This window comes from Opisthocomus hoazin, chromosome 7 (genome assembly GCF_030867145.1).
Source record: "Opisthocomus hoazin isolate bOpiHoa1 chromosome 7, bOpiHoa1.hap1, whole genome shotgun sequence".
Classification (NCBI taxonomy): domain Eukaryota; kingdom Metazoa; phylum Chordata; class Aves; order Opisthocomiformes; family Opisthocomidae; genus Opisthocomus; species Opisthocomus hoazin.
This window is the reverse complement of record NC_134420.1, coordinates 70578783-70701517: the sequence shown is the minus strand read 5'-3', so window position 1 is coordinate 70701517 and position 122735 is coordinate 70578783. Positions and strand designations below refer to the sequence as shown.

At 49.8% G+C, this 122735-nt stretch overlaps 4 protein-coding genes across 10 annotated transcripts; 3 read left to right on the top strand and 1 right to left on the bottom strand.

The window, feature by feature from the left end:
* Window positions 1-10375: 10375 nt before the first annotated feature.
* Window positions 10376-20873, top strand: MAPK1IP1L (mitogen-activated protein kinase 1 interacting protein 1 like). The gene is made up of 4 exons (XM_075427083.1): window positions 10376-10459; window positions 16513-16540; window positions 17079-17780; window positions 18234-20873. The coding sequence occupies exons 2-4, from the start codon at window positions 16517-16519 to the stop codon at window positions 18243-18245; spliced, it is 738 nt and encodes a 245-aa protein (XP_075283198.1). The 5' UTR covers window positions 10376-10459; window positions 16513-16516; the 3' UTR covers window positions 18246-20873.
* Window positions 20874-30555: 9682 nt separating this feature from the next.
* On the top strand, window positions 30556-36455 carry LGALS3 (galectin 3). Its single transcript, XM_075425871.1, has 7 exons — window positions 30556-30583; window positions 32981-33030; window positions 33407-33429; window positions 33714-34115; window positions 34316-34404; window positions 34675-34843; window positions 36201-36455. The coding sequence occupies exons 3-7, from the start codon at window positions 33412-33414 to the stop codon at window positions 36354-36356; spliced, it is 834 nt and encodes a 277-aa protein (XP_075281986.1). The 5' UTR covers window positions 30556-30583; window positions 32981-33030; window positions 33407-33411; the 3' UTR covers window positions 36357-36455.
* Window positions 36456-38128: 1673 nt separating this feature from the next.
* DLGAP5 (DLG associated protein 5) lies at window positions 38129-63834 on the bottom strand. Its single transcript, XM_075425919.1, has 19 exons — window positions 63755-63834; window positions 60537-60787; window positions 57226-57434; window positions 56669-56761; window positions 55587-55671; window positions 53396-53500; window positions 52169-52239; window positions 50208-50503; window positions 49667-49788; window positions 49455-49584; window positions 48973-49058; window positions 48197-48357; window positions 46592-46684; window positions 45193-45412; window positions 43722-43971; window positions 43312-43369; window positions 40787-40955; window positions 40354-40403; window positions 38129-39323 (listed from the first exon to the last, which is right to left on the bottom strand). The coding sequence occupies exons 1-19, from the start codon at window positions 63766-63768 to the stop codon at window positions 39201-39203; spliced, it is 2586 nt and encodes an 861-aa protein (XP_075282034.1). The 5' UTR covers window positions 63769-63834; the 3' UTR covers window positions 38129-39200.
* Window positions 63835-69936: 6102 nt separating this feature from the next.
* Window positions 69937-116112, top strand: FBXO34 (F-box protein 34). Of its 7 annotated transcripts, none has more exons than XM_075427067.1 (5): window positions 69937-70018; window positions 85466-85544; window positions 101348-101452; window positions 103921-104120; window positions 113332-116112. In XM_075427067.1, exons 4-5 carry the CDS (start codon window positions 104044-104046, stop codon window positions 115460-115462), a joined length of 2208 nt encoding a protein of 735 aa, XP_075283182.1. In that variant the 5' UTR covers window positions 69937-70018; window positions 85466-85544; window positions 101348-101452; window positions 103921-104043; the 3' UTR covers window positions 115463-116112. The 7 variants fall into 7 exon arrangements, with proteins under 7 accessions (XP_075283182.1, XP_075283184.1, XP_075283186.1 ...); XM_075427068.1 differs by lacking the exon at window positions 69937-70018 and adding an exon at window positions 72795-72813; XM_075427069.1 differs by lacking the exon at window positions 85466-85544.
* The last annotated feature ends 6623 nt before the right edge of the window (window positions 116113-122735 follow it).

Here is a 122735-nt window from a genome sequence, read left to right as displayed (position 1 = left end):
TAGCTGTATGCTGGTGTTTTTACAGTCTAAATGCAAAAGTGTGTCTTAATTTCTAACAGTAGGGAGACTGATTGCGAACAACTGACTGCAAATCAGTGAATGAATGAGAGCAGATCTCCACAAAAGTATACTTAATTCATTTGCCAGCTACCGTTCATTTTTAATTATGAAAACACATTTTAGCGGGCATGTAATATATATTTTGTCTAAAAGCAAAGTAATTTCTAGCAGCATCAGAGCTAACTACAGTGCTGGCTATTAAATCTTGGCCAAGAGGGAAAGGAAAGAGTCCATTCATTTTTTACTGCACTTCAGCATAATCATTTTGGAGTCTGATCCTGCAATCCTTGCTACTGCCTACTTGTTCTTTAGAAACAATTTGTGTGGTTAGGCGCTATTCATTAATTTAAAGAGCATTACCCTTGTTGTTTTTACCTCCTGTTACTTCATTAAACCTGCGGTTCAAACAGCGGAGCCGGGGCAAGGCCTCCGGTATGGGGAGTTGGTTCTTTCTGCTATTTTGGCAGCACAGCTCGTTGTTTTCCCGGAACGTGTTTAGCTAAAGTAGCGCCGAGGACGGAGCGTGGCATGATCCAGAACAAGACTGGTTTTCTCAGGTCACCAACCGGCCTGGGCCCTGTGGCGCTGGGCTGAAATATTACTGAGGAAGTGTTAGCTGGGCTTGTTCAGCCTGAAGAAGAGAAGGCTGCGAGGGGACCTAATAAATGTTTATAAATATCTCAAGCGTGGGTGTCAGGAGGATGGGGCCAAGCTCTTTTCAGTGGTGCCCAGCGACAGGACAAGGGGCAACGGGCACAAACTGAAGCAGAGGAAGTTCCAGCTGAAGATGAGGAAGAACTTCTTCCCTCTGAGGGTGACGGAGCCCTGGTCCAGGCTGCCCAGGGAGGTTGTGGAGTCTCCTTCTCTGGAGATATTCCAGCCCGGCCTGGACGCGGTGCTGTGCAGCCTGCTCTGGGTGACCCTGCTTGGGCAGGGGGTTGGGCTGGGTGACCCACAGAGGTCCCTTCCAACCCCAAAGATGCCGTGATTCTGTGATTCCTGCTCGTTATTTGCATTGCAACAGTCGCTCAATACGGCTAATCTCGAAACTAAACCAGGGAGATGCTCCGGGTCCAAAGACTTTCAAGTCCCAGCATAAAATGGGAGACAACATACGAATATGGGAGAGGCGGGGGAGGGGAGCGGGCTCTGCAGCAGTGGTGTTAACCAAGTCTGGGGCAGCGGTCATGGGATGGGGAATCAAAGGACGGGACTTTCCAGGAGGAGGAGGAGGAGGAGAACGATCTCCTGCCAAGTCGAGCAAAGGCAACGGCGGACCTGGGAAAGCAGGCGGCTGCAGCGGGGAGCGGAGTTCGCTGGAGGCAGTTTTTAAGTACCCATTCTGCTAAACTGCCTCCAGCACCGCCCTGGGGAGTACGAAATAACCAGGCAATTATGTCCTCGGATCCCTGCGATATTGGATATTGTTCGAGCAGAGCCCAGCATGTTCTGCAATGTACTTTATCACAATAGCCGGTTCCTTTTCTTTCTAAATGGCTGTACAGGAGTAGTATTTCTGCTAATTAATTAGGCTGCATTCACCCCTGGGGGAGGAAAGAGCTTACAGCGGGGATTTGAAATCTGTTTTTTCAGACAATATTCCAAACATTTACAGGGAGGAGTAGCGCTTGCCCCCGGGCTGGGAGAACTGAGATAGCGTATAATGCTCCGTCACACAGCGCGGAGCTGGCAGGCTCTGGGCTGGCGGGGAGGAGAGCAGCCCGGCCGCGGGGAAGGCTCGGGGTGAAGCTGGGATGTAGGAATTCCGTGAAAAAAATCCAGCGCCGGATTAACGTGTTTTTTCCCCTGCTTCAGTGGGAACTCCCCAGGGTAAACCTGCACGAAGACAAACCCATCACCCAAACTCAGCTGGGCTGGGACTTTTTCATCTCAAACCTCACACGAAAAGCCCTGAAATCAATGAGGAAGCTCTGAAATTAACTTTGGATCGGGCTCATTCCAAACCTTCCGTTATCTCACTTCCCATTTATCACTGAAATGTCTGTAATTCTCCCCGGGGAGACTTTCTAGTATTTAAACAGCTACTACCCTGCATAATTTCTTCCTGTTTTCATGAGAGAGAAGAGGAACTGAGAACATTATGCTAAATGCCTCAAGACTCCAAAGAACGGAGATTTTAATGGAATTTTCTGAATTATCATTGCTAGGGATGTGGCTGGAAACAACCCCAAGGTTAAAAAGTTCAAATGTTTGTTTTCTTTTCTTTTTTTCATGACTCTTGCCTGAAATGACTCCAACTTCAGTTAATTCCAGCCACATTTGCACTTTAAAGGAGCTCTGTCAGAGAGATATTAAAAATATTTAAGTCTCATTTATTTATAGGAATCCTTCGTACTTGGGTGACTTGACAAATCCATTTGACCTGAAATATATCTAAGAAGTGTATTTGCGGCGTGTTTATTAGTTCAGAAGAAGTCTTTCCCGAGCTAATCTGTTTTCTGGCTGTACTCTTCCAGCAGGCTGATGGAAAAATAAGACCCAAAGAAGGAAGCAGATTCTTAACAGCGGTGGTGAAAACCGCTTTCTTCTCAGGGCATTTCTGCATGGCATTAGCAACTGAAAGGCATCGCTTCAGCCCGGCACTTCAGCCATTTGCTGAATCAGGGCCTGAAAGAGTGGGAGGAGGAATGACACGGGTGTTATTCCCACAGATTTTCTCAGAGCATTACCTGACTATTCGCTGACGTGAGGAGATTTTACTGGATTAAAGTTGCGGCGGATGAAATTTGTGCTCTTTTGGTGGGGTAGCCCAAAACTGACAAGGCTACTGCAGCCATCAAGTCCCCGCCTGGAGCAGGGAGGGTAAAGGCAAGACACAAAACCGGAGTCCTGGAATGGAGTAAACTCCCTCTGCCGCACCACGTACCTGGTGAGTGTCCGTCCCGCTTCACCACAGAAATGTCGGGGGGAAACACCCTCACTGTGAGAGATTACTAAAACTACTGAAATTAATCGGTGAACATCAACGTGGTCTTCATCTGGAGGATTCTGGGTCAGGTGGCCAGCTTCTGCTCAGCTGCTACAAGCCTCCCAGATGTGGGAGTAAAAGAAGAGCCCGCTGGAGCCAGGCTCTCCACCCAACCCCACTCAAGCAGAAAAGGCAGCTCAGCCCACCCCGCCACGCAACCCTGGATCAGCGCTGGATGTAACGCTTTCCACGCCATGTTTCACACCGAATACTCATTTCGATAATTCATCTCACGCCCTTCAGTAGCACCTTTGTCGTATCAGTGACTTACAGACCCTTCACGAGCTCAAATGATCCTCAGGTGCATCATTCCCTGAATTACTACAAGCCATTTGCCTGAAAATGTGTTCTTTGGCACCAATCAGCGGATCGTTGACCTTAGCAGTGTGGCTACACCGTCAATATACATCTGGAGTAGAGACAAGAGCAACTCGGTATCCAACAATTAATTTCACATACAGAAATGCATACGTCAGTGGCTGTGCAAAACCGGAGACCTCAAAGGTTTGCAGACAGAAGGAGTGCCCGAGCACAGAAGCATCTCTCAATGAACCAACAGATCCCAACTGCTTTGCACAGAAAGATAAAACGAGGCACAAAGATACCGCCGCAGATGGCATCACAGGGAAGTGATGAAAAACCAAGTGAGATTTAGCAATCCCACACAATCTTCTAGGAGGAAGACCCCGACTGCTGGGGCTCGGAGGCTTTGCGGGGCGGGGGGATCATTCCACATTTCTTGTCTTTCTCCTTCTCCTAAGGAGCTGGTGTTGCCCACACTCACCTGCGACTGGAGGCCAGCTGGAGCTTTGGTCTGTCCCACTGCTGCTGTTCCTCACTTTCTCCGTCAGGGATGCGTGTCCGTGCCTGTGTGTTCACATCCGTTAGAGAATATGGGCTACAGATCTCTCCTCCGAGGAAATGCTGAGGGAGCTGGGCTTGTTCAGCCTGGAGAAGAGAAGGATGAGAGGGGACCTTAGAAATGCTTATAAATATTTGCAGGGTGGGGGTCAGGAGGATGGGGCCAGACTCTTTCCAGTGGTGCCCAGCGACAGGACAAAGGGCAACGGGCACAAACTGAAGCAGAGGAAGTTCCAGCTGAAGATGAGGAAGAACTTCTTCCCTCTGAGGGTGATGGAGCCCTGGCCCAGGCTGCCCAGGGAGGCTGTGGAGTCTCCTTCTCTGGAGATATTCAAGACCCACCTGGACGCGGTGCTGTGCAGCCTGCTCTGGGTGACCCTGCTTGGGCAGGGGGTTGGACTGGGTGACCCACAGAGGTCCCTGCCAACCCTGACCATTCTGTGAGTCTGTGATTCTATGATACAGGAAAAACCAACTCTGCCCTCATCACCAGGCCAACGTCTCCACAAGCCAGCAACTCCTCACCTCTTCCTCCTTCTCCAAAAAAGAGCTTCATTTATAATTGCAAAATAAGGCCAAAACAAAATAAGAGGTCTTTTTATTTGCTTTTCAGGCTTTTGAAATAAGACATTTTCCAGCCTGTCCCCTCAGCAGTGAGCACTTGAGAACATGATCCTTCGGAGAACCAAGGGCCATAATTTCATATTATCATCTGCCTGTCGGAGCCGTCGCTGTAAGCCAAACAGCAAATGTCAGAAAACTCATTGAGAGGCTGTGGGGATTGCAACACCGCAGCAGGAACCCCGGGCTGGGGCTGGGCATGCGGAGGAAGGGAGGAGGGGAGGACAGAAAGGGAACTGATGAAGGTTTGGATCCCTCAGGGGAACAGTGGTTCTCTCTTTGGGGATGGGGAGAAGGTAGGCACCTCTCTGAGGGGACAGATGACAAGGTGGGTTTCATCGGTGTAGCACAGAGAGGAATTTTCTCCTTTTTATTCACTAAAGGACAAGAAAAAGTAAAGAGAGCTCTGTCTTCTGCTGCCAGGCAGCATCACTAACTCCAAAATCTGAAAACAAACTTACGCAGCAGCCTGACGCATGATCAAGGCTCTACACATCCACCACTGTGGAAAGAAAACGTACCCGAAGGATTCACTCCTTGTCACAGAAAACCCGTGTGTGAGTACCTGACTGTCAAAGCGTCCTTAGTCACAGTTCACCTGCTCGCAACTTCACAACAAGCAGCCAGCCTTGCTGCCTCTCCAGCTCCGTCCAGCTTATCTCATCTCCTCGACAGGGTGCATTTGCCATCCCAGCGCACTTTGAACCAGTTTTATGATTTTATCTTCATGGCAACAAGCCTCTGCCTTGAGAAACGGCACTTATTAACTAGAGACACTGTCATTCTCGGAGTGATTTATTTCACGAGGGTTTTGAAATAAATTGTCTGTCAGTGGTTGGCCATAGGGGAAAAGCACATAAAAGCTTACCCCATGCATCGCATATACCATCTGGTAGCCTTTAAAATCTAGCTTCAGGGTGGCTCAGCTAATTCTTCCGAGCGCACGATGTTCACAGTGCACAGTGAAGCATGAACACAAAAGCCGAGTGACACAGCCCAGGAAGAATCAGCACTGTAACTGAAGCTGATTATTTTATCTCTCACGGTTCCAGCCCGTCATCAGAGACTGGCATTTTCTCAGCTAAAACTGACGTTACATTCCATAATTTTAATCTCTTTAAAAAAAACAAAAAGAACTAATCCTTTTGTTTCCTGGTTGGGTAGAGCAGGGATGCCTCCACCACGTCGCGGATTTCCTCCTGCTGACGAGCTGATGTAAAAGCAGGAGGTACAAAAAAGATGCTGGTATTGTTCCTGTTCCTCTGAATTTATTGTTTGTGGCACGCACAGCCCTCCGGGCGCGATAAAGTTGCCTGACTGATGCTTGTCACATTTCCATATCCGTGTTCTTGTCCCTCAGAAGTACTAAATCGGACAACTTAAGTATTGTTTGTTGGGCTTTAACCCCAAATAAAGGCTAAGGTGGGCAATTACGCCCAGTTTTGCTGCTGAAAGATGAGAGATGTTGACGAACTGGTGGGAGTTCAGACGGGGGCCACTGGCACGGCTGGGAGGCCAGAGCATGGGGCGTACGAAGAGCGGCTGCGGAAATGGTATTTTTGGGCTAGGAGAGAGGGGAGGAGGGATCTCAGCGCAGCCTCCAGTGACCCGGAGCGGGGTGACAGAGCAGGCAGATGCTTCGCAGGCGTATGTGGCAGAAGGACAAGCAGCAGCGGTCACAAGTCGCAGCAAGGCAAAGTCTGAGGAGGTGCAAGGAACAACGGCAGTATTCACAGTGACAGCATTTAGGGATGGGACAGAACGTCCGGAGAGGTTGTGCAATCGCCGTCTTTGGAAACACTCAAAACTCAAGTGGACAAGGGTCGAAGCTGGCCCTGTTCTGGGCCGGAGGTTAGACCAGAGCTTCTTTCCAACCCAAATGTTTATACGATGCTGAAGGAAAAAACAAAGCGGCCTGTTCTTGTAACACAGAGGCAACAGCACAAGCCCCGCCACGTGGACCTGTAATAAAGAACTGCCTTCACATTCACATTGAGGCCGCATCTGCAGTGCTGTGTCCAGTTCTTGGCTCCCCAGGTCAAGAAAGATGAAGAGCTACTGGAGAGAGTCCAGCAGAGGGCTACGAGGATGATGAGGGGACTGGAACATCTCCCCTAAGAGGAGAGGCTGAGGGAGCTGGGCTTGTTCAGCCTGAAGAAGAGAAGGCTGCGAGAGGACCTAATAAATGCTTATAAATATCTGCAGGGTGGGTGTCAGGAGGACGGGGCCAGACTCTTTTCAGTGGTGCCCAGTGACAGGACAAGGGGCAACGGGCACAAACTGAAGCAGAGGAAGTTGCGGCTGAAGATGAGGAAGAACTTCTTCCCTCGGAGGGTGACGGAGCCCTGGCCCAGGCTGCCCAGGGAGGCTGTGGAGTCTCCTTCTCTGGAGATATTCCAGACCCACCTGGGCGCGGTGCTGTGCAGCCTGCTCTGGGTGACCCTGCTTGGGCAGGGGGTTGGGGTGGGTGACCCACAGAGGTCCTTTCCAAACCCTACTATTCTGTGATTCTGTGATTCTGTGATTATGATGCCAAACAGCCTTGCTGAATAATTTAAATAAAACCATCGCAGGTCCTACAATGGAGGCACGGGAGGTAATGCCTCTTACTCATTGGGAGCCAGATTTCTTCCACGCGACTCCCACTGTCCTCCTTAAGGGCTGCACGCCAGCTCGAAATTTGCCATTTCATCCCAGCTTTTTTTTTCCATTACATAATTTAGAGTGCAAAGTAATGTCTTCCAGTAGGATGTGGCCAGGGCTCAGTGTTGGGCCCCCCGAGCCCTGTTCCTGGCGCGAAGATGGATCGATTGCACGCAACTGATGGCAAGTTGCGTCCGCAGTTCTTCTGACAACCCTCAGCACGTACACACACACAGCTGAAGAGCTACATTTGCCCGAAGGAGGGGAAAGCTCTGTATATGAGTATTTGTACAGAAATTCATCATCCTTTCAGCTTCTGCAGAGAGGGGGGTACATTTATCACACATTGGGTGATCCTAACGCGGCGGTCAGCGAGGCTGGCCGGTAAGGTTATGGGATTAACAGCCCTATCGCAATCCCAGTTCGATACTTCAAGGGAGACATCATCAGCGGCATGTTTGCTCATTAATTAAGGTTTCTAACGAGCAGATTGCTCAGGAAGAAACGTCATGCTCTGGGGACTCCTGCTGTCACCACAGGCAGCCCAGAACACGGCAGCAAGCGCCCACGGCGAGGCCCTTTCGAGCGTGGAGAGGCGAAGGTGAGCTGAACGGCCCAGCACGCAGCTCGGGGAAAGGCTGATTTCACTCTTATTTGCTGATTTCTCTCCCGCGCCGGCCACGCCAGAAGCGCTGTTTCTACACCAGCTCCCAGCGATGGCCGCACTCAGGAACGCAATTGCGAAACACCTGTGAAGTCAGCCTAAATTTGCCATGGCGCTGAAATGCGAAACGAGCAGATGAACCGAGTTATCGTGCCATCACAGGGCTGGGCCTGCAGCAAATACCGTTTCAGTTTCAGTAGTAATGATTTATGCAAATAAATCAGTAAAAATACTGTGGTTTCACGCCTGTTGCAGCTACCATAGTGTTATAGTGAGGAATAAAAAGGGGAATCAAAATGTGAAATGATAATTGAAATAACCAGACTATTGCTATTGTAGATATTTTGGTAAGGCCCTACCTTTTTTATAGTTGAAAGTTTTGTAATCTTGTCAGTTCAAAATTAACTATAGCAACTAAGAAACAGGATTTTGAATAAGGTGTTGTTGTTTTATTAGAAGGATGTACCTGTACCAAGTAGAACCAGAGAGTGTCGAATCGTAAGACTAGCTAACGAGTGCTGAAAAGCTGCTGAGATTACCAAAAGAAACTGGGAACTAGGGGAAAGGTAATCCCAGCAGGGTGAGATCGCGACCACCGACTCACGGACCGCCTACCCCAATCATATCCCAGACTCTGAAGACAGAATCACAGAATCACAGAATCACAGAATGGTAGGGGTTGGAAGGGACCTCTGTGGGTCATCTAGTCCAACCCTCCTGCCGAAGCAGGGTCACCTACAGCAGGCTGCACAGGAACTTGTCCAGGCGAGTCTTGAATATCTCCAGAGAAGGAGACTCCACAACCTCCCTGGTTGAAGACGAAGAAACTAAGCACGGGTATTAATTTACATGCTGGACGAAGAGACTTCGACCAATCATTTAACAAAATAACAATGCATACATATGTGAAACATGAATACGGTAACGTTAAGGGTATAAATGACCGCCGATCTGTGAATGAGGTGTGCCGTCTTGGGACAGACACCCGAATCCACACAAATATGCAATGAATACCTCTGCGCTGTGTGTACATTGGCGTACTGCACGCCGGGTAAACGAACCCCGATTTCCAGGGACAACAACAGTGCCTGGAGCCTGCTCCTGCTGCTGCTTTTTCCCAGTCACTTCAGAAAGTTGTATTCAACTTATTCATCAGTGACCTGGATGAAGGGACAGAGCGTGCCCTCAGCAAGTTTGCTGATGACATAAACCTGGGAGGAGTGGCTGATACACTGGCAGGCTGTGCTGCCATCCAGCGAGACCTGGACAGGCTGGAGAGTTGGGCAGAGAGGAACCTGATGAGGTTCAACAAGGGCAAGGGCAGGGTCCTGCACCTGGGGAGGAACAACCCCAGGCACCAGTACAGGCTGGGGCAGACCTGCTGGAGAGCAGCTCTGCGGAGAGGGACCTGGGAGTGCTGGGGGACGACAGGGTGACCATGAGCCAGCAGCGTGCCCTGGCTGCCAAGAAGGCCAATGGTCTCCTGGGGTGCATCAAGAGGAATGTGGCCAGCAGGGCGAGGGAGGTTCTCCTCCCCCTCTGCTCTGCCCTGGTGAGGCCCCATCTGCAGTACTGTGTCCAGTTCTGGGCTCCCCAGGTCAAGAAAAATGAGGAGCTACTGGAGAGAGTCCAGCGGAGGGCTATGAGGATGATGAGGGGACTGGAACATCTCTCCTACGAGGAAATGCTGAGGGAGCTGGGCTTGTTCAGCCTGGAGAAGAGAAGGCTGAGAGGGGACCTTAGAAATGCCTACAAATATCTGCAGGGTGGGTGTCAGGAGGACGGGGCCAGACTCTTTCCAGTGGTGCCCAGCGACAGGACAAGGGGCAACGGGCACAAACTGAAGCATGGGAAGTTCCAGCTGAAGATGAGGAAGAACTTCTTCCCTCTGAGGGTGCCGGAGCCCTGGCCCAGGCTGCCCAGGGAGGCTGTGGAGTCTCCTTCTCTGGAGATATTCCAGCCCCGCCTGGACGCGGTGCTGTGCAGCCTGCTCTGGGTGACCCTGCTTGGGCAGGGGGTTGGGCTGGGTGACCCACAGAGGTCCCTGCCAGCCCCTGACTTTCTGGGATTCTGGGATTCTGTGAACACGCCGCCGCCACCGAGTGTTTCGCCCTCCTCCTCCTCACCCCGCAGGCCGGCCGTGGGCTGAGGCAGGCCGGAGTGACAAACCCGCCCAGCTGGCAGGCCGCGCTGTCCTTCCATTAGGCCTGGAACGTGGAAACTGGACGATTTGGGTAAATTTAACCAAAACCCGGCGGGATTCTGTGGCAGCTGAGGGAGACCCGGCAAGGGCGCAGTGCAGGGGGCTGCGGGCCCACCCGAAGGGCCTCGGCGGGCGGGAAGGGTCCACGTGCCCCCGCGCGGCAGTGGGGCGCGGCGGTGGGCGGGGTCTCGCCAGGCGGGGTGGGCGTGGCCTCGCAAGCGGAGAGGGCGGGGAGAGGGGAGGGCTCGGCGCCGACTCGAATGGGTGGGGCCGAAAGCGGTCGAGCTTCCGGTCGGGGGAGGCGGGGCGTGTGACGCAGTTCCGCTTCCGGCTGGGCTTCGGGGTGGCGGTGGTGCTGCGGGCCCGCCGCCTCCTGCCTCCCTCCCGGCCTGGGCCGCGCCGTGCTCCTCCCGCCCAGGTACCGCCGCCGGGACGCAGGGACGGACGGAGGGAGGGCCCGAGCGGCGCGCGGAGGGGGGCGGAGGGAGGGGCTGCCGTCCCGGGCCGCCTCCGGGCCGCAGCTGGCGCTTCCCCCCCCCGGGGAGCGGCGGAGGGCCTGGCGGCCTCGGGTGAGGGGCGGCAGACAGCCCCCCCCCCCCTCCCCGGGGACTCGCCGCCTGGGTAGGCCGCATCACGTCGGGGCGCCGGCCGGGTGCCTGCCGCCGCCTCCCGGTACCGAGAGCGGGTCACGGCGGGGGCGGCTCCGCGGGGCGCGGGAGGTTCCCGTGTAGCGGGGCCCGTTCGAACTGCGCGCCCCGGTGCTGGCTGCTGCGTCCTGCCTTTGGGCGGCTGGTATTCGTGCTGCGTGGCCATGACCTGTAAATAACTGTAGCAGCAGGCGTGGATGGCGTAGAAGCGACTGCTTAACTCAGAGGTTCCTCACTGAGGAAGGCCTCGGGCGAGTCAGTGATTTATAGCTTATAAGAAATAGATTAATTTTGTCAAATGTTGATCTTCTCAAGGCAGCTGACTTGGTGGGAGGGGTAGCACCGTGTGGTGTCAAAGGACGCGTTTCCCAGGGAGAGAACCACTTACCTGACAGGCCTCATCGCTGGGACAGAGCTTGTTTCTAGGTGGATTCTGCGGAAAACAGTGCTGATCCAATGCTGTTCAGTCTTATTGTCAGTGTAGGAGCAAAGGTTTTGAGCAAAACAAAACCGACGTGCCCTGAAACTGCCATCCCCGAGGCCTCTGGAGCCCAGCGGCTGATGCAGAAACAGGCGGTGAATATTAAAGCTGGAAAGCGCTTTAGGTACTTTGGAAACTTGAGCTCATTCAAGTACGTTTTCACAGTGCCAAATCGAAACGTGACAGATGCCAGCTGTATCCATGCAGTGGGACTGCGTCCCGAGAAGCGGTTATCCTGGAAAAGAGCGCTTGTGAAGGAGCAGAAGGGTGTGTGGTTTCATTTGTCGTTGTTGAGGCCAGAACTGGAATATGACACACAGTTTTGATGGGTTTATTGGTGGGAGGAAACCAGCAAGCCTGCTGTGAAGGTGTTTGAGAGTCGCTCGCACTCGGGGTCAGTGTGTTTATTACATCCAAAACAAATAAAAATAATGAAGATGATAATCCCTGAGTGTATAGCTTTGGTAGAAGGAGTACACAGCTAGTTCAGAAAGACTTTTGATAATTGGAAGCTAAAGCTGTAAGTGGGAAACAAAGTATTGTTTAAAATGAGGATAACATGACGAGAATGGGTTCCGTAGCTCTCAAGAAAGTTTAGAGGCAACTATGGAAGAAATGTTTTAATTATTCTGAGCTGCTGGAGTAGTGTATATTTCGCAAGATTCACAGGGTAGGCTGGTGTGGAGAGGAGTTGTCTTTGATGGTGGAGACTGGCAGTTCTCCGCTGGCTTTGTATCGCAGCTGGCACACAAACGAGCCACCTCAGAAGTGATAGATGTCTGCCGGGTTTGGAACCATCTGCTTATGGTGTGGTGACCAGCTGAAGCGATTCGGTCTGGTCTTGGTGGGGAGGCAGCCGTGAAACTAAATGGGCTGCCACAGGTGGGAAACCGGAACAGCTTACAGTTCCTTATGGCTTTGTGTTTTACAGGGCTTGGAAACCGATATCAAAGACCTCTAATTTTGAAATGGGGTTTTTTTTCTGGTAGTTGATAATTTATAGCAGATGCACTAACATGCATCATTTTGGTTGTCACTCTTAATTAAATCTGTCTGGAAGATACAAAGACTGAAAATCTGAAAAGTGAAAATCTGACTTGCCTCCTTTTTTTCAGTCAAGACAGACATGGGAAGGGGCAAAAAGATCACCCAATCTCAAGTAGCTGCTAGTGATGTAACTGTTGTTTCCTCCCCGCACCAGTCAGCTTGTTTACCAGCTGTATTTATTCTCCCAAGGAATAAACATCCAGGTCAGACTAAACGATTGCATGGTACGGAAGCGCATCAGTTAGGCTGCCGAGAAGGCGTCAAAGCTGGGGAAAGGGCCAGCTGTAAAATGTTGATGCTTAATGCCTGAAGGTAGAAGCTGCAGAAATTTGCATATTTTAGAAAACATTTAGAAGCTGTCAAAGATTTGGTCTCTCTTCCATTTTATCTGTATGGCTATGTTGGGTAGTTGCAGTTATGTGGGCAGAAATCTTGTTGTAGATGAGGTTGTGCTGGTAGGTATTAGTCATGTTACAGTGACAAAAGAGCTCTTTGCTGATAGAGCCATGCCACCCAGTGGAAATGCAGCAGAGCCTCTTGCATCTCGAGAGCATTTTTCTGTGTTTGAGAGATGATCTTGGAGACAGGAACTAAATCTGGCACATCAAGTGTTTGAAAAATGTCATACAACTCAAAAAAAATGAAAGCAGTTGATGCTTCATTTTGGATAGCTTTAGTAGAAGAAAGAAAAAGTGTTTTGGACAGCTCTTTCTAACAAGGGTCCCTAAGGACTGGTGATGGATAAAAGCCAGGAAAGGCAAGAGCATGAGAAAAATGCTCCTACATCCATCAGTTTCAGTGGGCTGGATGTGATCAGGGAGGGCTCGGAGCTGAAAAGAACCAACTGTGGAGCTGTTTTATTGTGGAAGCTGTTCAGCAGGATGGATTTCGTATGCTACAGGTAGTACCACGCTTCCAGAAATGGGGATTTTCACAGAAAATCACTGAAAATCACCTCTCTGAAAATCACTGGTTGTTCTTAACGCTGTTGGTAGAGCTCGCCTGCCAGTGCCACGTCGGAGGAGGGCTTCCCAACCTTTCTCCAGCCTGCAGCATGGAGCCCAGCAGGCTTGCTCAGCTCACCTACGCGCTGTTGACTTCCGTGGGTGTCCGGGAGGGCTTGGACCGTGGTCTGAAGATGTTGCTGTGGACGGTTTCTGGGTAGGTGCAGACCTACCCACCATTCAGTACAGTTTTTCAAAATCTTGAGCCCACGCGTGAGTGGTGGGGAATTTAAAATGGAATTACGTGGAGGGCTTCTGTCTGACAGTCGGTCTAATTTGTGAGCATGCACATGCCTCGGGCAATACTTTGACAAATGTAATTGATATTTCTGTAAGGTTGTGATTGAAATTCTTTGTGCCCGTGTTAAACAATTTGAATGGAATATAGATTCTGGACTTCAGTTCCCATTAGTTCGTGTGTTGTCTGAATGCGTCTGATGGCAATTTCGGTTTCTTTTTTATGAAGTGAAGGTGGCAGTACCCAGATGAAATGTGTGTTTAAAAACCATCCCTGAAGTAGGCCATCCTGTCTGCGAGAGGATCCTTGACATGCTTGGCGTTGACTCAGTTACGCCAAATGTTGCCAGCAAATGTTGCTCTAGTCTGCTTGCCAAAGTAAAAAAGCCACAAAATCTCATTAGAGGCTATGCTTAGCCACACTTTTTTTTTTTTCTTAAGTCATGTAGCAGAATTGTGTCCTTATTTTTCATACACAGAAATATTTTGAAATTATGTACTGACAAATACTGGGGATATTTGTCGATATTTTGTAAGCAGACCTGTTTCAGCTGTATTCATCCGCTGCTTTGACTTGAATTTACTACTCTGTTACTTTTGCGACAGATCATGGGATTTTCTTCCGAGTTCTTCTTTAGGTTTGTTTCCTCTCTTCCCTTTCTCCCTTGCAGCATATATTCTAACTTCTTCCGTGGGCTTTGTTCAGTCTCTTGTAGATCTGTGTTTCAGTTGGTCTCTCCCATCTCTCCATCCGCCCAAAGAAAGGAGGATTCTCCTGGGCTGCTGTGGTGTTGCTTCTTGCTAACCTGGGGGGTTTTGTGCTTGTGAAGGCGTTTACACACGCACTTACGTGGAAAGTTCTTTTTGTACTTGTCTCTATATTAATGGTTCATTTCTGGTATTTTGTGGGTTATATTAAGTAATTTCTGTATTTGTATTGGTAAGTTGAACCACAGTGCCACTAAAGAGCAGATACCAACATCTGACAATTACTGAGCATGGTTCATTGCAAAAGCTGATGAACTCTATTAACATAAGAGCTCTCTATTGGAGAGAGATTGGGCTTTTGCTGGTAGATGTCTCCAACAGAGTAGACAAATGTAGAGTGGTGCATATAATTTCATATCTAAAATGGTGGGCTGACCCTTAACACTGAGGAATGAAATATTGCCGTAAAAGTGACGGTTCCGTAGTGATCCAAAACCAGATGAAACATTAAGAAGTGTTAGGAAGGAAATAAAAGACAAACCAGAACATAACTATATAAATCAGTGGTTATGCCACATCTTGAATTCTGTGTTTTTTTCTTGTCATTCATCTCAAAAGATACAAAAGAATTGGAAAAGCCTCAAAGAGAGGCAGTGAGGATAATCAAAGGAACGGAATAGCTGCTGCACAAGGGGTAATGCAGTAAGCTAGAGCTCAGCCTGGAGAAGGAACAGCTAAAAGAAAAGGGTAGAAATCTGTAGAATAATGATCAGCACGGGCAGGGTGGATAAGAATAGACTTTCTGATTTCCTCAGCTGCAAGAATGAAGGAGCAACTCTTGAAACTACTAAGATCCAGGTTTAGAACAAAAGAGAAGGTGCCTTTTTGTGTAACAGCAGCCCTATGGAGTTCCTTGCCAAGGGGTGTTGTAGGTACAAGCAGGAAGACTAGATGTGTTTGTGGCAGGTAAATTATTTGAGGGTTGTTATTCCACAGAAATTGCCTACAGCTTGGGAAGTCTCTGAGCTTGGAATCATTGTGGTATTGGGGTGAGTGTCATCCCTATTCTTGTTCTTCCCTACTGGTCACTGTTGAAGATAAAATGGGATGCTGAGCTAAATGGCCCCTTGTTCTGATCCAGTACTGTCCTAAGATTAGGAAATTGTCTAGATAGTAATGAACTTACAATACAGTTTCAGAGAAGACTCTAGTTTATATCCATGTTATTTGCATTATGTAATTTATAACCTCTTTATCATACCTGTACAAACCTCCATCCCCGAGACCAACGTCTGTTTAAAGGTCGGGTCTCCACCATCAACAAGGAAGAACAAGGATTGTTTTGCGTGGGGGTTCAACTCGGCAGTAGCATTTGTGCTTTTGACTTACATTTTGCATTTTTCCTCCTCTTCTGTTCCTCTCTGTCTCCTGCACCTACCCCTAAAACCTCTGGCTGCACTGGGGCATGTCCACCTATTTCACCTGCTCTTGGTCATCTTTTTAAGAGTTCTTCACCTCCAGCTAATATTTGTTGTCAGTTAGTCGAACTGAGTATGACTTCAGCTGCCCTTTTGTGTGGGTAATGAAGATTGACAAAACCAGCCAGTATTCATTGGGGTGAAATTCTGGAAACCTCTTCAGTGCAGTGGTTGCCTTCATGAAAAGACAGCACATGGTTCATTGGTCCCCGTTTTCAGTGCTCCTTGTAAGAGTTGAAAAGTTGGAAGTCAGGTGCGCATTGACGACGCTGTTGGTGTGTCTATGTTCGGTTAAGGCTCGCGAGCCACAGTTGGTGAACATCAATAAGGGCATCCACTACCTTTAGTGTGTTCTGAAATAACTGGAGGATAAAGCGTCAGCAAACTGTAGTTGTTTTATTTCTGACAATAAGATCTGCGTGGGGGTTTAGTCGTGGTTTGGTTTAGATGCGTTAACTTCACTTGCAAGCAGCCTGCCGTACTTTTTCCGAGTCCCAGTTTAGAAAAGACCTTGAATACTTCGCAGGCATCGCTGCCTGGGTAGGCTGCCTACTTGTAGGAATATTTGAAGTATTTTTTCTCAGTGTAATGTGACCCATTTACGTTACGTGTCGGTCCTGTCTGAGATGAGACAGGTAGAGGCTGAAGACTTTCCTTTCTGTAAGAACTTTATCATGGAGAGGAAAGTGTTTGGGTAGCACATACCTGTGAGGGCCAGAGTTGTTAAAATGAAGCCACTGCCAAGAGGCGCAGCCAGCTCAGCACTTACTGTGGTCTGAGTGAGGCAAATGTAGAGTTTGTCTCATGAACTCTTGCTTGAAATACTTTTATTTTCAACAAATTTCACTTTATCTTACCTTACTTTTCAGCAAAATGTCTGGAACTGATGATTTTTCGGTAAGTAACAGTTTTTCTTTCCTGAAGATCAGCCGGTTGTGTTACTTCTTTCTAAAAGTTGAGGTACTTTTTCAAGAAGAAGGAGAGCTTACAGCCGAGAGGCAATTTCCTCTGTATTGCAGTTGTGGCATTTTCCTTTTGGGTGGATGTAGCAATCTGTGGACTGAACATAGGAAGCTGCTAGGTGCCTCCCGGTTTCTCCTCTGCTGTGATATTAACAAAGGAGTCGTGCTTTAATAGTGTCAGAATAGCTGTAATGGAAAGCTACAAAAATCTTTTCTTTTCGGGTTTGTGCTGCAATTGCTTAGTGTCACGTGTAGTAGGTCGCCTTTGGTTTTCTAACCGCAGCATGTCAAAATGCCTCTTCTACCTTAACGATAGGCGCTGCACAAAAATGAATGTAATCATCTCTGTGCAGCAACAGAGAGCTCTCTTCCTCGCATTTTGGCCATTGAAACATATACGTGTAGCAGGTGAATGTCAGCAGCTAGTGAGTCCAGTAGGCGTTTTCCATACTCACTGATGCTTTATCTTTTAGTTGGCAGATGCTTTACCAGATCAGTCGCCTGCTAAAACCTCCAAAGTGAGCAGTACAAAACCTGGTCAGCCACCGCAGGGTTGGCCAGCTTCGAATCCTTGGAACAACCCAAGCGCTCCCCCCGCGGCGCCAACCGGACTGCCACCAAACACGTCCGCTTCCAGCGTGCCATTCGGACCTCCGCCAACAGGAATGTATCCTTCAATGCCCCCCGGACCGCCTGCTCCATTTCCTCCTCCTCCTACCGGACCCTCTTGCCCTCCTCCTGGTGGTCCATATCCACCCCCAACTGTGCCAGGTCCTGTCCCACCAGGGCAATATCCTCCACCAAATATGCCCTTTCCAGAGCTTCCAAGACCTTACGGTGGTCCGACGGAGCCAGCTGCACCTCCTGCTCCTGTTGGGCCATGGGGATCCATGCCCTCTGGAGCATGGGGACCAACAATGGGAGGGCAGTATCCTGCACCTAGCATGCCATATCCACCCCCAGGGCCATATTCCGCTCCTACCCAGACTCCAGGGGCGGCGCCAACAGTACCATGGGGTACGGTCCCACCTGGAACATGGGGACCTTCACCGCCAGGTCCATTTCCTCCACCCACAGGATCATATCCAGCTCCAGGACTATATCCTACGCCCCCTAATCCTTTTCAAGTGCCATCTGGTCCTGCTGGTGCTCCGTCAATGCCTGGTGGTCCCCATGTGAGTATTTAATTTTCGTCTTGAATGACTCTAAAACGGTAGACTTTTAAGCCTGGAAATTCAGTAGCGTGAGACCTGTTAGCGCAGGTAAGGAGTCGCAGCACATTTGTCTTATTTCTGTAGCCAGTGGAGTAATAACCAGCTTCTTAAATACGTAACTAAATATGCTGGAATAGTGAAGTGATGTCAAGTAGGAGTGTGTCTAAGCATCACATTACAGTGGTCTTCTACTACTTGGAAAGCCTTCTCTAAAAGGCAGAAAAAGGGGGAAAGCCTTGTAATAAATGCTGAAAGAAAAAATACTCTAGTCTCTGTAAGCTAGAGAGACTGCTTCTAGGGCACGCAGGGAGGGAATAACAAATGATAGGAACAAATTTGGCTTTAATTACAAATTTTTGTAACTGTGAACTTTGTGAAAAGCCTGTATTGACCATGAATTATTGTCTCTTGCAGCCTTACCGTTGAATACATTCTGGGCAACAAAATACTGTAGCTTTCCACCTTCATCCACTACTTACAGAGATTTTTACAGTTTTTGTTTCAGTAACATTTGGGGCTATGAAGAGTACTTGCCTCTTGTGTGTGCATTAGAGGTATGAAGGAACAGTTTGCGTCAATTTACCTTGCTGATATGCTGGCGTAATTGTTTGGTTTAATAAAGCGAATCACGAAGAGCGGAAATAAAACTAACATCTGTGGTTCTTACATTGGCAAGTATTCCTTGGAAGAATGGGAGTTGCCGAGAAAGGATTATAAAGAATCAGGCTCAAGGACTTAAAAAAAAAAATGAGTTCTTAAATTTCCATGAATGCTTTAAGTCTTGTTGCCAGACGTGTGCTGGTCACTGAATGGATGGATAGTCATATTTTGTCTATTTTCAGGTTATTCTAAAATGTCAATAAGAAGTGTTTCAAGATTTTTGTCGAGAAATCTAATTTTTGAACATGCTACAGTAATTGAAACGAAAGAGACAGAGCATGTGAACTTGAAGGTTTTCTCAGCGTTTTGTACATACTCGAAACAATTGCTCAGTCTGGGACTACGGAAGAGAAGATCCGCATTCGAAGTACTCGGTCTGACTTGTCAGCACACTGTTCGTGTTCACAAACAGGCGTTTACGTGCAAATTAAATAACCTGGATGTGCAGTTAACTTTGAATCAACAAATGTGAGTTTTATGCATGCCGATGGGGACATCATTTTGCCAGTTCTCATTCTGTGGTGGTTGGAAGTTTGGCTTGGTCTGTGTAAAGAGAAACGGATTCCCACGTAGGTAAGGTACTTCCCCATTTCTGACCTGGGTTCTAGTCATTTAAAATTTGACTGTGCTGCTGGGTTGTGTCAACTCGGCAGATTTTAGAGTCCCTAGAAAATGAGCTTAAAAGATCAAAAAACCCCAACCTGACAATTCCCTTCCCGGCAGTTTTTGGCGCAGCGTTATCCGTCAGCTCCGAGGATCCTTATCGTCACAGCTGAGAACGGGGAGGTCTGACGGCAGCTCCGCTGAGTGGGGTCTGATGGGGAGGGGTCCCCAGTTCCCAGCTGGGTGTCTGCGTACCTCACTGAGTCGGTGTGATTTCGGAGTCGCTGAATGTCTCGAAGCCTGTGCGCTGCTGTGTAGCTGTCCCCTCGCCGGAGGGGCACTGCGGTTAAGTTTTCGTCTTCTTGCCGTACCTGTGCAAAGAGCATGCAGGGGGTGTGCTGCGATGCGACTGTGGCGCTTCCACCACGCGCAGCCGCGTGTCGGTGAGGTCTGGCACTCGCTGTGGCGCGTCACAGCCGAGACTCGGACCACGGACAGCTTGCTTCATCCCCAGCTGGGGAGATCCTCACTTCGCCTCTGTGGGTAGAACTAGGAACAAATTTTTGCGTAACATGGAGTCTTTGTATCATGGAACTGTGAAAGCCAGTGAATTCTTTTCCAGTACCTTATCGTGGCTTCCTGCATGCATGTGATGGACTTCTTAAAAACAAATGGGGCGACGTGGTGGTGGTGCTTGTTAGTAGTCCTGGCCTTCATGGCAAAGTCCTGCAATGTTTTTGCAGAAGAAAGCAGTCAGCTCAGCTGTGGCTGTTCTAATCTAACGTCACGAAAGCTGATAGCAAAGGTACGTGTGTGTTTTTGGGTTAGGAAGACAATACTGGAGTGGAACAAAAACACCATTTCAGCTTAAAACTTCGCATCTGTAACCCTAGAAATAGGAACCAAAAGTGCAAGTCTTCATTAACCTTAAAAAGCCCCAGTTGCCCCCTCAAAGAACAGGCTTGGCTTACACCGTGGCAAGACCGCTTAAAAATAAACATGGGAGAGCACTGACCACGTTTGCTCAAGTGCTTTTTTGATACCTGCAGCCTTAGAGTGAATTGATGTCATGAAAAAGCATTTATTCCAAATGAAGGGATCACGCAGCAGCAGCAACGCTCCAGTTACACATTGCCCTGGCCGTGTGTCTTTGCAGGGAGTGGGGAGAGACAGGAAAGGATAAAGCAAACGTAGCGAGTACCGGTTTTTGGAGAGAGGATTTGTGAGAGTAACTAGACTTCTAGGTTCTTCCTGAAATAGGCGGGTTTATTACTGGAACATTTAGCCTAAAATTCAGTATATATGGGATGTTTTTCAATGTATATGCGTATTTCTTGAGGTCATGAAAACTGTTTCATAACCCCTTTGTTTTTGTGAGCAAAGTTCTTTGCATAGCAGTGAAAAGGGTATACCTGTTAATCTATTGTGTAAAAACTCCAGTTGTCACTATATACCGTGTAGTAACTTTATCACATGTTATGTCAAGTGTGAGCAACTTCTGGCCTGAAGCTTCTGCAATGGAATTTGTACATTTCTATGCATCGTTTGAGTTCAATTGCTGAGAAGTTCGTTTTGACTTGTGCTTTGAGATTGACATACTGCATTTGTTTACAATATGAAATATAAGCAATCACATCTTTAAAGTATAGATTATCACCTGCTGCTGTATTTTCTTTAGATGAAACAAATATTGCTGTATGATAGTGAGAAGCTATAAATACAGGATTTGATATTTTTTTGAAAATGCTGTCACTTTTGTATAAGATTAGACATTAAACGTATTTTCAAGACTGTCGCGTTTACTGTTTTTCAATGACTGCTTTTGACATGCTTCTGTAGACTTTTGCCTTGAATGGATAGTGAGAATAGGACGTCCTTGATTTGCAAAGACAATATAAAATCAGACTTACTTGACTTCTGTGAGTGTTTTTCCTCTTCCTTTTGTGATTCTTGCAGCCTGTGCGTGAGGCATGTTAAGTGCGGACGCGAGCATTGCTATATTGCGGGACGTCAGCCTCAGGTATTGCCTGTTCATGAACCGCCTGTTGATTAAGAGGAAAAAGAGATCTGACCTTGCTTGTTCTACAGGAGGAACGAGAGGGATTTTTCACCCGTGAAGAGCACGGTGTGGATTTTTTCCTGGCTGTGAACAATTCCTGTGCTAGGTTGACACGTGTGGATGTGGTAAGTGAGCCGCAAACCAGTGTTTTTTTATGCTTATCAGGAGTTTGATGGGATAGGGTATATAATGGTGTTTGAGAAACTCCAGGGCTGGGCAGCGGTGCCAGCTACAAAGCTTGGGTATCGCTGTGTTCACGTTCCTCCTATACAGTGGCTCGTGGAATGGTTCACGCTGAGCTGGCCAACGCTGATAGCTTTGTCCACACCTTCACCCTGTCGGGAAGGTAAAAGTGGCAGCAGCAAGCAGTAAAGAGTGGAAACAAAAATCCTTACCTGCTTGAAGGCTTAGAAAACAAGCTGCTCTCAGACTGTGCACCGAATGCGATCCTTACCTCTGTTAATGGAACAGTGCAACGCGTGGCCAGTGCTTTCTCGTGGGTGTTGAGCTCTGGGACTGTCTGTCCTCTGGATTCCTCGAACGAGTTGTCTCTTGCAACTCTTTTGCGCTGGAGAGACGGAGACACGGGTGTGCTGATCCAGTGATGCGAATTGCTTACCGCCCTGCGGGCCCAGAAAGCTTTCACTGAATTTTTGGGGAGCGTCTGACAAGCGATGCTTACCTACACAGTTCCTAGGGGGGGTGCTTAGTTGTGAAAAACTATTCCGGGGGTCTCGCAAAGTGCCGTGGTGGTGGCTGGGGCCACGATGGCAACAGGCTGTGGCGATAGGGCTACGAGGATGGTGAGGGGACTGGAGCATCTCCCCTACGAGGAGAGGTTGAGGGAACTGGGCTTGTTCAGCCTGAAGAAGAGAAGGCTGCGAGGGGACCTGCGAGTCTCCTTCTCTGGAGATATTCAAGACCTGCCTGGACAAGGTCCTGTGCAGCCTGCTGTAGGTGACCCTGCTTCAGCAGCGGGGTTGGACTGGATGACCCACAGAGGTCCCTTCCAACCCCTACTATTCTGTGATTCTGTTCTGTGATTCTGTGGTCTGGGCTGCTGTGGTGAGGGCAGACGCCTGAGCTCTCTCTGGGCGAGTTCTGCCCCGTCGCTGCGCTCGGGTACTGATTCGCTGACTGGCCTGTTCAACACGGCCTCCACGCTGTCGAAAGGGGGGTGAAGGTTGCCTTCAGCCTCTGTGTCGGAAGAGCCCTTAGGCAGCTGAGGAAGGACAAAGCTTTGCATCTGTATTTTTCTTAATAGCGGCTCCTGTTCCTGAAGTTTAGCAGAAAATGCCACTTCACAGAATCACAGAATGTTCGGGGTTGGCAGGGCCCTCTGTGGGTCACCCAGCCCAACCCCCTGCCCAAGCAGGGTCACCCAGAGCAGGCTGCACAGCACCGCGTCCAGGCGGGGCTGGAATATCTCCAGAGAAGGAGACTCCACAGCCTCCCTGGGCAGCCTGGGCCAGGGCTCCGTCACCCTCAGAGGGAAGAAGTTCTTCCTCATCTTCAGCTGGAACTTCCTCTGCTTCAGTTTGTGCCCGTTGCCCCTTGTCCTGTCGCTGGGCACCACTGGAAAGAGTCTGGCCCCGTCCTCCTGACACCCACCCTGCAGATATTTATAAGCATTTCTAAGGTTCCCCTCTCAGCCTTCTCTTCTCCAGGCTGAACAAGCCCAGCTCCCTCAGCCTTTCCTCATAGGAGAGATGCTCCAGTCCCCTCATCATCCTCCTAGCCCTCCGCTGGGCAGTTCTGTACCCTGCAAAGAGCCGTTACTCACCCGGCGCGCAGTAGATCAGCACATTAAGCGTGATCTGGCACATCAAGAAATGCGCGTTATCTTCAAGGTGAGCTGCTAATCGACTGCGAGATGGACTCTGAGCGCATCGCCGAGCGCAGCGTGCTCGCCCCCGAGACGTCTGCGGAAAGGTCTCGAGCAGCCGTGGGCCCGGCCGTGCTCCCTGGGTGGGCGCAGGTGTTGGCGTCGAGAGCAGCGAGCTGGGTGCTCGCTGCTGGGCTGTGCCCACCCAGGGTTGGGGTGTCTGCTGCTCGTGCCTGGGCAGGTCGTGGGGGGCTGACGGTCATGGTCTGACGAGGGGTGGTGGCTCGGCAGGCGTTTGAATGCTGCGTCTTGGGGCTGGTTTTCCCAGTTACACTTTCGAGGTGGTTGTAGTGGCAGGATCAGCTATAACTTTACCCTCACAGTTCAGCAGAATTTGCGTTAACTTGGTCTAAAAATGTGCTGATCGCAGCAAGGTGAAAATTTTTGTTTTCTGGGTCACTCTTGCCTGCAGAATCTCTCCGCTGTGAGGGAAATTGGGCGTCAGAAGCTGTGTGCAGCGGGGCAGTGCGCTGCTGAAAGCGGGGGCTTCTGCTCTGGAGATCTGCCCATGGAGCCGACCCCTTGACGGCGGCGAGGACGGGAGAATGGGGACTTTGCATCCCCCGCGCAGCAGCTCACGAGTTACGGGGGAGGTACAAGGTACGCCGAGATAAGCAAGAAGGGATGGTCACCGCAGCAGCACGAGCGCTTCAGTGTCACTTCCAGCGGGTCCCCTCCCTGTTAAATGAGAGGCGGAGAGATGAAATGGCAACACCTGTCCTGCCGTCCTCTCTCCAGCTTTCTGATGACGCGCGGCAGGGAAGGGCCGTGGGCCGGAGTCAGAGGACGCGCCTTTGGGTTTGGTTTCAGGTCCCGGTTCCGCTGCCTGCACGCGAACTCCACTGCTCTTGCAGATTGATGCTCTCGGTGGTGGAGATCAGGGGAGGGACCTCTGGCAGCGTTTAACCTTGAAACTCTTGCGTCAAGCTGTGCCATTGACCGCGCAATTCATTTCACTCGGCGATAACGATGGTTTAATGTGCCTCTCCCTATCTCTTCCCTCTGCCGCCGCCCCAGTTATCTTTAAAGCAGTTACTTCTCTGGCACAACCCCGCGTACACCCCACGGACTCCTCTGCTGCGCGGGGCCGAGCGATGGAAGCGGGGCCGCAGCCTTGGCTGGCAGATGCTTTGTTGGGCTGCTGGCAGGGGGAGGAAGCTCGCCCAGCAGCGGGGCTGGAGCATGTGGCATTGAAAGCATTTCATTTCACGCTCCACAGAGGGACTCGTTACTCTGAGCTGGAGAGGGATCCTCAGGAGGATGAGCTCTTGAAATCACAGAATGGTCGGGGTTGGAAGGGACCTCTGTGGGTCACCCAGCCCAACCCCCTGCCCAAGCAGGGTCACCCAGAGCAGGCTGCACAGCACCGCATCCAGGCGGGGCTGGAATATCTCCAGAGAAGGAGACTCCACAGCCTCCCTGGGCAGCCTGGGCCAGGGCTCCGTCACCCTCAGAGGGAAGAAGTTCTTCCTCATCTTCAGCTGGAACTTCCTCTGCTTCAGTGTGTGCCCATTGCCCCTTGTCCTGTCGCTGGGCACCACTGGAAAGAGTCTGGCCCCGTCCTCCTGACACCCACCCTGCAGATATTTGTAAGCATTTCTAAGGTCCCCTCTCAGCCTTCTTTTCTCCAGGCTGAACAAGCCCAGCTCCCTCAGCCTCTCCTCGTAGGAGAGATGCTCCAGTCCCCTCCTCATCCTTGTAGCCCTCCACTGGACTCTCTCCAGTAGCTCCTCATCTTTCTTGAAGTGGGGAGCCCAGAACTGGACACAGCACTGCAGATGGGGCCTCACCAGGGCAGAGTAGAGGGGGAGGAGAACCTCCCTCGACCTGCTGGCCACACTCCTCCTAATGCATCCCATTATTAAAGGCTGGATCCTGGGGGGAGGTGGGGTGGCAGTTGGGTACCCTGCTGTGCCTTACCCTGTGTCTGAGTGACACTGGGGCTGGAGCTGTCATCCTCGGTGTTTGCCATCCCTGAAGGGTTGGGAGGCCGGCCTGGGCAAAGCTCAGAGCAGCCCAGGCTGAGCTTGGAGCCGGCCCTGCTCCGAGCGGGGACGAGGAACCCCCTGATGTCCCTTCCCACCAGGATCGCCCCGTGACTCTTGAGAAATTCACACTGGTCCATGCCCAATGAAAAGCAAATGTGGAATTTACCCCTTCTTTAGAGAAATGCAAACGGCGGCAGATTTCGTTTGCGACTTCTTGGGCTTACACTGGCTCATCAGTGCGGTGGTGGTCTGGGGTGGATCTGTGGCTTCTGGTGGGAGCCCAGTGAGTGCTGACATGGGGGGACCTGTCAGGATCCTCTGTTTTACCAGGCTGCTAACAGATAATGAAACGTACAGTGGTGTTACGGTGCCTTTTCACGAGAACGTGCTGAACCTGCGTGATGTGAAACGCTTAATGTAGTGCTTTGTGTGGTGGAAATTGCTCAGAGGGGTTTGGAATCCCCTGCTTTCTGATTTTCCTGTGTTCCCTTCAGTTACAGGGCAACACCCTCCGGCGCGGGGAAGGCGGCGGAATATCCTATTTTAAGTTTGCTTAGAAGTAGGAGGAATTGATGCTTTAATAGCCTGGTGCTGGTTCTCGCTGCACGCTGGGCTGTGTAAAGCTGGAGTTCGCTGGTGCTCCTCAAAGAGGCAGAGTTGTTTTTATCTTGAAATCTTTTTAATACAGGCGCTTCGAAGCCTTAGCAGCTTCCGCTTCGCGGCTTGGAAAGCCGAGGGTGAGCAACGCTGAGTGACCTGGAGCGTGGGGACGGTGGCATCGGTAGGTCTGAGCCGCCGCCACTGCCATCCCCCTCGTCTTGACGCTCTCCAGTTGCTCTGTGCTGGCTGACAGAGTCAATAGCAGCTAAAAAGCGAGTGTCTGTGGAGTGGCACCGAGCAAAAGCCGCGCTGAGGGGTTCAAATTAAAACCAGGTGCTGGAAAAACGAGCCCGTGGCTGTTGTGTAAAAGCAGAGTGTGGTGTGGTTCCTCCGGTTTCTCGCTCGCGGAGCTGGCAGCTGGATGTCCCCCCTCGGGCTGCCGTCCGTCGCTCCCCGCCCTCCGGCCTGGCCTCCCCTCCGCAAACCTTCTGTTATTTTTAACAGTGAACTTGATTTAAAAAAAAAAAATGGGGAAAGCCAGCAACAGCTTGGTGAGTTGCAGCGCTGTTCGGGAGATGGCATCAGAGCTTGCGTCGTTGCACAGACGCGTACTTAACGGCGCCTGGGCTGCCTGCCGCGGGAGGACGACGGACGCGCGGTGTGAGATCGAAATCTGAGCCCTGCTGAGCGCGAGGTTCCGCAGGAGAATGAGTTTCAGCGCTCCCCAAGAACCGAGCGTCGAAAGCAGCGCAGCGGAGAGGAGAAGTCTGCCTCTGCCAGCCTGCCGGGGCTGCTGACAACGCGCGTCCCTTTCCCCTCGCTTCTGCTCTCCTGATCTGTGGTGGAAGCCGCCCATTGTCCTTGGGCTCGGTGATCATCAAGATCTCTGTGAACTGAAACGCTTCTAAGATTGCTGTTCTAATAAACTGAGGCCCCACCTGCAGTGCTGTGTCCAGTGCTGACACACTTCAAGTTCAAGAAAGATGAGGAGCTACTGGAGAGAGTCCAGCGGAGGGCTACAAGGATGATGAGGGGACTGGAACATCTCTCCTCCGAGGAGAGGCTGAGGGAGCTGGGCTTGTTCAGCCTGGAGAAGAGAAGGCTGAGAGGGGACCTTAGAAATGCCTCTAAATATCTGCAGGGTGGGTGTCAGGAGGACGGGGCCAGACTCTTTCCAGTGGTGCCCAGCGACAGGACAAGGGGCAACGGGCACAAACTGAAGCAGAGGAAGTTCCAGCTGAAGATGAGGAAGAACTTCTTCCCTCTGAGGGTGCCGGAGCCCTGGCCCAGGCTGCCCAGGGAGGCTGTGGAGTCTCCTTCTCTGGAGATATTCCAGACTGGCCTGGACAAGGTCCTGTGCAGCCTGCTCTGAGTGACCCTGCTTGGGCAGGGGGTTGGACTGGGTGACCCACAGAGGTCCCTTCCAGCCCCTGCCATGCTGGGATGCTGTTACTCTGTGAGGAAGCTGCCGAGAGAGCCGGGAGTTTTGCTTTGTGCATCGACGCTCTCCCTCTGCCGCTTTTGCTTTCTTCACCGTCAAACTTCAGTCACTCAAGTTCTCAACCTTGAATTGAGTTTTTTACCAGTGCTAGAGCAAGGTGATGTTTGAGGGGTGAGGTGGGGTGAGTAACACAGCCAAAGAATCTCTCGCGTGAGCCAGCTCCCCAAAAAGGGCTGGAGGAGGAGGAGGAGGAAGACATCAACTAAGCCTGGCAGGCCATGGAGGATGATCCTGTTGCCTGCTTTTGCTGATGGACCCGTCCTTCTTGCAGCAGGGAGTCGGAAGTGACGCAGCTGCTGGCACGCGGGGCCGAAACCTCGGTGGCATCTCGGGGAGGTGCAGCGTGGGGCCCCGCAGAGGCGTCCGAACCCCATTCCTGGCTCCGAGAAAGGAGACGGCGGCAGCGTGGTTCCTGATCCCCGGCCTGGGAGGTTGCACGGGGAGGAAGGAGAGACGACGGCTGAGTTTAGCGCCGTGGGATCGCCCCGAGCGCGGCCTCAGCGGTCGAGCTGCAGCCTGAACGTCGTGCATGGCGGTGGCTGCGCACAAGTCAGGCCACAGAAATCAGGAGACTGAGAAAATCACGCGGACGTGCGTTGTTCTGCGCTGGAAAGGGGAGTGGGTCCCTCGTGCCGTCGAGCTCCTTGCACTCTAGACTCATTTCCTTCCTCTTAATTTGCTGTCAAGAAGAGGAGGGAGACTCAGCTTTCTGTTCGTGAATTTCCAGTCAGCAATTTCAAATTATTCCCTTAAAGTTTTTTAACTGTATAGAGCGAGATCGCCCGTTGGGGTGGGGTGTTTTGCCGCTGGGAGACTTGGTATCTGCAAGAGTAAAAGATGCAGAAGACATTAACTCCTGACGTAAGTCAGCGCAGGGTAAGGGGTACTGGGACCAAGTAAAGGGTTGATAATTCTGAGTTGTGATTGCAAATTCTCGTTTATATGTGTGTATGTATTCTTGATGCAACCCGGAAAGCCGACCGTGTCCTGGGCTGCATCCAGAGCAGCGTGGGCAGCAGGGCGAGGGAGGGGATTCTGCCCCTTTACTCCGCTCTCGTCAGACCCCACCTGGAGTCCTGCGTCCAGCTCTGGAGCCCCCAACATAGGAAGGACATGGATGTGTTGGAGCGGGCCAGAGGAAGCCACAATGATGATCAGAGGGCTGGAGCACCTCTGCTACGAGGACAGGCTGAGGGAGCTGGGGCTGTTCAGCCTGGAGAAGAGAAGGCTGCGGGGTGACCTTAGAGCAGCTTCCAGTGCCTGGAGGGGCCGACAGGAAGGATGGAGAGGGGCTTTTCACAAGGGGGTGTAGGGATAGGACAAGGGGGAACAGCTCTAAACTAAAAGAGGGCAGATTTAGGTTAGAGATTGGGAAGAAATTCTTCCCCATGAGGGTGGTGAGGCCCTGGCCCAGGTTGCCCAGAGAAGCTGTGGCTGCCCCCTCCCTGGCAGTGCTCAAGGCCAGGTTGGATGGAGCTCTGAGCACCCTGGGCTGGTGGAAGATGTCCCTGCTCATGGCAGGGGGCTTGGAACCAGACGAGCTTTAAGGTCCCTTCCAACCCAAACCATTCTATTATTCTATGATATATGTATATATGTGTGTGTGTATATATATGTATATGTAGGTCCTGGGCCATCCCTGAGCCGGTTGCGGAATGGAGCCGATGAGCTCATCTCTAGCCTCGTTGCTGGGTTGCCGTTAAATGTCTCTTGGCTCTTGCCAGCCCTGGGCCGCGCAGCAGCGCGTTCCGAGGCGTTGCGACGCCGCAAGCGAGAGAGGCGATTGCTGTGAGGTGCTGCCTGGCTGGCTCGGTGCTGCGGCGATCACCCCGGCTGCTCTCTTCTCTCTGTCCAGAGAGGAGAAGCTTGGAAACGCGAGACGCCCCGCCGCCGCGTCCGACGGCGTGGGGCACAGCTCCGGTGACGCGGAGCGGAGCGAGGTGTGAGGTGTCACGGTGTCTCTTGAGGTGAGGTTCGGGGGCTGCGGAAGGCTGGCACACCCCCATGGGAGCATCTCCCCGAGGGAGCACCCCGCGCCCTCGGGCGTCCCTGGCCTCGCTCGTCGCCCTGCGGCATTTTTGCACGCTCAGGTTTGACCTGAAGCCCCGTGACAGGCGTTGCATGAAGCTGAGGGATGCTGAACCCCAGGCCAGTGCCCCAGCAGAGCGGAGGGCGCCTGCTGTTAGAGCCCAGCGTTCAGATATGCAGATAGGAGCTGGAAGAAGTTCTACTAAAATTCCTTAAAACTAAACTTGACTGATTTTTGCCTTTTTTCACTCTCAGCTGCAGCATCAGCTAAGCCGTTTAGTTCAGCCACTGCCTTAAAGAAGTCATTTCTACATCTTTAATGGCACAAATTAAATTGTGTGTCCCTTAATGACATGCTTTAAGTTTTTGTCAGCCCTGAATGGTCAAGCAGGGGGACCATTGTAGGCCTCTTGCAGCTGAAATTCTCTCTTCTCTTCTCTTCTCTTCTCTTCTCTTCTCTTCTCTTCTCTTCTCTTCTCTTCTCTTCTCTTCTCTTCTCTTCTCTTCTCTTCTCTTCTCTTCTTTCTCTTCTCTTCTCTTCTCTTCTCTTCTCTTCTCTTCTCTTCTCTTCTCTTCTCTTCTCTCCTCTCCTCTCCTCTCCTCTCCTCTCCTCTCCTCTCCTCTCCTCTCCTCTCCTCTCCTCTCCTCTCCTCTCCTCTCCTCTCCTCTCCTCTCCTCTCCTCTCCTCTCCTCTCCTCTCCTCTCCTCTCCTCTCCTCTCCTCTCCCCTCCCCTCCCCTCCCCTCCCCTCCCCTCCCCTCCCCTCTCTCCCCTCCCCTCCCCTCCCCTCCCCTCTCCCCTCCCTCTTTCTCTTCTCTTTCTCCTCTCCCCTCCCCTCCCCTTTCCTCTTTCCCTCCCCTTCCCTCCCCTCCCTTCTCCTCCCTCCCTTCCCCTCCCCCGCCAGCCCCATGCAGCAGAGCAGAATTCCGCAATTCCACACCTTTTTCACCGCTGTTCCCTTAACCCCTGCAGCCCGTGGGGCACACGGAAACGATTCGCCCTCGACCCACAGGGAAATGGTGCTCGCTTGCTTTTTTTTCTCGGCACTCTCTGGAGAGAAGCAGAAAATGTTACAAATTTGAAAACGAATTTGTGCTTTACTGAGCTTCTGGGGGAAATGAAAACCCCCGACGTGCGGAAACCGACCCGCTCGAGGCGTAAAACCCCCGAAGCCCCACCGTGCCCCATCTGGTTTTGCCCATCGGCGCTGTCACCGCTCGGTAGAGGGACATCAACTGGGTTTTGGCACTGTCACCGCTCAGTAGAGGGACATCAACTGGTTTTCGGTGCCGTCACCGCTCGGTAGTCCAACCGGTTTTCTATCGGCTGCGGGCGAGGATCCCCGTGGGCGGCAGCTCCCGGCTCCCCGCCCCGTCCCGCCCCGCGCGGGGGGAACCCCACAGCCGCCCAGCCCCGACACCAGCGAGCTGCGGAGCCGCGGGTGAGTGGGCACCAAACCCGCGGGGGTCCCGAGCGGGAGCCGGGGGGTCAGCGGCGGGGTCACGGCGCGCGTCGCCCGGCGAAGGAAGGGCTCGGGCTGCGCTCGTCGCCTTGCGCTTGGGCGCGGGTGGGAGCGTGGAGGAGCCGCAGGGCTGTCGGCAGCTCGTGGGGTGCCGGGGGGGGCCCTGCCCGTGCCCCAAAAACCAGGTGGGAGCGGGGTGGGAGGCTGGGGACAGCCGGAAAGTCACCGCGGAGACAGCGCCGAGGGGAAGAGAACGCCCAGTTCTTTCCCAACTGGAGGTTCTCCCGCTTCGCGTGACTGTAGGGATTTCTCGGGGTGCTTTGCGGGGGGCTGCGCTGGGCGCTTCTCCTGGGGGTGGGTGGGAGCGCAGGGAGCTGCCGGGGGCAGGGATCGGGTGGGTTCCGGTTCGGCAGCCCAAATGGCGCTGGAAACGCGGGGCACCGGCGAAGGGCAGAGCGGAGAGATCGCCGGCCGGAGCCGACTGGGGCGGTGACGGGCTCCAAGCTCGGCGTTCGGTGGCCGAGGAACAGGGGGGGTTTTCCAAACCTTCGGGTTGCAAATATCAAACTGGGCGTCCCTGTCCCGGCAGGGAGGCGGGTGACTCCTGCCACGCCGTCCCGCCGGGGCTGAGGCAGCGAAAAATCCGCACAAGGGAGGAAAATTGCTCCCGGGGGGGAAGATTTGGGGCTGCCCCTCAGCTCTGCCCCTCGCCGGAGCGGCACAAGCCATCAGCAGCCACCGACCTGTGGCTCGGCGGGCTGGACCCAGCTCTGCAGGAGCTTGGGGGAAAAAAACCAAAATACCTGAAGGCAAATAAAAGTTTTGTGGGCTGCGCAGCGGGGGCGGCTGGTGGAGGGGGTCCCTGCTCATGGCAGGGGGGTTGGAACAGATGATCTTTAAGGTCCCTTCCAACACTGACCATTCTCGGATTCTATGGCTGGCTGAGAAACCACGGGGCTGGGGAGGGGGGGTGTTCTGCGGGGAAGGCGGTTGTGAAAACCGGTGCCGGTCGTGAGAAGTTGGGGTTTTGTCAGCCCTGAGGCTGCCCAGCCGGGTTTGCGTGACCTTTGTGCGAATATTGCTTTAAAAGAGCATTTTCCTTCTCTGTTTTCAATTTGGAATTTTCCTTCTCTTTCCCCGTTTCTGCTTCTCCTTTTTTTTTTTTTTTTTCTTCTCCTTTTTGTTTTTTTTCCCCTCTTTTATGAATGCCCTCTTTGATGGGAGGAACCCAGCCCAGGGCCTCGGCTGTTCCCACAGGCAGGCAGGAGTCTGGCCCTGCCGCCGCAGAGCCGCTCGCCGTGGCCTCGTAAAGCAGCTTTTACCTGCTGTCCCCCCCGGGGATGGGTTGGGGGGCCAAGGGGACCCCCACCCATGGGTGCCCACCCTCCTCTCACCTTCCCAGGCCTCCCCCCGCCTGGGTGCGGGTGTCACCCGGAGCCCCGCGCCAACACCCAGGGCAGGGGGGTGGCCGTGTCCCCCCCACGTGCTGCCGCCACCCCCCTGGGGGTGACAGCGAGGGGCTGCCTGCGGGTGGCTTTGCCAGAGGCAGAAAGCCCTGCTCAGGGCACGGCCCTTGGGGGTTTCTTCCTGCATGAAAAGTGTTTGGAGGTTGGGATGGCTCCCCCTGACCCGGGAGCGTAGCAGACCCGGCCCGGGCGGGTTGTGGGTAGATCAGACGCAGAGCTCCACACCGACCTGTGGGTCACGGAGGAGGAGGCTGCTCCGTGGTTTGGAATCATGGAATCAGGGAATAGTTTGGGTTGGGAGGGACCTTCCAAGGCCATGGAGCCCAACTCCCTGCAGTGAGCAGGGACATCTTCACCTGGATCAGTGTGCTCCACGACCCGTCCAACCTGGCCGTGAAGGTTTCCAGGGATGGGGCATCGACCGCCTCTCTGGGCAACCTGGGCCAGGGTCTCACCACCCTCATCTTAAAGAATTTCTTCCCTCTATCCATTCTGAATCTCCCCTCTCTCAGTTTAAAACCATCACCCCTTGTCCTATCGTAACAGACGCTGCTAGAAAGTTTGTCCCCATCTTTCTTGTAAGCCCCTTTAAGCACTGGGAGGCCACAAGAAGGTCTCCATGACAAGGTCTCCATACGAGGTCTGTGATGCTGCTTGGTGCTTCCCTGGGAGCAAAAACCCGGTGCAAACCTGTGGAGAGGCTGGAGGGACACGAGAACTCCCGGGGCAGAGCAGCACCGGGTCCCCGCGGCCCGGTCCCCCATCTCCACTCGACTCCAGCAGTGTTGTAAGCTCAACGATGGCGTCGCGTCAGCGTCGGCGGCAATTTCGTCTGGAGGGTGGTCGGGCTGGATTCAGCCCCGCAGCCGGTCAGGCTGCTCGTGGTGGTGATCCTGGATTTCTCCCGCAGGGATCAGGCGAGGGTTCGTTCTGCGGTACCGGCGCTGTCGGCTCTGCCTGGTAGGTACGCAACAAGGACGTACCGATCACGGAATCACGGATCACTCAGGTTGGAAAAGCCCTCTGAGATCACCAAGTCCAACCGTCACCCCAACACCACCGTGCCTGCTAAACCATGTCCCCAAGTGCCACATCCACACAGTTTCTGAACCCCTCCAGGGATGGGGACTCCACCACTGCCCTGGGCAGCCTGGTCCAATGCCTGACGGCTCTTTCAGCGAAGAAATTATTCCCAATATCCAACCCGAACCTCCCCTGATGCAGCCCGAGGCCAGCCTGTTGCTGCTTCAAACTGTAGCTCTTCTCAGACATGTCTGGTTTTTGGCTGGCGTGTGTTCAAAGCGACTGACGCGTCCTTTTGTCTTTTTTCTTTTAGGAAAAATGTCAGGCGGTTTCTCCGTAAGTATGGATTTCTTTCGAATAACCTGTGGGGCTCTCATTGTTGCCTTGCCTTGAAGCGGGGACCTTTGGCAGGGCTGGGAACATGGCTTCGCTAGCCTGCGCGACTCCCCAAATCCGATCCAGTTACATTGGTGTTTACTGGTATTTACTGGGAACCTCAGCCTGGGCCCTCACCCCGCCCGCTGTAGGTGACGAAAGCTGAGTGTTGGGGGCCTCAACCTGACCCCAGCATTAACGTCACCCACCTAACCTAACCGTCCTGCTCTCCTCTCTGTCCCCAGTTATCCGACGCTCTGCCCACCAGCACCAACCCGAACCCCTCTGCCCCCCAGCCCCAGGGCTGGCCCTGCTGGGGGAACCAGCCACCGGCTCCCGGGGGCTTCCCGGCGTACCCCGGCGCTCCGGGGACCTATCCTGGAGCACCGGGAGCGTATCCCGGAGCGCCGGGGCCGCATCCTGGAAGACCAGCAGGACAGGGGCCATTCCCTGGAGCACCTGCAGCATTTCCTGGAGCACCTGGAGCATTTCCTGGAGCACCTGGAGCATTCCCTGGAGCACCTGGAGCGTTCCCTGGAGCACCTGGAACATTCCCTGGAGCATTCCCTGAAGCACTGGCAGGACCAGGGCCCTGTGGTGCCCCAGGACACCCACCCAGTGGCCATGGATTTGGGGCTTCTCCCATGGTAATGGCTCCATCACGTTATAAGCGTCTCTGTGTTTTCAGTGCCCGGTTTTGCTTGGCCATGGCAGGGACCTGGGGGGTGGCATGGGTTGTGGCTGTGTCCTGGGGCTGCCCCAGTGTGTTGTCACATGGAGAGCCAGCCCGTGGCCAAGCCTTTGGACGTGCTTTTTTGGCTAACACCAAACCCCTGTTGTCTCCCAGCAAGTCCCCTTCGAGCTGTCGCTGCAGGCAGGACTCGTCCCGCGGATGCTCATAACCATCACGGGGGCTGTCAAGCCCAACCCCGACAGGTACTGGGGGTGTCCAGCACCCGGGGTGGGGGGGTTTCCATGGGGTGCTGCTGGGCCGAGCAGCGGGGCTGGAATTTGCTTTCTGTCCCTGAATAACGCCTGCCTGGTGTAAAATCAAATATTACGCAGAATAAATGTGTAGACGCCCTGTCATTGCCTAACAGGGTCCGTGGCTTTCTTCTGCCCGCTCGCTGCTACTTTTGGCAAGCCCCGTAACAAAAGCCAGGGCTTTTGTAGAATAAAGCAGCTAATCCGGCCTTGTCTTCTCAGATTTTCACTGGATTTCAAGAAAGGGAACGACATTGCCTTCCACTTTAACCCCCGCTTCAAGGAAGACAACAGGAAAGTCATCGTCTGCAATTCGAGGTTCCATAATAACTGGGGAAAGGAGGAGAGGACAGCCCCTAGGTTTCCATTTGAAGCCGGAAAACCCTTCAAGGTAACAACAAACCCCCAAAAAACTCAGTCTCGGTGTGCCAGGAGCTGCTGCAGGCACTGGGAGGGCCTGGTCGGGGCTGTGTGAGGAGACTCGCTGTAAGGACCCCGATGCTTCTGCACAGCATCAGCTCCCGGCGGTGCTGCCCTGGCTCTCCAGCACCCCGGGGCTGCGGCACCTTCCCTGCGCTTCCTCACCCTCCTGCAGGTCCCGCTGCCCGGGGTACAAACTCTCCCCCTTTCTGTTATTCCCATCTGTTAGTAAACCCTCCTTATTTACTCTCTGGTTCTGCAGCAGTTGTTGGGCAGTGTTCTAGCAAGCCAAGCTCTCGTCACGAGCTTTTCCTCCCGCGACGTGGGTTCACGTTTGGTGAGAGCGCAGCTCTCGCTGGGTGAGCCGTGGAGTACTGCTTCTTGGAGACAGTCACGGTCACGGGGAGGGACGAACTCGGGGCGAAAACACGGAGGAGGAAGAGTATGGCTGGATTTTGGGGGAAGGCAAAGGGCACCGTGGCTCTGCAGCTGAGAGTTGCCACGCCAGCTCGCCCGCATGCCACCGGGCTGGCCTCGGCTGGCAGCCCGGCAGCCTGCTCGAGCCCGTGGCTCAAAGTTTCTTCTGCGAGCAAATCACTGAATCACAGAATGGTGGGGGTTGGCAGGGACCTCTGTGGGTCACCCAGTCCAACCCCCTGCCCAAGCAGGGTCACCCAGAGCAGGCTGCACAGCACCGCGTCCAGGCGGGTCTGGAATATCTCCAGAGAAGGAGACTCCACAGCCTCCCTGGGCAGCTTGGGCCAGGGCTCCGTCACCCTCAGAGGGAAGAAGTTCTTCCTCATCTTCAGGCGGAACTTCCTCTGCTTCAGTTTGTGCCCATTGCCCCTTGTCCTGTCACTGGGCACCACTGGAAAGAGTCTGGCCCCGTCCTCCTGACACCCACCCTGCAGATATTTATAAGGATTTCTAAGGTCCCCTCTCAGCCTTCTCTTCTCCAGGCTGAACAAGCCCAGCTCCCTCAGCCTCTCCTCATAGAAGAGATGGTCCAGTCCCCTCCTCATCCTTGTAGCCCTCCGCTGGGCTCTCTCCAGTAGCTCCTCATCTTTCTTGAACTGGGGAGCCCAGAACTGGACACAGCACTGCAGATGGGGCCTCACCAGGGCAGAGCAGAGGGGGAGGAGAACCTCCCTCGACCTGCTGGCCACACTCCTCTTGATGCACTGCAGGATGCCATTGGCCTTCTTGGCAGCCAGGGCACACTGCTGGCTCATGGTCACCCTGTCATCCACCAGGACACCCAGGTCCCTCTCCACAGAGCTGCTCTCCAGCTGGTTCTCCCTGGGCTGATCTGGGGGTTTTTGTTTCAGCTCCAGATCCTCTGCGAGGTGGATCACTTCAAGGTAGCGGTCAACGACGCTCACTTGCTGCAGTACAGCTTCCGCGAGAAGCAGCTGAGCGAGATCACCAAGCTGTGCATCGCTGGGGACATCACCCTCACCAGCGTCCTGTCGACCATGATATAACTGCGGCGGCGTGACCGTAGTGCAAGCGTAGCGCTCGTAACACGGCCGTTACAGAAACGCCTGCTTACCTGAATGCTTTGAGGTAATAAAACACACTTGCACAACGAACGTTTGTTTTCAGGAATGTCTCAAAAGACACGAGAGCTTCCAGCAAGGGGAGTTCCAATGTGGACATATCTGAGCTCTTGCTGTAGAGGCAGCGAGTCTCTTTGCCAGAGGATGACGACTGGGAGGCGTTTGGTTTGCACGGAGAGGAGCGCTCGGGAAGGCAGCCTGTGGTGCCGGGAATGGTCGGCAATCTTCAACCCCGCCTGCTCCAAGTACCAGGCAGCAGTCGCTCACTTGGCAGTTTTGGCCTCAGCTGCTCTGCTGGGTAGAGCAGCTCCCCCTTTTTCAGCAAAGGAATCCAGATAGCGCAGCCAAGGGCTTCATTTCCCCCGCCCCGGGGAGGAGGGGGTGCGCGATCAGGCTGCGAACGGGCTGTGCGCACTCCACAGAAGCATCGCCTCGTCGAAGTTCCCCGCTAGGAAACACTGGAAAATGGGGAAAAACTCCAAAGCCTCTGATCCCGAGTCAAATGAGGTGTTTCAGGTGGGGGGCCAGAGCTGGAGGAAGCAAAAGCTCACCCCTGGACCGTGGCTGGAAGTTACAGAATCACAGCATGGTCGGGGTTGGAAGGGACCTCTGGGGAACACCCAGCCCAACCCCTGCCCAAGCAGGGTCACCCAGAGCAGGCTGCACAGCACCGCGTCCAGGCGGGTCTGGAATATCTCCAGAGAAGGAGACTCCACAGCCTCCCTGGGCAGCCTGGGCCAGGGCTCCGTCACCCTCCGAGGGAAGAAGTTCTTCCTCATCTTCAGCTGGAACTTCCTCTGCTTCAGTTTGTGCCCGTTGCCCCTTGTCCTGTCACTGGGCACCACTGGAAAGAGTCTGGCCCCGTCCTCCTGACACCCACCCTGCAGATATTTAGAGGCATTTCTAAGGTCCCCTCGCAGCCTTCTCTTCTCCAGGCTGAACAAGCCCAGCTCCCTCAGCCTCTCCTTGGAGGAGAGATGCTCCAGCCCCCTCATCATCCTCGTAGCCTCTCCATTTCAAAGGCCCGTTCTGCCCCTGCGGTGACCCAAATCAGCACATCCTGAACACGCTCCCCTCCCAAGGGAGATCCCGTTTGCACAAGCGTTACGTACGCCGTGGAACGGGTCACGAGCCTTGCGCTTCGCTCCCCGCATGGCTTCAGTGTGAGTCAAGACCGGTTTCAAGGGTGGGGAGGTTTACTGGCATGTTCACCTCATGAGTCAGGCTGGTAAAAACAACAAAAAAGTACATTCCCTGTGCTGTGAGTCATTCTGGTCTTGTCTGCAAAACAAGAACAGCGCAACAGCCGCTGCTGAAGTGCTGAAGGATCTCTCCGACCTGCCTCACACGCGTCTTCTAACAGTCATTTCATCTGTGCGTGGAGATGCCAAGTTACAGCAAGCGCAGCACCGGGATTTCCGGTGTGCCCAGGCCAGCACCTGAAGTCTCTGTGTCAGAAATCCCTCATCAGCCGCTCTTCACTGCGCGGCCTTGAAGGCTGAGCAGAGCAGGCAAGTCATTAAGAGCTACCAGTTTGAAACGAGCCCTGGAACTGGGGTTTAGCAGTGCAGAGAGCAGATTCCAGCACAGTAACACCAAGTCACCATAGCTTCCTCTCTTTATTTCGCTGTAACCAGTACACAGCTTCCAGGCTAAAGCTGAAGCCCGACGAGCTCCCCCCGCTGTAGGGGCAGTGCTGAGGGATTTGAGTCACCTTTGGGTGGTTTAAAATAAAGGCAAGCGGGAGAAAGTGTGCCTTACACTAAGGTCACCCTGGCAAGAGGAAGCCCAGTCAGGTATTTGTTAAAAATACAGCAACTGGAGGTACTCTAATGCTACCACTCAAATATAGAGTATATATAACTGGTGTGCTCCTTACACATCCATATATTACAGTCCAGGTACGAGAACGCATAAGGAACAAGATGGGAGAAGAGGCTGAGGTTAACACGTTAAGAGGTTAAAAGATTTTCACACACAAAAAAAAAAGCAAAGCGAGAACAGGGTTTGGCTTGAAGGTACTTAAAATATGCAACAGATAACGGTTTCCTTAAAGCAAATTATAATCAATACCTATTTTAATACGCTGCCAGGAAAAGGTGTTATCTGACTTTGAAACCCTTCTTCTGAGATAGTTTCTACCGCTACGTCAAGCAAGTGGTTGTTAAACGCCAGGAGAGAAGGGCGTGCATCAGGCCCTGCCACATCCGCTGGCCGGGCAGAGCTGCTGCTGCGCCCAAAACTGGAGCCCACGGGCGCGACGGCACCCTCGCCGCCGCGACGGAGGACGAGGCCGTGCTTCGGGGGGGTGGCAGGCTGAGTCTGACCCCCAACGGGTGCCCTCGCTGCACGACCAGGGCACGGGTACAGTGGGCCTGGTCGGCGTCTGAGAATAACAACTCATGAGGTGAGTACAGTTAGGATAGAGAAGCTTAAAGATTAATGGCTTTACAGCTTGAAGCAGACAGGAAATACATGAAATTATACAAAAAAATAAAAATATTTCAGGTTGTAGTCAGAAGATGCAACCCTTGGATACAGCAGGTACAAGCAGCAAACACCCCGCTACTCTCCCACGGCCGTCGCACGCACGCACCCGTGCAGACCAGAGCGCCGTGACTGCACCATAAAACGTGACCAAACATCTCAAGGACTTCCACCGCAGGTAGTCGTTCACTCAGAACACAGTTCAGGGGTAGCAGACTATTCCAGAAATCCTCTGTGGTTTTCTTGTTAATATAATTTATATTTTGCATTTCAAGTCACTCTTCATTTTTCCCCCGAGGGAGAAAGGGGAGAAAACACAATGAGGTCACTGAACGCTTCAGCTGCTGCAAACTTCTTGGCCTTGCTGGTGACTGGAGTGAAGGGAAGCTCAGCATCCAGCATGGGCTGTGGGAGAAATCAGAGCGTGAAGTTAAGTGTTCGAGGGACAGTTAGCTGCTCTGCACAACAGCGCGGCGGCAACGCACGAAATCAGCTGACGGCAAAGTCCGCTTTCTCTGAGGCCCTCCAGGTAAACACCAACAGCAATCACTGCGGGCAACCGCGTACGCGTGTTCAGCGCCCGCCTACAGAGAGGCCGCCTCAGCGTCGTGGGACACCAGCTAGCAGCAGGTGCTTTGGACGAGGGAACAGGAGAAGCACGCGATTCTCCTGCCTCTCACTCAGCACCGTGGGCACGGCGCAGCTTGCGAGTAAGCAAAGCGCCGATCTGTCCGGCAGATCCGAAACCTGCCACGATTCCAAGTACTCAGAGTACTAAAATGTGCTTGCTCACAGACGATACTGCTTCACAGCAACAGCCACAGTTCAAGGTCGTGCTCCGCTGGAAGTACCGTGACTTCCCTAAGAGAAGTTTTGCAAGCTGATTTCCAAACATAAAATAAGAAGTGAATATCTGGTGCGTTTCAAGCAGTAATCCATGTTTTAAAGAGGACTTTTCACGTGAGACCAAGGAAACCGTGCACCCAAATTCTTCTAACACCCACTTTTCCCTGGTGAAGCTTGCTTCCAGCTCCAAAAGATAAAACTATAAGAAAAAAAGGGATGGGACAGACCTGGAAACCTCTGGGAAGAAAGCGGAAGGAAAAGGCCAGGCCGTTCATTACGTTAGTAAATATTTACAAGGAAATCCACAAGAAATATAATTTAAAGGATCAATCTGATAAGAATTAGGCATTTTTCTGTTACAAAAGTCTCGATTCATCCTACACTGCTCATGTGCAATAAGGAATAACAGCGTGAGCCCGAGCAGGGAGACAGGAATCGTGGCTCGTATTAGGAGTAAGTTATATGAATTGGCTTGATAGCATCTTACAGAGTTTAATTTCCTTCGTGCAGTTACCAATTCTGTGGGAAAGCTGAAGAGTACTGTAACATGCAGATTGTCTTAGTCAAATAAACCTGAGGGTCAGCTTACCACATCGAAAGGATTTCTGCCAATGGATGTCAAATCACTACATGAAACACCTGAAAAATAAGAATATTCCATTTTTTTTAAAGTTAGTCTGATGCTGCCAAAGCCAAAAACCCAGTAGTATTTTCTGCATTTAGTGCAAAAAAAACCCACCCTCTAAACTGTCTGTATTTACTTCTACTTCAAGCATTTTGTATGAGCTTTCTCCTTCACATGGATACTACAGAAAAATCTGAGGGGCACTGCTTGCTCCTGTGTGACGCCTGCCTGGGTCACGCTGCCTCAAGGAGGCTTTGCTAACCGCATACACGGGTTCACCAAGCCACAATGACGGTGATTTCCAAGAGTAATATGTAGACTATTCCAAAATTTCAGAATAATCATAAGGCCCCATCAATACCACACAAACTATACCAAGCAGCTGTAGGATACGCACTTGTTTGATGTGTTTTCAGTTCTCCAGACTGGGCAAAGTCAGTCTCTGTGCAGGTCTCCTTCTCCGGACTCCACATGGCAATATCTTGTCCTTGTTGTTCTGCAGCAGACAGTTCCATCTCTTCCATACCATCAGTTACTTTTAATTCACTGCTAGAATTTTCCAGCACCTGAAAAAGAGGAATTTTAACGTTCCCTGCCCTCTGGGAGGCTAAGACATCTGCTATATTTGCTTCCCAGAGAGCCAAAAGGAAAGCGTCAGTGAAATCAGGTGGAGATGAGGCAGCGCCTGTGACACAAGGGAGCTTTCTGATCTTCTGTTTTGTCTGCAATAAAAGGCAGTTTCTCAGCTTTTGATGCAGAAAGCACAAAGGTGCAGAGCTAGTTGGGCCATTCAAGGGCTGTGAGTTTACAGAAACCAGCACATCCCTGTTCTGCCAATCCAAGCCCATCCATCTAATCTGCAGTTTTTATAGACAATTCAGGAGAGACAGGGGTTTGAGCCCAGATGCTGTACGAAGAACAGCCAGGACAAGACTCACCGCTTAACCCTGTGATTCATTTCACATGGACTCATCAATGACCTGGATGAAGAGTTAGAACGTACCCTCAGCAAGTTTGCTGATGACACCAAATTGGGAGGTGTGGTAGATACACTGGCACGCTGTGCTGCCATTCAGCGTGACCTGGATAGGCTGGAGAGTTGGGCAGAGAGGAACCTGATGAGGTTCAACAAAGGCAAATGCAGGGTCCTGCACCTGGGGAGGAACAACCCCAGGCACCAGTACAGGCTTGGGGCGGACCTGCTGGAGAGCAGCTCTGTGGAGAGGGACCTGGGAGTGCTAGGGGACGACAGGGTGACCATGAGCCAGCAGTGTGCCCTGGCTGCCAAGAAAGCCAATGGCATCCTGGGGTGCATCGAGATGAGTGTGGGCAGCAGGTCGAGGGATGTTCTCCTTCCCCTCTACACTGCCCTGGTGAGGCCCCATCTGCAGTGCTCTGTCCAGTTCTGGGCTCCCCAGTTCAAGAAAGATGAGGAGCTACTGGAGAGAGTCCAGCGGAGGGCTACGAGGATGAGGAGGGGACTGGAGCATCTCCCCTACGAGGAGAGGCTGAGGGAGCTGGGCTTGTTCAGCCTGGAGAAGAGAAGGCTGCGAGGGGACCTTAGAAATGCTTACAAATATCTTTAGGGTGGGTGTCAGGAGGATGGGGCCAAGCTCTTTTCAGTGGTGCCCAGCGACAGGACAAGGGGCAACGGGCACAAACTGAAGCACAGGAAGCTCCAGCTGAAGATGAGGAAGAACTTCTTCCCTCTGAGGGTGACGGAGCCCTGGCCCAGGCTGCCCAGGGAGGCTGTGGAGTCTCCTTCTCTGGAGATATTCCAGACCCGCCTGGACGCGGTGCTGTGCAGCCTGCTCTGGGTGACCCTGCTTCGGCAGGGGGTTGGGCTGGGTGACCCACAGAGGTCCCTGCCAACCCCTGCCATTCTGTGAGTCTGTGACTATTTATTTCCCAAACACCCTTGTAAGCTTGATAACCTCTTAGAGAGTATAAAGGAAGTTCTTCCACACAAAAGAAGATTCAGAACTTCAGCTGCCAAAAACATTCTGAGTATGTTCTCTAATGAGACTTTACCTCCAGAAAAACCTATCAGCGATACTGAAAGTTAAAGATTACCACAGTTTCCCCCAGAGAGCAACAGCACCGATAAGCAATTTCTCATCTGACAGGGAAAGGATGAAGTCAAAGGTGTGAAAATAAATTAGTAAACCAAGATTATTATTTTTTTAAAAAAATATGTGTTATATATACTGGGGTGAGGTGGGGGGTGTGGAAGGCAAACGACTGCTATAGTTGTGCACAGATCCAAGCAGTAACAAATGGAATTGAGACACTCCATTTCCAACGAAACGTACTTAAGGATGATTAACCGCAAAGCACTGGCTTTCACCGAGCAGCACAGTCTCATCTAACCTCCAGAGGCCACACTCCTGCTTTTTTAAGGCTACTGAAACGCAGGCATGTCGCCAAATCCTCAGAGGTTTCAGAGCGTGGATGTCTGAACTCTGATACTCGTGTCAGTAACACTGCTCTTACTACAGCTTAAAGGGTGTAACAGCCCGATGCTCTGCTACGGCAGCACGAGGACCCAGGCAGCTAAACACTGCTGTTGCCTTTAGTCGCAGTCCCCAAATGCAAAAGCATTTAAAAAAAATTCACGCCAGAAAACAGGGAGGGGACTTCCAGGAACACTGCGTGCCCAAGTGACAAGTGGCATCGTACAGCAGCCAACAGGACCCGCAAAAGATAGCTCCCCAGGAGCTAGACTAGACGAGGTCCCCAAACTGCAGCAGTCCCTGTCTATGCCCATACTGAGAAAGAAAAAGCACCAGCCTGAGGAAAACAGAAGATATCTTGATGAGGATGTGACCAGAAATCTGCGTGTCTGGGACTAATAAAAATAATTTTTTTTTTTTTTTGCTAATAAGAAAATTAAAGCCCATACATGAATTATGCCTGACTTACCTTAGTTCCCTCTGCTATGACAGCAACAGGACAGTGTTCTTCTGCAACTACAGAAATGCTGAAAGAGAAACCAAAATGTTTTCGCTCTTCTCAGTCATCTTCTTCCATCACCTTCAATCATCTTTTGCTTACCCAACTGATCGTACCATCTGTTCTGCAGTTATGTTTGCTTGTTTGGCACTGGTCAGCCATATCGAATTTTATGGGCAAAAATAATCTTCTACCTCAGCAGCAAAACTACATTTGGGCAAAGCTCTTAATATTTTCTTGAGGGAAGGAAAAAACACAAGGACTTTGCAACTTTATCACTGCCAAATTGGAGTGTAACGTGTAATGGGTATCAATACTTTCAGTTAATACTATAAAATTATTTCTACAAAGTTAATTAAAAGCTGCCTTAACAAGCCTACCTTTGTTCAAGACCACCACTGGGGAGATTTTCCAGTGGGGGAGTTTTTCCAGTGGGAAATGGGTGCATTTTCAAATTTTCTGCTGGGTGGAAGCCTTTGAGCACTGGTGTTGTCTGATTTGCAGTCGTATCCTCAGGGTTACGGGGGACAGAAGGAAAGCTCTGAAGCAAAGCTCTCCTGGATGATCTTGGAGTTGCCGGTTTTCCCGAAGTCCGCTGGGAAGATCTGCGAGGCGTCTTTGAAAGCAAGCCTGAAACCGTGTGTTTAAATGTTTCATTATTACAGCAGTTTCCAGAAGATGAAATTAACTGTATGTTTGGATTCTAGCTAGCAACCTTATTGTTTTCTGCTTGCTGAATTGTCTTATGTAAATATTACCTTGAAATCTTCCATACACTGCAAGGAGAAACTGAAAAAACATGACAGGAGTAGGTCAATAAGTTACAAAACTACCTTAACTCCAGGCTAAGCAATTTAGTAATGACTATCCCTTCACAAAGAACCTGCAATAATGAGACTTGCTGTTCTCATTAAATAGTCCATCTGGTGAAAGCTGTCATTAATTTCCATCTTTCACATGAGATAATTGTAATAGACTTCGACACAGATTCAGAATTGATTCTTATAACAGATTGTCTGCTAGAGCTTGCTTAAACCCAGCGCTGCTCAAAGCTTTTCACAGAATCACAGAATGGTAGGGGTTGGAAGGGACCTCTGTGGGTCATCTAGTCCAACCCTGAACCCTTTTCAGAAGGTCTCCTCTACCAACAAGAATCATGCAAAAAGCCTGGTAGTCTAGTGGTGAGGGAAGAGATCCACGCAAAAAAAAAAATAAACCAGGAAATTCGAAGTCAACCTATGAGCTAGAAGTGGGAGAGAAGCTGAACACCTCCCAAAGAGTGAAGGGTTACTGAAAATACTGGCTTCACATAGATTGCAAAAAGATAGATACTGAAAATAAAGTTATATTTTGAGCATCTGGTTAAAAAAACCCTATTAAACAGCGTTTATAGCAGACTGGAATTATGTTACAAATTTGTTGAACGTGAATACAGATTACAGCTACATGGTAATCCGTACCGCAAGAGACTTAGCTCAAAAAACCCCAATTCCTGTCTCACAAGTGGAGGACATCAGTCTGTGCTGACTTTGATGAAAAGGTTCGTCAGCTAAGTCTGGGAACGCCTAGATTAAAACTTCATTGTTAAACACATGCTGAAAAAACACGAACCAGCCGCTTTTACCTCTCTAAGCAGAGATTTCACATTGCCCTAATCACTCACATCAGTACATTCACGTAGAACAGTTTACTTTGGAACCCTGACGTAATTAACCACTAGTTGAAATATTAATTGTGTCCAGTACTGGAGTTGTATCCGGTATAAACAGCGTAATTCCTCTACCCAATGAGACTGGTGAAACTCTCTTCGGTGCTTTCAGGTCAGAGGAATCGTGACTAAGCTTCACCCACCTGGAAAGGTTTTCACAGGGCTTTCAATTCGGAAAAATCCCGCCTCAAAAACCACTTTTTCTACTTCTGGTAGCTTCTCCTGCTCTGTACAGTCAGCAGCTCCGTCATGCTTCATTTTATCCCTCATAGCTGCTTTTATAGCAGCAAGGCGGTTTCGGGCAGCAGCTCTTCCAGCCGCTCCCAGCTTTGGTTTAGATACTCCATTTGGAATAGCCTTTTTCTGAAATTGTAAGAAAGTCTAAGTCACATCTGGAAGCTTTGGACAAAAGCAATGGCACGTGAACATCTACGCGGCTGCTGGCCACGCACAGAGCCAGCAACAGGCAAGAGACATGGTGTCCGTTCATCTCCAGAACGCCTCGGACTGCCGTTCAGCTATTGACATTCGTTTGTGACGACAATATTAAGGATTTTTCATACTGAGTCTGCAGTTCAGAAAAAAGTTGTACTGAGTATTTCTACCAACTCCAGTGAAGGTTTCTGAAAACAGCAGGGTGCAGGGACTCCTAGTGGCAGGAGACAAAGGAACCGTGGGACAGACACCAGCCAGTCAGCGAAGTCTCCCCTAGTGTTCAATTTTTCAGAGGGAGTTTTGCATCTTGTACCATCTGTAGGGTTCTGACATTTACGGGTGGCCCACCCAAACGACATTCCCTCCAGCTTCCCATGCCTGAAGTTGCTGACTGACCTTCGTATCGTTTTCAGGATTAGTTGAGCAGTCTCAAGGAGCCGGATGGAGTTTAGGCAATGTGAATATGACTTAATGTTCAGTCATTAGAAGCAATTATCTACTCTTTGGTTTGAAATACATAAAACAGTTTACATTAAAGCTTATTTTGCAATAAGCAATAACTCATTTTTGATAGTCAGAGCCATTTGTGCTTAGAGAATGAATAGTATCATGCTACCTGTGGTACTGTATTAATGGAACACCATGATAATTTAGCGCTCGCAGCTCAGAACTGGCAGTCACTGCCAAATTCCTGCGTAGTTTCCTTTTCCATTAAGTCAGTGCCAAGGCCAGTGGCCCAGAGAAATTGTTCTACACCTGAAGGGTAAATTTCTAAATATAACAAACTTACTTTACCAGCAAAGAGTCCTATGACTCCAAAAGAGTCATTGTTAATTCTTAGTTCTTATCTTCCTAGCCAAGAGACACAACTAACATCACAAATGAGAATCAATACAAGTGCACTTGGGAGATGCAAGGGAGAATGGTGCCCTTTCAGAGGAATGTCACTAGATTTTAAAACATTAACGTCTAGAGAAGCCAGATGAGTTGAGCTTTAGAAGAAACTTCCATTTAGGAAGAGTATTTATTACTGCAATAGCAACTTACTAGTTATTTTAGATATCTCACCACACTGTTGCATCTTGATGCCTTAGGAGCTATTCGTACCTTGACAATTGCTTTGGTTGGGACATCAAGCGGTTGCCACTCATTTTCTTGAAGCTTCTTCAGATTATCAAATTTTTTATTCACATCTTCTATCTATTGCAAATCGCAGAAATGTCCAGGTTTAATTTTCAACACTTATCAGATTCACAATAGAACGTTTCATAGAATCAGGTAACAAATCCAAGCATAGTTATGCATTTAGATACTTTAACCAATCTTAAGTGTTCAACATTCTCATGCAGCTGACACGAAGGTTACGCTAACATACATGAGCTTCAGATTACACGACAAGACTGGTCTCATTTCTGTAGTTTAAAGGTTAGTAGGGGAGGTACAGAATCGTTCAGCAAGATCTAACATCTAAAATGAATGGAGCTGGTTTACAACCTGTTCTGGTGGTGAACTTGTGCACTTTGACAATGGCTGCATTGAAGGAATGCAAAGGAACACATTGCGTAATAGTCCTTACGCCAAACAAGCGTGAGTCTGCCATTATGTAGGAAACACCATGCAGGCTCGTTCGCCCTTTTAAACTGCTGGCCTGAACAGCTTCCTGATGCAGCCCGTGCTTGTTCGTGCCAAACCAGCTCTGCAGCACTACCTCCTCCCTGACTGATACTCAACACAACGGCCTTGTTCTCCTTCGGCTTTGTGATGGAGACGCTTGCCTCCTTTGTTAGTAAGGCCATGCAAGGCTTAGTTACGTAAAGCAGACCATTCACTGGAGTGACAAGTCCTTTACATCCTCCCTGAAACTCAGAGGACACAAACCGAAAAGGAATGCAAAAAGGGGACAGAGTTAGCAAGTCTGTTACTCCACCTTTATGTAAGTTAAAAGGTGGGGATGCTCAGGACAGACTTGAGCAGCTCCCAGCTACACAGTAAGCGTAGGGAAACCCCGTTTATCAAGTTACTGGTTCTAGCAAAGTTCTCTGCAAATATCTCTGATGTCTAAGCAGGTCAAACCCTTATGCTTTCTGGAGAGAATAAAAGACCTACAACTAAGACCTTAACAATAAATCCATCTTTGCATTTGATTTCACTAGTTACAAGTTCCTTTGTTGAATGCTGATTTACAAATACTATCAAGAGCCACTTTGATAATTTAGAATATTATATTTCATTCTGAAACCAATGGAAGCATCAGAGAAACAGATATGAACGTTTTCTAAGACCTAAGCTCACCCCTAATAAGGCTATTGTAGTTTCTGCGTTATTCTCACACTGAAGCATGGGACCTGTAACTCTTCAGGTGAGCTCCAGGAGCTTTCCAAAAGCTCTCAGCTCTTGTCCAGGTAGACATTGTGTCTGCATCCTCACTCCAAACCAGAATGACACTTGGCTACACGCCTTTGTTCCAGAGGAAAACAAGATACACCACAGGCCACAAGACAACACAAGAGATGAACTGGTCCATGAATTATAAATCGTAGTACACCAGCTGGCATTATTCACTATCAGAAAGCGTTAAACAAGGACCTGCATTTCTTATATCTAAAAAACTCAGGATGCGAATATTCAAACAAACAAAAAGTTAGTTTCAATCCATTGTTCGTAAATAACCCCATCAACTTTATTCCAGTAGGTTAGCACGCAAGTACATACCTGAAAATTAACCATATCCCAAAATCCATCTAAGTCTGTACATGTTGTTTCTTTTTCACCTCGTTTAAACTCACAATTATCCACCAGTCCTTCAAACTGCTTAAACCTTTCTGCTATGAGCAGTCTTGTCTGACCAATTGTGGTGCGAATAAGATCTTTAGCTGATAGCAACAAGAAAACAATAAAGAAAGCACATCTTAGTCTAATCCATCATTTCACAAGTGATTTAAATAAGTATTTGAAGAATCTTGAATCTATTTATTGGTTGAACTATGTTCATATACTGCAGACCTGCAACACAATTCAGATGGAGCGTACCTATCCATCGAACTGCTCTAAACTTGCTTCTTGCAAAATAAATGTTACTATCTCTTGAAGTCTTTCAGACAAGCATTGATGAGTCGTCTTCATTTTGCCCAATAAGGATGTTTATTCTATGTTAAAATCTAATTTCATTTTTAAAAATCAGCTTGGTTAAAGTTCATACATTTAAATACACTTAAAACTGACAACAGAAAAAATATTCTGATAATGCACTTTGTCCATTTTCGTGTCAACCACTATCATGTCAAGTACTACACAGAAGTTTTAGTGTTGGGAGACAAAGCATACCTTTCTATCTTGAGGCAGACACAACTCTAAACTTTATCTAATACAGCTTTTATTAAGTGCCATGGACAGTGCTATTTTGCAAATATATTCAGATAACACACTTCCCTCTGTCCCCTTCAGCTACCATAGCACTCCTTCTACTGCCTATTACAGTTTAGCCTTACCATCCTCTGGAATGTCCAGCTCAAATTTTCCATCCCACTGGAGGCACTGAGACATCAGCCTCTCTGTCTCAGACTGAAGAATGTTCCTAAAAATAAAGGGAAAGTGAAAAAATTAGTTTTTGGAGAATTTTCTAACTGCTGTCACAGCTTACGGCTGTTAATGATTACTATCCTTTTACTCTCAGAGAAGCTACACTGCTGTTGAGCACAAATCCTTAGACTTGTGGTTTGCTGACTAGCTGAGATGCTATTTCTTCTGTACTGCTTTCAACCTCGTATTCTTTAGGATAAGCTGTTCGTCTCCAGAATTCTATATGCTTTACTTGCACTAACAATACAAAAGGGAAGATAGGAATGTGTGCCTACTGAGGTCACCGCTGACAGACACCGACCATCATAAGCTCATCTTTACAAGAGGTCTCATTACTCATGTTAAGGACCTCCGAACAGACAACAAGGAAGTGAAACAAATGAACACGAACCTGAAATAGGGCACATCATGCTCTTGCTCCCTTGTATCACCTGACTTCGTTTCAAGTGCTGTTATATCTGTAGAGACTGGTATTGTGTCATTTGGTCTCTGAACAGAATTTTTCTCTTCTGATTCATTTTCTGAAAAATATGAAAGGCACGTGTTGAGAATCTGGTGAAAATTAAAAACATTAGAACAATAAACGAAATGTGAACTTCCTACCTTTTTCTCCTTTCAAACTTGTAGTGGTTTGCTGTTCTTGATTGCCTTTACCAGCTGGTGAAACTTGACTTTTGAAATTAGGCTCTCGTGCCTTAGTTTTACTGGATTTTTCCATTATATTACTGGAAACAAACAAAAAGTACATTCAGAGTAAAGATGCATCAGGAAACTGTCATCAAACACGACCAGATACACAAACACGCCCCACCCATCTGGTAGGCTATCTTACATTCAACTCTAGACAATGCAAGCAATTCCTATTAAAATTAATAAATCTGCATATAGATATGTATGGCACAAGTTCCTGATATATGGAGCTGCTTTACTTTAAAGCATAGACAGCATTATAGATCATACAGCTTGCTTTGCTGTTGTATTAAGTCCACATTTGATTAAGCAACAATCACAACCACTATGACCAAGTGTTTCAACAACACAACAGTTTGTTACACAGGGATTCTCTCTGCAGAAAGATGATGTTTCCTGTAGCATCACAGAGAGGTTCACTTCCATTTTAGGCCATTAGAAGAAAGAATCTTACACTGGAGTTTTTGAAGAACCCCAGAAGGCATTAGGTGTCAAAAACGCATTTGCGCTAGAAGGAGTCATGGGTGTAACTTTGTAGGTTGCTAATCCATTTAAAGGCTGAAACACAAAGTTTTGAGGTGCAAAAGAGCATGTTCTGGGTCTCCCTGGTGTAGAATTGTTGTTGTTCTCCACGGAGGTCTGTTCCTGTTGAAGTTCTACTGATGCTGGATGTTTAGAATCAGCTGCAGAATCTTTCATTGCTGGGTTCAGCTGAGCATTTTTATCCACTCCATGTTTGGAAGGAATTACCTGTAACAGCACGGAGAGACAAAGCAAACGCTACGTTATTAAAGCAATAAAGTGTTTACTATAGGCATGGGCTGAATTATAACCTGACTGTCTGAAAGCCATCAGGAAGGGAACAGGTAAGTTGGTTTCTACAATAGTATACATGTAATACATGTACAGAAGTCATGATTTACCACCAGTCAGCCCAACTGGTTTTGAGACCTGCCAATCATTCTAGCAACAGGGAGAGCACTTCACTATGAGGAATGCACAATCCACTGAAGGGGCTAAAGTAGCAGAACACCTCACCTACCAAAACAGTAATTAAAATTAGCAAAGGCTTGCTCCCACTGCTAGCAAAAAATGCTTCAAGGTGATAAGCTCCTCACGAGCAGAATTACTGGCTCCAAATCCAGCTAGGCCTGTTGAATAATCACAGTTTATACACATACTCTAATCGGAAGACCAAAGAACGAACCAAAACAACCTGATAGCTGAGGAATGCAGCCCGAGACAAGGAGAACACAAGTTCAAAGATAATAAAAAGTTAATCAATACGTCGAGCCCACATTCCTATGAGACGAGTGACTAGACAGGTGCTCGGTATGACTTTGAGATCCCCATACCGAGATACTGTTAGCTCAAACCAGACAAAAGAGCTTCAAAAGTTTTTCCAGAAAATATGCATCTTCAATCCATCGAAAATCTTCTTATACAAAGTATTCCCTGTTTGGAATGTAAGCCTTGAACTCAACTTCTAACACGCTGCTTGTAATGCAATGACTGAGGTTACAACAAGACTTTACCAACTGGCAGCACGAAGCAGCTCCCGCCTGTGAAGAGGGGCTTACCCAAGCGAAGATCTAGGTGCCTCTTACCTCCTGTCAGTGTTTGGGCGTGATCACACCAGTTTTAAGAGAATACTACAGCACAGCTGCAGTTATGGAAGCAGGAGTGGAGGTGGGAAGCGTGAGGGAGACACGGGATGAGAGGGAATGGGGGAGTGCAAAGGAGGAGAAAAATAACTGGTGGTTCTCGCACAGGACAGTCAGTGCATGAACATCTACGCAAATTGTTTGGGAACTGGGGTTGGAGGGTTACAAGGAATTCACGTACTGCTGTCTCAGTGCAGGGGTAGAAAGGTTTTGTTACAGCAGTGACACCGAGAACCACAATGACAGCCTTTAATTATGATATGTCTACCTTCCAGAGAATAACATTTCCAGCTTTATTTTTTTATGGTTCAAACCTAAAATCACATTTATTTTTTAGCTACTAAAGTCCCATATCATCACCTTAACATGAAAAGGATACATCCAGAGTATGTTTCAAAAAGGAATGAACTGCAAAAAATTTACAAATGCCAGATAAAACCAGCAAAGCAGGCCGGTTTGGTTTTTTTCAATAGTTAAAACATCAGACATGAGATACGTCACATAAGAACTTCTTGTCTAAATCATTGTCCAGATCTTGATTAGTAATCAACTCATCCATATAAGCAAACTACATTTGATCTTAATTTTTAAAATATGGCAATATAATTACATGCACCTTCTTCCTAAAATCTAGCTTATTAGTGAACTTATTACTTCTATGCTTGAATACAAGTATATTTGAGTTACAATTACACCATCATTGGCTCTTAAATCAGTTTTACTTTTCCATTTCAAATATTAAATGGCCTACCTCCGTGATGTCAGGTTTGACTGCTTTCTTCTGCTTTCCTACATTTGCTGTCTTTCTCTGTGGTGGGTTACCTAGAATGAGAGAAACTCCCAAAGGTCAAAAAGGCATCTGATTAAGACAATATTTCTCCAAAAGACTGCCATAAAAGTCCAGTGGTTATAGACAGGGAGACACTGTTTTGTTTCTTGAGTGGGAGGTGCTGAAGGACAACTAATTGCAAAAGTTCACTTCAAAGAAAACCTGTCCTACAATTTAACAGCCCATTAAAAGATGTATCACCAAGAAAGGAAAACAGATTCATTAAGTCATTAGTCTTTAGATGTTGTCATATACTAAAAATGAAAGTCACCTTCTTTCCTTAAAGGCTGAAGAGATAGTGTCAAGCCAAACTGAGTTCAGATTTTTAATTTCCATATGGCATAGGATTTCTGTTCGTGCATTGAAACTAACACTATCAAAGCTTTGCTTTCAGCCTAGGAGTTAACTTCTACCACATATAATAAAAGGAACACTGCAAAACATTCCAGAGCATATTCTGAGAGCAAGAATATATCCTAAAAATTTCTCCTTCAGTAACCATCACGTTCCCCTATTCTAGTAAACATGAAACATGGACAAAGGGAAATTCCTGGCCTGAAGAACACAGGCTCTCGTCTCTTCCAGAGGTGTCTGTTCCTGATCATAGGCTTAATAATCATATGTCCTTAAACAGTGACACGCCAAACTGGCAAATCTTTACCAGTTCTGTTTTTGTTATTTCAGTTTATAACTACCATATGGATATTGCTGCTCCACACTGATGGATTTTATGGGAAACTGTCCAATGTTGGTTTCAACATCTTGATTTAAATATTGCAATAGAGTTCCAGATGAGGGTGTGATACAGTATTTAGTCCTTTTCTTACATGACAATTTGGCATGATTTACACACAGTCTGTCTATTCAAAGGAGATAGTTACACAGCAGAACGCAGTATGCTAAGGCAGTTCAGAACAAGCTGATATGTACCTCTACAGCAGAAGAGAGTGCCCGAGACACGAGCAAGATCCTGAAGACAACTGAGCTGTCTTAGTATATCATATGACAATGAGTCTAACAGCAGCATATAAACATACATATGTTGTTTCCAGTGCTCACTTATCCAGTACTAGATTCCTAAACTACTCCAAATACTTACATATCAGGCTTGAGCTACACAAGCAGGACTGTATTCACTGCCCTACTTACCAGTAATAGCAGCAGTAGCTGTTGTTTTCAGCATCTGCCTAGCTGCAGCGGCTGCTGCTCTGGTGATTCTTACATTTGAGGTTGTCTGGACTGCAGTCTGCAACACTGTAAGAAATGTTAATTCCAGAGATTTCAAAGCTTAATAAGAAGCAGCATTCAAGTAACAGAATTGAAAGTTTACATTTTGTAGAAATCGGAAAAGCGCACTAGCAATTACTGGTTGCATTAGCTGCCCAGAATCAACAGGGGGTTTTTGTCAGCTCAGTGCGAGCAGTGCTAAACCTGGACAGCACAGCTCAGCCTCGGCATCAAGGCAATGCTCTGCAGGATCTTGACTGAAGATGGTTTTGTTGAACAGTAGTACCTCCAGGACCCAATAGCACCAAGGTACCTGTGTGCTAGATGCCATACACAAAGCTTAAGAGACCCTTCTCAATGTTCCCTGCAGTCAGAGTCAACATTGTCCCCATTTTACAGATGAAGCTTTCTAGAATAATAATTTGCCATGCTTATTTGCACAGCTGGAAGCTTACACAAACCAGCAGTGTGACAAAGTGATGCCCTGGTCATTATATGAAGATTTTCTAAGGTCTGAATGTAATGTAATCTAACAAAGTATTAAGACAAATTGCCCCTGAAGTATTTTGTAAAATATGAAAAGTTCATGCACTGTATTACCCATCTTAAATTATTTTTAACTTTGTATTTTAGTACTGTTTCTAATATCCTTCAAAAATAATAGCATTCTCCCGCACAGAAAAATTTAACAGGAGCTCTGTATGTCATACCTTCCCTTTCTACAGCTGCCTGAAATCTAGTAGCCCCACTTGGTTACCATTCATGCTACTTGTGTTTTTAATGTCAAGCTGCAATTCTGTGGAAGCTAGAATGGCAAGTTGGGAAAGAAATTACTAGCTAAATAAATATAACATCTGATTTATCCAAACAATCATTTCCCGAACATTTTTATACTAGCATATTGTTGATTCAGTAAAAAGGGAATAATAAAGTCTAGTGGATGACAATTTTTCAAAAATTAAATGTTTTAATTGTTTTATCAAACACTGATAATAGATCTCTTCAGTATTCACCAGAGGCACTACTGAAATGTATTTAACTAAAGGTCTGCTGCTTGCTGATTTAATTAAATTAGTGATGCGAAAGTCATTTCACTCTGAATTACTATCTTGCAGTAACATCAACAGAGCACATGACTTAGCCTTATCTGCTTAAGGCATGGACAACACTGTGCTACCAGCAAGGATTTCTAATCAAAAGTATTCTCCTCCCTTAACGGTGGCAGGAGTGGGGTGTTTTGTTGTTGTTTTCTTAAGAAATGTATAATTGCCACATACAAAGTGACAGATACAGAAGGCGCTGTTGTAAAATATGAAAATGTAAGATTGTACTTGTCATTTATTGAAGATGGCAATCACACGTTTACTTGGTTGCACCAGTGTGCATCAGAAGTTTGGGCTCCTGTCTCCACTGTTATAAGCTAATGGGCTTCACCAGAGGCTGTCCTCTCCCAAACCTTTTTCAATGTTGAGTTACACAAGCAGTTTCCTTTAGAGACCACAGACAACAGTGTATGTGTTGTACAGACAGCAGAAAAACTTCACTGAAAATATTTACAGCTCATACAATTAACTATTTTTCAGGCTACCAGAGTATCAAGGAAAATTCATATTCTACTTATGCCAGGTACTCTTCAGCTTTCCAGGTGAAGTCACTTGCTCTTCTGTAATAGCAGCAGCTACTCCATGTGATGTTCTTCTCAGAGACAGAGCGCTCTGCACAGGTCCAGATGCCAAGGCAGCAAGCAGTCACGCCATTCTGCCTACTGACCTTTCTTTGCCCTGCCCCAGGGTGAATAATCGGTAACCAGGACGACATGAAGTACCCTGCACTCCATTCCCCCCAGTCTACAGAGGCCACAAGTGCATGCGACACCTAGAGCCACACGCTCGAGGGTCTGCCAGCTCCTGCCCTTGTCATAGTTGGTAGGAATGGCCGTCCTAAAATCTCCTCCTCATTTCCTACACCCAAAAATATACTGCAGATCACTCCCAGAGATGTTCTTTGCCTCCCTCCCATAACGTCACAACTACCGAGTCAGGAAAATAAGAAAAAAAAACAACCCAGCAGCATCCTTTCAGACTCGGGTGCAGGGATCACACTACCTTCATACCTTTCTCTTTTTCAGCCACTTTGTCTGTACTCATCTGTTTACGTCCTGCTTGTGTTGGGCGCACACCACGCCCGTTGGCACTGACCTACAAAAGAAGATAACTTGTTGTGAAGTATTAGATTTCCAGAAATGAAGCAGCCTGATTTCCTTCCTCATCTTTCTAGCCTAGGCTCCAGTAAAACAAATGGTTAAATAATTTGGCACAAAGGGCTCTAAAATACAAAAAAAAAAAATTAAGGATAACTAAAATAGCTCATTTTAGACATATGTTAACATGCATTAACCAACTAGTTGAGAATTTGACAGAAAAAGAATGAAGAAAAATATTAATAAAGTTTCAGTTTACTATGATACTAGGTGCCAGTTACTGCTGCAACTCAGCACATATGAAGTGTTTTTAAAACCAGTTTTCATGACAGAAAAAATAATCCATATTAACTGAGTTGTCCCTTTGTAAAGTTATGACTAGAAATCCTTCAAATGCCTTCAAGTTTCGTAAGGCAAGATTGCTAGATTCAAAATATAGGTCCTTTTACAGATTACTGTTGGTGAAATTCCTCAAAAAAACCTGCTTTTTTATACAAGTAATAGCAGAAGGCACTGCCAAGATTCACAGTAAAAATATGCCCAACACTAGAGTAATTTTTGAGTGAAGAATGAACTGGCTCTTTATAATCTGCATCCATGACAGACTTTCTGCGTTCAAGGGAGATGCACTGGTTCTCCACCCAAAACCAAAGTATGTAACTTCAGTCTCACTGCTGCCTCCACACGTATTCGCAGTCCTTGCCGACTACAATATTTTGTATTGAAAGATTGACCCAGAAGATCTGTGCACTTTTCTCTGTTTGTACTGACCTAATCCAACTCTCCGTAGTTCAGTTCAGCACAATGCTCAAACCAGCATAACATGGTCTATCAGCTTCCTGAAAGCTTTTCTGACCTAATTTATCTTTCTCACCAGAAAAACCTCCTTAGAGACAGCACTCAACTTGTAAGCATACAACCCTGAGACATGGTCTGAAGGATAATTGCTTCCTTCTCTCTAAATTTATTCGTTGAAGTTCATATAAAAAACAAACCGTAGAGTGCTTGGGCACAGTTGGTATCTCAGTTTTTTCTTCTTGATTCTTGGCTTTTGATCGAGTAATCCTCCCGGAGAAAGCAGGAGCTGCCTGGAAACATCCCCAAGGAAACATGAGTTAACATCCTCCTTTTTCCCCCCCGCCACTGTCGGAGTGGGCAAGAAGCCAGAGTGTGAAAAGCAACACGCCTGTGCAAAATGGGTCAAGGGTGTAATCTGGAAAACTTTCTAAAGCAAGTGGACTAAAGAGGAACAAGTTACGAGTTCTAAAATAACTTAGCTGCTTTATTTGTGGATGAGTCATTCCAGTTTTTGAACTGACCAGTCACAAGTACAAAAATCAACATATCAGTAGTATTATTCCCAGCTTTGTTTTAAAAAAATGAGCCAAATTACTCCCTTATCTTTTCTTATTCTAAAATAAATACTTATAAAGTATTTACAAAATAAACGGTTTATTTGGCATAACATACACATACTTTTGTGTACAAATAGAAATTTTAATATAGTATACTACATATACTTCATTTAGATATTTAATACTACTCTTCTTACCTTCTCTCTTGGCTTCACTATCACTGGATCTTCAGGCACAAGTGAAAGAAATCCAGGTGCAGTTGGTCTGTACAACCCAACTTTAAACACACCCTTTTTTGCTTTCTCTCTCTGCTCTCTCAGTTTTCGAAGTTCCTTTTCTTCTTTATAGCGCTGGAGCATTTCCCTGCGTTCATCAATCCTCTTGGTGGCCGCATTTGGGGGTTGTTCTGAAGCAAAGACAGCAGACAGACATGTTATAAAATTTTGAAGATATTTTTCAGCCAACAACAAGCAAGTCAGAAAAATTAAGAAAGCTTTTCCAAGACAGAAGAGTAACACACTGAGTCAAAGAGCAGGAGACTGTCTGGAATCTGTGCCTACAAGTTTCAATTAAAGTCTTACAATGCAAATGCATGATCTATTAGCTTGCTAAAAGCTTAATTTCTCTTAATTGTTTTAACCCTTCCCGCTAAAAGAGCATTCAATGGTAAATTTCAACCTGCAAATCCACCTCCCAACTCTGCACCTGAGGGATACTGCAAATTCCTACCCATTTGACAGTGCACAGGCTGTTCCTGCAAGGTTACTAATATTCAATTTAAAACTTTAGCTATTTATTTAGTTTATTTGTATCAGTTTCTCTATTCAAACAATTCTAATGTCATTGAAAGCTGAACTTTAGGTCAGCTTTTAATACCAAAGTCTGCCTCAAGCTGAGAATAAATGAGACAGCAGTTCTATGAAAGAATAAAACCTTAAGATGCTGCCAAACTGGAAATATGTGTCTAGCTGAAAAATTAGTATCTACTTAAAGTTAAAATTCATTGAAGATAAACAAGATATAAGTTTCACAGAATCACAGAATGTTCGGGGTTGGAAGGGACCTCTGTGGGTCACCCAGCCCAACCCCCTGCCGAAGCAGGGTCACCCAGAGCAGGCTGCACAGGACCACGTCCAGGCGGGTCTTGAGTATCTCCAGAGAAGGAGACTCCACAGCCTCCCTGGGCAGCCTGGGCCAGGGCTCTGTCACCCTCAGAGGGAAGAAGTTCTTCCTCATCTTCAGCTGGAACTTCCTGTGCTTCAGTTTGTGCCCATTGCCCCTTGTCCTGTCGCTGGGCACCACTGGAAAGAGTCTGGCCCCGTCCTCCTGACACCCACCCTGCAGATATTTAGAGGCATTTCTAAGGTCCCCTCTCAGCCTTCTCTTCTCCAGGCTGAACAAGCCCAGCTCCCTCAGCCTCTCCTCGTAGGGGAGATGCTCCAGTCCCCTCCTCATCCTTGTAGCCCTCCGCTGGACTCTCTCCAGTAGCTCCTCATCTTTCTTGAACTGGGGAGCCCAGAACTGGACACAGCACTGCAGATGGGGCCTCACCAGGGCAGAGCAGGGGGGCAGGAGAACCTCCTTCGTCCTGCTGGCCACACTCCTCTTGATGCACCCCAGGATCCCATTGGCCTTCTTGGCAGCCAGGGCACACTGCTGGCTCATGGTCACCCTGTCATCCCCCAGCACTCCCAGGTCCCTCTCTACAGAGCTGCTCTCCAGCAGGTCCGCCCCAAGCCTGTACTGGTGCCTGGGGTTGTTCCTCCCCAGGTGCAGGACCCTGCATTTGCCTTTGTTGAACTTCTTCAGGTTCCTCTCTGCCCAACTCTCCAGTCTGTCCAGGTCTCGCTGAATGGCAGCACAGCCTTCTGGTGTATCAGCCACTCCTCCCAGGTTTATGTCATCAGCAAACTTGCTGAGGGTATGCTCTGTCCCTTCATCCAGGTCATTGATGAAGAAGTCGAGTAAGACTGGGCCCAGTACTGACCCCTGGGGGACACCACTAGTTACCAGCCTCCAACCAGACTCGGTGCCACTGATGACAACCCTCTGAGTTCTGCCATTCAGCCAGTTCTCTATCTACCTCACCAACCACTCATCCAGCCCACACTTCCTCAGCTTCCCTAGGAAGATGTTATGGGAGACTGTGTCAAAAGCCTCGCTGAAGTCTAGGTTGACAACATCCACGGCTCTCCCCTCATCTACCCAACCAGTCATACCATCGTAGAAAGCTATCAGATTGGTCAGGCATGATTTCCCCTTGGTGAATCCCTGTTGACTGCTCCTGATGACCTTTTCCTCCACTTGCTTGATGATGACCTCTAGAAGGAGCTGCTCCATCACCTTTCCTGGGATGGAGGTGAGGCTGACCAGTCTGTAGTTCCCTAGATCTTCCTTCTTGCCCTTTTTGAAGATTGGAGTGACATTGGCTTTTCTCCAGTCCTCGTGCACCTCTCCTGTCCTCCAGGACCTCTCAAAGATGATGGAGAGTGGCTCAGCAATGACATCCGCCAGCTCCCTCAGCACTCGTGGGTGCATTCCATCGGGGCCCATGGATTTGTGGACGTCCAGATTGCTTGAGTGATCTCTCACACAGTCCTCCTTGACCAAGGGAAGGTCATCCACCTCCTGGACTGCATGTGCCTGGCTGCGTGGTCTTTCCAGCAGACATGAGGGTGGTTGAAGTCCCCCATGATAACCAGGGCCTGTGACTGTGTGGCTACTTTAAGCTGTGTGTAGAAGGCCTCATTGCCTTCCTCTTCCTGGTCAGGTGGCCTGCAGTAAACACCCAACAACAGTGTCACCCATATGAGCCTGTCCCTTAATTTCTTATCTGACATGATTCCATAGGGATTGCACTCCTTCCTCCAATAATCTTCCGCTATCAAAACACCAAAGGTAAAAATATTTCCAAAGAAATCTGTCAACATTTGTAAAGATTAAATTAACTCCCTAGGCCATAAGAATCCAGGAGAGCTGGGGAGGCTGAATTCAGTATATATGCAGGCCTTATTCTCTAGGAGGAAAGATAAGTCATCAAAACCTAGCAATTTTTAAAGTAAAATTATACCATGCATTTACCCATTTATAATTATATATACCTAATTATAATGTAAAATTACACATTTTTAAGCATACTTTAAGCACATGATAGACACCAGTGATATGTTAGATGAGACTGTAGATCAGGGTTTTTTACTTCTTGAACAACAAAGCAATCACTGAAAGACTTCCCATTGAATATTAATAGCATTGTTCCTTTAGCTGCTGCAGACAAATCAGAGCAAAGCCTCATCTGCTCCACCAAAGCAGTGAGAAGGATAAAGCTGTATTAAGACTTTATTTTCTTAACAGTACGAAGAACTGGTAGTCATTGTCTTTTACATCTTCAACATTTTCTTCAAATCAAAACATTGACCAGAATTAGGTTCCTGTGATAATGTTACTAAATCTGCTTACAGACATTTTTAACAATTTAAAAAACGCTTTATAACAAGCCTTTACTTACTCTGTTTTACACGGCTGCTCTCTTGAGAGCACATCTCACTTGTCTCATTTCGTTGAGAAATTCCCCTCTCTTTTGCGAGCTGAACATTGACATCTGCCAATCCAAACTGTCTGCCCTTTTCAAACATCTTGTGCCTGTTCTCCTTCTGAAGCATCGATTTCCTGCGAGCAACTTTTGTTCTGAGGGTTTCTGTACTCAAATCCTTTTTGTATCGACTGGCAAACTGGGAGGTAGCAGCCATCTTGATGACCCTAGACATAAATCATCACGATTAGGAAAAAAGCTGTCATGGTTTGTTTTGCCCTTTTCATTAGAGTTTGCATGTTACAAACAAAGCCTTAGGTTCCTCATTTCTGTATGCGTACCAGAGAGAACGCAAATGACTATTTCAGTAATGACCCTTCATTATTTCTCTTTATTTTATGCATTCAAGGAGCTTGTTTGTTTGTTAAGTGGTCAACAAGTCCGACACAGAATTAGTAGGGGACGCTGTGTCACTGCCAGGGACCGTCCTGCTGGTCTGTTTCCAACACAGATGTTTTTCACGTTAAGGAGACAAGCAAGTAAATGACAAGGCTGTAGGACAATAGTTGGAAGCAACACTGCCAGTGAGCGTTTAGATTCTGCCCTATCTGATGGCAAGGCATTCGCGTCGTGCATCAGAGTACCTGGCACCATTTCCCAGTCGAGTTTCCAGGACGCAACTGCAATACAATAGCATTGATTTCAAGCAGGATTTCTCCCTACTTTGTTAACCTGAAGAAGACTTGATGCAAATATCTGTTGGTCTGTATACACTATGCTAGCAGCAATGCAAACACCTCCATCCCCTGCACCCTGCTAAAGTCTGTCTCGGTGAGGGCTTTCGTGCTTTCCTCCTGGAGAGAGGTCAGCACCAGCTCTTGCAGTTGGTCTTACTCTGTGTGCCACCTCAACCAGGGTCTCTTAGAAATCTCATCTTCCATTACTTACAGAAAACAGCTGTACAGTAAGGAGGGTGACAGAGCTAAACTGAACAGCCAACAGTTACTCACTGACCAGTACATTGGTCATTTATTGAGGTTCTTCATTTCAAGATAGCAAGCTTTGATCAAGCTAAACAAATCATCAGTGAACCAAACTGAAAAGATCAGCCTTGACTATGGGCATAGAGAATTTCTTAAAGTCACCCCCCCATTTGCTACCAGTATCTCAAGCCAAAAACACCACCAACAACCTAACTGAAAAACCCAGATGTCAGAAGAGTACCAAAACAAACAGAAAGAGTACAGAAATAAATAACACTGTACTCTTAAACTGTATATACTTATGGAAAATCCAAGCAAGGAGAGAATCTGAGCTACCTTTAAGCAGGAATACAAAGTCTCTTCAGATACCACCACTGTGGCAGCGGCAGCTCCTTGAGCCCCACTTCATGGCAGCATTCCTGCAGCGAGTAACTTGCATAGCACCAGCAGTACCTGCACAACCATCTGGAAGTGCTTGGAATAGATACTGGAGATAACGTATGAGTCAGAAATCTAAACGGGTATATTTAGCTTCTTTTTTTCCCAATACATTCAGTGCTGCAGGAGAGCAAAATGGTCAATGGAAATCTAAATGAGCAAATGGGAATAAAAAGCAAAATTCAGCTGAAAGCACTCAAATTGGAGACTGGGTCTCTTCAACATAATCCTGGAAGAGCTGGTGCGTGTCAGTGCCACCTGATTTGTGAATATCTTACATTTCATCCTGCATCTCTAATCAACTTCTGAAAGTTGGAATATAAGATACCAGTTAATTAATAATGATTGCAAATGATCAGAATAACTACTGTAGTTCATAGGTCATATTTGCCTTGATTTACGTGTAAGGGATTAAGGAAGGTAAGTTCCTGAGCATTTCCAATAATAATTTTTGGATTGATCTTGTTAGTAATTCCCTCAGTGTTACGGAAAACATGAAGAAACCAGTTAGTGGTAATATATCCCTACTATCTACCTCCTAGAAGCAGCAGGCTTTCTGAGACCAGTGGATGAAAATAATTTCTAAAAGCAGCAGCCAGCATCAAGTCTCTCCACCCATATCTCTGCAGATCTGCCAGACAAATTCCCTGTGTCTGCGACTCCTTAAACGTGCTCTCGAAGTGCAGCCGCAGCGCTTTCCGAGCACGCGCACAACTTTTAATTCAGTGCCGTAATGGAAGGCAACGTACTTTCTCTCCGCAAAATATACCATGTTATCTATCAGACAAGCTTACAGAAAGCTGTTTGCCTTCAACACTGATAAATATTTAACACATTTAAAGGATTTTTATGCTCTACCTTGAGCCATATTTTCCCAGTTATTGTAGTATAAGTCCCCTTAAGGCCTTTTCCCATGGATAAGCCTCATGAGCAAGTGATTTACCTTTCAGCAAGTAATCCTGCAGCAGAATTCCGCTGAAACTCGAAGGCAGATGTAATGCAAGCAGAGACACAGAGAGCGCTTCCCAGAAAGGTGTTACCAACCCCTACCCCAGGCCAGTAAAAGCAATGTAACAGATTACTCGTGATCTCTTTGGGCTCGTGAAAAGCATATGGCACGCTCAGCGTCCTAAACACCTCTTTAGGACGAAAATACCCGTCTCCTTTTCTTCCCAGGTTGCGGTTTCCGAGTAGTACCTTGCCCAAACAGGAGTCTAGAAGATTAATTGGAATTTAAATTGGCAGAAGGTCAAGTAAAGTCTGGCAGCGGGAAAGGGACGAAGGGGATGAAAGGAAAGACCTGGGACTGGCTAGCATGTCCGACTAAAATGAAAGCTGAATATTTATACGATTAATTTTTATTTATTAAAAAAAAAAAAGTGAGGGAAAAGCACCGCTTTTGAGCAGCAACAAGAACCAAAGCAGTAATGTGGGTGTGAAAAGCACTTAGGCGCACAGTTATTAGCGTTTCTAGCCCGCCCAGCGGCCAAACGGAGCGGGCAGGGCAAACACTGCTGTTTGCAAAGCGGGAACGCAGCGGTCTAGGGACGGAATCACGTCCGGCCCCGCCGGTTTCGAGCCGGGGCCCGCAGTGCGCTGACCGCCGCCTCCCGGCCCTGCCCCCCCCCACCCCGCCGTGCTCAGAGAGGAGGCCCCGCTGCCAGGGCCCCAGGACGAGACCACCGGGCCCGCCATACCTGCACGATCCCCGGCGCGGAAATCTCCTCAGGCACCGCACCGCGCAGCCCGCCTCGGCTCACTTTCAAATCTCACCTGGCAACGCTCATTGGCCATTCCCGGCCCGCCCGCGGGCTCTTATTGGTCCACTCGCTGCCGTCCGTTGATGGGCAGAGCCGAAATCGCGGAGCCGGCTGTTTATTTGCCGCCTGCCATCTCCACCCTTGATGCTCACTGGCTGGGCTGACCAATTCCCCCCCTCGTATTGGCCGGCGGCGTGAGGGAAGGCGGGGCTTTCCCCTGGCGTCCCGCCCGGCGCGGGGGCGCCGCTCTGAGATGGCGGCGGGGATTACCTGGCCGCCGCGGGAGTGGCCTAGGCCGCGGGCCGGGGTGCGGAGCCCTCCCCCCTCACGGGGACCCCGGGGCAGGGCGAGGGGCCCGCGGGCCTCGCACCGCCCTCCCAGCGCCCGGGCAGGCGCATGTCCGCGCCTCAGTGACCTCGCCGCCTCCTGACGAACCGCCGCCGGGTTTACAGGGGCGTTTCACGGCCTGGGGTTGTGCCGAGAGGTGCGCCGCCCTTGTGTTCTTTTAGATTCGCATCGTGCCGGCCCCGCGGTGTGCTGGGGCGGATTGTGTGCGACGCGGTTCTCATCCGCAGGGCGGTTTGTTCTGCGGTTGTTTATAAATAATAAATCAGCAAAATTAAAAGTGAAAAAAAAAACACGCTACTGAGGAGGGCAGCCGCTTGGCGGCACTGCAAAAATGGAGACGGCCTTGGAGAGAAGAGAGTTGCCCAGCAGGAAGCTGCTGAGAAGCTGGCACGGCGGTAAGCGGCCCAGGACAGCCACGCACCTTGCGAACAGCCTAAAAACTCACTCCGTGCCGTGTGACAGGAAAACGTCGGTCAATTTTTATACAGACGCGGTTACGGTGGAAGAAGACGGCAATAAGTGGATTAAAGAGCGCTCGGTGAGAGCTCAGAGCCGCTGCTCGCAGCAGCCATCAGCCTCACGGCGCTGGAGGGGAGCTCTGCGCATCACGGCGTCATTCCCCGCGTGGGCTGCCGGGGGTTACAGCGAAGACGCGCCGGCTTCGAACGTCCAGACTAATCCTACCTTCGTAGCTTTGCTACACAGAATCACAGAATCACAGAATAGTAGGGGTTGGAAGGGACCTCTGTGGGTCACCCAGTCCAACCCCCTGCCCAAGCAGGGTCACCCAGAGCAGGCTGCACAGCACCGCGTCCAGGCGGGTCTGGAATATCTCCAGAGAAGGAGACTCCACAGCCTCCCTGGGCAGCCTGGGCCAGGGCTCCGTCACCCTCAGAGGGAAGAAGTTCTTCCTCATGTTCAGACGGAACTTCCTGTGCCTCAGTTTGTGCCCATTGCCCCTTGTCCTGTCACTGGGCACCACTGAAAAGAGCTTGGAACAGGAGAATAAAAGATCAGCGTGGAGGTTGTTGACTGCTGCTGGGTTCCCCAGTGGTATGAAAAAGATCCAGTTAAACAACAGAGCTACAGGAGTTCGTATTTGTACACTCTGCCCGCAGAGTCCACCCCAGTGCAGTCCTCACTGTCTGCTGCTGTTTGTTACTCCCCTTCTTCTCCCGAATCAGTGGAATTTGAGGGCACTCAGCAGTTCTACCTTAGGAGAACAGGATATAGTCCAACGACGTGAGCCCTGCTGAATGGCAAGTTTTAGGGAAAAGATTAGGAGTGTCTTCATTCCAACCAAACCCCATTTTTTCTTACTTACACCTGCATCTGAAGGATTCCTTAAGGTTGAAACAACACTTGTTTGCTCCTCGGAGCATCTGGACTGGTGCATTTGTCCCACTCGTGGATGTTAATACTGAATTTAGGAAGTGTGGCCACACTAACAGCCAGGGGTTTAATCTCACTAGCTCAAATAACAACATCAGCGATAACGTGGCAGTACGCGCTTCAAGGCAGACTGGTAACCCAAGTATCTAACTCCGGTCCTTGGCAGGCTCAGCCTCTGCCGTGGGCCTGCGCTGGCTGTTACCTGAGCTAGCTAAAGCCAGAATGGGTTTCCTTAACGCGCCGTAGTGACACCTTCCACTAACAATATCTCTGTCACTGCAAGGGTCTCGATGCTTTTGAATAATGCCATGATTTTAAAGTATTGCAATGTCACTTCAAGATAAAACACAGGAATCATTTTTTTCAGGCAAATTCCTCATTGCCGCTGATTTTATTGTTAAGAGGAATAAACATAATACCATTTAATAGAGATAAGAAATATGAATATATAAACCCATTATCCTGTACAGATATTATACATGCCTGAAAGATTAACTGTGTTGTTCTCGGGCAGTCCTGATGATTTTATGATAATATGCCTACATTTTAGCCACTGAAGCTTTGAGAACCAATTTGAATTTATCTCTTTCTTGACAATACAACTGTCATTATCGGCTACATTTTTTACTGAGGAGATCATTATGTGGAAATCTGCTAACCTGTTCTTTCTACTCTTCATTTGTTCACATGGGATATTGTTCTTTGTGAGGGTAATTCTTCCCAGCCTTGCATAAACGCACCTTACTGAAGAGCAATATGGAGCATGTAGGGAAACCTACCTCCAAATTTAGCCTTGAAATAATTACAATTTCTGAATATATTTTTGGTGACAGTTCAGGCAAATTGAGTTACAAAGCTGTAGCCCGCAGCGCCACGTACTTGCCACTTGCGTGGAGTCAGAGAAAAGCCTCTGTAGGCAAACTGCTGTATGTGGGGCCCAGCATGATGTTGGGCACAGAGCACTCCTGCCAAATTTAATTGATAACCTCTTAATGAAGTGTTGTGCAGCAAAACCATTACGGCGCATTGGGTGCTGTTCCCACTTCTGCTTTTGCTTTTCATCTCAAGTGGTCGCTAGTTTAAAAACCAGAACAAAATCTAGGAGCAGAAAATAGAAGCGAAATTCCTGTCTTACAACAACTAGGAAACACAGTTGTGCCTTCTGCTGTGTTTTGTTGCAGTCTTCTTTGGGTTTTGTTTTGCACAGCAGCACGTTTTTAACCGGAGTGTGAGACAGCCACTCACCAAAGCCCTGATGCCTCAGCATGCAGCCCGGGAGGTGGGTATGGTCCGAGCAGGAAGGTGAGAGACATTCTCGCCGGGATGAGCTTGGAGAGTCTCCTCCCTTTCCTGGGTAATTGCTCTACCACCTAGATTAGCACGTACAACAACCGACACGCAACCCCTACAGCCCATGGTGTTAAAAAGAAATCGGTGACCTCACTCTGCTCCTTCAAAGAGCCCTTACGGACTCCTGCACCCCAGCTGTGTGGGCCCGGGATCCCGAGCGGACGGAAGCACGTACACGCTGGCTATGCAAAGCAAGTCTGATCCATCCCTCGTCTGATGTGTCTTGCAACCACGTCTCTGCTCAGTAGGCGGGAGGTTCTGCTCGCCCTTGGGAGGTGTCTAAGGCTCTCCAGGCTATAAATAGAAAGACGAGGTACCCGACTCCGGGGATGATATTGCACTCTGGCAGCCTGATACCTACCAGCTAGACGTTGTAGCCCATTTATAAGCTCCCAGCTTTCACTGGAGCTAGGCTAAAATGCAAACTAGCAATCTTATAATGCAGAGTGCAGCTGGAAACAAAGTCTGAGTAGTTTTTATCTCAGCGTATCTTTACATCCTCTGTTATCCGCGGTGCATTTTCACCCAATGTTCCCTGCTGTTACAGATTTGAGTCAAAAACAGGTGAAAGCATCCTGCAGCTGGTTTTGTCCTCCAAGGCCCAAAGCCACGTTCTTAAGGAAATCACATTTGTTTCCAAACAGACTCAAACCTTGTTGGCTTTCTTACATGGAGAAGAGGGGCGTGGGAATTAACCCACGAATAAATGCTGGATTCAGCCATAAGCCACTGCTGAGTTGAGACCAAACTTTCTGTTGCTTCCAGGGACTTTGGAGTGGGTGTCTTTGGGTGAATTGTACTTTTACCCCCTTCAGCAAAAGCAGATGAAGAAACCACTTAGTGCAGCGGTATTAGGTGATGTTTCAGTGGTGTTAAGTAGCTTTCTAACTGAGTTAGGTCAGGACCATTGCGTTTTCATTTGAAATGAGCATCCTTCTCCCTAGCTGAGACAAGACTTCTAGTATTTTATTTTTTTATTTTGGCTTAAGACCTGTATGTAGTTTTTTTCTCAGCATGCATCTTCTTTGTGTCTCTGCTGCCCAGAGCAGAACATATAGAAGTTGGATGTGTTGTTTCACAGCTAAAACAAATCCGAAGGCGATAAGGAACAGCCTGGTTTAGAGAGTACAGCAAGGCAAAGCTTTGAGGAAAATGAGCGACCGCTAATTGAGATGGAAACAATAAAAGAGCTATAACGACTTGGTTAATCCTATGTGCTCTGACAGAGTTAAACTTCTCCAGGTCTCTGATAAGGTAGGACTGGTTTTCTTTATCTATTGTTTTTGCAATGTTCAAGGCTACTGAAATGCAAAAGTGCCAGATGGCCACGTAAGCTAAACAATGTGCAAAATCTTTCTTATATTATCACTAAATGCCCGGGGCGGGGGTGGGGGGAGAAAGGTTGTTTAATCATTAGAAGTCACTTAGCAGCAAATGGCATTTAGCTGTCTCTATCAGCTTACAACCAAAGATTGGGTCTGTACCGTTGTGGGGCCTTTTTCTAATACGACAGGGCACATATGTCACCCCCCTTTCAGTCATCTGGTGATACCTTGCGTGGCAGTGCGTGTCACTGGTCCCACCCTAGTAAGCAGGTTGTTTTTTCCAATATCAAAATACCGAATTTTCCCCTGGAACACAGGAAGCTCCTGTGTCAGCAGCAGCTAAATCCCGCTGTCGTGCTGGGGTTTTATTACGGTCCAGAGGAGAAAGTACTGGGGGGATGAGGAGCTGTAGGTTCTGTTTTCCATCCTGTCACTGATCTGATACTTGACCTTCAGCAACTTTACCTCTGTCCTCCCTCCTGTCCTTGCTTTGTCTTTGTATGCAGTGGCCGTAGTCAACAGGGACTCCAGAGACTTCGGGAGATTCATCTCGGCCATCTGAGACGCCATGTTAATGTGATCTTGTGCCTTGGCTGATGAGCTCTGCCCCTCGTCAGGGCCAGCGTGGCACAGTGCTGTGCTGACACACGTACACTGCTTTTTAGCTTGAGAACGGTCTCAGGGATCTCCTCACGGTACTGCCTGACACAGGAGTGTCTCCGTCGCCACCCTCCTGCAGGTCCAAGAGACCAGGCTTTTTTGGTTTGCTAGCCCTGCTCTCACCCTGGATCGTCCGTGGTCCCCGCGGGGACCTGCAGCCCTCACTGCTTCCCTCCCAGCAGCAACGAGCTGCTGAAACCTTCTTTTGAGGAGCAGGGGGAGGTTCCTTCTCACAGGGACCCCTTCGGCTCAAGCTGCCATCTGGTGCCACCACTTAAATCCCCTTTTCCCAAGGCCTTCCCTTTGCATTTTGCCCTTGTTCTCAGTACCTTTGGTTTCGGAGGACTCCTCCAGCGCCCGCCTCTTTCTCCCTGCAGGCCGAGGCCTTTGTGGAGAAGATGGCTGGGGTGCTGCCTGCGTGACGAACCGCTGCCGTGCTGCCTGCGACGCGTCCACACCGGGTACACCAACTCGCGTTGTCCTCTGGCAGGGGCAGCATCTGCGCAGGTGACGGCACAGGGTGTTCAGCCATTGTGCTGGGGAGGCAACCTCCCAGTAACCTCCCTTCAACCTCCCAGTAACCTCCCTTCAACCTCCCAGTAACCTCCCAGCAGCTCTTTTGGCCGTGCAGTTGGGAATTAAGTGACCCTGCTTCGGCAGGGGGTTGGACTGGGGGACCCACAGAGGTCCCTGCCAACCCCTGGCCATTCTGTGATTCTGTGATTTTAAAGCCAGGAGGTCCACCAAACGAGCTCCTTCGGTCTCCTGCGGAGGACTTGGAGGTTTTTAGCCTGTTACTCCCATGTTAAATCCCCTCGTGGGATGCCGGGCAGGGGGCTGCGAGCTGGCGCCCAGTTGCCCCCAGTGCCGCGTTGGTCGCACACGGGGCTGGAGACAGCGGGGCCAGCGAGGCCACGGGGGGCTACGCGGAGGCCTCGAACCCGCCGGGGCAGGAGGCCCCGAGCAGAGCCGCGGCCCCGGGCAGCCCCACGGAGCAGCCCGGGGCCGGGCGGTGCCTGGCACGGCGCTGCCGCTGCGCTCCCCGGCGGGCCCGGGCCCGTCCCGCTCCGCCCCGCCCCGGGCCCGGATTGGCGCGGCCGGCGCGGCCCCTCCCGCCGCCGCGGCGCGGAGCCGGGGGGGGGGGGGATCCGGCCGCGCCGAGCCCGGGCCGGCGGCTGCGGGACGCCCGCTGCTCCCCACGGGTAAGGCTCCTCGCTGCGGGGACGGGCGGGGGGGCGGCGAGCTGGGCCCCGCGCTCCCGGCCGGCCATGGCGGCTGCGGGGGCCGCCGAGGGGCCGCTGGCCGCCCGCCGGACGGGGCTGCGCGGCGCCGGGCCCCGCCGAGCGCTCCGGGCCTCTCCGCCGGCTGCTTTCGGCTTCGGGGTGTTTGATCCGCGGCGTTCCCCTCGGCGCCGGCAGCCCGGACCGGGGCACCGCGCCGTGCCCGCTCGGCTGGCAGCGCTCCCGGGGCCTTCCCGCCGCCCGGCTCTGACAGCCCCGGCGCGCTGCGGGGAGCGGGGGGGGCCGGCCCCGGCCAGGCCTGCGGGTCGCGGAGCCTCTGCCCGGCCCACGCGTGGGCCTCGGGGGCCGGCCCCCCTCTGCGTGCGGGTCGCGGCCTCTGCGTGCGCCTGCGGGGCTTCGCTTTGGAAACAAACCGCAGCGGAACGAGAAACCCGGTGTGTTTTTCCCCCCCAGTTTTGGTCTGAGTGCCGTCGCTCCCCGGGGGGGTCTGCCTGCGCGGTTTACCCCGTGGGAAGGGTTGCGGAGCTCGGTGAACATCACCGATGCGCTCTAATCATCGTTAGATGTTATAGACGATACCTCTAATAACGCGTTCGCAGGGGGATGGTGTAACCCAAGGAAAGGTTAAAGGTACGATGGTGGTGGAAGAGATTTCTTCTCAAAATTACTTCCTCCAAGGCCTTGCTTGAAACAATAAGCATAGCTTCTAATTTCTCCAGTAAACCGAGGTTGTTGAATTGTGCCGTGTGGCTTCCAGCTGGGAAAAAAAAATCTCCTTGTATCAGCTGGAGAAGTGGGTCTGACGCTTGTCCTGCGAGGTGCTTCGTACAACGCCCGACAGCGGCGTGTGTCTCTGCTCTGCTTCTAAATAACCGGCCCGGATGGGGCTGTGAAGCACCGCCGCAGCAGCCCGGGCTCCGTTGCGGGCCCTAAAACCCGCCTGCAAAGCGGTGTGAGTACTCGAGGGGTTCACCCTGCCGCGCTGCGCGCTGGCTTGGCCGTGCCGCGGCCCTCGGGATCCCCTTTTGGGAGCTGGAGATAGCCAGGCTGGCTTCGAAACCGGCGAACGTGCGGCGCAGGCTCGAGTCGCGAGTCTTAATGAGCGTTTGCGTAGCGCTTCGTGTTTTCTCGGGTGAGAGGTTTTACATAATTGGCCATTGGAATGGTCTGTCACCCCTAGAGAAGAGCCAAAAAACCGACGGCGACAGAAAAAAAAAGCGTGAAGGTAGGCGGTTGTTTTGGAAGTCCAAAGTCTAAAATGCCTGCAGGTTGTTCGTGTTGTTATGGCTTAACGTGGAGGCAGGAAAACGACTAAAAAAATTAACCTAGTTCTCCTTTTGAGCCAATTTGAACAGCATCGTCCGGACAAATGACATCCTGCTTACGTTTGAGTTCCTTCTTCAGTGCCCAGAAGAACTCCCGGTGCGACTCCAGTTGCACCAGAGTTGCAGGTTTTTGTTGTGTTGTGTTGTTTTTTTTTTTTTCCCCCTTGAAATCTTAACTGGAAGCCTTTTGCAGTGTTTTGATTCCTTTTTAATAAATGGCTAATCCCTTGCTGCAGGGGATGGGAGTGTTCTGAGTGCGGCGTTTTTGGGTCCGGAGGGGAGGAGGAAGGGAGTGCCTTGCACTGCTTTCCAGCAGCCCCCCGCCTTCCCGGGGCCTGAGTGAAAGAGCCTTATTGACTGGTTTGGAAGGTAACGTGCCCAATTCTCCTCTTACATGCTAAAAACCATAAATTTGCTGTAGCGCAGAGCCTTGGAGGGCAAGAAATGGAATGTCGGGGAGCCTGGGCTTCGTCAGGAGCAGCCTGGTAACAAAGGCGGTGTCTGTTAATTGCATCGCGCTTATCAAAATCTCCCCTTCTGTGACAAAGTTCCATTTTAATAGGTGTGAAAAGTTGTGGGTTTTGATTTAATATCAGTGTCTTAAAATCATCTTGCGTGCTCCATATGACTAAGTTGTCTCTTTCACGCTTAATTGGAGAAGGAGCAGAGGTTGAGGAGGAAGCTGCGTACATTTCACTTGCAGTAAATGCTCTTTAAAATCTTTTCTCCAGTTAGATAAGGATCGTGAAGACGTGTGAGTGACTGGGCAAGCGCTAAGCTGCAACTAATTTTCTTATAGGCATATAAAACATCGACTCTAGCGTGCTGCGGACGTGCGCCACGGTGTTGGTGGACTCTCCGCGGGCCGGGATGTTCAGAGACTGGCCCGTAGTTCCCGTGCCAGGAAGGGCTGCGGTTTTGGGGTACAGAGGTGCCGAGGTCGATTTCTGGTGCCGTGAAGTCGAATACTGTGTGGTAGACGTGCAATACTACCTAGCTACTAACTGTCCCTGAGGTTTCAGGTGTCGGCAGCCTTCGTCGTCGCGTGTTATTTTCACTTCTCGCTGCCCTGTAGCATAACAACGCGGGTAATTCGGTATAAGCCTCGAACACCGGCTGCTTTATTGCCAGCAGATATGGCGTATTCCAGGATTTGGGTTTGGTGCCTGGTTTCAGAGAAGGTAGCAGCTTTACTTGTACCTGGTGGTTGGGCCTGTAAGGAAAACACAGGACTGCTCCGAAGCCTGTGATTAAAGATAATGTAGCTTTGGAAGCATGCGTGTCTCTTGTCGCTGTCTGTGCTTTTTTTGGCTCTTGTGGATGATTTGGTTGTCAGATGTATCACGAGGTGTTCCCATCCACACGTTTAAGCTTTTGAAGGAGATGTTGGCTTAGTGAAAGTTGCTGCTTAGAGATCAACTTCCCAGCTTGGTAAGCTCTGCGGTAAGGAGGGCACAGCAGTGCCGCTTCGGTATGCGTGGCTGCTCAGTTTTTATTTGTACCATATTGTGCTGGTTTTGTTTTCTAAGCTATTTTGATGCTATTAACTTACTAAACTTTGAATCCATTCAAGTCAGCGTGACAGCCTTTTTTTAATGTAGGAATGTTGGCTTTTTTTTTTTTTTAACGTCCTTTTTTTTCTCCACCCCTAAAATATGAATTGAGGTAATTGCCCATAGTGCAGGTTCTGGCTGTAGTTGTGGGATTTATATTTGGAGTTCGTGTTTGTAGTTGTGGAATTTGTGTTTATTCGCCGAATAACTTTTGATTTTTGTCTTGTTGTGGAAGGGGGGAGTATCTGCTGTCCCACTTGCTAATCCTGCCGTTGCAGTCTTACGCCTAGAGCGTAACTGCAGATGTGTTTACCACTGTAGGCATGGTGGTTGGTTTTAATCTAGCTATTTTGGGTATCAAAAGCGGAGAAATCGCAGCAGGACTGGCTGGTATAGGGTAGGCTTGCGTGACTTGCGTCAGTGGACAGCACTTGGACAGCCAGTTTGTGGTGCAGCCTGGGTGTCTGCAGCGTCATTGCAACGGGCATCAGAGGCAGATGGATTAAATATAGCTCAGGTACACCTAAACATGTCGGGATTGCACCTCCTGTTGCAGTACAGAGGTAATGGGAGTGTTTACATAGATCACCTTCCCACGCATCCGAGGTTCACCTGCCTCTTGCGGAGCCAGTTGCTGCTGGGCAGCCACATGACTGCTTAATGCTGTTTTGAGAGTAAAAATACACTACAGAGGGACACATAAACGGCTGTTAAGAAAATGTCAGCTTCTTAATAAATAAATATATTATTCAGAAATGGCTGGCTGGTATCTTGGGGTGCAGAAAGTAGTGTTCTTTTCCTTGTGCTTAGGAAAAAAATTGCTGCTTTAGAAGCTGCTATGTCTGCAGCCCGTAGCAAAGTAATGGCATTTAGGTAGCACGGAGGCTGAATTTCTGCCAGTTAAAATCTTGCTGTTCTAATGTGCCATTCTGTACAGTGCTTGGAAGCTAATATACAATGTTCTTCTGCCTTGCAGCAAAACAACTAGTGATTAAAAATTCAGCAGATGTTGTGGTTCACTTCACTACTTGTTCTTGCATCATTCAGGTCATATCACACAATTAATGTTGCTAATGTTCAATCTAGCTTTTTTTGCTCTGAGAATGGAAATAATCTGAACTACCATGGGATTTACAGAACTGTTTTGGCAGGAACTGGGCTATGCAAAGTAAATTATTCAGAACTGTTTTCATCCTTCTCCTGACTTGGAGAATCTCCTTCTGATTTCCCAAATATTATTCGTTCGTGCCAGACAGAGCTTTTATTTCTGCAGCTTTTTTCACTTTAAAAATTGAAATGTTTTCTTTTGATTGCCTTGAGATAAATGAGACTCCCTAGTTGGCCGGGGGGGGGGAAGCACAATAGGTGTAAGTGCTTGCTTCCGTACTTAAACTCAGTATTTCACTTGGCCACAGAAGTATTTTTGTATGAGAATTCTCGTTTTGTTTCAGGGAAGGTTTCTACTGCTTTCAGTACGTCTACTTTTAATTTGCACAATTTTGGTTAATAATATTCAATCCAGTGTGTCACTTGACTTTTAAATTTAAATTAGTGTTAAACTGTACTTTCCCTTCCGTACATTCCTTTAATTATGTAGGTTTTGGGTTCTGTTAGTAGCACGCACACAGGCTCTTGGAAACTTTTTCTGGGAGGTGCAAAGCAGTGTTGGTGTAGCAAGACTTGCAGCTTCTTTTCACTTCCTTCGCCTCCTTGCTGTTCGGAAAGCGCCGGTACGGCCCGAGAAGCAGCCTGTCCTCTCTCTTCGTGCCGAGCGCGGTAGCTGTGGCTTTGGGTGAGCTCCCTGCACTTTCTCATCCTGCTGGTGCTTGCAGGAGGAGGTTGGATACTCCTGGGTGGGTGCCGCCTAAACTGGGTGCATGCATTGCCATACATCTTTATGGATCGTGCTGCTATCAGCACGGCATAAATACCAAGGGTAAGGCGGGCAAACACCTGAGGAAAGTTGCCGGGTCTTTCAGCGTTTTTGAGAGTAACTTGCTATAGCGGGGCAGCTCTTGGCTCGAGCGCTGCAGAGAAACTGAATTCAGAATGTGGGACGCAGGTGGAGTATTTTGGTCAAGGGCACACGCGTGGTGCAGCCATTGCTCAGAGCATTGCTGCAGGCAGCTCGAGAACAGCCGGGCTTAGAGAGGGCTGCGTCTTCCTAAGCACGAAGTGACTAGGAAAGATAGGGAGTAGGAAAAGAAAAGGTGGGTTTGTGCGTTACAGTAGATGATATGCAATACACGATGGAGATGCCTGCAAACCAGGTTTTGGAGAAGTAAATATCTGCAGGGTGGGTGTCAGGAGGATGGGGCCAAGCTCTTTTCAGTGGTGCCCAGTGACAGGACAAGGGGCAATGGGCACAAACTGAGGCACAGGAAGTTCCAGCTGAAGATGAGGAAGAACTTCTTCCCTCTGAGGGTGACGGAGCCCTGGCCCAGGCTGCCCAGGGAGGCTGTGGAGTCTCCTTCTCTGGAGATATTCCAGACCCGCCTGGACACGGTGCTGTGCAGCCTGCTCTGGGTGACCCTGCTTCAGCAGGAGGGTTGGGCTGGGTGACCCACAGAGGTCCCTTCCAACCCCTACGATTCTGTGATTCTGTAATGGGCAAAAACTGGAGGCTTTCAGTTTATGCCTGTTGTTTGAACTTGCAGTTTGGATGACTTTTTGTGATCTGTCAATTAGCACATCAAAGGGATGTGTTTTTAGTCGGGGCGGACATTTTTCCTTGGAAAAACCTGTTTGGACTATTAATGCTAATGTACTTTGAGAGAACTTGTTTCAGCTGAATTGTGGGCAGATAGTCAATCAGTTTGAAAAATGAAGTATTAAATATGTAAACCTTCCTACAGCCTCTTTAGTGTCCTGTTTAGAATGAAGGAAATGAAGCACTCAGAGTGGTTTTTGCATATTCCCGATGCCATGTATGCGTGTATCCAGTGTGCCGTACTTGCAGAATCGATATTCAGGATAACGTGTCTAATCTCTGATTGCAAAAAATAACTTCACACGCAGCTAATTCCATCTGCTGGAAAAATAAGAGCGAGGCTAACTTCATCACGTATTTGGGACCTGCTTTCTGCTGTGCTAATTACTATGTATGAACTTTGGCAATTTGCATATTTTTTTGGCAACCCTAAGCGGCAGCCATTTAATTTAGAATTTTATTAACTTTAAACATCCCTAGCAACTCCTAAGCTACTTCTAGCTCGTTTTGTATTTTTGGTGTTCTACAAGCTTTGATTTAGTAAGCTTCAGTACCATTTTTTTTCTTCTCTTTGAAATGACTTCATATATATCTAACAGCAGCTTGCTGCCATTTCCAGTAACTTTCCACCTGCAATCTAATGCAAAGTTCCTCCTGTCATTCACATAGAAAAGTGTTGAAATTAAAGCCTCGTGAAAGGAATGCTCAAACAGTGGAATTAGAAGCTGGGTTTCAGCTGCTCTTCTGCAGTGTGAGAAGAGCACTTGAAATACTTCAGGTGTAGATGGTTTTCAGAAAGTAACCTTGGGGAAACTGGGGCATGTCAAGTCTGGTCCCAGTTCTGCTAACAGCTGGTCTCACGATGTCAGTTCTTATATCCAAACTCTTTGGAGCTTGAAATCATCATTGCAGATAGCTACTAAATGTTCTCTCTTACTAAAGGCTGGATTTTGACACGTTTTCAGCTTCTCAAGGTATCTGGCAGTGCCTTTTCCACTTGGTTTGCTTCTGTTCGTGTGATCTGCTCCTTTTACTGACTGTGCTGGTTGGCAGTCAGAGGAGGCGTATAATCTATAAAATATTAAAATTGTTGGAATTTTATAGCAAAAAATACTGTCTGCTTTATTAGAATGCTGTTATTTACTGGCTAATTTTCTTTTGGGTGCAATAGACTGGATTAATTTTAAAATCTGAACTACTCTCTGTGCTATGGTCTTACCCCACTTTCTGTCTCAGTATCATAAGAAACTTCCTATTTTGCTACATGCATCTCCAGTCCCGTGTCTTTGTCCCTCTTTCCTCCTCCCTCTTACCCCGTTGATCACTTAAGAATGCAGTTTCTTCCTTAGGATGAACGGGGTTGTATTACTAGGCTCCTTAATTCCTCTTTAACTGGCAGAAAGCCAAGCAGAAAATCTTGTTCATAAGTCACTCTAGAGATTTCTTTGTACATGCTATTATTTTCTTTGCATGCAAACATCACTGAAAAGCTTTTTTTTTTTTTTTTTTTTCCTTCCCCCAAGTCTAGACCAGGCATAATTACGTTCATGTGTGTGTGTAGGCTTGGGTGTTGCCACTCTGCAGCCCAGCAAACAATTTGAAGTCCTTGGGCAGTTTAAGACCAAAATTGGTTGTAGCATCAAAGGCAGCAGCTATCCCTCTGCATCTGGGTAGGTGAAATAATTTTCTGTTGTATCTGAACTTCAAAGACGAACTCATGGCTCGTGCCTGTGGTTTAGCTTTCTGCAGTGTGTCATACTGGAGGCTGTGTTTTTAAAAAATAGTGGGCACTGGGTTCAAGCAGGGCTCGCTGTGTACCGAGTGGTGGTAGCTAGTGTTGAACTGGGGTTTGTGTTCCTTGGCTCACGTGCTTCCAGAGGCAACCCTGTTCCGTTGTCGTTTATAAAGGTCTTGACTGAGGTCTTTGTCCTGAACTTTGCCTCACCTAAGTCTTTATCGCAAAGCGTAAAAATCCTTTCCATCGTGAAGCCTCCACCCTGGCGTTGGGACTGCGGTCTTGATGTATTTCTGCCTTCAAACCTTCGGTGCTTCCTCCTGTCCTGACTCCTGAGGTTGATGGAGGCTCCCTATAAACGTGTATGCAAAGGTGCCTCTTACTGTGCTGCTCTTAGGCTGCTCTCGCTTTGCTATTGCGCTGCCTGTGGCTGTGACTGCCATTTTCTGTCATTTGCCTTCCTGACGTCCCTGCGCAGGGTGTCCCTGCACAGGGTGTTTGCGGCCCGGGCTCCCGCTGCTGAACAGTCAGGGTGTGCAAGGTGTGGTAGCTGGAGACCAATGTCAGGGACTTGGGAAGTGAACTCTGAAAAAACCAAAACCTTGAAGGAAAGCCTGTCCCCTGGAAATTGTTTTCTAGACCTCGGTTTAACCATCAGGGCACCAGTGCTTGTCATCAAGTGTGGGGCAGACTGTTGGTTTATCACTTCTTTTTTTTCCCATTTAATTTCCTTTCTAAAGAAGGACGGCACTCTGCCGTTGGCTTTTAATGAGGTAACTTTATCTTAATAGAATGAAGTGATGCAAAGAGCGCTTGTTTATGCGTCTGAAATCTGAGTAAATCTGTTATCACTTCTGAAAGTTGGGCTGTGGGAGGATTACTGATAGCAATGAATCCATCTTCCATGGCGTTAAGAATAAATCTGTGTGTTTCTCTTAGAACACTCAGGGATTTTTTTTTTTTAAATGCAGTAGGACTGCAGATGTAGTCGTATCAACATGTGTAATAACTTGTTTTGAATTGATCTTGCAGCAGAAGCAGTTGCAGACGTGGCTTTGGTACGAGTTACTGGGAATTCTCTTTTAATGTGGCTTTACAGCCTGTGCTGCGAAGGGGAGCTCAGAGCGGTTGGAGTCGCGCTCCCTGCACGGGTGGTGCCTGGGATGCCCCTGACAGCGGGCTAAGCCAGTTTTCCTAATGATTGCTTCGTTACGTTTGAACAGCTTGTGGGGTTGTTAAAATGGTGTCTGCTCATGTGTCAGCTGTAGGCTGCGGGGTAGGTGCTGGGATAAATAGTAGCAGTTCACATACCTTTGTAGCAAATGTCTCTGCAGTGTTCTGCATACTCTTTTGGCCTTAAAAGGTCTTCCCCCCCTCCTTTTTTCCTTGTTTGGATCACAGTAGATGTAGGCAGCAAGGAAAGGACTGAATCCGAGGAAGTGAAGGCACCAGAGTGTCCTGCAGAGATGGCCAAGTCGTCTTTGGGAAAAGGTTTTTAAGAGGTTAGGAAGAACTTCACTCTGGAAAAAGTCAAGGAACTTAATCTGAGTGTAAGATTGTTGCATCCGTCATGGAGCTCTACAGGGCAAGTTCATTGACGTTGCTAGCTGCATTAATACTAGTTGTAAAGTATTTTTTTAATTCTTTCTTTAGGGCTGGGGGAATGTCCCCTGTGCCCCAGCCCTGCCATGTGTTACTTGGTCACAGTACACCAGCCAGGAATCGTTTTTTATCAGGTGGCTGTGCGGGCAGAGCAAAGACAGGTAAGGACTGAGGGGTCTGTCGGGCTGCGTTCCGCCTGAAGAAGCCTGGAGATTAAAAAAACCCAAAAGTAAGTGCAGAAGCTGGTGGTTACAGATAGAGAAACTTTACTGGGGTATATGTGAGGCAAAGGCAGTTGGGAGAAGGCATGTCTTTGATTAGACCAACTGGTATCTGGTATGCCTACAAATATCTGAAGGGTGGGTGTCAGGAGGATGGGGCCAAGCTCTTTTCAGTGGTGCCCAGTGACAGGACAAGGGGTAATGGGCACAAACTGAGGCACAGGAAGTTCCGTCTGAACATGAGGAGGAACTTCTTCTCTCTGAGGGTGACGGAGCACTGGAACAGGCTGCCCAGGGAGGTTGTGGAGTCTCCTTCTCTGGAGATATTCAAGACCCGCCTGGACAAGGTCCTGTGCAGCCTGCTGTAGGTGACCCTGCTTCGGCGGGGGGGTTGGACTAGATGACCCACAGAGGTCCCTTCCAACCCCTACTATTCTGTGATTCTGTGATTCTGTGATTCTGTGGTATCGCTGGGGTGGAAGGGAGGATGGGTGAGCTTTTGAGCTTGAGTAAATGTCAACGTATTTAATCAGAATTGCAGTCTGGAAGCAGGGATTCACTGTGAGTTGCCATTTGGATTTTGGGTGTCTGGGGCTTTTCTGCGTCTTCCATAGATTAGCTGCAGCTATGGAAGAAGCTGCATCTACCACTTCACAAACGTAAAGCGCAGCCCTTTAAGGGAAGGTGGGTGCAAGTTGCTGAGGTAAAATGAGCCAGCGTTTTCAGGCTGAGGTCGGTAAAGCTAGACAGAGTGCCAGCAAGTGATACCGGGGTCCTGAGCTGAATATATTCACTGCACCGTGGTCGAGCCCAGGAGGATGAGTGAGAGATGCTTTGACTTAAAGCTAGTAGGAACAGCAGGGCTTTTTTTCCTCTGAAAACTGGTGTGCTTTTACTGGAACAGCTAAATGCAGGCATGGTAAGCTTAATTTATGCATGTGTGTGGGTACTTGAGAACACATCCCATTAAGTAAACCAGTAACTTTCTTCTGGGGACGTGCTGGGAATATCACCTTTGCTGCCAGTCAGGGCCAAGCCAGGCTTGTTAGCAGCTTGTAAGCAACAGCCCTGCTTTGCTTTGTGGGTATTTTAAGTGAAGAGGGTAGCAGAGCCAGAGGGAGAGGTGATAACGTCTGTGCTGTTTCTTTTTTTTTCTTTTTTTGGGAAGGGGAGGAGGAGATGAGACTAATTGCATACCTTCCAATTCCAGTTACTTCATTACTGAATAATTGCTGGAGCAGCCCCGCAATCTGCTCTGATAGCAGATAAGCGGTGTGGCTCGCAGCGCTTCAATCTAAACAAAACTTAAGTGCTTTTTTCCTTTTTCCCTGGAGTGAAACTATAATTTCGTTAGGTGGATGTTAGCCAGGACAAGGTTAGTTTTGCAGCTGTCCTGATGCTTCTCTGGGCTTTATGCATGTGAGAGGTGTGTCCACAGTGGATGTACCAAAAATACCCTAAAATACTCCATTCCTTTACCTGGCAGCTTCAGTTGAAGGCTCTGCAAGTAGTTTGCCAGGTGAAGATCTATTTAGCTTTGACACTGGATGTCTCAAAGGGTTTAGATATACACCAAAGAATATTTAGATTATATTGCCTTACCGTAGCGATACATCTTAATTAGTTTCTCTGTCTGCATTAGGCCCTGAATAGTGAAGTGAAACAGCCTGAGCACACCTCTCCTACCAAGTCTGCTGCTTCAGAATACGAGTCTCTGTGGTGAGAGTGGTGTAGTTGACAAGGCTGTAGCAGAATTGCATAGTTTTGGTTCCCCAGTGTAGAAATGGCGTTGTGTGTAACCCATACGATGCAGAAGAATTACTGGGCAGAGCTTCAGAGAGGGGTTTTGTCTGTCTTTGAAATGGGATAAAAGTGCGTTCGTGCATCAAGCTGGATCCTGATAAAATACCTTCTTGGAACTGGTGTTGATCAGGATGATGATTTTGAGATATTGGCTGAAGGCCGTGAGTACTGCAGGTGAGTGCCTGGGTTTTGCGTAGCGTAGCACTGGGCAAAACTTAAACTCTTGTCAGGCGAACGTTTTCTGGACTGCCGTAGAACTGTTAAATCTGATCTGTTCCTAAAAAGACAGCTGACTGTGCAGTCTGAGCCTCATACAGTTCTTTGTCTCCGGTTTTGGCTTGAATGGAAAAGTAGTTTGTTTTCGCTTTAAATCGAACTCCACTGTCGCTGCCCCAGCGGGGCTCTGTTCTCGCAGGCTCTGCGTGGACTCCAGGCACAGCGCTCTTGGCTCTCGCTGCTGTTTGCCGTAAGCCCGAGAACTCCCGTCAGGATGATGGGAGGATGGTAACGCACCGAGACAGGTATTTGTTGACAGGTGTAACATCTTGGGAAAGGAAATGTAGTACGCTCTTTAAATGGTGATAGTTTTTGTAAGTTTGGGCTTGGTTGTGTTGGTTGTAACTGGGTGAATGCGGTTGATCGGGTAGAGCGACTCAGCGTGGATCCAACTGTAGCATTAGGCTCTTTGAATAACTGAAGGTGAAGTGATGGTGAATTTCAAAGAGTTAAAGAGTGCAGGGTCCCCTGAGGTGGGTCTTGCATTTATAGAGTGGCTTTCAGAGGGAAAGACCCAAACACTCTTTGCAGAATGGCCTGTGCATTGTGGGCTGGAGTGGTTACATAGAATCATACAATTCTAGAATGGTCAGGGTTGGAAGGGACCTGAGAGATCGTCTGGTTCCAACCCCCCTGCCTTGAGCAGGGACATCTTCCACCAGCCCAGGTTGCTCAGTGCTCCATCCAACCTGGCCTTGAACACTGCCAGGGAGGAGGCATGAACCTTTTTTTAAGGACGGATTTATTTGTTCATATAGGAGGAAGATACTTTTTTTCCTCTGAGCTGGTCAGACTCCTGCATCCTTTTTTAGCCACCGATATTGCAGGGACAGGAGGCTGGCAGGCTGGGTTGGGTATTGCCTAAATAAAAACTAGGTTCAAGCCTGGAGTGTTACCTGGCAGCAGCCCTGGGGAAGTTGACCCAGCATGTTCTTTGCCACAGTTCCCTTGGGAGAAGGTTGTAGGACACGCAAGTCTCATGTGGGAGCATGGGTGCCACGCTGCCTTTTTAAAAGAGGCCTTTGTAGGGAAAAGTAGCTAAAGGATGGGCTGCGATAACTTTTTCTCATACTGACCAGCCTGCTCTGAGGGTGATATAGGTGGAACAGGGCTCACTTATGGACAGGAGGCTCAGCTGGGTACCAAGGAAGGGTCTGCAAAGCACAGCTCCTTCCTACGAGTGGGCGAAGCTCCTCCACCTGTACGCTTATGATAAGAGTAACCACCATCGCCTAGAGCGAGGGCTTGGCATCTTTTGTGCTGAGGTGGACTGATGGCTGATAAAATGCGGTTTTTTTCATGGATGTCTCAAATCCGCAGTACTAGATTCTGCTTTGTTAGTTGTTGAGCGCTTGTGTGCAGTTCTGTTCCCTTTCTCCAGTAAAAAAAAAGCTAATCCTACATCTCAAAATAGTCTGTTTGCCTTCCCAGCGCTGCGCTTGGTATTTTGGAATTGCCCTTGGGTCTGTGCAAGTTAACAGGGCTCCTGTGGCCATTTGGGGTGGTGAGGTTGCCTTCGCCCATGTTCTGCTTCTCCTCTTGAAGTTTGTTAACCAAGCTTCCATAGCAGCCACCCAGCCTTGGCTCTTCTCCGGTCCTGACCTCTTCGTGGTCGAAGTGGGCTCAGTACTTCCCTCCTCTCCTGCTTGTGTGGGGCTCGGGGCTTTGACCGTCCCTCTGAAGCACAGAATCACAGCATGGCAGGGGATGGCAGGGACCTCTGTGGGTCACCCAGCCCAACCCCCTGCCCAAGCAGGGTCACCCAGAGCAGGCTGCGCAGCACCGCGTCCAGGCGGGTCTGGAATATCTCCAGAGAAAGAGACTCCACAGCCTCCCTGGGCAGCCTGGGCCAGGGCTCCGTCACCCTCAGAGTGAAGTTGTTCTTCCTCATCTTCAGCTGGAGCTTCCTGTGCCTCAGTTTGTGCCCGTTGCCCTTTGTCCTGTTGCTGGGCACCACTGGAAAGAGTCTGGCCCCGTCCTCCTGACACCCACCCTGCAGATATTTAGAGGCATTTCTAAGGTCCCCTCTCAGCCTTCTCTTCTCCAGGCTGAACAAGCCCAGCTCCCTCAGCCTCTCCTCGGAGGAGAGATGCTCCAGTCCCCTCCTCATCCTTGTAGCCCTCCGCTGGACTCTCTCCAGTAGCTCCTCATCTTTCTTGAACTGGGGAGCCCAGAACTGGACACAGCACTGCAGATGGGACCTCACCAGGGCAGAGTAGAGGGGCAGGAGAACCTCCCTCGACCTGCTGGCCACACTCCTCTTGATGAGTGTCTGCAGGCCTTTGCATTGGTGTGTTCATGAGCTGGGATGGGTGGACTGGGCTGCTCCTGTGCTTCAGTATCCAGTGCTTGGGTACCATCTATCTGAACTATAGAAAATGAATTGAAGGCAAATAATCCCGTATTGGAGACTTTTCTGGGGAAAAAAGTTTAATGAGTACCTGAAGGGCCGCAGTCCCATAGATGGTGTGTGGTGTCATGTAGCTGTGAGCAAGTTTTCCTTATTGCAGGAGCTGGATTGATTCCTCAGGGCTGCATAGCATCTGATCTGTATGCGAGGGAGGGGAAAAAGCTGTCCGACTTTAATCTGAATTTACTAGGTAGTTAACAAGAAAGACCTCTGCCCTGAGTAACTTGTTCAGCCTATGTTATGTTGCAGGAGCTCCATGGAGATGAAGCCTGCTGGCTTTATTTTGCTCTGAAATCGATTTGGCTTAGAGTTGCCTCCAGAATCTCAGCCCCTGCAGTACTTCAGACTTGCGGCTGGGTAACCTGCTGGGTGTTTAAGGGCTGAGGTTGGGGCAAAGCCTGGATGCTTTGGTGGCTGAGAGGTGATGCTGGCGTGTGGAACTTGTCATTCAGTTGTCTTCACGCTGAGAGCAACGTGCCTCTTGCCTGCCTCTTCTTCCCTTTATAATCTGCAATTTGTATTTAAAAGTAGAGGGATTTAAGTTTTGTTTTCTCTGCAGTTGTGGTCCCTAGGAGCAATGAGCTGTCGTGATGTTTGGCACTGGAGCTGCCTGTGGTGGCTGATTGCGTAAGCCGGTGTTGCTCAACCGAGCAGGGAGCCAGTGAAGGTATTTGCAGTCATTTAGAAACTGGACTAATTCAGGCCTGAATCAAGCTCAGGCTCAAACAGGTTGTGGAATTTATTTGTACAACACCACTGGGGTGTGTGGCATTGCAGAGACAAATAAACAATGGTTCCCAGCCCCGGGGCTTGTGTTCGGGATTAGATAACGAGGCATGGGGTAATTATAGCCAGGGACCTGGGTGGACGGGTTTGGAGAGGGTGAGAGTTACATCCGTGTGGAGAAACGTTCCTACAGCTTGTTAATGGCACTGTTAAGAAATTGTAGGTGCGTCTGAGGTTATAGGAAGGATGGAGGTCGGCTTTGCAGAAGGAAGTGTTGAGTGAGTTGTAAGAGACGCGTGGATTGAGAAGAGAAAGCGGAAGGAGGTGAACTGAAACTAGTCAAGCGTACGGGGAGTGGCTGGGTTTGCGTAGAGGCACCGGCACTCAAGGGTCTGGAGGAGTTTGGGTGTTAGAGCAGTGCCTGGAAAGTGCACGCCCAGGCCCTAAACACGTGTGCGTGATGTGCGTGGAGGAACATGTAAAGAAGGGGGTCCAGCGTGGCTACTGAGAGCTTTGTGATCTCTCCTCTTTGCTGTCCCTGCAGCCTGGGTGCCCGCGATGCCAAAGCAGCTTCTGCCCAGCCACCCAGTGGGACTTCTCCTTGCAGCTGTAGCTGTGGGACTCTCGTTGGGGTGTACGCGGTCGGTCGGCGCTGCAGTCCTCCTCGGACTGGTGGTGCTCAACGTCAGCACTGCATTGATTGTTGCATTTTCCATCTGAACATGAGGAAGAACTTCTTCCCACTGAGGGTGACGGAGCCCTGGCCCAGGCTGCCCAGGGAGGTTGTGGAGTCTCCTTCTCTGGAGATATTCCAGACCCGCCTGGATGCAGTCCTGTGCAGCCTGCTCTGGGTGACCCTGCTTCGGCAGGGGTTTGGACTGGGTGACCGACAGAGGTCCCTGCCAACCCTCACCATTCTGTGATTGTGTTGTTCTCGTCTGTCCTTTGCATTGGGCACGGGATCTTTTGGGTTTTAAGAGCTGGTTAGTAGTTGTAACACTGTTAACATGTAACTAATGTCCTTTTTCCTTCCGTTTTGCTCTTCAGAAATGCCATTCTCGTGAGTGTGCAAGAAACCTACAGAACTGTAATGTCTAACCCTACATGGAATAACAACTCTTGGAAGGTACCACCCTTTTTTAACTACATGGCTTTGTTGTAGGTTGGGTTAATGGCGTGCTGATCTTGGCTTCAAAGCTCGAAATTGAAGAACCGGGTCTTAGGTAGTGCTGTCCCTTCCAAAAGGGTGACAGTGCTATGACACTCTGGTCTGCGACTCCCAGAAAAGCTGCGGGCAACACAGCACTTGTGCTGGGGTGCCAAGGGGCCATCCCTGGTCCTCTGCAAACGATCTCCTGAGGCAGAAGTCTGGTGTTGCCTTAGGAACAGATGGTGGTTTCTATTTGGAGAGTTGAACTGGACGTTCTTCATACTTGGTGGCCATCCTTAGAAACGTAATGCCCTTCTTTTTAGTGATGCATGATGGCTTGCCTGTTTGTCCTCAACTTAATGACCTTCTGGATCGTCTTTCTTGACGAGAGGCTTCTAGTCATATTTATGAAGAGTGTGATGATTAATTGCAGTTACACTTTAACATTTAGATTGAGATGTCTTAGCTGTTTGTGCTGCATTAACCAGCTCTGAGGTGTTGGCTTGCTCCGCTGTCTGATCCCGCGGTGATGCCATAACACTGAATTTTGGACTGACATTGGACTGACATTTTGGAGTGACATTGGACTGGAGAAAGGCCAATGTCACTCCAATCTTCAAAAAGGGCAAGAAGGAGGACCCAGGGAACTACAGGCCGGTCAGCCTCACCTCCATCCTGGGAAAGGTGATGGAGCAGCTTATCCTGGAGGCCATCATCAAGCAAGTGGAAGAAAAGAAGGTTATCAGGAGTAGTCAGCATGGATTCACCAAGGGGAAATCATGCCTGACCAGTCTAATAGCTTTCTACGATGGCATGACTGGCTGGGTAGACAAAGGGAGAGCCGTGGATGGTGTCTACCTTGACTTCAGCAAGGCTTTCAACACAGTCTCCCATGATATCCTCCTGGAGAAGCTGAGGAAGTGTGGGCTAGATGAGTGGTCGGTGAAGTGGATTGGGAACTGGCTGAATGGCAGAACTCAGAGGGTTGTCATCAGCGGCGCTGAGTCTAGTTGGAGGCTGGTGACAAGTGGTGTCCCTCAGGGGTCAGTACTGGGCCCAGTCTTGTTTAACTTCTTCATCAACGACCTGGATGAAGAGTTAGAGTGTACCCTCAGCAAGTTTGCTGATGACACCAAACTGGGAGGTGTGGTAGACACACCAGAAGGCTGTGCTGCCATTCAGCGTGACCTGGATAGGCTGGAAAGCTGGGCAGAGAGGAACCTGATGAGGTTCAACAAAGGCAAATGCAGGGTCCTGCACCTGGGGAGGAACAACCCCAGGCACCAGTACAGGCTTGGGGCTGACCTGCTGGAGAGCAGCTCTGTGGAGAGGGACCTGGGTGTCCTGGTGGACGACAGGTAAACCATGAGCCAGCAGTGTGCCCTGGCTGCCAAGAAGGCCAATGGGATCCTGGGGTGCATCAAGAAGAGTGTGGCCAGCAGGATGAAGGAGGTTCTCCTTCCCCTCTACACTGCCCTGGTGAGGCCTCATCTGGAGTACTGTGTCCAGTTCTGGGCTCCCCAGTTCAAGAAAGATGAAGAGCTACTGGAGAGAGTCCAGCGGAGGGCTACAAGGATGATGAGGGGACTGGAACATCTCCCCTACCAGGAAAGGCTGAGGGAACTGGGCTTGTTCAGCCTGAAGAAGAGAAGGCTGCGAGGGCACCTAATAAATGCTTATAAATATCTGCAGGGTGGGTGTCAGGAGGATGGGGCCAAGCTCTTTTCAGTGGTGCCCAGTGACAGGACAAGGGGCAACGGGCACAAACTGAAGCAGAGGAAGCTCCAGCTGAAGATGAGGAAGAACTTCTGAGGGTGACAGAGCCCTGGCCCAGGCTGCCCAGGGAGGCTGTGGAGTCTCCTTCTCTGGAGATATTCCACCCCCGCCTGGACGTGGTGCTGTGCAGCCTGCTCTGGGTGACCCTGCTTGGGCAGGGGGTTGGGCTGGGTGACCCACAGAGGTCCCTGCCAACCCCGAACATTCTGTGATTCTGTGACTGCCCTCTGTGTTACCGTGGCAACAGACTGATGTCACAGACTCAAGGACATGACTTCAGTGTATGATCATGCGGAGGCACGAATAGATTGGTGAAGGAGAGAGCTGACTCATGCACATCTCGACAGGAAGCAAGGGGACTGCAGGTTACAGTTGACCAAGCACGGTGCTTCATAGAATCACAGAATAGTAGGGGTTGGAAGGGACCTCTGTGGGTCATCTAGTCCAACCCTCCTGCTGAAGCAGAGTCACCTACAGAGACCTTCGGTATGACAGTTCGCCTCTTAGGCAGAGGAGGGGCTGGTCATGTCTTTTAAGACAGGAGCAGTTGTCCCGGTGAGCTTCTCTTTACCGTGGATAAGCAGACATCTTGCAGGTATCCTGTGTCTTTTACAGGTGGTGTTCTGGGGTGGGGAAAACTGGTCTCTGGTTTCAGAGCCTTGAAAGGGCACTTTTTTGTTTGAATTATGAAGAACTTCTCAGTGGTCTTGTAAGCACGCTGAGAACAGTTCGCCTTGCTTCATGTTGTTCAAACAGTTTAATTGGTTTTCCAAAGCTTTTATTTTATCCACAACATGGAAGGTGAAAGGGGAGTTCTGCATCTGCATTACGGTCACATTTTCCTATATCCTATTAGCAGATTCCAAGATTGTTTAATGTGATCTCCACCCATTTCGTTTGGCTGCAACCTTTGCTCCCATGAAAACAAGGCTGATTGTTCTGAATTGCTGTGTGTATGTGCTTTGGCACGGCATGAAGGTACCTATAATAACACAACCATTGTCTGGAAAAAAAAAAAGCAGTTTGCAGTTAATAACTACAAATAAAAGGGTGCAGTACTGGGGCAAGACAGATAATGGTTGTTTTCCCACCCGTTACGTACAGCAGGTTCTCGACATGGTCACCCCTCGGCACGGGATGTGGGCTTTAGAGTAGTATGTGAACATGGGGAATAGGGGACTGAAATATTTGCGTGTTGTTCCAAGTTTCTCTTTCCTGGACGCGGTTCCATTGCTCATATCTACGGATGGGGAGGCTGAATGACTTTTGCACAATGCGGCGTTTTATTTGCATGCTGCGAGCAGTTGAACAAGTGTGTGTGCTAAATGAAGCATTGCCACTTTCAGTTAGCAGCTGACGCACCCTTAAAATAAAGTAAAAAAAAAAAAAGTGCCTTTAGGTTGAACAGTGGGGTTTTGAGGGGTGACATTGTGCTGTCTGTTTGAGCGGACGGTGGGTCGTGCCAAGCCTGAACGTTAACTTGAAATGCTGTGGGATTCAGCAGACAACCAACTAAAACTCCATCGTGCCGAAGTAATTTTTGCTCATCTCTGCACTTTGTGGAATGAAAGCTGTTACAGCGCAACGTTTGGAAGTAACGTAATTGTTTTAAATGTTCCCTGTCACAGGAATTGAGGATATTGAGCAGAAACTGGCATTTCTTCTCGCAGTTTGGTTGCCTCGCAGCACAGGAAGCTGCAGAGTGTTAAAAAAGAGGCAGGGAAGGAGCTGAACAACCCTCGCTCTAAATCAGGGTGCTTGAATTTGGTGCCTGGCCTTGAGCTGAAAGGGCTGGAAGCTCCGCAAGATTCGGCGATTCACGCTGCTCTGCAGCGAACAAGAAGATAATGGTGGTGGACTGTCAGGAAGGCAGCCCCGCTAGAAAAGCGAGGCTTTGTGATACGGTACAGGGGAAGGAAGTCTGGAGAACTTAGAAAAGGAACAGATGTTTTTGGAGGTGGGGAAAAACTTAACTGTCCGTGTAGTTTGCTCTTGCAGCGGAGCCAGCAGAAGGAACTTGATACCAAACAAAAGTAGGCACACCCAGTATTTAGCACAGGGATCCTGGAAAGCTGCTCCTCCGTGCCGCGATGCTTTGCTGTCTGGCAAATGCCTTGTACGGGGCCATCTCGCAGAGGCAGAAGGGAATAATAGAAGTACCTGTGAGTTTGTGCAAAGGTGTGTGTAAAAGAGCTTGGAGGTGTTTGATGCTTCTCTTCAACAACAACAATAATAATAATAATAAAAAAAATCTTAATGAGTGTATAAAATAATACTTGAAGCAGGAAGCCAAGAGGGATGCCGTTCCCCGAGAAGGAAATCATGACAGAAGATACAGTAAAAAAGAGGGAGAGGTTGCTTGTAGGGCTTGTTTATGGATGGCGGTGACTGGAAGTGTGGTGAAGCAGATTGCTGATCCTGTGTATCAGCATACGAGTGGCAGTGATTTTTCAAGTTGTTGAAACTTGCATGCAAAAAATAAATTATATTTTGCTCTTACTAATAGGTTAATCCACTGTAATTGACTGTGAGATAAACCTGGGGGAATTTTCCCGTCTGTATGCGACGCACAACCTCTTTGCTGTCTGCTTGGCAACTGTACCTTCAGATAATTAAAAGCTGTTTTTGAAATCCACTCTTCTTTCAACTGTTATTTTTTAGCATCGTGCTGCTTCTCTGAGGCACATCAGTCACTCGCCTGGCTAAGGTGTCAAAAACAAAATAACGCAGTTTTAGGAAAGGCAAACTGCAGATGAGCCGTTTTGCTTTTTTAACACACAAAACCTACAAAAGTAGGTGAATGTGTGAGGTTTTTTAACATGCCACATCGCTGCCGCATTTCTAAAAATAATTCAGCTTTCCCAGTCCACTATGGAATATTGTAAGTTCACTTTGACTTTCTAAAATCTCATGCCGCTTGCCCCTCTAAAATCAATAACCCAGCCTCCATGGCTGCCTCTGCTGAGGAAGCAGTTGTAATTAGCCAGAAATTACAGGAGTCGTTCAGCACAGGGATCCGCTGGCTTCAGCACATAGTTTCGTTGCTCTGTAGTGTTTTGAGAGGCTGAAGGGTGGGATGCGGCTCCAGTGAGTTTCCAGATTCCTAACAGTGTGAGGGACTGTTTTTAATAGTGATGATAAAAACAGCTATTCCCAGTTGGAGGTTAGTCAGTGGTACAATTATCAGAGCTATGAAATAGTGCAGGGATGGCTCAGGATGGAAAAACTAAGGCTTGAAACTTATTTTCTTGAGGGAGCTGTTTGAATCTGTTTCCCGCAAGCTCGTAGAGAATTAGTAAGAGATGCTAAATGGGGAGAGATGGAGCTGATGGGGCTTGGTTGTTACTTCGTCAATTTATTTTTCAGGCTAGCAAACTTCAGTTGGCTTTTGGGAGAGGGATTTGGTAGCAATTTGTTGACGAAAGCCAGCGTGCTGAGTCGGAGCAGGCGTGCTTGATTTTTAAAGTTATGGTCTTCTGCTGCACGGTGTGCTCATGCCAGCTGCTCAGCCTAAAAACGCCCTGAGTATCTGCATAGTACAGGAACGATCCCCAGCTCAAAACCTGGTTCGCTTACACCCTCTAGTTTAAAACACAGTTGTGGGTAGCTTATTGTCTGCTTCGTTTTCTGCCAATTTGGTGGTTCTCGTTCGTATTTTCTCTGTTTTGTCTAAGAGGAGGAAACCCTGAAAAGAGAATATTGATTGTCCTGGGGGGGAGCCGCAGGGAATGCCGAGTTAGGTAGCCATACATGTATTTTCCCTTGTCTGTCTTGCTTATAAAGCTGTTTTTGCATTCATAAGTCGAAAAGAACTGTGAAAAAAAAATCCGAATCGGATGTTTTCCGATGAACTATTAGCAAAGTTCATACTTCTAAAGTGGGCATTAACCTGGAAAGAACTGCACCAGAATGATTTCTGTTGTGTCCTGTTGTAGGTCGGTGTGACTGAGTTTTGAAGATGAAACATGAAAAGGGAAAGATATGCAGCGAAAGTTGTCACAGCTAACAAGGCATTTGAGCGTGCGGGAGCTATCCTTTACGGAAATTTGGATGCTATTTTGGGGCCTTTCTTTTTTTCTTTGTAGAAGGAATTACAGCAGAATTTGTGCTATGCTTGGAATTTCTGAAAATTTAATTGTGTTAGTTGCTAGGCGTATCAACTACAAAGCTCTAAAAATATAAACCTATTTTTTACTTCAAGTAACTGAGTTATTAATGGGGAAAAAAAAATCTTTAATCTTTTTTTGGCTACATTTTTAAAGATCCCTGGAATTGGTAGGTTTCAGAATTAGCTTAGATTTTAAGCAGTCTTTTGAAACACGCAAAAAGATACCGTATTTAATGTTGATCTCCCCTGCAGTTTACCTGCCAAAAGCCCAAGCTTATCTGTAGCTGAGTTAGTTCAGCAGAAGACGTTCTGTGTATGATGTTCTTTTAAGAATTTGTATAAAACCAAGCAGGTGCTTTGGCTGGGGTCTAAGATTTTTAGCGTGTGCTCTTGCCTGCCTTCGGGGCAGACCTGTTGGAGAGCAGCTCTGTGGAGAGGGACCTGGGAGTGCTGGGGGATGACAGGGTGACCGTGAGCCAGCAGTGTGCCCTGGCTGCCAAGAAGGCCGATGGGATCCTGGGGTGCATCAAGAAGAGTGTGGCCAGCAGGGCAAGGGAGGTTCTCCTCCCCCTCTACTCTGCCCTAGTGAGGCCCCATCTGCAGTGCTGTGTCCAGTTCTGGGCTCCACAGTTCAAGAAAGATGAAGAGCTATTAGAGAGAGTCCAGCGGAGGGCTAAGAGGATGAGGAGGGGACTGGAGCATCTCTCCTGTGAGGAGAGGCTGAGGGAGCTGGGCTTGTTCAGCCTGGAGAAGAGAAGGCTGAGAGGGGGACCTTAGAAATGCTTATAAATATCTGCAGGGTGGGTGTCAGGAGGACGGGGCCAGACTCTTTCCAGTGGTGCCCAGCGACAGGACAAGGGGCAACGGGCACAAACTGAAGCAGAGGAAGCTCCAGCTGAAGATGAGGAAGAACTTCTTCCCTCTGAGGGTGACGGAGCCCTGGCCCAGGCTGCCCAGGGAGGCTGTGGAGTCTCCTTCTCTGGAGATATTCCAGCCCCGCCTGGACGCGGTGCTGTGCAGCCTGCTCTGGGTGACCCTGCTTGGGCAGGGGGTTGGGCTGGGTGACCCACAGAGGTCCCTGCCACCCCCAACCATTCTGTGATTCATCTCAAGCAGGTTAGCCTTAGCGTGTCACTGGTCACACGTCTGTGCCTTTGAGCATTCAAAATCCTTTCTGGTCTCTTTGAGCAGGTTCTGTGGTTTGCAGGCTGCAAAGCAGTTTAGTGCTGAGAAGCAGTTTAGTGGCGAGAAGCATCCTCTGCATCCAGCTGCCGTTCCCCAGATCGCTCACCTGCGTTTGCGTGGCCCCAGCCCCGCTCGCCGATGCGCTGTGCTCTCCCCATGGCTCCTCTGGCTCGGCTGTGTGTGCCTGGACAGGCTCTGTTGTGTGACGGCTGCAAGTGCCTGGTCCTGTATGCCGGATAACTAGGGGGTCTGCTTTGGCTGCGGCGTGGTGCCAAGTGCCGTCGTGAGTCTCATCTGCATTGCTGTGCTGTTCCTTCTGTCACGGGTTTGCATTACATCTTTATTTTGCTGCCTTTGACACCCTGCTGTCCCGTTTCGTTGCCACGCATGTGTATGACTTCATGCTGCAGGCCTGGAGCTGCTGGAGAGACGCTAGCACGGTGCACGGCAGTAGGCAAGAGGTAAACTGCTGGTTTGAAGTGATGGGGCCTCATCCTGCCAGCAGTGAGCAGCTGGCTCCAGTGCTGCGACAGGTTAATCTTCTAATGAAGGGTGAAGATTGGCAGCCTTTGATGTGCAGTCTAATTGAAAATAGGTGACTCTTGCGTGCGGTGTCAGTGAAACGGCACCAGCACTTAACGGCGGAGTCAGAATAACATTAATTTCTTCAGATTTTGTGTGAAGTTGTGTGGTGAGTTAGCCTTGGCCAACAGCCAAACGCCCACCCAGCTGCTCGCTCGCTCCCCCTCCTCTGCGGCGCGGGGTGGTAATAGGCTTAGAAAGCTTCTGGGTTGAGACAAAGTCAGGGCAAAACAGAAAAATGATTTTATCACCAGTTAAAGCAGATTTAGGTAGTGAGAAACGAGAAGATAAACATTAAACCAGCACCTTCGCTCTCCTCTCTTGCTGCAGGGCAATACCTGCCCTGCTGTGGAGCACCTCCTCCCTTTCCTTCTCTGACCTTGGCGGGTTTTTTCTCTCTCCTCTGTCTGGTGTTTTTTGCCCTTTCTTAAATACCTCTCCGCAGTGGTGCCGGTCGCTTGGCCGATGGGCTCAGCTGTGACCTGCGGTCGGTCGTGGCGGAACCGGCTGGAGAGGGCCCGGGGCAGCCACGGCCACCTCCTGCGGAAACCCTCGTAGAACCTGATGCTAATTAGTGATTTTTTTTCAGTCTTAGGCTGCAGCCTGTTCTTCGGGGGCTCTTTGTTTTGCTTGCTGAGATACCACTGGAAAGATCAGTGAATCCGAAGGCTGTCGAGAGCGTGTGGGGGTGGTGTGTCGTGTTTGTCAGTGAGTGGCTGGGATGGTTTCAGATGCTCCTAATGAATCTGTGCTGTTGGAGATTTTCTGTCCTCAGCAGGAGTAGTGGTGTGGAAGAAATTCTTCCCCATGAGGGTGGTGAGGCCCTGGCCCAGGTTGCCCAGAGAAGCTGTGGCTGCCCCCTCCCTGGCAGTGCTCAAGGCCAGGTTGGATGGGGCTCTGAGCACCCTGGGCTGGTGGAAGATGTCCCTGCTGATGGCAGGGGGGTTGGAACCAGATGAGCTTTGAGGTTCCTTCCAACCCAAACCATTCTATGATTCTATGCACTTTGTTATAAAATATTCCGTCAAAAACAGTTTGAGCTTCCTGGACATGAAATCTGTCCTGAAGTTGGATATACTTAGTGTAACCTGAATTTGCAGAGCACAATTTTTTTGTAAACTGCTGACGTGTAAATTTGAAATCTCGGGGTTCAGCGATTTTACGTTATCCTTGCAAGATGAAAGATCGTTTTCTGTGAAAGCATGACACTGGGCCATCAGCAGTGTCCCAGTTTAAAGAAAAATTTCAAAGGATTTAAGATTTCGTGACAAACCGTGAGATGTATGTGAAAACAGGGTGGATTCTGTGTGACGGAATAATTTGAGCGTTTTGAAATTAGAGAAGGGCTTGCAACTCATGGCACGGTTACTTCTACAACTGTTTTATTTTTTGAGTACAGTTACATTTAACCTAGTGTTTGTGTTGCTGAGCAAGGCTTCTGGTTATTGAATTTGGTTTTGGAGACCCTTAGGAAAAATTTGGATGCTTTAGAGAAGCAGAGTGAATATTGTAACCTCTGAGCTCTGTGCTGGATTGGCGGAATGAATCCGTGTGGACAAAATGACGTCGTTCTGCTTGGAGTCTCTTTTTCTGTGTGGTTTTTATTTTGGTTGCTTTTTGGAGGGGGTGGTTTTTTGGTTTCTTTGGTTTGTTTTGTGCCTGTGTTTTTTGTTGAGAAGGTGTTCCCAGTGGCACAGGTCAGAGAAATCAACAAAATACTGTTTTGGTGAAAGGATAAGATGCCACAGAAATAAAGAAAAATTAATGACCCCTTATTCTGCAAAACTATTTAGGGCTGGACCTGTCAGCAGGGTATGTGGGGCGGTCTCTGTGAAAGGAGAACTGTCAGCCCAAAGGCTGGTCCAAACCAGTTAGAGCCATATAAACCAGTTAGAGCTGTATTGAATTGAGTGAATTAAGGTTGAAAGCTGAGAAATTTAGTGTTTATCATTGGGTCACCTCCTGTGGGGTTTTCCGTATTAACAAAGTTCTAAAGAAGGAGTTGCATTTATTTATTTACTGGATATTTAGGAGTTAGCTGAAGGTTTGCTCTTCAACTTTAGAAGCCATTTAATACCCCATAGAGAGAAGCACAGAAGCAATTATTGCTGTGCCTTGTGTGCCATGGTGCAGGGGGACTGCTTGCCTGTATAGTGTCAAGTATGAGCTTTTTGGTTTCCTGCTGACGCTTTACGTTGTCAGTATATGCCAATAAAATAGCCAGTCCTATGCTGGAGTACACAGATTCAAGGGTACACCTGTAATCAGAGGAGTATCGTAAGTGGATTTATTTTCACTGTGTTGTAAGAGCTGCCACAAAACAGGCAAAAGAAACTTTAATTTTAAGTGTTAGAGTGGGTTGTTCGGCCGTGCTCTTGGATCACTAACGAACTATTAGGGGCGAACTGCTGTTGGACCACGAACAAACCAGCGAATGACTGCTGTCAGGCGGGCCGTGTGATGGTCAGTTTATTGTCTGTCGCAGCAAAACTGAATCTGCCAAGTTGTTACGGGTTTGTGTGGCAAGGTTTGGGTAGCGGGGGGCTATAGGGGTGGCTTCTGTGAGAAGCTGCGAGAAGCTTCCCCCATGTCTGATAAAGCCAGTGCCAGGTGGCTCTGAGATGGACCCGCCGCTGGCCGAGGCCAAGCCAGTCAGCGATGGTGGTAGCGCCTCTGGGATAAAGTATTTAAGAAGGGGAAGAAAAAAACTCGTCGGGGAAATGGCAGTGAGGAGAGAGGAGTGAGACGATGTGAGAGAAATCTCTGCAGACACTAAGTCAGCTAAGAAGGAGGGTGAGGAGGTGCTTGAGACGCCGGAGCAGAGAGTCTTCCCTTGCAACTCGTGGTGAAGACCATGGTGAGGCAGGCAGTCCCCCTGCATCCCATGGAGGCCCACGGTGGAGCAGATCCCTACCTGTAGCCCATGGAAGGGACCCCAGGCTGGAGCAGCCGGATGCCTAAAGGAAGCTGTGAGGAGCCCGTGCTGGAGCAGGCTCCTGCCGGGACCTGTGGACCCGTGGAGAGAGGAGCCCATGCTGGAGCAGGTTTGCTAGCAGGGCTTCTGACCCCGTGGGGGACCCACGCTGGAGCAGCCTGTTCCTGAGGGACTGCACCCTGTGGGAAGGACCCACGCTGGGGCAGTGCGTGAAGAGCTGCAGCCCGTGGGAAGGGCTCGCGTTGGAGAATTTTGTGGAGAACCGTCTCCCGTGAGAGGGACCTCACGCTGGAGCAGGGGCAGAGTGTGAGGAGTCCTCCCCTGAGTAGGAAGGAGCGGCAGAGCCAAAGTGTGATGAACTGACCATAACCCCCATTCCCCTTCCCCCTGCGCTGCTCAGGGGGAGGAGGGAGAGAATCACAGAATCACAGAATAGTAGGGGTTGGAAGGGACCTCTGTGGGTCACCCAGTCCAACCCTCCTGCTGAAGCAGGGTCACCTACAGCAGGCTGCACAGGACCTTGTCCAGGCGGGTCTTGAATATCTCCAGAGAAGGGAGAAATGGGAGTGAAGCTGAGCCTGGGAAGAAGGGAGGGGTGGGGGGAAGGTGTTTTAAGATCTGGATTTATTTCTCACTATCCTACTCTGATTTGATTGGTGATGAATTAAAATCCCTTTTCTCCCCAAGTTCAGTCTGTTTTGTCCGTGATGGTAATTGGTGAGTGATCTCTTCCTGTCCTTGTCGCAGCCCTCGAGCCTTTCATCATATTTCCCTTCTCTCCTGTCCAGTTGAGGAAGGGGAGTGATGGAGCGGTTTTGGTGGGCACCTGGCGTTTCTCCAGGCCAAACCAAAACACAAGTGCATGCCAAAATGGGTCAAGTGGACCTTTCCAGCCAGGATCCCTAACACCCACAGGTGACACAGGGCGATCAAATGAGCATTGACAATCCTAATCTGCCACGTCAGTGCTGTAATAATAATCAGGATCTTCAGCGAACTAACATTGCGTTCTTGGAAAAGATGGGATTCTTCTCTTTGCTGGTTTTAACTGGCTTTGTCTGAAGTGGGGCAGGTTGGCTCTCTGTTGGCATTCCAGCTGATCCCTTTCCTGTAGGCTGCCTGGATTTCTGCCTCTGGTGTTTGTCCTAAAACTCCCATCTAATGTCGCTTCTTCATCTTGCAGTCATTTCTGCCGTTCTTTGCATGTACAGGAGCAATCCGATGAGACCTCAGCCTGACAAAACGAGGGCACAACGTCTCCAGAGCTCCGGGACTGCTTCGCTACTATTTTTGGAACCAGCTCTATTGCTTCTATAATAGGAAAGCTTCTGGAAACTTTCTCCTTCCCCTCGCCCCAAGAAAGTGGCCTTTCATGTAATTCAGAATCTGCACGGCAGAACAAATCTGGTTTTATATGCTGAGTAATTTGGACGTGGCTTGTGGATCCTGTGGCCTCAAGTGGGGAGCGGTACAGCGAGGATTTCTACCCGTACCCAGCAGCTCTAGCCCCGCTCGGGGGTGTTCCGCGACCCCCTGTTTGTCATTCGGGGCACACCGTGGGCTACGCGGTGGCAGGGAGTGCCAAAGGAGGTGGCAGCTTGCTAGAAAGCGGAGTGGTGTGTGATCTGGGTGCATTTGTCCCCAGCGCTGGAGCAGCATTGGCAAGTGAGGGATTTACTGGTTTTGTTTTCCTCTTGGATCAAGCAGAACAAATCTAATGAGCCAGTTCTTAACTTCTTCCCTGTTGAACAACAGGTGATGTCCTTACCCAGATTGTGCAAGACAGCTGAAGCCTTTCAGGAATAGCTGAACAAGGGAAACACTTGTGAGATGATTTTTTCCCCGATATTAAAATACAGGGCTAACAAGGTGCAGCAGAGCTTACCTTTCCTTTTGCTTTTTCCCTTTTGAGATTTCTCTTTCGAGGGGAGAGTGGACAACTTAGTCCTTCCAACGCTAACCACACCTAGAGGAGAGAAATCGCAGCAGTGATAAATTTGAAACCTTTTGTTCTTTACTGACGTGATCTTGGAAGGAAGAGAGGTCCTCCCTGTAGTACCTCATTAGAATAAGTATTTTGTGTGCTTATCGGTACAGCAAGCAGCGCTGTTTGACAGCACTGGAGAGTCGAGTGTTGCCTTGGAGCCCTGCACGCTTGTTTCTCCGCTTCCGAATCGCTCTGTGTGTCGCACACCGCAGTCGAAAGCGTTCCTTTCCACTGACTGGGAAGAAGCTAAAACCCACTTTGTGGCAGACGGCTTTCCTGGCACGATTCAAGGTGCGGATTTGAGGCAGACGGGTCCAGTTTGAGTTGCTGAGAGCCTCATCCCGCCGGGCTTTGCTGGTGGAGGTCAGTGGGTTCAGGGAGCCGACCTCTGCTGGGTTAATTTTCTGCTAGCTCACCTCCTTGAGCTGCTTCAGGTGAGAAACCAGACGGGATTTATCCAGCACGGATACAGGGGGAGGACTGGAAGGAAGAGAGGGATGAGACCCCAGCGTGGCTGGAGTTACAGTGACCAAAAGGGCTGTGGGGCTGTGCCGTGTTTCGGAGCATCCACGTGCTCCCTGCCGACAGGGATGCCCAAGCTCGGATTTACGTGGGGATCTTCAGATTTTGGTTAAGTAACTGCTCTGTCTGGTTGTTATCCAGGCTGTGGGTGGGAGCTTGGTGGAGCTTTGAGAAGGGCTGAGGTGAATTTGGTGGGGAAACGAGCCAAGGGCCGTGGTGATGAGGTGCTTGCTGCTTGGCCGGCTCTGATTCCCGGTGCCTGGAGGAAGCGGTATCAGCAGGTTTTAGTGTGTAAGTAGGCATGGGAAGGTTCATTCCCCCTAGAACCCCTGTGGCAGCTTTATTGCTGTTAGATAACATCAGATGCATGCAAAGTTAGACTTTTTGACCATCAGACAGAGGGGAAGCTGAGCACCTGAGGTTTCACAAGGCAAACAAGGTCTGTGGTGGCTCCCGTAGCCGCCTGCTGCAGGGGAAAAGGCTGGTCTGCAGTTCAGCAGGACTCGGAGAATCTCATCTGATTGTAGGTATTAATCTTTGTATCTCTTAATGCTTGTGAGTTGGACGCAGTGTCTTTACTAAATACCAAGATCTAGTTTCATGTGAGGGTTTGTTGCCAGCTGCAGGTGGATGGAAACACAAATGTGAGGTCATGTAAGATAGCTTTAGCTAGAACATGGTTGTTTTATTTTGCCTAAGACTGTTCTATTAAATAAAAAAAGCAAAACCTAGCTGGTGAACTTAGTGTTAAAAGAGTGTTCTTTAAGGTGTTTAAAATAAGTAGATATTACATGACAAACAGTGAAACAGGAAGGGTTGTGTTCCTGTAGGTGTCTTCAGAGGCTGAGAATGAGGACCTGGCGTATCATCTTGCTGCCGACCTAGTCTGGGAGCTGCTGGGGACCACTGGCTGTACCGTGAAATGTGAACATGGGGACTGGGGAAAGCTTTCTGCCAGAGCCTCTTGCTTGGGAGAGTCTGGTGCTGTTCTGGGTGTTCCAGGGTGGGTGGAGGCCTGGAGGGCTGGGAATCTGCAGAACTGCGTGTCTGGTGGAACGTGCTTTTAGAGCCAAGTATCCTGTAACAACCTAAACTTGAGCCGAGTGGGGAGAGTGGGCATGCAACCCTGCTCTCGCAAGAAAAAACAAAAACTCACATGGAGATCTCTTGTAAGGCCCCGGCGCTGGCATCTTTTTTATTTTTAACAGATTACCTGTCCTTTGTAATGACTGGTTTTTGGTGTTAACTCTTCTGAGCTCCCCTCTGAAATGCCCGCCGCTGCTTTCTTCTGCATCCTCGGGGTGCTGCTGCTCTTTGCCCAGCTGACCCAGCGCGATGGCCCTGCGGAGCAGCCCGAAGCGAGCCCTGCGTGGAGGTGGGGGGACAGACTGCTCAGGGCCAGTCCTGGGGCCATGGCTTCCTTCCTAGGCAGCAAATCTTCAGAAAGGATGTGTGCCCATCCTTTGGACTCGTTTATCAGTTAATGTTGCTACTGTGTAAAACACGCTGGCTCTTGCAGTAAAGCTTCAGCTATCAAAATACAGAATCATGGAATGGTCAGGGTTGGAAGGGACCTTAAAGCTCATCTGGTTCCAACCCCCCTGCCATCAGCAGGGACATCTTCCACCAGACCGGGGTGCTCAGAGCTCCATCCAACCTGGCCTTGAACACTGCCAGGGAGGGGGCAGCCACAGCTTCTCTGGGCAACCTGGGCCAGGGCCTCACCACCCTCATGGGGAAGAATTTCTTCCTAATTTCTAATCTAAATCTGCCCTCTTTTAGTTTACAGCCGTTCCCCCTTGTCCTATCACTGCACACCCTTGTGAAAAGCCCCTCTCCATCCTTCCTGTCGGCCCCTCCAGGCACTGGCAGCTGCTCCAAGGTCTCCCCGCAGCCTTCTCTTCTCCAGGCTGAACAGCCCCAGCTCCCTCAGCCTGTCCTCGTAGCAGAGGTGCTCCAGCCCTCTGATCATCATTGTGGCCTCCTCTGGCCCCGCTCCAACACATCCATGTCCTTTCTATGTTGGGGGCTCCAGAGCTGGATGCAGGACTCCAGGTGGGGTCTGACGAGAGCGGAGTAAAGGGGCAGAATCCCCTCCCTCGCCCTGCTGCCCACGCTGCTCTGGATGCAGCCCAGGACACGGTTGGCTTTCCGGGCTGCCAGCGCACATTGCCGGCTCACGTTGAGCTTCTCATCCAGCAGCACCCCCAGGTCCTTCTCCTCAGGGCTGCTCTCAAGCCGCTCTCTGCCCAGCCTGTACTTGTGTTTGGGATTGCCCTGACCCACGTGCAGGACCATGCACTTGGCCCTGGTGAACTTCATGCGGTTCACGCAGGCCCACCTCTCCAGCCTGTAAAGGAAATAAAAAAGCTGTAGCCTATTGCTGCGCAGATGAAGAGACCTCGATTCCCCCCCCATCCATGCTAATTGAGTTAATACATTTATTGTCCTAAACCGGAGCAGCGTTCAGAACTGACGATAAGACGGGGAGTTCTGTGGGACCACGCAGCGAACTGCTGTCCGTTGCTGAGAGGACGTGATGCTCCCTGCTGCCAGAATCGGAGCCCTTCCCACATCTTAGGCATACAGGCTTATGTTCGGGGGTGGTTTCAGACCAGGAGAACGACGAGATTAGGTTTTTAGCTTCCTCTTATGTTTTCTTTCTCTGTGCATCTGTATTTCAGTTTTCGGGCTGTACCCAACTCTCTGCAAAACTAACAAGCCGGCTGAAGCACCTGCTGATAAGGATCAGCCTCGGTAAAGAAACACGCGCTGGTAGTTGCAAGGCAGTAAGTATCTCTGTGCTCGCTTGGATGCTAATTGGTTTGGGTTTTTTTTTTCTTTCTCTAATTCACAAGCACAGCTTTTTGCTACTTACACAGTAGGAATTTGTCAGTAGCTTGCTGGCATTAATACTCTGTTTCAGCTCTTCCCTACAGCCCAGCAGCTAGAGGAGGGGGAAAAAGCATGCTTTGTGTGGAGCTGTGTTCGGATCTGGGCTGCAGAGCTCAGCTGAACGTGTCTGTGTCTGCTTTGTCAGCTTCTGCTTCCCTCTAGTAGGTGCTGGGCCCTGCTTCAACGCGTGACGTCCCACCGTACGGTGCTTGTGTTCGGGTCGGGGTTGTGGCTGCCCCTGACCTGAACCGGTTCGCTTGATGGTTTCGCTTCTCAGGCTCTTTAATGCAAACAAGGTGATCTTTTGCTTTCAATTGTTTTTTGCCTGGCTTTTTATCTTTTACTTCTCAGTTGATCTGCAAAGGAGTAGGACTAGGATACTAAGGTATTCCGAACTGGGAATACACGGAGAGAGTTTTAGCTGTTGAAAAAGTGACTGGCACCCTTGAAATGGTATGGCTGCGTTTATTTGGGTGTGGACACGATCGTGTTTCTGTGATACAGTTCCTGCTGAGTCTGAAATGCTGGTGTCAGTAAAGCCAGAAGGGGAAGCCAGACAAAAGCTTGGATAAAAGTCAGAATTTCAGTGCCTCTTGCTGATGGTTCATGGGAAAGTAATGATTCTGTGTTTAACTTTTGATTTTCATAAAGCACTAGGCATGTGCTTGTTTCTTGACATTACTGTTTGTGGATATATATTTTACAGCCCACAGAACATGAGAAACGGCTGATTTTTGTGCCTGGGTTTCACTCTTTCAGGTAGATCCTTGTTGGAGGCTCCGAGCAGTCTAATGAAAATGGTGTTTAATTGCAAAGCTTTGATTTCTGCTGCTGTTCACCACGGCAGCCTAACTCCTTGTCCTTCTGAGTTTGTGGTGCGGAGGGCATGCTCATCCTCCAGCGCTGCCAGCGCGAGGCCTCCGGCTCCGCCGTCCAGCACGTTTCCTCGCCTTGCGTAGAGCTCAGCAGAGATTTCTTCGTGAAGACTGGAATGTGTTTATATAATATTTTATATATTATTTTAGGCTCCTGCTTACTCAGATGTAGGCAAGTGATTAACCTCTCATTCACCGTCACTAGAGGAGCTGTGAAATTGCTATAGCAGACATCAGGTCAGCTGGATCTAAACCAGTTTCTGTTTCCCCTCCCTGGAAAGTCATCCTTCCTCGCTTTCTCGGCGAGCGTGACTACCAGGTTAGAGCGGGCTTTCCAGGCCAGGAGCGGGTAGTGGCAGCGCTGAGTTGTAAACCACGTTGGTCAAGCACTCCTTAACTGAGCCGTGCTTAGGTAGGTGCTCTTTTGCGTGGGGTTTTTTTTTCTCTGGCGGCTGTTGCGAAAGGGGTGGTGTGAGAGGCTCCATCTCCGCGAAAGCTTGGCTGCCTGCAAGCACGGACCTCCACGAGTGCCTCTGCCAGGCTGCACCGTGAAAATGCCGCTGCAGGAGCGCTGGGCAAAGCTGTGAAAAGGAGAGACCGACCTGCTGCACTAAATCACACGTCCCCTGGGGACGCGGCTCTGCGGTTCGCATCTTCAAGTGGCGTTCCTTTATTACAGCACCATTGTGCGTGGTCCTCTGGGGAGGAAGCAAACGATCTCGAAAACAATCTGCTGGCAGCTCAGGCTGAAGTATTTGAGTTTTTCCAGGGCTCTTTTGCTGTGTCACTTTTGCCTTTTGCGTTCCAGCTTGAAGGTTGTTGTTCTTTCACTGTCAAAGTGCATGAAAGCGCTGGTAATGGAGTCTGCTCCAAGGACGTAGAAGGCAGCAACCTAGTGCGAACGAGAGATACCGCGGAACGGTTTTGTTTTGGTGCAATCTGCTGCCTTATCTGCGTGTGATGCAGACGGGGCAGTTTTCGCGAGGCTTGGAGGCTGCGTGGTGGCGTGGTTTTTTTTGTCCTTTACGAAATCCGCCTCGTTATTGTGATTAGAACGCTAACGTAACTCCTGGCAGCGTCAAATCTTACTGCTAGCAGCGATTTCCCTCCAAAGCTTGATGCAGTGCTAACGAGCAAGGAAGATCTCGTGCGTCCTGTTTGCACGGAGCTCGGAGGACAGCGCGTTCCGCGGGAGGTGCCAAGGTAGCGCGGCAGTTGTGTATAAGGTGAAGAAGCATTGTGTGTGCATTAATTTGTATTTTAATGGTGTTCAGAAACGCCAGCTGCAGTGATGGCATGATGATGTTAAGTTCTTTTCTATTTTTATATATATATCATTTATATATATGTATGTGTATGCATATATGGGTGTGTGTAGAGATTTATTTTCTTTCTCTTGAGGAAGAGTCCTTGTCCCAATGATGACCTGTGCTTCAGTCGCTGCTGTACTTGAACGTGATCTCCTTACCTACCTCTTGTTTGTTCAGTTTGTAGGTGGCAGAGACAGGGTGAAGCTCTGTGTGGGGCCGGGGAAGCTGATGGGGGATCCCTGCGCGTAACCCAGGATGGACTGGCTGTGACGGCGTGCCTTAGCTGGAGAGGTAGTTACCATGAAGAGTTCCTGCAGAGCTGGCCTCCACAGGGAACCGCTCAACTCCACATCTTCCACCTTCTATCAAGTCAAACGGTATGAACAGACCCGTTGGTCTCCCTGTAGTCAGGAATTTAGCACCAATTTAGCCTTCTCCTTACTTCCTCGTTGTCATGCGCGTCGCTCAAGTGTTTGGTCTAAATTCTTACTCGCAGGTAGCATTGAAGTGAGATGTTGTAATGGCTTAAGGGCAGAAATGTTCTTTGACATTTTTATTTGATAATGACAACTACAGATTCACTGCAGCTGGTACTATACTTGGAGAAATCTTTGGGTTTTTTAGCAGCAGCTGTAAATTAATTTGGGAACATGGCTTTGAAGTAAAACTTAATTGGAGAATGGCTTGTCATAGCCTTTAAAATACGCAGTCAGCTTAAAGCAAGTGGAACTACTGGCAATCGTTGCGGTTTGTCTTTACTATGGAGTAAGTAATTAGATTAGCTTAAGCTCAGATTTTGTATTGCTCATTCTCCTGTGTCTCTTATTAAGAAGAAATGCACGATTGATCTCAAACACTTGTGCTTATGTGACAATTAAGTGAACGCCTCTCACTGTGTCTCGTTATAGGAACACCGTACAGAACAACTTGTCCTTATGCAAATGCAGGAACATGCCAGTTTGTTTGAGTTCAAGCTACTTGAAAATATATCTCTTTTTTTTTCCTTTCTTTTTCTGAAACCAAGACTCTTTAAACTTCCTCAGTCTGGAGGAAGAGAGCCAGCTTGCTGGTTTCCAAAAGCTGTGTGGGTTTGAAGCAAACTTTAAACTTTGTTCTTTGTGGTTGTGTAGACAGCATATCCTCGCTACGGTAGTCTCTTCATAATTTAGTGCTGGAAAAGACTTCCTGGGTCACCCAGCTCCTTGCTCCAAGCAGTGTCTCATAATTCCTTTTGTAAATTTAGAAGTCCAGCCTAAAAACAACTGCATCTTTCCTTCTCTCCTTCAGCAGATTACACCATTACTGAAGATGACAGACCTAGCTGTGCCATGAGGAACCTTCTTTTGATTCTCAGGCTGAAGGTTTATGTCAGCTTATACACTTGTTTGAGCTCGTGTTCCTTTTCACTGAAGGATCACTTCTTCTTTTCAGTGGTTTAACTCTCTTGCTGTAAAATGCAGTTGTGTACTCTCACTTGTGGTTTTGCTGTGCTAAATGACCCAAGCGTTACCTAGTAGCTTCTCGAAAAATGACTGTCATCATCGTTCTCAGCCTGGGTGAATCTCCTCTGAGTCACGACAAAGAGCGTACGTGGCACTCCAGAGCACATCTGGCAAGAGGGCTTCTCACTGATGCCTTGAATCTATCATTTAATACCTTAATACCCCTCCAGGTGCCTTTGTTTCGTAGATGTGTCTGTGGTGGCCAACGCACCTTTCTTAGTTACCTCGGGAACTTCTTGGCGTTCAGCTTCCTGGCGCATCACCGTCCGTATTTCAGAACTCTCCTCCCCTGCTGTTACTCGGTGCTTTGTGCCTCTGCCGCTGTGGTGATGCCTTTCATTTCCCTGAGCACGCCTGTAGCGTTGGTGCTGAGGTCACTCTGAACAAAATCAGAGGGTCCCCAAGGCTGGTTCTTGAGGTGTGTCTTTGGTTTCCGGGCTGGTATTTTCTTACTCGGCATCACCTGGAGCTGTCTGCTGCTCAGCCAGCTCCTTTGTCTGTTTTCCCATTCCTCTGCCAATCTGTTTTAACTGATAAATCTCCTTGTGCCTTCTGAAGTCCAGGTGAGTAGGACATAGTGCATTTGTCTAAAAAAAAAAAAATCACCTTTTTTGAGAGCCTTTAGGTTAGTCTGGCATATTGAACTATTCCCTCTTCCCCCTTTTTCTCTGTGTTGCCTTAATCCTCTTCATTTGCAGAGCACCTTTATTCTGAAATCAGACTGCCAGGCCTGGAGAGGCTGCAACTTCTCTCCCTTCTTCTCCCCTGCAGTGCCACCTCCAATGTGCCACATGTTTTATTAAGTCTTATTGTTGCATTTCAAGAGGTTTATAAATCTTGCTTCTTGGCCTGCAGTTTACGAGCCCACCTATTTTGGGTTCTAAAACAGACGAGCCGCTCCTCACAATTGTCATGAAGCCTTTTAGTCCTCCCCCGGTTACTGTTCATGTTCAGATTAACCCCTGGGCTTTTGCCATCGTGATCACCCTTATTGCCCCTCTTAGACAAAGTCAAGTTTAGTATTTTGTGCTGTACCTAGAGTACTTTTAATCTCTGCCCTGACCTTGCTTGCAGCCCTGTTTCTCTCCCTGCCCTTTCTGACAAACTGAAGAGCCTTTTACTATTTCTTTGTTTTTAAGTATCTTCGCAGGGACTTAATGCTGCACCAGTTCTCACGTTCATTGCTAGACTTTTTGACTTGTAAGATACAACTTTCCAAGAGATGTGGCTTGAAACCTGTGTCTGCTCCTCATATCCTTCCCAAAGGAACGTGTTCAGCTGGAGTTTCTTCTGTTCTTGTCTGGGATGTGTTCTGGAAAATGAAAACGCCTTTTGAGTTTCCTGGAGAATGCCTGCTGGGTTGCACTGTCTGCAGCGAAATCCTCCGCGCCACCGTGCAGCTGACTTCATGAGCCGGTTCCTTTCGGTCTTGAGTTTCAGAAGAACAACCTGATGTCTTGCCTTCAGATCTACTTTTGCTTGTTCTTCCTTTGAACTCTGAATCTCTTCATGACAGCGCAGTCCACAGTTAATTTCTGCAACCTTTCGTGTGTTCTCATTACGTGTGCACTAAGACAAAGACTCAATAGCATCGCTTTGTGTTGGCTCGTTAACTGTTTGAAGAAATTTGTTGCACCAGGATATCCAGAAGGATCTTGGCCCTCTTGCAGTTAAGAAATGAGAAAATAAATGTTCAATCAAGGAAGACAAGGAAACCTGTCACTACCTTTGTATCTCTGCTGCTCTGAGCAGCTTTCAGCAGAAGCCCTAAAAAAACACCTCATTTATTTTTTCTTACTGTCCTTCTCCCAAATGACTTGTGTGATTCCTTCTCATCTTAGCCTGCTCCACCACGGGCGGGCGTGCTATCCCATCGTCTTTCAGCTACGTGTTTCTGGAGCAGCTTAACCTTGAATATCAAGTCTTTCAGGCGATTTTGTTCCCCTCTGCTTTGTCATCCCTGTGTGATCTGTAGTGTGGCTGGGAAGTAGGGGACATGGGTTTGAGCTTCCTCAGGCTCCACAAAGAATTGCTTCTATGTCACTCACTTCACGGTAAGTGCTTTTGCACAAAAGACTGGCAGAGCAACAGCACTTCTTCCTGGGCAAAATCCAGAAAGTAGCGGAGGATACCGCGCGTTACGCGGAAGGGTGTGTGCGTGTGTGTGTTTACCTTAAAATGGGTAGGAGCCCTCCAACTGGAGTAGTCTGTGCGTGTTGGGCTTGGGCGTGCAGCCTGTCACCCAGAACCTCTGCTTGGTGAGTGTGGTAGATTGTACGCATTATGGATTTTATAGCTGTGCCTGCATGCTGCTGTATGTGGGTATCGTCTCCCCAGAGTCGGGTTATTTGAACACCTGACGTGTGAATGAACGGCGAGGGATCCAAAGTGAAGAGTCGGGCGCCTACTTTGCATTTAGCTCCTCAGCTCTTTTGGGCCAGCTCTGCCCCATGTGTTCTGGGGTGCGTTAAGAAGAGTGTGGCCAGCAGGTCGAGGGAGGTTCTCCTCTCCCTCTACTCTGCCCTGGTGAGGCCCCATCTGCAGTGCTGTGTCCAGTTCTGGGCTCCCCAGTTCAAGAAAGATGAGGAGCTACTGGAGAGAGACCAGTGGAGGGCTACAAAGGTGGTTAGGGGACTGGAGCATCTCTCCTCCGAGGAAAGGCTGAGGGAGCTGGGCTTGTTCAGCCTGGAGAAGAGAAGGCTGCGAGGGGACCTTATAAATGCCTACAAATATCTGCAGGGTAGGTGTCAGGAGGACGGGGCCAGACTCTGTTCAGTGGTGACCAGCGACAGGACAAGGGGCAACGGGCACAAACTGAAGCAGAGGAAGTTCCAGCTGAAGATGAGGAAGAACCTCTTCCCTCTGAGGGTGCCGGAGCCCTGGCCCAGGCTGCCCAGGGAGGCTGTGGAGTCTCCTTCTCTGGAGATATTCCAGCCCCGCCTGGATGCGGTGCTGTGCAGCCTGCTGTGGGTGACCCTGCTTCAGGAGGGCGTTGGACTGGGTGATCCCCAGAGGTCCCTGCCAACCCCGAACGCTCTGTGATACGGCTTGCTCCTGCTTTCCCCCAGGCTGGCTCCTCGTGTGGAGAGCGCTGCTTCAGCGGTCGATGCCTTCTGTTTACCCTCCAGGCCCGCGACAGTCCTCGCTGGCTTTGTGATTGAAGCAGGAGGCAGTTTCACAGGCGCTGGGAGGTGGGTCAGGAGCCGTTGCTTTAATATCGCTGCGAGGGAGCGGGTTTTCTGGAAATCGGATGCCTCTGCAGCTGCTGAAGTCAAACCTGCCCCTGGTCTGGAGCATCGTGCTTCCCAACGCGCCTTTCTCCGAGCTTGGACGCTTGCCACGCGCCGGAACAAGCTCCAGTGAGGAGCAGAGCGTCGTCCATCCCGGCTGCTCGGCCGGGACTTTCCCGCCCCGGCAGAATCCGTGGAATGCCTTTGAAGCAGCTCTCCGTCTGCTCTGCCTTGCCCCAGCAGCGCGGAGGGGATGGAAATGGTACTGGAGATGGAGCCCAAAGGACCCACCGGGTCCTTCCAGAAATAACAAGTGGTTGCCCAGAGTTTAACTTGCATTCAGTACTCAGCCCTCCATAATTGGCAGTGTCCATTACAGAGAAGCTAAGCTCGATAGACAGAGAAACGGGATGCCAGGGAGGAGAAATGCCTTGCCAGAGGTTATGCTTGGTGTGAGTTCTTATTGTTGTTGGGGTTTTTTTCTTCCTTTTTTTTTTTTTTTTTGGCTTCTGCCTTGTGTTAGCATGCCCTGAGGGGTTTTTCAGAGTTACAGTTGGCACTGCGTGTGCAGTCAGCAACCCCAGGAACTTTTGTTGAGTGGAGTTAGTGTTTACCAAAAGAAGTCCACGGGAAACTTTGGGGTTTTGATTGAAATTTTCGCCTTAATAAAACCTTCCGGTGTTTTGCCCAGAAAACTGGCAGTGTGAATGTGCTCTCTGAGCAGATGACGCTGCTTTCTGTTCTTGCTGGCCGGAGGAAAGCTTTTGCCTTCACGGGGCGTCGTGAGAGTCCCTGACCCAGGTGCAGACTCTCTGTGCACCCTAGGAAGGAGCTGTAAAAATCGAGCCTTTTCTACCAGCTTTTCCTCCACCTTTGGAGCTTCTACTAACGTAAATATATTACATCCAGGCTGCAGTGATGTAGAAGATACATAAATGCAGAAGGATTGTGGCCAGCTTGGCGCAGTGACTTACGGGTCTTCCCTTCGGTAGGGAGAGGAGCTGTGCTTGCGGGTCTGTGCATATATAGAGACATATTTCTATATCAATCCCACGCAGGAACCAACTCGATAAAACTGCAGTGGAAACAAGCCGTAGTTACGACTTGTAAAAACAGCAGTGTCATTCCAGAAGTGCCAGTATCCTGTTTTTCAGATGTGGCTGAGAGAAAAACCGGCCCTTTCGTTTCGTCTGCTTAAGGATGGAAGAACAGTTTCAAGGTGGCACTGCTCGTTGTTTCGGTGCCCATCGTTCTTGGCAGATTTACCTCTTATCAGCAATTCAAAACCGCACATTTGGGATTGAAAACCTTTTATGCTTGCTTCTTGAACTTTGGAAGAGTTGTCTCTAAAGATAAAATTAGAAGCTTGATAAATTAAAGGGTGGAGGAAAGCAAACTGAATTATTCTGGAATTAAGCATCATAGGGAATTGCCAGTGACTTCACCTTCTGACGACTATTTTTGGTGGTTTTAAATGTTTAAAAACTTACCTGCAGCTGCCACAATTCTCTGCCTGCCAGCACTGAAGTGTTGCAGAAAGAAGGTAGTCTGGGGGTGGGGACTGGGCTCTGGGTCCTCTTCAGAGCAGTTTCTGCTCGGGAGCCTTGTTCCAGTTCTAGGAACTGGAAATGAAATGTGCTGCTGACGTGCGGGGAAGAAGCTATGTTTGCCTAAAAGTCCTTATTTCTTACTGTTCACAGCAAAGTGTGCGTGGAGTGGGTTGTGGGTTTGGGGCTTTTTTCTCCCCGTTTCCGGTAGGGTCCATTGCTAACATCCCTTTTAAAATGGAGATTCTCTTCCCCGCTGCCCCAGAACCCGGAGGCAGGTGGCACTGCGACCTGGCTGGGCCGGTGGAGTTAGCAGGGCTCCCTGATAGCTGCCTGAAGTGATTAGATGAAGGTTTGCTTTAAATCTGGATCCCTTAAAACAGCACAATGAACTGAATGCTGAATTCAAATGAGGCAATTATTCTGGCAGTAAAACTTCTGACTAAGGCATAATTTTGTTATGTAAATTATAACTTTTCAACCTTAAATGGTATTGTTGGCCAAGCCAGCGACTAACTGAAACATAGGAGGAAATAATAACCTTAAACGAGAAATCTGTAATAGGTGAGGCATAACTCTACCCTTTGTCTTTCTCCGTAGACCAGAAATAGCTGGGAGCAGCTGAACCAACTTTGCTGGCTAAACATGTCCTCCAAGCACGTTGGGGTAACCAGTTGGGTCCTGTTTCCATTTGTATAATACCCGCTCCCACCTTCGTTTGCAGCTTCTCTTAATGAAGGCTGTCGAACCGACTGTCCTGCTGTGGATTCCTGAAAACTGCTTGAAGGCAGCCTTTTAAAAACATGTTCAGCTCATCTTTCAAACACCCTGGCCTGAAAACTCACGAATGGAACTTGATCTTCTGCTCCTGGCTCACCAGATTTCGATGTGCGAAGTCGGGTATTTAACTGTTTGTGCCTCTCCTCCCCAGGGTGCGGTGGTGGGCAGCCGCTGCGGCTTTCCCCTCTCCCGTCTGAAGAGCCCCGCTCCGCAGTGTCCGTCTGGATGGGGCAGGGAGGGCTGCAGGCGCCGTTCCCTGCAGCAGCTCATGGTTCGCCTGCTGCTCTTCTGGGCTGGGCTCTGGCCCGAGCACGTTGGTGGCCTGACCCTGCTCAGCTACAACGTGCGACAGCGATGAGGCAGACCCTGTGGAAAATGAGGCTGAAACACATTGCAGCAGCCTTGGTTTCCTATTCTCTTTTATTCATCTATTTCGGCACCCTGAAGTTCTATTTTTGTCAGATTATTTTAGTTTTTAGCATCCAACTGAGAAGGCAAACAAAACAGCTCCATTGCGTTTTGCAGAGGAGACTAAACTGGGAGGTGACCCAGTTCCAAAAAGAGCTGGAACGAGCATGCAGAAGGCACGGGGAGAGAACTAACCCAGGGACTGCGTAGGCGTACCTGCCGTGGTGGGAGCTCTCGTGTCCCTGCAGTCGGTAGGTGAGGTGCAGGTGGTTTGGCACTGTCTGGTGGCAAGAGCAAGGTGAATCCAAGGCTGTGGAGTCTCCTTCTCTGGAGATGTTCAGACCCCGCCTGGACGCGGTGCTGTGCAGCCTGCTGTGGGTGACCCTGCTTGGGCAGGGGGTTGGGCTGGGTGACCCACAGAGGGCCCTGCCACCCCCAAACATTCTGTGACTCTGTGACAATCTCCCTATAAAACCGGGAGGAGAGAGGACAGAACCAGAACCCAAACCTGGGGCGTCTCGAGGGAGGTGTGCGCCCTGGTCACAGAATCATAGAATGTTCGGGGTTGGAAGGGACCTCTGTGGGTCATCTAGTCCAACCCCCCTGCCGAAGCAGGGTCACCTTAACTGTTTCCTCTCCTCTTTTGTTGTGAGTGCATGAGTAGGATATGGTTTTCCGTCCCTCGTAAGATATTCCTTCTGGAGTACCAAATGTGGGGACTGTTGCTTTTAACGTTACTTTAATTACCTCTCTTCCGTATTGGTGCAACAGGGGAAAGGTTCAGGCCAGCCATAAAAAGTATTTACGAGGACTAACAAATATTTATGCTGGTTACATCTGGGTAACTGTGATGGCACGGGAGAGCCCAGCGTGTGTTCACCGCAGGTACTACAACTACAAAGCTGTCTGACTTCATAGATGCTAGGCCTTGAGGTTTTTAGTTAAAAGCCGTTTTTAGGGTAGAAACACAATATGAAAGCAACTGTTTGGGTGGTGGCTGTCAAGGGAAACATCCTCAGTGTCTGAGTGTGTCCGTATCGGCTCGTGATGAACGTGGCATTGAACCTGCTGTTTTTAAACTCGCAAGCACGGATTATCCCCGTCTCGGAAAGGAGGCCGCCTTTTTAATGTAACAATTCAAAGATTACCATGGAAACATAATCTATAGTTAGTTCTGTCATATGCTTGTGCGATGCTCCCGGGAGAAGAGCCTGAAGTCTCCTGATAATTGCGTCCTACGTGGCAGCGCCGCGGGCTTTTGCGTTGTGCGAGCTTTGAATTGAAGACGGCTGCGAAGGTGTAACCGAAGGGAGCTGGGTGCCTGGGGCTGGCGCAGGAGCGGTGCTGCCGCGGTGGTGTCCGCAGCGTCCAAGTGTCTCCTGCGCAGCTCTTGATTTCTTAACCATAAAAACATGTAGTTGAAAGTGGTTCTCTTCAGCCGTACGTGACGCTTCTGTCGCTTTTGGGAGGGCATCTGAGGTATGGCGTAAGGACCTCTCTGGGGAGAGTACGCCAGATTTGCCATTGTTCGTATCCTAAAGGCCAGGTTTAATTTTGGGTGGTGTTAGGAGATTAGATATCTGCTGGGATCTCTGATAAGTGTAATTACACTTGCTCATTTCCCTTTCCAGCTTTAACTGTACTTTATCTACTGAAAAGAGTATACATATCTACTGAAAAGAGTATACATATCTACTGAAAAGAGTATACATAAATATCTCTTATCTGGTAGCTAATGTCAAGATAAACCCCATGACCCACACGTACCTTACAACAGGATTAAGAAATGAACAGGCGGAAGGAAGGCTCTCGCTCTGGAACGAACCCCTAGCACTGGTCGTACGATGGATGTAACTTAAACGTTAGGATTTCTCCTTGCAGCTCCCTGAGAGCAGATGTCTCTAACGGGAGATCCTTTAGATTGTAATCCCATGGCAAGAAGTTCTCCAAGGTTGGCTGTTGCAGCCTTCGTTGCTGCTTTTCCTTTCTCCTGTGGTTCCTGTGGAAGTGTGCACCGCTTGACGTAGAGCGGGAAGCGTAGAGCTGGTGCCTACGCTGCGTCACCTTCTCCAGTTCCAGGAGAACTTGCAACCATAACTTCTCCCCTTTGTGTTTTTCTAGGGTTTCTGGTATGCACTTAAAGCCATATCTCAAGATACAGAAGAAAGAGAGATCGCCAGAAATCAGCCAGGATTCCTGGCGAGGCCCACCGGTGAGCCATCAGAGATCAGCACGAGTAGAAAAATACACCCCTGACTGCACCAAACTGAGCGTTTTCCCGAAACCCTCCCTGGTGACTCCATCTCGGAAGCTTCTGGGGATTATTTATCCAAATACTATGTGCAATATGAACGGGAAGGGTCCAGTGGATGGCCCAAGCGCGAGGGACAAGAAGAACGCCCTGTCTGCAACCATTCACCAGGGAGAAGAAGGGGAAGGGCCTCTGGATGTCTGGGCTGTCGTGAAACCTGGCAACACGAAGGAGAAGATCGCGTTCTTTGCGGCCCAGCAGGGCAGCGGCGACCCCCGGCTAGGCTCGATGAAAGTCAAAAGCACGTGGGATATCGACGGAAGAACGGCTAAACGCAGGAAAAAATCAGCGGATCTTAAAAAAGCCAAAATTCAACTGGAAAGTATGAGGGACGTGAACGCCAGGTGCTCCCCGCCGGAGCCTTTCGCCTGCGGCATCGAGCACTGTTCGGTGCATTACGTGACCGATAACGGCGAGGGCGCGTTCCCGGGCCGGTCCCTCTCGGTGATAGAGATGGTCGCCTTCCTGGAGCAACGAGCAAGTGCTTTGCTGGTGGACTGCACGAAAACCTGCACGCCTGCTTCTGCGACGAGGCTGAGCGCTCAGCCTAAAGGCGCGCTTCCCAGCTCAGACCCTTTCTCCTCTGCCGGGCCGTGCGAGGTGCCCGCGGAGAGGGGCGAGCAGCAGCAGGGCGAGCCCGTGCGCGTGCTGGACATGGTGGCCAAGCTGGAGTCGGAGTGCTTGAGGCGGCAGAGCGAGCGGGAGGCCGGGAGCCTCTCGCGGAACAACAGCTTCCGCAGAAACGTCGGGAGGGTGCTCCTGGCCAACGGCACCCAGCCCGAGGGGGAGGCGGGGAGCGTCTGCTCGGCGCCGGCGGAGGCCGGGTACGGAGGACGGTGCGGGCGTCTGGGTGACAGCGAGCTGTGGGATGGTGCTGCTCGGCAGCCTTTTCCCCCTGGGCTGGATGCTCGGGTGGGGAATGTGAATTCGGGACTGGCTCGTGCGGTGTTGGCGATAACCGCGGGCAGGAGCGACTCCGAAACGCGGATCGAGCCTCCCGGACCTCTGCCGCCTGCGTGTCCGGCTGCTGCCGGGCTGCCACCGGCTTCCTTGCAGAGCAGGAGCGCGACTGTTGATTGTACGTTGAAAGAGGCTGTAACTTTCCCAAAGCAGAGCCTGCACCCTGCTAGGAAGGAGCCCTTGTGCATCAGCATATCGGTCACCAAGACCGAGAAGGGATGCAGGAAGGAGAAGCTCTCTAACGGCGGCTCTGGCGAAGATCTGCTCCCAGGGAGGCTGTTTTTTCTCCAGGCTGACCAGCCTGCCGCTCACAAGCAACAGCCGCTGCGGGAAAGCACCCATGAAAAGCCAGAAGTAGCCCAAAACGAGGATGAGGATGCTCTGGCATCTGACAGATCGCGCCTCGGAGACGGCGTCCCTACGGAGCCATCTGCCCTTCCTGTCCCTCCGACAGAAGGGGCTTTGCAAGTACTTGACGCCTCCTGCTTGAAAAGGCAGGTTTCGCATGACTTTCTGGAGACCAGGTTTAAAATTCAGCAGCTTTTGGAGCCTCAGCAGTATATGGCCTTCCTCCCTCACCACATCATCGTGAAGATTTTCGAATTGCTTCCTACTTGGAGTCTGGTCGCCCTCAAATGCACTTGCTACTACTTCAAATTCATCATCGAATACTACAACATCAGGCCGGCAGACTCCCGCTGGGTCCGCGATCCCCGCTACAGAGAAGACCCTTGCAAGCAGTGCAAGAAGAAGTACGTGAAGGGGGACGTATCGCTGTGCCGCTGGCACCCCAAGCCCTACTGTCAAGCTTTACCCTACGGGCCGGGGTACTGGATGTGCTGTCACCGGTCGCAGAAGGGCATCCCGGGCTGTAAGTTAGGTCTTCATGACAATCACTGGGTTCCTGCCTGCCACAGCTTTAACCGTGCGATCCATAAGAAAGCCAGAGGAGCGGGAGCCGAAGCGGAGGAGGAATATTAGTGCACATACACTTTCCTGCGAGATTGTCTGGGTAGGAGGAGATTCTCATGCCTTGTGCTGTTTACAGTGTATATAATTGTCGTGGTTTTGTTTTTTTCTTTTTTTCACAGGGCTATGAAACTGCACATCCTTCAACACAAGAGCCTTTACCTTTTAGATGAAAGATAGCTTTTAGTCCATCTGTGTAAATAACACTATAAAAACTAATTGTACATACAGAGTCTACAGCTGGCTGAACAACGTAATCGCTACAATGCAGCTACGATAGTGTTGCGGCTATAGTTGTGTGTGTTTTTAAGTGTCCTGTTTCAAAAAAATCTGTATATCCTGTATAATATATGAATGTTTCAGAGAAGAAACTCTAAACAGGTAAAGGTCAACTTGTTCAAAGAATCTTCAGGCAACTTAACTGGACAACCTTAAAACTAGACTAGAACAGATCCATTATAGTAGCGTGGCAGTGGATAAAAAGAGAGGAATATTATTGTATAGGCAGAATATAAAAAGTTATTGTCTACCTTACCCATGTTGTCTGTTTGTTTTGTTTTTTTTTTACTTAAATAAAATGTGCATTCTAGATCTGCCTTACCTGACTTTCTCATGTAAAACTTTTCCCCCAGAATAAAAATACTGTAAAACACGTGGCAAAACCTGGGTCCTGTGCTGTCGTTGAGCCTTGCAGTGTGCCTCCTGGGCCCGTGGCTCAGTGATGTGCTGGAAGCTTTCCTGGCTGCTGTACGTGGAATTTTTCCCTCGCAAGAGGAATCCTTGCATGGCTTTGCCCCGCTCTGCTTCAGCCTCCAGCATCGTGTTCCCGAGGCGTGCGTCGGTGCTTCCGCGAGGGAGTTCGGGATGTTTGTGTCAGAAACCCCGATGAAAGGTGATTCCTCGAACTCTGAACGGGAGCTGAGCGGGGCGTCCCCTCGAATGCTCCCCCCAGCACTTTCCTCTCCTGCAGTGCCGCGTTCCAGACGCCGGCCTCCCGTTACAGCCCAGCTCGCTGCCCGGCGTGAACAGTTTGGGAGTTGGGGAAGGTGCCCCCGGCAGCCGCGTTCAGCTCCTGGAGCCGAGTGGAGCCGTGGGGATTCTGCAGGGAGCCCGGCGGAGCGCGGGAGCTGTGCCTTTGCCTTGCCCAAGTCCCCGCACTTCATGCCATCTCCGTTTCTCTGCCCCTTCTCAGACCACGGATGGACAGCTGGCAATCACCCTGACAGCCAAAGCAGAGACGCTCTCCGAGGGAGCTGCTGCCACCTTCACAGAATCACAGATGGTGGGGGTTGGAAGGGCCCTCTGGGGGTCACCCAGTCCAACCCCCTGCCGAAGCAGGGTCACCCAGAGCAGGCTGCACAGCACCGCGTCCAGGCGGGTCTGGAGTATCTCCAGAGAAGGAGACTCCACAGCCTCCCTGGGCAGCCTGGGCCAGGGCTCCGTCACCCTCACAGGGAAGAAGTTCTTCCTCATCTTCAGCTGGAACTTCCTCGGCTTCAGTTTGTGCCCGTTGCCCCTTGTCCTGTCACTGGTCACCACTGAACAGAGTCTGGCCCCGTCCTCCTGACACCCACCCTGCAGATATTTCTAAGGTCCCCTCTCAGCCTTCTCTTCTCCAGGCTGAACAAGCCCAGCTCCCTCAGCCTTTCCTTGTAGGAGAGATGTCCCAGTCCCTTCACCATCCTCCTAGCCCTCCGCTGGACTCTCTCCAGTAGCTCCTCACCTTTCTTGAACTGGGGAGCCCAGAACTCCCCTGGCTCCTCTCTGCCCTGCAAGCCCCGAGGCAGTGCCTGGGATGGCCGCCCACCTCGCCCTGCTTTGCCGGGGTCTCAGGAACGGCTCGGGCTCGACGGAGCGGGTCGGAAGGCTTTTGTTCTTGCCATTACCGGCTGAGCCCCAGCAGTGGGTTTGGGGAGTTCAGGATGGTGGTGGTAGATGTAAAAAAGATGTTATTTTTTTTCTTTTCCCCGCTTCCCTGCTCAGCCGTCGCTGCAGCGCAGCCGACGTGGCGACAGCCAGGGCTGACATCAGAAATCTGAGAGTGCGGCTGCCTCGCCGTCAGCGGTGACGAGGGAGAGGAAGGGCAGGATCCCGCCTGAATTCGCGCCGTCGTTCTCTGACGGGGTGCAGGCTTCAGCAGAACACCTTTCTGGCAGGAGTTGGCTTGCCCAAGCCAGCGTCATCAAAGGCCTTCAGCTTCATTCCGGCTGAGAGAGAGGGGAAGAACCTGCTCTCCTGCCCCCACCCAAGACTGGAAAACGCGAGATAACCCGCGCCAGGCTGACAGCAGCGAGGAGAGTCCCTGCGAGGCTGAAATAGAAGCAGCGGAGGAAAATATTTCGTAACTGGATAAGGGGCCAGTGAGGTCACTTTTCTTTTTAGACCAGGGTGTGAGATTTTGGTCACCATTGAACAAGGGGAAAAAATGAGAATACAATAATAGCATTGGGCTCTTCTGGTCCTTGGAGCAGTTACTTGCTCCCTGCCCTGCCCTCCCCCAAGCTGGCTGAGGAGCGGGGGCTGTTTCGTACACCATTTATTAGGCTGTTTGCCGGAACTGTCCCTGTCGTGCAGCACTGCCGTCAAAAATCGTGTTACAGAACAGATGTCTGCATCCCACAGGGGCCTGGGGCTGCGTGACGCCGTGCTGAGCTGCCCGCAGGCTTTTTGCCCCCGTGAAGTAGTGAAGTGCAGCTTTCTGTTGCCTTGAGGGCCAGCTCGGGGAGAACCCAAGGGCTGATCAACTTTGGTTTTTTTTTTCCTAAAAATGTCCAGTTGTTGGATTTAAAAAGTTCAGTGCTCAGAAGAACTGAGGACTAAAGACTCTGCTGCGTGCTTGCCTTCCCTGCCCGGGAGCGGTTGGAGTATCTGGGCTGAATTTCCAGAGATGGCCATGAAGAGATTGTAATAACATTTCCATTCTTCTTGACCTTCCAGTTTTCATCAAGCTCTGGGGGGCTTCCGGCATGGGCACCACCCAAAAAGCCACCCGTGGCTGAAGCTTGTGGTTGGGCTCTCCTGCAGCAGTTCTGCCCCTTCGCTCCTCATGAGGAGGTTCTGCAACGCTTTGTCAGACCTGGACCATCCCTGCATTCCTGCACAAAACTGCCCTGATGCTGCCCCACCACCGACATGGAGCTGTGTGGGGCGGTCGACAGGCTGGAGGGAAGGGCTGCCATCCGGAGGGACCTGGGCACGTTGGAGAGGTGGGCCCGTGTGAACCTCCTGAAGTCCAACAAGGCCAAGTGCAAGGTCCTGCTCACGGGTCAGGGCAATCCCAAGCACAGATCCAGGCTGGGCGGAGAATGGATGGAGAGCAGCCCTGAGGAGAAGGACTTGGAGGTGCTGGGTGATGAGAAGCTCAACGTGACCCAACAGTGTGCGCTGGCAGCCCGGCAGGCCAGCCGTGCCCTGGGCTGCATCCCCAGCAGCGTGGGCACAGGGTGAGGGAGGGGATTCTGCCCCTCTGCCCTGCTCTGCTGAGACCCCCCGGGAGTCCTCCGTCCAGCTCTGGAGCCCTTAGCACAGGACAGAGCTGGAGCTGTGGGAGCGGGGCCAGAGGAGGCCCCAGCAATGATCTGAGGGCTGGAACCCCTCTACTGGGAGGAAAGGCTGGGAGAGCTGGGGCTGTTCAGCCTGGAGAAGAGAAGGCTGCGGGGAGACTTTAGAGCAGCTGCCAGTGCCTGAAGGGGCTGTGAGAGAGCTGGAGAGGGGCTTGTGACAAGGGCATGGGGTTTTAGGACAAGAGGGGATGGCTTCAAGCTGAAAGAGGGGAGATTTAGAGTAGATCTATGGAAGAAATTCACGGTGAGGGTGGTGAGGCCCTGGCCCAGGTTGCCCAGAGAAGCTGTGGCTGCCCCCTCCCTGGCAGTGCTCAAGGCCACGTTGGATGGGGCTCTGAGCACCCTGGTCTGGTGGAAGATGTCCCTGCTGATGGCAGGGGGGGTTGGAACCAGATGATCTTTCAGGTCCCTTCCAACCCAAACCATTCTATGATTCTATGATCTCACCTCCATCTTGAGTCCTACTTCTTGCAAGCTGGGAATGGTGCTGAAGCCTCACCCTGGGCTGTTTCTCCTCCCCAGCCTGCTCTGGGCAGCCCTGGAGCAGGGACAGGACTCAGGGCACCGCAGGACTGCTCTCCTGCCGCCAGCCCCTGAGACCTCCTGCTGACAGCACTGCTTAAGCAGAAGTGACCAAAGCAACCCGTAGGCCTGAGCCGAGCTTGGAGCCGGGCTCGGCCCCGCACGCAGGCTGCTCTCCTGCACGGCTGTGGCTGACCATGCTTCAACCCCCCCCCCCCAGCTCTGCGGGTGTGGGGCTCCCACAGGTGCAGTGGGCAGAAATAGAATCATAGAATGGAAAAGACTTCTAAGATCATCAAGTCCAACCATCACCCCAACACCACCATGGCTGCTAAACCATGTCCCCAAGTGCCACATCTACACGGTTTTTGAACCCCTCCAGGGATGGGGACTCCACCACTGCCCTGGGCAGCCTGGTCCAACGCCTGACCGCTCTTCCAGTGAAGAAATTGTTCCTGATATCCAGTCTGAACCTCCTCTGATGCAACTTGAGGCCATTGCCTCTCGTCCTATCGCTGGTTACCTGGGAGAAGAGACCAACATCCACCTCACTCCAACCTCCTTTCAGGCAGTTGCAGAGAGCGAGAAGGTCTCCCCTCAGCCTCCTCTTCTCCAGACTGAACAGCCCCAGCTCCCTCAGCCGCTCCTCATCAGACTTGTTCTCCAGACCCCTCCCCAGCCCCGTTGCCCTTCCCTGGACATGATCATCATCATCACGAATCATGGGGGCATCAGTCCTCCCCGTCAGGTAGCTGACACAAAAAAATGAAGTGGGATGGGTTGTTCCTCCTCCATCACTCAGCAGCCAGCAAACCATGGCTTGCCAGGCCCCCAGCTCCCGTGGGCAGAGCCTGCTTCTTGCTGCCAACCACGGCCCCTTCCCGTCTGTCGCTCGGTCACACAGCGGCTCACTTCAGTAGTTCCCTCCTTCCAAAGGCACACGCTTGCGTCCTTCTGGAATGACCTCGGGAAGAGCAGCGGCTCCCCTTGCACGCAGAAGTAATTCGGGCTCACCACCTGCGGAAACAAGGGCCGCGCAGCAGAGGAGCGCTTCACAGCCAGGCTTACACGAGAGATTTCTCAGTTGACATGGACATACAGGGACGGGGGTGTCTTCTGCAGGACTCCCACCTGCTCCGAAGGAGATGCCGTTATTTTATGGAAGAGTATTTTTTTTTTTTTAGAAGTGGTATTGCCCATTCCACCGCCGTGCGATTGCGCTGTAGCAGGTCTGGTCCCTGGGATGCTTTGAAGGCTGGAAGTTCTGGTGCACCTCCCCACCACGGTTAAAAACAAACCACGCAGAAGTAACAATTATAAATATACAACTTTAAAAAATTACTGTTAAAGATTTATTGCAATAATACAATAAAATAAAAAAAAACCAACAAAAAACAAACCCCAAACATTTTAGTTACATCTAGTTGGGAAGTTGCCCAGAGGCCGCGAGGTTCTGCAGGTGAGCAGCAGCCCCCGGGGCTCCCACCCGAGCCCCTCCGGGCACCCGGTTTTCCGCAGAGGGCTGAGCCCTCCCAGCGGGGCTCCTCCCTGCCAGCTCGGCTCGGCCACCCCGGCTCACCGGGCTCGGACAGAAGTCACCGGCCCGAACCGAAATTCCCGCTACGCGGAGTGTCTTGTAAACCCTCAGCTGTCCCCCTTCAGGTATCTGTGATCACAGATCCTCCTGCCCTCCCTCCCCGCCCCCGGAACAGCCCGGAAAACTCACCCCGGCGCTTGCACGCGAGGTTCGGACACGCGCAGTTCTGCCTTCGCTACACGTGTGCGAAACGCTTTAAAAACCAAAAACCACGAACCACAGTCGGTTACAAAAACGCCGCGTGAGGAGACCTAAACCAAGGCATTTCAACACCCTCGCAGCGCTGTTCTGCGCTTTCAGAACGTGCCATGGCTGCAAATAAATTATCTGGAAAACACGGTTATGGAGTCTATGGCTTCAATAGGTTTTTGTGCTGGGTTTTTCCCCCCCTAAGTAAATGACGAGTGTCCAAAGCAGAATCGTGGCCTGACCTTGAGGGGTTCAAAGTAGAAGAAAAGCAGCAAGAAGTAATTGAAATGCGTATTAAAACAAAAAAAACCGAAAGAGAAGGTATTTATATGGCGGGGTCCAGTGCAAAATAAACGGGGAACCAACCAGAAGGGGCTGTGCGATGCGAGGAGCCCAGTACACGGTACTGGTACGTGCTGGTTGCTCAGAACGGCGAAGGATCCGGTAGCTGCGAGCGAGCAGAGTGCTGGGACCCGAGCGGCGACCAAACCCCCTGGCCCCCGCCGCACCATCAAGGGCGTCTTGGGGCTCCCTTAGAACGAACCCAGCTGTGGGATTTAGCCCAAGAGAACGGCAGGACCGAGGGTGTCGGCATCTAACAACACGCGTGCTGTTAGTGTGGAGTTAAGGGTCTTTGGTTTGAAAAAATTAAAAAAAAACTCCAAAACTACTGACAACACATGCCCATCGCCAAGGCTGAAGGGCAAGAGCTGCTGCAGGAGAGGGCAGGGAGCTGGCAGACACGGTACTCGGCTGGTACCCCCAGCGTGGGGCTGGTGGGGGGCCAGGCATCGCTACCAAAACCGCTTTTCCACGCGGCAGCGCTGGCCAGCCTGGAGAGGAACGGAGCGAACCCAGCGCAAATCCCTCCGCGAGACGGCCCCGGGGCTTCGAACGCCGCCGGAGGGCCGGGACGCAGCTCGGGCATCGCTCCCCGCAGCCTCGTCGTGCCCCGTCGGCACAGGGAAGAGCGGCGGAATCCTCCCTCCCGGAGGGACGGGAGGATGCTTCCACGTTAGGTTACCCCGTGGAGAAGTCCAATGTCCCAGCTATATAAAATGTAAACCGTGTGTTGGAAGCCTCACTGAGCAAACCCCGTCTTCAGGTAACACACACGGCGAGGCAGAGGAAGAGGAGGAGCGCTCGTTAACGAGCTCATCCGTCGGTATCGCGGCCTCCGGTCGTTTTACGAGCCAGCCCGCTGCGCCGCCAGCATTTCTGCGGTGAAACGAAATCAGCTTCTTGGCGTCCGGTAAACAAGGAAACAACAAAAAAACCCACCCCCTCACCTTTAACATAAAACAGAATAGGGTTTAAAACGCGTGTAGTGTGGCGAACGTGCGACTGCATGAAAAGTAGCCTGAAATGAGGGTTTTTTTCTAATATTAAAAAGTGGCAACACGGTGGCGTAACG

Bases quoted from the DNA above. Each gene is read 5' to 3' on its own strand.
- MAPK1IP1L (XM_075427083.1), top strand. From the start codon at position 16,517: ATGTCTGGAACTGATGATTTTTCG. The intron at 16,541-17,078 runs GTAAGTAACAGT...TTTATCTTTTAG, and splicing joins CTGGAACTGATGATTTTTCG to TTGGCAGATGCTTTACCAGA.
- LGALS3 (XM_075425871.1), top strand. The intron at 34,405-34,674 runs GTACTGGGGGTG...TTGTCTTCTCAG, and splicing joins GTCAAGCCCAACCCCGACAG to ATTTTCACTGGATTTCAAGA. The intron at 34,844-36,200 runs GTAACAACAAAC...TTTTTGTTTCAG, and splicing joins AAGCCGGAAAACCCTTCAAG to CTCCAGATCCTCTGCGAGGT.
- DLGAP5 (XM_075425919.1), bottom strand. The intron at 53,501-55,586 runs GTATGAAGGTAG...CATTTCTTACAG, and splicing joins AGTGGCTGAAAAAGAGAAAG to TGTTGCAGACTGCAGTCCAG. The intron at 45,413-46,591 runs GTACGAATAGCT...TTACAATTTCAG, and splicing joins CAACCAAAGCAATTGTCAAG to AAAAAGGCTATTCCAAATGG.
- FBXO34 (XM_075427069.1), top strand. From the start codon at position 104,044: ATGAAGAGTTCCTGCAGAGCTGGCCTCCACAGGGAACCGCTCAACTCC. The intron at 104,121-113,331 runs GTATGAACAGAC...GTGTTTTTCTAG, and splicing joins ACCTTCTATCAAGTCAAACG to GGTTTCTGGTATGCACTTAA.